General features: G+C 37.8%; 12 protein-coding genes and 2 non-coding genes across 15 annotated transcripts in view; 9 read left to right on the top strand and 5 right to left on the bottom strand.

Moving 5' to 3' along the window:
* LOC120016885 (zinc finger CCCH domain-containing protein 66-like) overlaps positions 1–2,174 on the top strand; it is a 3,108-nt gene extending 934 nt beyond the window's left edge. Inside the window, exon 2 of the mRNA XM_038869857.1 lies at positions 1–2,174. This exon is cut by the window's left edge and continues 240 nt beyond it. Coding sequence (XP_038725785.1) covers positions 1–1,917 — 1,917 coding nt within the window. The 3' untranslated portion in view covers positions 1,918–2,174.
* Positions 2,175–2,878: 704 nt separating this feature from the next.
* On the bottom strand, positions 2,879–4,624 carry LOC119980976. Its single transcript, XM_038823895.1, has 2 exons — positions 3,456–4,624; positions 2,879–3,350 (listed from the first exon to the last, which is right to left on the bottom strand). Exons 1-2 carry the CDS (start codon positions 4,171–4,173, stop codon positions 3,001–3,003), a joined length of 1,068 nt encoding a protein of 355 aa, XP_038679823.1. The 5' UTR covers positions 4,174–4,624; the 3' UTR covers positions 2,879–3,000.
* An 18,563-nt stretch (positions 4,625–23,187) lies between these two features.
* Positions 23,188–26,607, top strand: LOC120005069 (selT-like protein). The gene is made up of 4 exons (XM_038854512.1): positions 23,188–23,445; positions 23,547–23,617; positions 23,963–24,278; positions 26,251–26,607. Exons 1-4 carry the CDS (start codon positions 23,263–23,265, stop codon positions 26,365–26,367), a joined length of 687 nt encoding a protein of 228 aa, XP_038710440.1. The 5' UTR covers positions 23,188–23,262; the 3' UTR covers positions 26,368–26,607.
* A 3,586-nt stretch (positions 26,608–30,193) lies between these two features.
* Positions 30,194–31,553, bottom strand: LOC120010504 (alanine--tRNA ligase-like). Its single transcript, XM_038861297.1, has 4 exons — positions 31,432–31,553; positions 30,887–31,024; positions 30,671–30,800; positions 30,194–30,301 (listed from the first exon to the last, which is right to left on the bottom strand). The coding sequence occupies exons 1-4, from the start codon at positions 31,551–31,553 to the stop codon at positions 30,194–30,196; spliced, it is 498 nt and encodes a 165-aa protein (XP_038717225.1).
* A 2,291-nt stretch (positions 31,554–33,844) lies between these two features.
* Positions 33,845–36,635, bottom strand: LOC120006507 (transcription termination factor 1-like). Its single transcript, XM_038856566.1, has 2 exons — positions 36,462–36,635; positions 33,845–35,953 (listed from the first exon to the last, which is right to left on the bottom strand). The coding sequence occupies exon 2, from the start codon at positions 35,896–35,898 to the stop codon at positions 34,030–34,032; it is 1,869 nt and encodes a 622-aa protein (XP_038712494.1). The 5' UTR covers positions 35,899–35,953; positions 36,462–36,635; the 3' UTR covers positions 33,845–34,029.
* Positions 36,636–44,034: 7,399 nt separating this feature from the next.
* Positions 44,035–46,579, top strand: LOC120015641 (protein PMR5-like). The gene is made up of 5 exons (XM_038868152.1): positions 44,035–44,496; positions 44,604–44,775; positions 45,106–45,284; positions 45,359–45,517; positions 46,106–46,579. The coding sequence occupies exons 1-5, from the start codon at positions 44,174–44,176 to the stop codon at positions 46,440–46,442; spliced, it is 1,170 nt and encodes a 389-aa protein (XP_038724080.1). The 5' UTR covers positions 44,035–44,173; the 3' UTR covers positions 46,443–46,579.
* A 124-nt stretch (positions 46,580–46,703) lies between these two features.
* On the bottom strand, positions 46,704–50,379 carry LOC120015629 (asparagine synthetase [glutamine-hydrolyzing] 1). The gene is made up of 13 exons (XM_038868141.1): positions 50,099–50,379; positions 49,572–49,710; positions 49,279–49,374; positions 49,011–49,152; positions 48,722–48,912; positions 48,477–48,638; positions 48,302–48,382; positions 48,001–48,222; positions 47,768–47,902; positions 47,595–47,675; positions 47,426–47,512; positions 47,230–47,337; positions 46,704–47,132 (listed from the first exon to the last, which is right to left on the bottom strand). Exons 1-13 carry the CDS (start codon positions 50,176–50,178, stop codon positions 46,893–46,895), a joined length of 1,764 nt encoding a protein of 587 aa, XP_038724069.1. The 5' UTR covers positions 50,179–50,379; the 3' UTR covers positions 46,704–46,892.
* A 6,748-nt stretch (positions 50,380–57,127) lies between these two features.
* LOC119983868 lies at positions 57,128–57,213 on the top strand. The gene has a single exon (XR_005464767.1). It is a non-coding gene; the product is annotated as a small nucleolar RNA SNORD25 (small nucleolar RNA).
* A 67-nt stretch (positions 57,214–57,280) lies between these two features.
* On the top strand, positions 57,281–57,425 carry LOC119983604. The gene has a single exon (XR_005464665.1). It is a non-coding gene; the product is annotated as a small nucleolar RNA snoR136 (small nucleolar RNA).
* A 17,655-nt stretch (positions 57,426–75,080) lies between these two features.
* Positions 75,081–77,297, top strand: LOC119983414 (probable protein phosphatase 2C 25). The gene is made up of 4 exons (XM_038827104.1): positions 75,081–75,622; positions 76,081–76,419; positions 76,543–76,722; positions 76,840–77,297. The coding sequence occupies exons 1-4, from the start codon at positions 75,152–75,154 to the stop codon at positions 76,999–77,001; spliced, it is 1,152 nt and encodes a 383-aa protein (XP_038683032.1). The 5' UTR covers positions 75,081–75,151; the 3' UTR covers positions 77,002–77,297.
* Positions 77,298–80,924: 3,627 nt separating this feature from the next.
* Positions 80,925–82,804, top strand: LOC120007921 (mitogen-activated protein kinase kinase kinase 17-like). The gene has a single exon (XM_038858411.1). The coding sequence runs from the start codon at positions 81,338–81,340 to the stop codon at positions 82,787–82,789; it is 1,452 nt and encodes a 483-aa protein (XP_038714339.1). The 5' UTR covers positions 80,925–81,337; the 3' UTR covers positions 82,790–82,804.
* Positions 82,805–92,235: 9,431 nt separating this feature from the next.
* LOC120006400 (clathrin heavy chain 1-like) lies at positions 92,236–105,060 on the top strand. The gene is made up of 30 exons (XM_038856431.1): positions 92,236–92,396; positions 92,535–92,739; positions 93,735–93,823; positions 93,947–94,025; positions 94,207–94,334; positions 94,510–94,608; positions 94,726–94,834; positions 95,042–95,121; positions 95,210–95,437; positions 95,525–95,590; positions 96,340–96,456; positions 96,662–96,859; positions 97,240–97,356; positions 97,524–97,583; positions 98,308–98,394; positions 98,580–98,663; positions 98,947–99,081; positions 99,167–99,229; positions 99,309–99,413; positions 99,494–99,606; positions 99,705–99,957; positions 100,083–100,219; positions 100,622–100,900; positions 100,991–101,993; positions 102,266–102,751; positions 102,889–103,059; positions 103,144–103,329; positions 103,751–103,873; positions 103,968–104,078; positions 104,405–105,060. Exons 1-30 carry the CDS (start codon positions 92,352–92,354, stop codon positions 104,552–104,554), a joined length of 5,106 nt encoding a protein of 1,701 aa, XP_038712359.1. The 5' UTR covers positions 92,236–92,351; the 3' UTR covers positions 104,555–105,060.
* Positions 105,061–106,565: 1,505 nt separating this feature from the next.
* On the bottom strand, positions 106,566–108,874 carry LOC120007424. 2 transcript variants are annotated; one of them, XM_038857648.1, is made up of 3 exons: positions 108,531–108,839; positions 107,305–107,685; positions 106,566–107,101 (listed from the first exon to the last, which is right to left on the bottom strand). In XM_038857648.1, exons 2-3 carry the CDS (start codon positions 107,389–107,391, stop codon positions 106,919–106,921), a joined length of 270 nt encoding a protein of 89 aa, XP_038713576.1. In that variant the 5' UTR covers positions 107,392–107,685; positions 108,531–108,839; the 3' UTR covers positions 106,566–106,918. The 2 variants fall into 2 exon arrangements, with proteins under 2 accessions (XP_038713576.1, XP_038713567.1); XM_038857639.1 differs by lacking the exon at positions 107,305–107,685 and having other exon boundaries at positions 108,531–108,874.
* Positions 108,875–109,068: 194 nt separating this feature from the next.
* Positions 109,069–112,092, top strand: LOC120007419 (ran-binding protein 1 homolog b-like). Its single transcript, XM_038857624.1, has 4 exons — positions 109,069–109,319; positions 109,415–109,566; positions 109,655–109,780; positions 111,426–112,092. The coding sequence occupies exons 1-4, from the start codon at positions 109,171–109,173 to the stop codon at positions 111,662–111,664; spliced, it is 666 nt and encodes a 221-aa protein (XP_038713552.1). The 5' UTR covers positions 109,069–109,170; the 3' UTR covers positions 111,665–112,092.
* Positions 112,093–124,137: the final 12,045 nt, after the last annotated feature.

Genomic DNA, 124,137 nt, shown 5'->3' with positions numbered 1-124,137 from the left:
GGGTCAAAGTCAATGGGTTTTGAGGAGAGAACTCCACTTATGATTGCTGCCTTGTTTGGCAGCAAAGATGTGTTGAGTTATGTGATTGGAACTGGCTGTGTCGATGTCAATAAGGCTTGTGGGTCTGATGGGGTCACCGCTCTACACTGTGCTGCGGCTGGTGGCTCAGTTTTTGCTGTCGAGGTTGTCAAGGTGTTGCTTGATGCTTCGGCAGATGTTAACTCACTTGATGTCGGTGGCAATCGACCTGGTGACTTGATTGCTCCTGTTGTCAATTCAGATTTTAATTCAAGGAAGAGGAATTTGGAAATCATGCTGAAAGGCAGCAGCATCAGTGATGAAGAAGAAGCTTTTGATTTGTCTGATCAAATCTTTCATGGGATTGAAGGGTTGGAGCAGCAAGATATTACAGTTCCACGAGTTTCCAAAGACGGGAGTGAGAAGAAAGAGTATCCAATTGATCTTACTCTCCCAGACATCAGGAATGGGATATATGGAACAGATGACTTCAGGATGTATACTTTCAAGATCAAGCCCTGCTCAAGAGCTTACTCTCATGATTGGACTGAGTGCCCTTTTGTTCATCCAGGGGAAAACGCGAGGCGGCGTGATCCGAGAAAATATCATTATAGTTGTGTTCCATGCCCTGAGTTTCGGAAAGGGATGTGCAGGCAAGGGGATGCTTGTGAATATGCACATGGGATTTTCGAGTGCTGGCTGCATCCTGCTCAATATCGCACCCGTCTGTGTAAGGATGAGACTAATTGCAGCAGAAGGGTTTGTTTTTTTGCACACAAACCTGAAGAGCTTCGCTCCCTGTATGCCTCAATTGGCTCAGCAGTGCCTTCTCCAAGATCATACTCAGCTGGCAATTCTTCAATGGACATGGCTTCGATAAGCCCACTTGCCCTAGTTTCTCCATCTGTTATGATACCTCCTACTTCAACACCGCCCATTACTCCATCTGGAGCTTCTCCACCTATGGGTGGAAACATGTGGGATAACCAGTCAAATCTTACTCCCCCTATATTGCAGCTTCCTGGTAGCAGGTTGAAATCTGCACTTTGTGCTGGAGACTTGGATTTAGACCTAGAATTACTTGGATGGGAAAGAAGTCGTCGTTGGCAGCAACAGCTGATCGATGAGTCATCTGGCCACTCATCCCCATCCAGCTGGAAAAATAGCGTGTCGAAGGCATCATCTTTCGTCGCCTCCTTTGGTGATCATAGTGGGGAATTGAATAGACTGGGAATGAAACCATCTAACCTGGAAGATATTTATGGATCCCTTGATCCTGCAATTTTGCCTCAATTACAAGGACTCTCACTAGATGTTGCAGCATCCCATTTGCAGTCTCAAACTGGGGTCCAGATGCGCCAGAGCATGAACCATCAGCTCCGGTCAAGCTACCCTACCAGCCTTTCCTCATCTCCTGGTAGGGCATCGGCATCCTTTGGGATTGATCCATCTGGGGCAGCAGCTTTGAGTTCAAGGTCAGCTGCATTTGCAAAGAGGAGCCAAAGCTTCATTGAGCGTAGTGCTGTTAACCGTCATAATGGATTTTCTTCACCTGCTTCATCAGCCAATGGGATGCCTTCTAACCTTTCCGATTGGGGTTCACCTGATGGCAAATTGGACTGGGGTATCCAAGGAGAAGAGCTTAATAAGCTGCGGAAATCTGCTTCTTTTGGTTTCCGAAGTGCTGGGGCACAGGCTGCTACATCAATTCCTGCAACTTTTGATGAGCCAGATGTGTCTTGGGTTCAGTCCTCGGTGAAGGATGCCCCATCTTCAAGAGCTGGGCATTTAGGTTTTGAGGATCAGCAGCAGCAGTGTCATCTCGACAATGGTGGGTCTGAGATGGTCCCAGTTTGGGTGGAGCAGCTGTACATGGAGCAGGAGCAAATGGTGGCTTGACTAGTTAATCCCCTTTTAGCTCAAAACTTAACCTTTAACCAGTTTTTGCTATTCTTAATATTTGTTATTAGCATTCATCTTTATTTAGGGGAAAAGGGTATGCTCCGGGAGATCAACAGAAGATGGATGTGGAGAACAAGACCCAATTCCAATGGAAGTAGAGAGACTGATCAGCTTCCTTTGTTGTTGGAGTTGTACACATTCTATGCACTAAAAGCTATTACATAATGAAATAAAACATATTTTGCTCTTTTATATATCTTTCCTCCTGTCCAAAACTTTTGATCAATGAGTTTGGATGCTTTACCATTTGTGTTCTTGATGGGTTTGTAGCTGGAACCAGATGAAGGATGGTGCAAGTCTCCATCTACATCTATAGATATCAGACAAATGCAGGCTACTTGAGAGATTCCTCTTGTGTCTATGTTGTCCACCGATGACCTTTACGAATTCCGCATATTACTTTTTGCTTTATAAGATGAGATTCATTGGTTCTATAATTCCTTAGTTGGGGGAGATTGTTGAGCACTAAAGAAAAGGCTTGGCCTAATCTTGATACCTTTTTTTTTCTACTCTTTTCTTGTTGGGTAATTGGTAGTGGGAAGAGCACTGAAAAAAGAGAGTTTGAAGTGGTGCAATACAGACAATCAAGAAATGTTTTTATTCTCAAACCCAGTTTTATCTTTCTTGCTGATGCAGAAATCCAAGATATCCAAATATTTTTTGTTCTCAAAGCATCAGCTGATCTAGAATTCCTTGTCTGCCACTGCCGGCTTTGGCTGGATTGTCTGGTCTGGATCAGAATGTTTTTTTCTTCCTTCTTTGCCGGCCAGAAAATATCATATGAAAGCTTGGATACAAAGAAACAAATGTTGAACTGAGAGGGCATTGTCAAGTTGACTTGGTATTTTAATTAAAATAATTTGGGTTGGTTCTTATTTTATAAATTCAAATATAAAAAGATTATAAATTCAAATTGTATTTAGTAAGTGATTAGAAGTAGAAAAACATGAATTATTAATAAACTTTATACAAATACTAAATTTATTTACCTAGTACTGTAAACTTACATGTTTGTGATTTTCATATGTGAAGTCCACCAGCTTGATCTACCATTTCTTGTAATAATTCTTCCAAAATTGCTGATTCAATATCCTCACCAACATCTTCAAGACTTTCAATCTTCAGTGTATTTCTGTGTACCCAAATTGGTTCAACGACCTCAGCTTCACTCTGTTTGCAAATTTCACCCCACATATTCATATTGTCTCTACTACCACAATTCTTCTTCCTCGATCTTCGACATGATTCTTCAATCATTCTCGCTTTTTGATCATCACCAATCGGCCTATCATCATTTGTTGGAGATGATTCATTGATGTTCTCAAGTTCTGGCGATAGCTTTCTTCGCGAATTAAGCTCCGAATTTTCCTCTGCCACAAGCAGAACATTCAGTTTTGAGTTTTTGGAGGTAATGAAGAGAGACTACATAAATATGGATATAAAATGGAATTTTGAACTGAAATTCAGACTCAAACCTGTTGCAAAATCTTCACAATAAGAAATGAATTGGTCGTAATCAAGAACTGAAACCGGGCTTGAATCTTCTGAGCTGGGTATAGGCTGCTCTGCATTTTCAATAACAGAGTATTGATGTACTTTCTTCTTGTTTTTCTTCAATTTCGCTGCACCAGATGCTCCTTTAGGGCTAAATTCATCGGAAGAATTTTCTCTTTTTCTCTCTTTAGATCTTTTCTTCTTGATTTTGCTTCCGCTTTCAAAGCTTAAAACAAAGAACTCTTCATTTTCAAGCTCAATAAATGTTGGCATATCGTGTATGGACATTGTAGAGCTTCTAGTCCTTCTATGGTGGCCATGACTTCGGTCACATTTTTCTCTATAACCCACATCATTCATGGACTTGCTTCGCAAGATTGAGCTCGAACTCATCTGGGTTTCAATCGAATTGAGCTCTGGCAAGGCTTCTAAGCCCATTAGCTTTGCAACAAGCCCTGGAGTAGCTCTCCATGAATGGGCTTCAACTATGCTCTCAATAGCCTTAAATTCTTGTTGATGATCGCTGTCGTTTGAGCTGGCTTCGATGATTTGATCAGATGGGTGTGTGGGTAGGCTACCGGAGCAAAGAATCCGACGGAATATTCCAGTAAAACACCCTGATGGTGAACTTCTTGAATTGCACATATTTGCATCAAAAGAAGAAGTGGATGAAACTGAAGCAGAAGGCAGTAACTTCATCTTGGACAGAAAACCCAACTGAAGTAACTCAAAAAACAGTAATTAGTGGCAATAGATGAGATGGGTTTTTGTGGGTTTTGAACTTTCATAAAGTCATGATGAAGAACTTCCTGATGCTGATGAAACTCAAAGAGAAGGCAATGAAAACTTCATAACTTACAAACTGTGAAATAAAAGCAGGAGAAAAGTTGTGCTCTGGTGGGTTTTCAGCTTTCAAGTTGCGGAAAGTGAAATTGGAGAAGACAACAAGAATTCCAAATATAACAGAAACAAAGCTAGCTAAGAAACTCAAAAACAGTAAAACAAAAGCGATAAAGAGGTGGGGTTTTGTGGGTTTTCAAGTTTGAAGATGCTGAAAGTGATAGATAGATAGATAGATAGATAGGCTAGCAAGTAAAAGCAGTGTAGACAAGAATAAAAGAAATTTGAATGTGGGAGTAGCAGTGGGTTGCCTTTTACTTTGATGGAGAAGAGAATAAAGGAGGGCAGAACAAGGATCAAGGATGGAGTGGCGGGCTTTGCATTTGAATGGATGGTCAAGTCCATGATCGCGTACAGAAATCAGGCAAAATGTTCCCACGCGCGATGACAGGTCAATTCATGCCATTGTGTTGTGTTGGAACGCTGTGATTGGCCCAACAACATGCATAAAATTCACGCTCCCGGGATGGGTAGGATGTCATCATTACCCTGTCTTGGTAAAAGAGGGCAATACTTTCTGACACGTAGATTTCGGTCCAATTATGTATAACAAATAAGGTATCGTTAACGCGTGCTACACTGATTAAGGATTCACTACGGTGTCCTGTTATCCCACGTAGGAAGATGTAAGGATTGATTTCTTTATTTATAAAGATAAATACATCCCCTAACATTATAATAAGACATTTTCTTATGCTTAAGTGGGTTGGGCTTAACCTACTTGTTTGGGTCTAAAGAAAAACGAAGTCATGCAGATATGATGTATCTATGAAAATCGGATAACTTAAAACGGATAATATTGTCAGTGTGTATAGGAGTGTGGATTTATAATATGATATCGGAGTAATTCGGTTCAGTTGGACATGATATATACTCCACTTGTTGGGCTGACATAACTCAGCCCACAAATGCGGGGAGTGTTATCACACATCGAAAGATGTAGGGATTGATCCCTTATTTACAAGGACAAGCCCACCCCCTAACACTACAACAAGACATTTTCCTAGGCTTAAGTGGGTTGCGCTTAGCCCACTTACTTGAGCCTAAGGAGAAACAAAGTCATGCAAGTCTGATGTTTCCATGAGAACTAGATAACCTAAAGGGGACAATATTGTTAGTGTGTATGGAGGTGTGGATTTACAACATGTGTTAACAATAATATTGTTGGTGTGTATGAGGGTGTGGATTTAGGACATGTGTTAATGGACCCTCTAAGGGCACTTATTAAGAATTGACTACAACATATCACAATATATCATGTGTGATGAAGGATTTGGATACGCTACTATTTATATATAATAGCAGTGGCTGCCCTTGTTTTAATCCCAACCATTCATATAATCTAAAGGCAAAAAGTTTGCCATATCAACATTAATCCCAATTTTGTCGACTCTTCTCTCACCATTCTCCTGTGCATCCCTCTCTTCTACAATCCTACTTCTCAATGTTTCTCACCAGTCAACTGTGAGGAATATTTCGACGGGACACGTGACATAATTTTATTAATTTTTCTCGATGATAAATCAGGTTATTATTAATAAGTTTGTAATATCGGGAAATTATTTTTCAATTAAGTTAAACAACTTATTGATTGGAGGAAACTCCTAAAATTACTCAAATAGAGTTATACACGAAGTGAATTTCTTCCACTATAAAAGGAGGTAAAGTGTTAAGTATTTTTCCTTAACCTCTAATTGTGATTTTATTAGCTGGATTATCTTGGAAGCTAACTTGAGCGTCGGAGTGCCTACGGTCAAACAACGATTGTCAGCCCACTAACAATCTTTGTTTTCAGGATTCAGGTGGTCATATCACGGAGGAGCATTCGTTGAACGTGGTGATTAGATTTTATTCGCTACATTTTGGTGACCACAGTGGGAAACGATCTGTTTTCCACGAAGACTAGAAGCAATATGGCGACCGTACGATCTGAGTTAAGTGAAGGGGGAAGAGGGTCCCAGTCACGAAACAGCCATGAGGAGCCTAGAGATGACGCTCACCAGAATCTTGGCATTGATCGGATTCAAGTCGATCAGGTCGCAAAGGGAACGCTTCCAACTGAGGACCAAGTTGAGGCAAAAATCCATCACACCACTGAGTATTTAGAGTCCTTGAGACAAGGGCTCGCTGAGGTCAGGAGTAAAGGTAAGCGCCCCCATGAGAGTCCACCTCGAGAAGCAGACGAGCGAGAGCCCGAGAGAAAAGCTGACTCCCGTTCTAGAAGAGGGCACTCACCACCCCGACATTCATACACCAAGAGGGAATACGAAAGGCGGAGCCCCGAAAGAGTGTCGAAAAAGAGGGAAGAGTACGGGGATGATCGACACTCTCATCATGTTGACAGCAGACCCCGTGAGATTAAGCAACGGGATGAAAGGTCGGTCAAGTACAATGACGAGCTAGATGCGATGAAGGCCGATCTCCTTTATGGTGCCCAGCAAAGAGCAATGAAGGCTCTCAATGAAATGGCAACTTCCCCTTTTATAAAGGAGATCAAAAAAAGTGAGGTCCCTAGAAGGCTCGTAATACCGACATTTGAACAGTTCAATGGCCAAACTGATTCAGTTGCCCACTTGGACCAGTTGATCTTATGGGAAGGAGATGAGCCAATTTTGTGTAAGGTCTTCCCATCTTCTTTGGGAACGATGGCATCACAGTGGTTTCACCAATTACCTCCTAACTCGATTTCATCATGGCGTGAGATGGCCAAACTGTTCATCAATCGTTTTATTGCTAGAAGTCGAGAACCAAAGACCCTTAGTACCTTACTTACCATGAAGGCGAATAGCGGAGAGGAGATCTTCGACTATTTGTCTAGGTACTTAGAGGTGTGTACGGAGGTTGAAGGATGTGATGAGCGGATGACTGCCACGTTCTTTAAGATTGGGCTACCGGACTGCTGTAAGCTCAAGGAGTCGTTGACCTTATATGAGCCTAACACCATAGCTACTCTACAGGATAGGGTCAGGAGATACGCAAAAGTGGAAGTTCCAAAGGCTAAACATATGTCCTATCCAAGAATGGAGGAAAAGGGTTCTCGAAATAGTCGATTTGCACAAGATGACAAAAAATCCTCGAGCCGAGCTGAACACAGTAAATTGGGGAAGAGTTCAGCCAACGCTGTGAATTCAATATGCCAATCCATAAGCTATTTTACGAGATCAGGGATCAACCATTTATAGTCCGTCCTCCAAAAATGTCAGGGGATCCAGATCGAAGGGATAAAAAGAGGTACTGTGCATTCCATAAGGATGTCAGGCACATGACAGGAGAGTGTAACAATCTACGTGAACACCTAGAGGAGTTAGCCAAACAAGGGAAGCTAGCAAAGTATTTGAAGAACAAGGCAAAAGATAGCAATAAGACTCGGGATAATGTTGGGAGATCTACTGTAGACAGGGGGCAAGATGATAATGATGAACCAAAGGGCACAATCAATGTGATTACGTTGGAAAAGCAGGGACACGTGGTCTCTGTAAATAACATGATTGCTCAAACGAAGATGGCCGAGGGCCAAGAAGCAAAGAAAAGAAAAAGAACCGGAGTAGACATTACCTTCTCAGATAGGGACTTAGCCGGGTTGGACCTAGCGGCATAATGATGCTCTTAAGATCACTATAAGGGTTAGCGGCATAATGATGCTCTTATTGATCAAGGAAGTGCCGTCAATATCATGTACTACCCGATGTTTGAGAAGTGGGGACTGAGTCAAGGTGATCTCGTTCCAGAAACGATATGCTTGGTTGGATTTAATGGTAGCCAAGTTTATCCTTTGGGAATAATTCGAACAAGGGTTCGCTTGGGACCAAAGACTCCGGACACGGAGTTCTTGGTGGTACAGGGGAGAACGACTAATAATGCCATTCTAGGAAGACCTTGGCTTCACGCCATGGAAGCCGTGCCATGAACTTATCACCAAACTCTCCGGTTTCCTTATAATGGCGATATGTATAATGTGAAGGGAGATAGGCCAGAGCATAAAAGTGAGGTAGCTAGTCCCCGAGCAATAAAGGAGACTCATCAGATAGGCACTCTTATGGAAAAGACATTAGTCGAGCCTAAGCCGGGAATGGACCTAAAAAAGAAGTCGACTAAGCAACTTGAAAAAGTCCAGATTAACGAGTCCAATATTGACAAGTATTTTCTCATTGGCAAGAATTTACCAGCAGCAGACAGAGAGTCCCTCTTCGGATTGTTAATGAGAAATATCGTAGTCTTTGCTTGGACTCCTCAAGAAATGTTGGGAGTCGATTGGAAGGTTGGGAGCCACAGATTGAACATCCGACTCGACTCGAAGTTGGTCATCCAGAAGGCTAGGAGACCGTCCTTGGCCCATGCCAAAGTTGTGGTAAAGGAAGTGGAGAAATTGACTGAAGCAGGAGCTATACGGGAAGTGGATTACCCAGAGTGGTTGTCGAATACAGTGGTGGTTAAGAAAAAGAATGGAACATGGTGAGTTTGTGTAGACTTCATGGATCTTAACAAGTCCTGTCTAAAAGATATGTTTCCATTACCCAAAATTGATCAGTTTGAGGACTCGACGTCAGGAAGTCAAAGGATGATTTTTCTTGATGCCTATAGAGGTTACCACCAAATTCCCATGAATGAAAAAGATGACGAGAAGACTGCGTTTATTTCTACAAGAGGCACTTACTGCTATATGGTAATGCCTTTCGGATTAAAAAATGCGGTGGGCAACTTATCAACATTTAGTTACGAAGATGTTTGGAGGAATGATTGGGCGCACAGTCGAAGTTTACATTGATGACATGGTTGTCAAAAAAGCTAGAGAGGACGACCATCTCTCAGATCTCCAATCTATATTCGATGTCTTGGAAGTATACAAACATAAGCTTAATGCTTCAAAGTGTGCTTTTGGTGTTAGTTCCGGAAAGTTCCTTGGACACCTAGTGACGCGAAGGAGAATCGAAGCCGATCCAGACCAAATCACGTCCATCATAAACTTAAGGAGTCCAAGCTCAGTTAAAGAAGTGTAGAAGTTAACCGGAATGGCAACAACCCTTAATAGATTCATTAGCAAGTCTTCTGACAGATGCCATCATTTTTTCAGAAGTCTCTGGGGTGCAAAGAAGTTTGAATGGGATACGGAGTGTGAAATGGCACTGGCCGAACTGAAGGATTACTTACAGTCGGCCCCGCTTCTGGCCACTCCTATTTCGGGAGAGAAGCCAAGGTTGTATTTGGTGGTGTTGGAAATTGCTGTGAGCTCCATTCTTTTGAGAGTAGAAGGAAAGATTGAACAACCAATTTATTATGTTAGCAAAACACTCCTAGACGCTGACACGAGGTATACACCATTGGAGAAGTTGTTGTACTATTTGGTGATAGCTTCTAGGAAACTCAATCATTATTTCCATGATCACTCCATTGAAGTTGCTACTGCCTATCCTCTCATAAGCGTATTGAGTCGGGCCAACCTCTCTGGAAGAATTGCTAAATGGACAGTAGAGCTCGGCCAACATGATATACACTTTGTCCCTGGAACGGCTATCAAGGGCCAAATCGTAGCCAACTTCATAGCAGAATTTTCCAGTCCGCTAGAACAACCAATTAAGGAGGTTTGGACGTTGGAGATTAATCCTAGAAGTGCTCATCAACCAGAAAGGGGAGAGGAGCTGGGGTAGTTCTGACCTCCCTGGAAGGCCTCACTATTGAGCAGGCCATCAGTATGGGGTTCGATGCAGCCAATAATGAGTCTGAGTATGAAGCGCTATTATGTGACTTACGTAGTGCACTCAAGTCGGGAGCGAAGAGAATAAAGATTTCTTCATCCTCGCAGCAGTCAGTCAATTCACTGGGGAATATGCGACAAAGACTAAGGTGATGATTGTCTACCTAACCGAGGCAAAGAAACTGATTGAGAAGCTAGAAGCCTTTGAAATTCAGTAGGTCCCAAGAGGGCAAAATAGTCACGCAGACGCCTTACAACCTTAGCCTCAGCCGATCAGGAGAAAGTAAGAAGAACTATCATAATCGATATACATGAGAAACCAAGTATACCGGTCGAGCAGGTCAAGGTGTCTCAAGCTGAGTTCGGCCCAAGTTGGATGGATCCCCTTATTTGTTTTTTGAAAGATGCTTCCCTTTTGGAAGACAAAAAAAAAGTTAGGAAGGTCACCATGAAGTCATCACATTTTTGGTTGTCTTCTGAAGATAAATTATATAGGAGGTCGTTTACTGGCCCGTATTTGCTCTGTGTCCATCCAGAGAAGAAAGATCAGTTATTGTATGAAATCCGTGAGGGACTCATGGACAGCGGGCAATCTCACAGGGGTATTGGTAGCCGCAGATGCATGAAGACTCAAAAGCATATGCCCGAGGCTGTGGGAAGTGTCAGAAGTTCTCAAACATACCTCAACAACTGGCAATAGAGCTAAGCCCCCTGACAAGTCCATGGCCGTTCTCCCAATGGGGACTCGACTTAGTAGGCCCCCTACCTAGAGCGACTGGGGATAGATGATGGCTTATAACGGCTACAGATTATTTTACCAAGTGGATAGAGGCCAAGCCACTTGCCAAAATCACAGATTTTGAGACAAAGAAGTTTGTATGGGAGTCAATTATCACAAGGTTTGGTATTCCCTATGTTCAGGTGTCAGATAATGGTACTTAGTTTGATAGCAAAGCTTTTAGAGTCTTTTGTAATGGTTACGGTATTCGAAACAAGTATTCAACCCCAGCGTACCCGCAGGGAAATGGACAGGCTGAGGCATCCAATAAGATAGTTCTTGATGGATTGAAAAAACGTCTAGATTCTGCCAAAGGTAGGTGGGTGGAAGAACTCCCAAGTGTACAATGGACGCAATGAACTACCCCTCGAAGGTCGACTAGGCAAACTCCTTTCTCCTTAGCTTATGGGACGGAAGCTGTCATTCCCTTAGAGATGGCCTACTGACCATCAGGACATTGGCACTTGAGCGAGGTGAGAATGACAATGCCGTGACTGTCAACTTGGATCTCTTAGAAGAAAAAAGAGAGCAAGCGGCGTTGAAATTGGCTTCATACCAACATGAGTTGGCAAAGGTACATGATAGAAAGGTGAAGGCAAGAAATTTTCATCCGGGAGATCTTGTCCTCAGAAAAGTGTTGGGCAACACTAAGAATCCCCAGGATGAAAAATTGGGGGCAAATTGGGAAGGCTCGAACAAGATAGTTTCCATTAGTGGACCTGGAGCATACAAGATCGAAGATTTTACAGGCAAGACAGTCCAGAGGCCTTGGAATGCTGCAAACCTTAGGAAATTTAATGCGTAGAGTTTTCAATTCTTACTGTAATAAATAGAGGTGCCCATTCGACATATCTATCCTCTTTTAATTAGACTATCATGAATAAAAGCAAAAGTTTAGACCCATAATTGTGTAATTAGAAATTTATTTTTTGATAAAAAACCCAAGGGATTCCTCACCTAGGTTTGGACAGAACAGCCAAAGCCAACATTCAAAAAAAGGTTTATGGGACTTCCCAAATAACTTGGGTTTGATAAAAAAAAAAACCCCAAGGGGCTCCTCACCGAGGTTTGGACAAAATTGTAACATTCCAAAAATTTGACCCTAGCATTAACCAAGTGAGTTAAAATTTTACCTTAGTAAATATAGTATAGTCGTGAAGCCTAAACAAGTCTAATATTTTTTTTCATTTAAATAAAGATCATTTTTGGGTAGGACTTGTATAAAATCGTTAATAGCAAATAATATATATATATACACACACACGTATACATATGGGTAGACATGCACTTGTGCATGACCGTACGTACTATGCATAGTACTTAGGAGAGAATGTGTTAAGTTATCAACTATGTGTGATAGAGTTTAAATAATAATAATAATGATATGTACATGACAAATAAGAATTCCATAGGTTGAGTATGATAGATTATGTGCCATTATTAGAATAAAAAGGACAATACATGTCTTTATCGTGATGGATGAAGACAAAATAAAAGAATTTAAGAATAAATTCAAGGAATGATGAAGATTGTGACCAATAAGTGAGAGAGTGTGCGTTGAGAATGGAGTTATGTAGCTAGTAAGTAAGGAAAGATGATTGGTCAATAAAGAGGTAGAAAATGATTGAATAAAAAGGGACATTGTGAAAGGGGGTTGGTTGTCTCATGCAAATATATCTACAAAATGATGAGTTATGGGACAAGATATTAGAAAATCATAATAATGATTAGGGATGGACCAATGAAAGATTTAAGGAGAGATATAGCAAATCAGAGATTTATGGAGATTGGAGTAAACTTTGTAGATGGTGACAAGTATCAAAAGCTTACTATAGAAGGAGATTATGCTATCTTATAAAGATTTGGATATAGAGTATTTAGATGCATAAAATATATGAAAGCTTGTGAAGAAATGACACATGTCAAGCAAGGAGAGGGGATGTGTATGTTTAAATAGAGGAGGAAGGCATGCTCATTTTGCACTTCTCCATACTCTTGGTTACCAAGAGAGAGAGAGAGAGAGAGTAAGTGAAGTGTCTCACCATTGAAGAAAAGGGAGATATTGGGAGGAAAGGTTTGGCAAGAGATCAAAAGGAGTTCCAAGCTCTAGTTACAAAAAGAAGGTAAAGAAATAAATTGATTTGGTTAAGAGAAAAGATGATATAATGACATGCATGATGAGAAAATGGAAATTGTGCGCATATTATAATATTTCTTTTGATATTTGATTTGCCCATAAACACCACCGATTTTAATAGAAGAAAATTAATAGGGACCGAACCCGTCTTGATATACGACAAGCGCAAAGGAAAAGCTCCGGTTTGTGAATAGGAATATCGACTAAGGTAAGGGTTGCCACCGCTAGAACATTCTAAATGATTTCTATGAAAATGTTGCTTTTATATACTAAGAATTTTATACGATAAATACATATATACACGTGTCCGGCCAATGTGGCAATAATGTTATTGAAATCCTCATACATATGTAAGTGTATGTGTGTATATATATATATATATATATATATATATATAACAGATTATATATTATACATATTTACATGATTAATCTCTATGTGTACTTTTAAGTCATACATGTGCTGTCCCGAATATATATACACACATATTTATACATGTTGTTTGAGGGGCAAGTAAAGTCCTTGAGTACCTTGGATTGATAAATGAAAAGTTCGGTATTTACTTGAGACTTGAAATATTGATTATGGGTTTATTGGAATGTGGTTTACATATTTTGGAACTTCATATTTAATTTTGAAGTAATACTACTTTTAAGTATATTGAAATTCCCTATTCCACATTCTTGGTGATTGATACTTGATGGATTATTATTTAGTTATGGGTTATGTTGTGAAAGTCGGTGCACGTAACAACCCCAAAACTTGGCCCAGTTGTGGGGACTATTTGAAATTGCAATATGATGTGTTCGGGTGTGATAGGAGGTGTTGACCCTATTCACCGCCCATCATAAAAGTACCACGAACTTTCTTGACGAAGAGGCTCACACGTGGTGTTCCCTCCCTACAAACCGGAGTGACGACTTCGGGGTAAACCGTACGAGGGACATGGTCCAATTGTGGATCATATGTGGAGGAATGATTGAGAATTATTTTATGATAACATATATACATGCATTTTTTTTTATATACCTATATATATATATATATATATATATATTTGTGTATGAAGTGACATGGATAGAATTTCTTTTGTCCTACATATACCCGAAAATACTTGATTTAAGCCTCAATTGTTGAGTATGACTTATGCGAGGAAGATTTACTTTATATATTTATTTTTGAAAATTTAGGTGTTCCTTGGATTAGCTTGGTTAACCCTCCTACATGTTTTCCATACATGTAGATAATAATACAAGTTAAGAGGATGCGCTTGAGCTCGCACAAGGCTTGGATGCTATGTTTATATTTATGCTAGTTTTTACTTTCAAAAAATTGTAAGGTACAACCTAAGTAGTGATGATCAACTTATCTTGGTGATGTAGCTAAAAGACTTGGAAGTTTATTAAATATTGTAATAGCTATTATTGATATTTTAGTATGGTTCCAAAAGGCTTACGGGGCCTATACACGTGGACCCAAACTGATGGGAATGCGTGGATAGCTACCGTGGCGTGTAACCACCTCGGATGAAGGAGGGGTGTTACAAGAACAGCCAAGACCAATAGTGCAAAAAAGTCCATGGGACTTCCCAAGTAACTTGGGTTTGATAAAAAAAACGCAAGGGGTTCCTCACCGAGGTTTGGGCAGAACGGCTAAGGCCAACAATCCAAAAAGTCCATGAGACTTCCCAAATAACTTGGGTTTGATAAAAAACGCAAGGGGTTCCTCATCGAGGTTTGGACAGAATGACCAAGGCCAACAGTCCAAAAAAGTTCATGCGACTTCCCAAGAAACTTGGGTTTAAAAAATAAAAAAATAAAAAATACTCAACTAGGCCAAGTCTCAAGAAAGACCAAAGATTCAGTTAGGCCAAGACTCGAGAAATGCCAAAGATTCAGTTAGGCCAACTCTCGAGAAAGGCCAAAGATTCAGCTAAACCAAGTCTCGCGGAAGGACAAATATTCAACTAGGCCAAGTCATGAGATAGGCCAATCAGCTTGTTCGAGTCCGTAGCAGGGCTAAATCCTCGGATTGGCCAAAAACTAATGGACAAAACAAAAAGAAAATTTCCTAACAAACGAAAGGAATAAAAGGAAATTGGAAGTGCACAAGTCTTTATTAAGCAAGAAAAGTTAGTACATGAAGTTGGTGCATAAAATCCATACTAATATCCTAAATACATGAAAAGATAAACTGAAAGAGATAAGTTACGGGATCAGCACCGTTGTCAAAGGCCTGATCTGTCACAACTTGAGAATGAATGTCCTGTAAATCAGGAGCAGAGCTCGGCTCCACGCTACCTTCTGTTAAGCTAGCCTGGCCGAGCCTGTCTAAAGCCAAGGAATCATCGTCAACATCAATATGGATGGTTTTGGAAGGGACTCCAGTAGCAACCTGGGAAACCTCAACTGTAGGAATGGGATTAACATCAAGAGGGAAATAATCCATTATATTTTCCTTAGCTCCATCGACGACAGGGAACCTGATACTTTCTTGACGCCAAAAATGAGAGTCTCTCGGGATACCAATCTCCAATAAGGCCTGACATCGTCCCATGAGGTAGGCGGTGTTCCCTTGATCTTTCAAAAACTGTGTGTACTCAATAAAAGCATCATTGGAGGCTTTGTCAGTAGCCGCCTTCTCACGAGACAGAACGATAGATAAAGTCTCATCCAAGCTGGCCTGAAGTTTTCGCTTGTTTTCTTCCAAGCCGACGATAATGGATTGAGATGCCTCCAACTCAGAAGTCTTAGCAGAGGTTTCAGCTTTGGAAATGGTCAAATCAGCCATAAGAGCAGCCATGTCAGTTTTCACACTGTCATAGCTTTTGAGAGTCCGTGCATGCCGTTCACACTCAACCTCGTACCTCTTCTGGTACTCATGAAGAAACTGGGCACCCTGCAAGATAAAAGCTCTTGTCACTACAACTGTTATAAAAAAAGGAAACTAAAAGGAACAAGAAGAACTTCAAGTTACCTGCATATAATATCGGGATGAGTTCTCCTTGAGTTCAGTCCCGGAGAGAACGTCCAACCGACTCTGGTCTATCGGAAGGGTAGTAGCTGACAGAAGGACGTGACCAACCCCGGGGTCCCTCATCGAACAATTCTTGGAAACCGGGTGGCCACCAATCCTCAGAGTTAGTATCAAATCATGTATCTCGGGCTGGTTGGGAGAACTTGATTTTTTCCAAGTCTCCTTACCACGACGCGTGGAAAGGTCTTTCCCATGTCTGGATAAAGAAGCGGTATCTTCATCCTTAAGCCTCTTTCCCAAACGGGCCGGTGGAGGAGAAGGAAGTGCAACTGGTGGACGTGCCGCGGAGGACGATCCATCGTCTCGCCCAGCCTCGAGAGTCGGTCTAGTGAAAAGTGAAGTCAAAGGTCTGGGCATGTCTTCTAATGGCACCGGAGGAAAATCTGTCAAGAGGAAAAAAGTAAGAATTAGCTTAAGGGTGAATATTAAAGAGTACAACACTTTGTCAAACAGCTGAAGAACATACTATCGTAATCCAAAGTAAAATCATAATCAAGAAGATCGACATTGCCAGACTCAACATCCAGATTATCTAAGTCCAAGATAGAACTCCCCAATCCAGTTGAACCAAGTGACTGGTATGGGTCGTTTGAGGAGTCCGAGACAATATGGATTAGCCCATCCTCAGGATTAAACGTTCTATAAAAATTCTATTATTGCCGCCTTAGAAGTCTCTGGAGGACTAACGGAATCTGGCTACACAGTCGGTCTATACCCGAGTACGTATAGTGCAGAACGACCGAATGAGATAATCCCAGTAGGTCCGAGATGCCTACAAAACTCATCAAAGGCCAAACAGTCTCCCTGGGCCCTAATATCTCGAAAGGTAGGGGTGGGACCTGAAATAAAAACCCATGGTTAGTTTATAAAAAATAATAATAAATAAATAAATTCATTTACAAAAAATATATACATATAGCTTGAAGTGAGAATTAAGTAACCTGGCAAGCCACTGACTCGAGAAACAGCATTCGGACCGCTCTCAACATTAATACCAAATTCCTAGTTGGGTCCTCTGAACAAGAAGAACTCATCCTCACTATGCTTAGCAGTGGAAGGAAGACAGTGGATGAGGTGTTGGTCTTTGTCCCTCGAAAAAAGATGAAATTTGTCTTGCCATCCGCTACAGCGTTTTATAATGTACGCTCTTTCAAGATCAGCCAGTCTCACACCCAATCCATAAAGTCTATTAAGAATATCCACACCGATGGCAATTCTATAAAAATTGGAATTAAGTTGATGGGGAGCAAGGCCATAAAGGGATAAAGTTTCCCGAAAGAACTCTAAAAGCGAAAATCGAAGGCCGCCTTCAATTACGACAACTATGGGAAACTTAACCCATCTAGGAGGAGGATTGCCCTCTGGGGCAATTCCGAGTTCACAATCAACAGGAAAACCGTAACTACTTGCCCATCTACGGAGCTCCACTAAGTTTCCAACAAAACTAGCGTATTTACCCATAGGATGCGAAACCTAAAAATCAACCAAAAAGAGTAAGGGGCGAAAAACTTACTGTGAAAAGTTTGATGCAAGAAGAAATCCAACAACCAGAAGTTCAAAGCAAATACTAGACAAAATCCACAAAGATGGTAAAATCAGAATCGAACCTCGCAATTTAAAGAGATCTCGCACGAAAATTGGAGCGAGCGAAAGTTTGAATGAAGTCTAGATTTAGTAAGGGCCACGGTCGGATTGTTTGTGCACTATTGAACCCACGGGAAGTTGCGTTGGCTGAGCTGGCTGGTTTGGGTGCAGGCCTATCTAGGGTCTGGCTCGTCTGGGTGTTCGGTCTGGCCTATCTGGGTGCTGGTCGAGCTGACTGGTTGGGGTGCAGGCCGATCTAGGTTCTGGCCGAGCTGGGTGCTGGTCGAGCTGACTGGTTGGGGTGCAGGTCGTTCTGGGTTCTCGCCGAGCTGGGTGCTGGCCGAGCTGGCTGGTTTGGGTGCAGGCCAATCTGGGTTCTGGCCGAGCTGGTCGGTTTGAGTGCTCAGATGGTTTGGGTGCGTGCCCGAGTTGGGGTATTCGGCCGAGCTGTGTGGCTGGAGTGTTTGGCAAGTCTAGATGCTCGGCCAGCCTGACTTGGCTGGTCTGGGTGTCCGGCCGAGCTGAAGTTATTGGCCGATCTTGGTGCCGAGTCTCTCAATCTCTCTATTCTCTCTTTTAACACAAAAGGATTGATAAAGACAAGTTGTAAAAGAGTGAGACACACTAGTAAAGGAATTTATAGTCAGAAAGGAAAGGTATGGTTAATACCCGGGGGTAAATCAAACTCATGAGTATGGAAAGCATTTATCCCAAGTCAATTGAGAAATTCTCAACAAAACCCAGTTCAGATATCTTCGAACAGTCCTTTAGGGGGCAAATGTGAGGAATATTCCGACGGGACACATGGCATAATTCTATTAGTTTTTCTCGATGGTAAATTAGGTTATGATTAACAGGTTTGTAATATCAGGTAATTATTTTTCAATTAAGTTAAACAACTTATTGATTGTAGGAAACTCCTAAAATTACTCAGATAGAGTTATACACGAGTAAAGTGTTAAGTATTTTTCCTTAAGCTCTAATTGTGATTTTATTAGCTGGATTATCTTGGAAACTAATTTGAGCGTCGGAGTGCTTACAGTCAAACAACGACCGTCGGGCCCACTGACAATATTTGTTTTCAAGATTCAGGCGATCATATCACGGAGGAGCATTCGTTGAACGTGGTGATCAGATTTTAGTCACTACATTTTCTTTCTTTTCTTTTCTTTTTCGATTTCAATAAACCCAGAAAAAATTAAAAACATATTTGTGCAGATCAACCTAAAAGGCCTTGAATCCCTTTTGCCGCTTATACAGATTTGTACAAATTTCAGATCTTGAGTGAGCTATAGAAGAAGAAAGGCAAGAGATTTTGATCAAGAAAATGGATAAGAACATATCAGCCCACAATCCCTTTCATCACTATGTTTCTCTCTATTCTCCATTTTCTGATTTTTGTGATAATATCGATTTTGATCTTCTCTCTAAAGCCAACAAACAGATTGATGACCAAAGATAAAAGATAGAGCTTGTGAATGAATGTAGCTAGAAAGTGATTCGTTCTCAACCTCTTTCAAGTGTTGGGGGCCTGGGGCTTTTCATACATTTGTCAATTTGTTTTTGGATACTGTGAACAAGTATTTTTTTTATTTTGATTCGCGTATTATCGGGACCGTTAATTAAAATTTCGTGTTGCAATATTCACCGTCGATTACAAAAGCAGCCGCTGCTATTTATATATAGATGGCAGCGTATCCCAATGTGTTTAGGGAGAATTCCAAGTGATTTTTTTTTTGTTGGGTAAATTTTGTACAGTATTAGATTTTGTTTTGAAGTATTCAATGAATTACTTGTGGTTATATGTATTAATATCTCTGCACTCTCTTGAAAGTCTAATTTCACTCAATTCTATTGGGGTTGGAGCCGATGGTGACAGTGTAAGAGGTCTGTCGGTGACTCAGTAAGTACTGCATGCAGTGACAGAAGGGAGTTCTATTGGGATTGCAGCCGTCCATGCTGACTGGTTTTTAGCTTTTGACTTTTATGTATTTAATACCTGTGCCTGCGGTGCCACTCCACAAATGCTTTCAAACTTAGCCACCTAATTTTTTGTGTTCGAAGAAGGTCATGGCTTATGTTAGAGCAAATTCAACCCAAAACATCATTTTGAGGGACACCCTCTCCCCTATTTTAATCAAAAATTTATTTTAGAAGATCATTATTTTAACACTACTCCAATCACATCCTCTATTCTAACATCATATCAAATATATTATTATTATTAAAGTCTTTTGATTTTAATTATTTTATTAGAGAGGAAAGAGAAGATGAGCAGAGAGAGGAAAGAAAAAACAATAAAATAATGGTTTGGGGAGGTTGGAATCTCTCCAAGTTTGGAGAAAATTTTGGGATTTTTCTAATTTGAGCGATTGTTTGAGGGACCGATTGGATGACGTGTTACTATAAAGTGATCTCTTAAAATGACTTTTCCTTCATTTTGAGGGACTCGTTGGACATGCTCTTATGAGAGCATATCCAACCCAATTACCTATATTTTTGGTATACAATTTCTCTTATTTTAAGTAAAAAAGTTATTTTGAGTTATCAGTCTTCCAATCCCTTTTCAATCACATACCCTATTCTAAGATCACATCAAATATTTTTATATTTTTCAACATAATTAACTTTAATTACCTTTCAATTTTAACTTGTTATTACAAATACATTTAATTTTGAAGTAATATTTATATCATCATCTATAGATCAATATAAAAAAATAAAAAAATAAAAAAAAATATATATATATATATATTAATGGTTGATTTTATTACTCAAGCTTGCATTTTTTATCCAAAAACGGAAGTGGGAGTGGGTGATAGACTCTAAGTTAATTCTCTATTTGCGCTCGATAAGTTCTAACCGAGTGGTTTATATGAGTAAAACTCACACTTACATGATAGTTAGGCCTTTTCCTAAGCTCGGTTTAGTTGGGCTTAACGGCTTAGGCTCAGTTGTTGAATCTATGAGGAACAAATCCATGAGCGTAATACGATGGATTCATGGAAACCGAAACCCTAAAGCGGACAATATAATTGACATGTATGGGATGTGGGTTTCTGACAACTTATAACAACTCCATGGTTACATTTGGTTGTCGTAGGAATGATAATGGTAATGAGAATGTGAATGGAAATGTATATTATAGTGATCCGTTTGATTGTATCGGTAATAAAGATAGTAATGATGTATTATAACGTTTGACATACAAAATATTTGTTAGAATGAAGTATTTATTGACCGAAATATCTTTATGTGTTTTTTTATCTCTTCATAAACAAGTATTATTATGGAGTATTTTTTATGATTTAAAATTAAAGTTATTATATTGATTTTAAAATATAATATGATTAAATTTTTTTATCAAATTAAAAATATGATTATAACATTTATATTATATATATATATTTATAATATTTTCCAATAATTATAATCTAATATTAATTATGTTATGATTATAATATAATAATTATTTATACATTGTGATTATTTAAATTATTACAATATTCTGATTATTCCAACCAAAATGGTAATGGGAGTTACATGGGAATGGTGATTCCGGAGGAAAATATACAAACAACATGGGAATGGTGGGCCCAGGAATGGTGTTTCCCATTCCATTCCTGATTCATGCCCCCAACCAATTGTTATTACCGGTAGTGTATAAATATAGATTCACTGAAGACATAAGGTGATTTACTACCTTTCTTATATATGATTGTACTCGCAGTTGTTGCAATATCACCTCCGAGGTCTACACAGTCACACAAGAATCACAATTATGCCATTGCTTTCTAATATTTATGTGCCCAAATTTCTTATCGTTGTCAAGCAAGTACAAAGTAACAAACAGTGCTCTCTCTCTAAAATTTTTCTTTCAACTAAATCTCCCTCTCCTTCGTACAAATTTGAGGAGAGGAGAAGACCTCCATCTTCTCCTCCTCCATGCTCTCATTTCTTAACGTTTTCTTTTAGTTTGTTGCTGTTATGTTGAATAAGGACTACAGGCAGATCATGGTTTTCTCCCCAGAATGCCGTTTAGGATATGATTTTGCTTCAAGAACGTTGTATAATTGAAAATCCTTTAGCACGTTTTGAGTATGGATGGTCATGTTTTCGGTGGAGTTGGATTTGGATTTAGATATTGATCTACTTCTAGATCAGTTTAGAGGAATTCTCAAACGGCTAGATCTGTCATATTTTTTTTTCATGTTTGTTTGTTTAATCTGGCAAAATTCGGTCTAGGACAGTAAAGCACGTATCTTGAAACATGACTACCCCAAAAGATATCATACAGTAAACACATTAAATCATTGATCTTTGAGAAAATGTCAAGCCAATATCCATTAGTGTACTTTTGGACATTTCGATCCAATAAAAAAACACATGGACATAAAAGTACCAATGGAATGATCATTTGCCTCTCTACCCATGTCCTTTATTCCACGAATATTTTTCTTATCTTTCTTCTTCCTCCTCCAACCTCTTTCGTCTCTTTCTTTCTTTCTTCCTCTTCCTTTCTACTTCTTCGTCTCTTTCTTTCTACTTCTTCTTCCTCCTTTCTTATTTATCTCTATTCGATTTGAAACATACATCCACAAGTAATTTCTTCTCCTCTCTCTCTCTAGATTTGTTTTTTCAATATTTAAAGCTTAAAAAACTTTACATATGTTGTTTCTATTATTCATTGTTTTCATTTAGGTATAGATGTTGGGTACATGATTTTTGTTCGGGATTTTCTTGAGTATTATAAGTATTGAATCTTGAAATAGTTTGGTAAGTTCTGTCAAATCATTGAGACATTTTCATGTTATTGTTTCATGAAAGAAAAATTCTCAAATTCTCAAATCTAGACGATTCCGGTGAAGGTTTGCTACATCACCACCACTGTTAGACTCCCCTCACCGAGATGCACAATGCCCAGCTAGATTTCGTCCAAAACGGCCATCGAAAAGGGAGACTCAAAGTTGGCCCGTTTGCTCTTGTAATGTTACTATTTCAAACAATAACTTTGAAACAGTAACATACGATCTTAAATCTGAACTCAGATTACAATATCAGATCTAACAAGATGAAAACAAACACTAATAAAAATAAGAAGAAGAATAAGAAAATGAAGAGGATGATTGTGGTGGAGGAGCGACGCTGACGGTGGTGGAGATGGAGGCGGATAGTGACAGTGGTGGAGATAGAGACAAACGTGGTAATGGTGGAAATAGAGAGTATGTGTCTTAGATCTTAGTATTTTTTAGATCCATACCTATTAAAGAAGAAGGGCAAATATGGATTTATGTAATTATTAATTTTTAAAATGGGTACTTATATGATAAAGTGTTTTTTTTTATTGATCTAAGTGTCCAACTTTGTTAAAGTGCACACTAATATGTCATTTTTCGATGATATTTTTATTTTACTTCTGACGGGCCAAAAGGCCGGGACTGTAGGCCCCAGTCTGATGGGCCAAGAATGACCTGACTTTCGGTGGCCTAGTCTAGGCCCGGGTTAAGTGGCCCGAATAGAACGTATAACAGGCCCATCGGGCTCGTTCACAACTCTAATGAAGCCTAGCTTGGACCAGAAGCAGCCGAACTAAAGTATTCCCACTATCCCACCTTCGCCAGAAAAGATAGTCGTCTCTCTCGATCTTCGTGTTCTGCAGCCATGGATCGAGTACAGCTTCTTATGGTAGGCTTACCGCTCTTCCTCTTGTGCTCCGATCTCTTGCACCTTTTCACTCCACCACCACCGCCCAAGCCCAAACCCCACCACCACCACCACCATCATCATCAGCATCACGACCACCCAGCACCAGCCGCTCGTGAAACCCTTGAAATTCCTGTGCAGGTAATTCTCCTAATCCAACTAATCCTCTTAAATTCATAACTCAAACCACCCATTTTTGCCTTTAGTATTAATAAATGTTTTTCGTTTAATCTCTCCTTCAGAAACCGGTAGCTGGGGGCATCGGTCTCGGCAGCACAGTCAATATTAACTTTTGCACTTCTTGCTCTTACAGGTATCTTTATTTATTGAGTCGAAATTCTTCGATGGTATAAATTTTGCGTGATTTTGTGATCAGGATTTGTGGTTCTTTGTTTTCTGTTGATTAGGAATTCTAGGCGTTGAAGTTATGTTTTTCGGATGTTCGTGATTGATTTTTGGAGCTAAAAGTTATTGTCTTGTAATTACTTGATTGGGAATAGATACATTTGTTTGATTCCCAGGATTGCTACTTAATCGTTTAGGGTTACTGAATTAACTGCTCAGAGTGCACAAAGGAAATGTTGTTGACTGCTCAATTCATCACATACAGTATTTGGCTGTTCATTCAAATCAACATTTCAATGTTGTTTTAACACAGGGGGACTGCAGTGACAATTAAGAAGATGCTAGAGACTGCTTTTCCTGGCATTGATGTTGTTCTTGGGAATTATCCGCCATCGCTGCCTAAGCGATTGCTCTCCAAAGTGGTACCAGTTGTTCAGTTTGGGGTTATTGGAATGATAACAGCTGGTGAGCATATTTTTCCAATGCTGGGAATGGCGCCTCCTCCTTGGTACTACAATTTACGTGCTAATAAGTTCGGGACCATTGCCTCTACCTGGCTTCTGGGGAATGCATTGCAGTCCTTCCTGCAAAGCTCTGGGGCTTTTGAAGTTTATTTGGATAATGAATTGGTTAGCAATCTTCCCTTTTTTAATATTCTTGATTAATATCTTGTTTTGCATCAGTTTCCTTTCACTTCTTGCATCGTAGTGGTTTTACAAATTCAAGACACTCTTACAGTCTTACTCTCTTTACTAGTGAATGTATTTTCATAGATGGTGCTGATAAGGATATGAAGTTTCTTTAAGTTAGTATCACAGTAGTTCTAGCGCTGCTAGATTCTTTGCCACATTCACTGCAAATGATTCCAATCAATAATTTTAGGTTTTTTGTACACCTACAAGTGGGTGTTGAAATATTCTAGTGGAATGCAGGGGTGCTTTGATGTCTTTGCAAGTGGATAATTATTCCACTTTAGAGATCAGATCACATTATTGCAAATGAATCGTAGCAATCACCTTGCTCCACTGTAATTCGCTTCCCCTGATTTCTTCCAAAGGGAACCTTAAGGTGTTTCTTGCTCACTACTTTCTTAACACTCATGCTAGGTCTCTATATCATGCAGCATTTTTATTTAGGCCAAATGTCATGGACACTCCCTATGGTTGGGGTCATTTCTACTTGCACCTCTCGTTTTGAATTTGTAAGAATTGGACCCCTTGTGCTTTGTTTTTGTGTCATCGCAGGTCCTTCCGTCCTTTGACCGTTATTTGACTAACGGTGATACTAAAACGGTTTCGTTTTAACTTAATGAAATTGAAAAATAAAACCCCAAATAAAATACTATTTACTCAAATATCAAACCCTCCTTCACCCAAGACCAAAAGCCATCTTAAACCTCATCCCCGAACACCATCTGATCTGCAACGCCGCTTGCACCAACGGTACTTTCACACAAAACTCCAGTGTATTTGCTCTCGGGTAGTAACCAACCTGCAAATAGTATTTTATTTGCATAAGCAAGACTACAATTCAATCAGGCATCATCGCACACCAGCGTCCCTATCACACCTACCCATGACCCACCCTGAACCTTCATACAAGAAGTCATAACAATAGCATAAAAAGCACTAACAACCCATGACCCACATTGAAACAACATCATTCTCACCAAAAAAAGAAAAACCAATTTTCTGAAAATTTTTGCAAAAAACTCGTGCCTGCAAATCAGCGGAGACTTTGACCTCGCTGATGGTAGTGAGGGAAGACAAGTAACAGTCGGCTCCAAGGATGCTTCGGGCAGAACAACGTACTGAAGGACCTTGTCTTTAAGCAGCATGTCGGAGAGCTCTCTCCAGATCTGTTTGGCCCCATTTTCACTCTCCTCGGGATCGCCAAAGAGTCTATTGTTCTTGGCCATGGATGTAGATGAAAGGGGGCCATTGATTTTGTGAAGGGAAATGAGAGTGAGTTGGAGCAGCGGTTGTGATTGAAAGAGGGTGAAACACATAAATTACCAAAATTAATTTTGAGAGATTTGTGTAAATAGTGTTTTATTATTATTATTATTTTTTTAAATTTTATCAAGTTAAAACTATATCGTTTTATACTTAATTGTTAGTCAATGATGGTCAAAAGACAAAAAAAGGACTTGCGATAAGACAAAAACAGAACACAAGGGGTCCAATTCTTACAAATTCAAAATGAGGGGGTGCATGTAGAAATGACCCCAACCATAGGGAGTGTCCATGACATTTGGCCTTTTATTTATTGAGCAGTTGAAAATTTCAATAAATTCACATTTTCAGCTGATATGGTATCTCTCTTCTTTTATTTTTTTATTTTTTCTTTTTTTTCCCCTTCTGGTTTGCTTGATGATTTCAAGAATTGGTTACTATGTTCTTTGGCAATGTAATGAATAACATCTATTGCATCTCAATAACTTCACATTTTCAGCCAATGTGGTTTCTTTTGTTCTTTTTTCTGGTTTCCTTGATGATTTCAAGCATTGGTTGGTATTTCTTTGACGATGTATTGAATAACATCTACTGCATCTCGGTGTTCCTATTGTTCATCCTTATTTTCCTATTCCCTGTGTTATAGGTTTTCTCCAAGCTGAAGGAGGGCAGGTTTCCAGGTGAGATTGAATTAAAAGATCTCATTGAGAAGAGGTTGACAAGTCAAAGAATTGTGGATGGCATTGGACAAGTGTGGTCATAGCCAAGATGCTGGATGCTGAAGTGGCACAAGATGGGTCTCACTGCAACTCATCTGAAGCTGAATTATTGTATAACTGGCATTCATAGAATGTCATTTAAGTAGGGATTGACTCTTGTTTTTGAAATTTGAACTTTAATAGAACGATGTTTACTCATGAAACATTATTGTAATGCTGAATGTGAGGACAATTCCCATTAAGGTTTGACATGTATTAGAGCAACTCCAAGGGGAGTGCTAAATGGGGTGTTATATGATTTTAACTACCAAAATATTACCTCAACTTCAAAAATGCCACTGCGACAAGAGTAATCGATGAAGCTGTTCCCTGTCGGTGGGGTGCAAAATCGCGAACCTCTTCCTGTCGATTTCTATGTCGTGGTGGCTTCGTTTTCTTTGACGTCAGAGAATAGCTTCGCAAGGAAGAAGAACAGTCTGTTCTCTATTGCGGAGTTCTTAGAGCCAATTTTTGGGGTTTTCAAGGATATGAATATTCATATTAATCTAAGCTGTTAGATGATTTAATGTCTTAAATTAGAAGCCCACAAGTTTTGTTAAAAGCGGTATATAGAGAGAGAATCTAGTACAGGCGCTCGTAACTTATAAGTTACGTACATCACCTTTTTATTAGTAACAATGGGGCCCAAAAACGGTAACCTCATTGACAATCACTTTTTCAGAAGTGATTTTAAGCCGACGCTTGTAATTTGTTCGCACTTGAGAATATTACTATATATGTAAGTAACAACATATATGGGTACAAGGTGGGGTGGATTTTGACAAACCCGTCCCCATACTCACCCTATTGTTTTTCCCTTAAAATACCCGTACTCATTCCCCGATTTGTTAACTAGAAGCACGTACTCGTCTAATTCAGGGCGAGTTATATGGGTACTCATCGGATGCTAGTATTGTTGATATCCCTAATGACAGCTTGACATTGAGGATAAAACTTTTACCTCATCCGTTTGAACTGCACATGAAATAAAGATAAAAAGATCATGAAGTCAGATTAAAAGTATTTTGGAAATTTGATAATCATCCGACAAAGTTTAATACCAATGGAATTGACTTTTGAAATGAAGGAGGATAATCTAAAATTACAATTCATTAAATAAATTTTAAAATTACATATTTAATTATCAGAAAATAGACTCTTTAATATGTATTTCATTAGATCATGTAATGTCATTTCCTAATAATATGTATTGTATAAGAATTATATTATACAAGCCTATAAAGAAATTATTTAAACAATTGCATGTGAATTGTATGTTGTGGGTCTCTTGGTGGTTTCAGAAAATAGACTCTTTAATATATATTTCATAATGATATGTATTTCAGACTCTTTAATAGGCTAAAATATTATATATATCCTTATACCATCACATTTTTCTCTATTATGTCCTTAAACTATTTTTTTTTCTTTATACTATCCTCAAACTATTGTTTTGCACATTGTTTATATCTCGAGTCAATTTTCCAGTGTTGACTCTGACGTAAATGTTGATGTGGATCAATTTTTTTAATTGATTTAATTCCACATGTGATGTGAAATTAAAAAAAAAAAACCAACCAAAATTAAATTCAAAATGAAAACCCGATCTCGCAAATCCTATACATTCCGATCTCGTAAATCCTATAATATAGCCAAAAGAATCCCGATCTCGCAGTGAAAGAGCATGCTGCAATTGTTTTTGGCTAAAGAGGAGGACGTCTTTCATGAGGTTATGGGTCTAGAGGCCATTTCGTTTTCGTCTCAGATGGGATTTTGGCTTAGGCTCCACTGCTCCAGTTCATATCCTTACCCTTTTTGGCTCAGAGGTTAGGGATTTCTTTTGTTCCCTTTTTGGGTTTCAGGTTTTTGCTTTGATTTCTGAGTTCGTCTAAATGAAAAGCTTCAAACAGAAAAGAAGAACAGGGTAAGTTTCAACTACAAATCAATGGAGAAAAAAAACTGACCACTGCAATCAAGAGTCTTAAATAATGTTGTTAAGCAAGAGCCGAGAGAGGGCCGCTTAAAGCTTAGCAATTTCCATCCCTTTGCATGAATCTTCGCCGCTCTGATGCATCCACTCAAGTTCGATGGATAACAATTACTTTTCTTTCTTGAAGGGAGATCTGGGAAGAAGATGATAGGAAGTTTTTTTGTTTTTTTTTCCTTTGTTAATTTCATAATTGTAAATAATTTGATTTAATTTTTTTTTCCACGTCAGCGATCTATGTGTAATTTTCGTTGGAGTTTGAATGCCATGTCACCTTTTTCGCCGGAGTCAACACCTGAAAGTTGACTCAGGATAGAAATGATGTGCCAAATAATAATTCGAGGATAGAATAAAGAAAAAAAATAGTTTAAGGACATAATAGAGAAAAATGTGATAATCTAAGGATATATATAATATTTTAGCCCTCTTTAATATATATTTCATAATGATATGTATTTCATTTTCAGAAAAACTTTAAAAACACTCGTTGTCACTTGTCAGTTTAATGTCAAATTTTTGTGAGTGAACTGTACGTAGTGGGTGGTTTCCTTTCTCCATAAACGTGGATCCCACATCTTGAAATTTGTGTCATCTTCACAGTACTCTCCTAGTGTTAGCTTAGAGCGTCCACAGTGATAACATAAATATTTAGCACTTCAAAATCATTCTCTATCTTCTCCTCTCTTCTATGTGACACAGTTTAATTGGGTGAGTGAGTCCCATAATGAATACTATTCATCACCACTCTATACATTCCAACACTCTATACTCATTTTCTCTATTTTCTCTCTCTTCATTTTCATCTTCTCTCTCTTCCTTTTCATATTCTCTCTCTTTTTTTCCATCACCTCTCTCTTCCTTTTAATCTTCACTCTCTTCCTTTTTATCACATCTCTTTTCACTATTCATCAACTATATATATACTCCAACTCTCAAGTATCATTTTTCCATAACTAAATTTTCAAGTGTTATTTTTCACTCATTGTGTGCATGTAGAGCTATACTTATCAAAAAAATAACATTTCAAGTACTTAAAATACACTTCATTATACCGATTGTGATGATATAACACTATATTTATTCAAAAAGTATTGTTAACAATGTTAAATATAGCACCATTGTGAATGCTCTTAGCTGGTTCTCATTCTTGTATTTCTACCTTGTAGTCAAGGGTTCAATCCTTGTAGGTAACATTTGTATGAATTATGTGAGTGTGTGTGGGTTGCATGTGTGTATGAGTTGGAGGGATACATGTGTGATGCACAATGTTTTAAAAACCGGATTTGGCAAATCCCTCAATCCAAACACTCTCTTAATTGTCGAGTGGTTTCCCTCTTGTTGGCTCTTCGATCAGTCACTTGTTAAGGCTAATGTTTGACTGTTAGTTTGATCGGGAAATCGATGTTTCTTTTGTAGGTAAGGAGTTTAGAAGATGGATTTCATGGTTCATGGCCCCCTGCAGTTGTCACTCGATGTGGCAGTAAAGGCAGGTGTGTTAAATATGATAATACTATTTTAGCAAATGACGGGGTGTGGGAGTTCTGTTGAATTTGTGCATGTCTCTCCAATTGTTAATGGCATTCATAGTGAGGCCAATCTGAACCAGTACAGTTCTCGTGGGCACATTAGGCCATTGCTACCTCATCTTCTTCTTGATGAGGTGAATGGGGAATATCCTAAGGAACTTGTGTTGATGTTTATTATCGGGACACTAAGCGGGAAGGAGTAATTTTCGACCTTGAAGATGGATCGAAAGAGAGGCGGGTTTTTTTTTTTTCCGGACTTGGGTGACGAGTTGAAGGTTCAAATTGATAATCTGCGGATCACTCAGGACTGGGACGAGGTTACTGGGGCTTGGAAGCGGCGTGAGACATGGTTGTTTCTGGAGTTGATAGAAATACACGAAATACACGAACAATCCCCGCTACAGTTGGAATAAATCCATAAGAAATCTGTATTGAAAAAGGACACAAGAAATCTTACACTGCCAGAATAAACCTCCATCAGTTCCTAATTTGGCTTCATCTGCCTGCAAAGAACGTATATATGAGCAAGTCATAAAATGCAGTGCTTCTACTGGTAGATGAACAAGAAAACTGTCACGCGCTCAAAATGTTAGACCCCCAAAGTTCAGAAGGCGAAAAATCATCTCAAGCTTCAGCCAGAGTAAGATAGCATGGAAGGTAGTCATCCAACGTGTTCTAAGATCTAGCAAACGAGTTCAGCAAGCAGTTAATCTGACCTATTCATTTCATAATCCCAGGACATTGCTGTCCTGGTTGATAGACAACAATGTGGTGCTGTCAAGGGCAAAAGTGCACTATCGTAGCAGAATGCTCCAATGCCCAATGAAAATGGGACAAAGATCCCGAAATGGGATCAAGTGTTCCAGATGGTGGCTGGTTTTGCCCATCTTGCTGTTGCAGAACCTGAGTAAATTCAGAGAGGATGCTGAGCATTCAATGAACAATAAAGTACTCAGTTGCACTCAATGCGAGCATAAATGTAAGTTCATTCATATTTGCTCTAAGCAGTACTTGTAAGTGTGGATCTCAAATGTTTCTTGCTTACTTTGCGTCCAACTTATGTAGATCATGTTGGGTGCTTGAAGTTGAGGGAAGTATGTATGCTTTGCAGCCAAAGGCTTCAAGGTTCCACCGATTTTCCCTGTTAAACTGCCATAACGAGAACAAAAAAAATGATACATGCAACTTATTCGCAACCACCATACTACACAGAAAAAAGGAAGTACCTCTTAGAGAAATACATATTTTAAATAGCAATAATAAACAAAAGGACAATGCTAGAAACCCCCAAAATTTGACCCCCAAATCTATTTGGCATTAAAATAGTCATTGATTCAAAACACACATAGGACCCACTTCACATCCAACACTCCACATTAAATGAGGATCTTTTGGGGTCTCAAGCATTATTCTAAACAAAAAATAAATCCAGCAATGGCCAAAATCATCACATCCACGGGTTATGAGGCACAATCAGCACAAGCCACTGACATATCCTTATCACCAACTCCTCTAACAAAATCACAAGCCATAAAGACATAGCAGCAAAGTCATACCTGAATAAAGACAAGATTCCATATTTCAATGCATTATTATTAACCAATGATGCAGTATCACGATTGCCAATTCTGTCATAATGTATTTCAATGCAAGGCCCACAAGGACCAGTATCGCCCATCTCCCAGAAATTATCCTACTCCAATATACAACATAAATAAATAATCACCAGATAAAAGGCTTAAAGATCACTAAAGGAAATTAATTAAAAATGATTAATTTCTTGGCAGGATCAGCATAGGGTCCAAAAATCAAGAATACCAGTGTCAATGTATCATAAGGCAATAATGAACACAACTCAGTGGCATATAAAAGTAATGGAAAAACACTCCTCCACCAATCTGCTACTTGGTATACAACTTGTCAATTAAAACTATTTCTCAAACATTAGAAAATCTTTCATTTTTCTCAGATCTTTTGTAGCATTTCAATATCTGCAACAAAGCCCCCACATTTCATTGACTGCTTCACAATTTCTCAATCAACTTCTTTATATGTCACTTAGATGGTGGTTGGTCTTTCTGTGGTTCAATTTATAAGCATTGACCTTCCTCAGAACTAAACCAAAAACTGCATACAGAAACTTTTTATGTTTTTGTTTCTCAATAAGGCGTTAGAAAACAGCCAAAGGGTCATAGAACCAAAGAACTCCGAACTATACTCGACAAGGAAAAATAAATGCTGGGAGTGGAAGATAAAAAACCAACTGAAAATTAAAAGGAAAGCATTTATGGTGAACCTTTTAGAGAGTTTAGTCAGTTCAACCTACCCAATGATAGAAAACAATAGGGCCACAAAATCAAATTCCCACAAAAGATTTTCTTATCATGAAAGAAAATATTGTTACTAAATTATTTGCTCTGCAAGATAAAAAAAAATTGCTTCACTGTTAAATAAAAATCAAGAAACAAATTAACTTTTTCCAATGATTATATCTGGTGCATGAAAAAACAAGTTCATAACTCATAAATAGCCTCATACTCAAGTGCAAATACATAAGTGAGAAAGCCTACTATCCCGTTCAAGTAGATATAGATGTATATAAATATTCTTTGCAAAAACATGTTCAAAACTCATAAGTTGCCCCATATTTAAGGTGCCGATACATGAGCATTTCACCTATCCATTTCAGACAGTGTGTTGGTAAAGGACATCTTTCATACGACTTAAATGCCGTCTTGGAAAATAAATTTTTAACATGGATGGATGCATATATCTTTCAAAATAAAAATTAAACAATTGCAAAGAATGAAAAACACATACTTTACATCCAAAAGGCAACACACGTCGAGGTGGTAAAAACTTCAACCATAAATCCCTTGCCTCAGTATCAGAGGCAAGACCAGCTTTCTCACTCTACCAAAATAGGTGGCCTAAAATCGATCTGCTGGCAATTTATACACCTGCAAGCAATTAAGATCCATAAATCTTGATTATAAACTCGTTGAAATAGTCCAAGAAAACAGTGAAAGTACCAAAAAAAAAAAAAAAAAAAGAGGAGTGCGAAGCTGACAGATCTCAAGTGCCACAAAACTTTCACATGAAACAAATTGCATACAGAATCTAACAGTCATACTGCGACCCCACATAAGTATTATTTTTAACTGCCAGTAGGGGAAAAGACAGTGAGAGTTAGACAATTGGTGCCAGTTCGAATGCATATTTCTCTTGAAAATTTCAATGAACCTATAATCAGTCATGGAGTAAAAGTAAACCTAGGAAATGTGCACGTGTATGAAAAAAACTATGAATTCCTTAATAGTTTTGAAAAGTGATCCAAAGGACAATAGTACCCAGCTTACTTAAGCTGGAGAGTGCCGGTAGCAACGAGATAGGGCTCCAGACACTAAAGGTTGAGAGAAATTGCGAACATGAATGGCAATTCTTGCAAATAAATAAGTGGAAGCTAATAACTAAGCAATATAAATTCCATTAAAAAAAAAAGCAACATAAATTCATAAATGACCTTTGGAAGAAGCTCCCAAGCATATCCAATGGTTTCTTCCTTGAAATAATCGCCAAATGACCAATTTCCAAGGCTCCGAGCATCTCAAAAAATGTATGGTGATAAGTATCTTTTCCAACATCGTCAAGATCATTGTTCTTTCCTCCAGCACAAATGCACTTTTGGGTGTTACAAGCATGGGTGAGTTTGCTTAATTGGGTGTTGGGATCAACTGTCCCTAGAAAGATTGACTTGAACTGATTCATAACTGTCAAATCACAACATAAAGATTGATTTGTCTAAAGCAAACCCTCCACCACATTTATCCTATCACAAAACCCAAAATACTTCATAATTGTAATACACGCAAGTATTTATCAACTTTTATCATAAGAGAAAACAGAAGTTAAATGCAATTTTCCTACTGAGGGAAAAATAAACCAGATTCAAAATACAGAAAAAGTAAGTACCAGTAAATAATTTCCTATTAGAGAACATTAATAAAAGAACTGTATACATATATGAATGAAAACAGTTTCATTGTTCAGAACATTGCTTATCAAAACTGAAATTGAAAGACACAGGTATCTGCAACAATGGTTCTTCGGGAGATAACCAATTGAGGACAGAAACACATTGTAGGATGCCGGTTTCATGGAACATTAGGTTTGCTCTCATATATCTCTCTTGGTTCAAGTACATCTGGGCAATACTGGTTAGAAAGAACTTCAACTTGCTCAGCAAATGACTTGTTACCATATGCACCTAAGTGTTTGACCATTTGCCCCCATCTCTTTCGACATACATCTCCAGACCTATGCTCCAAGAGATTGTCCCAGTCTACCTCTTCCATGCAGCAAGCATCCAAGTTATTAAGCTCAGTCATCAAGCGATAATCGTCCGTATCAGACCATTTACCTTCAGCTACCATGGGTGATGTTAATTGGTCATACCATTTCATGCAGCAAAGTGCACTGGCTCTGGTTAACAACTTATCACTAATAGCCTCCCAGCAGATATTATCTCGTAGCATCCCATGCTTGGATTTCTTTTCCTGTAAAGCCTTCATATGGAGATCCACAATTACTAAATCAAACAAATTCTGGTACTCATCTTGGGACCAATGTCCTTTCCTTGTATTGCGCAATTTTATACTACGCCATGTATCCTTTACATGAATCCTATGCTTTTCCATATCAACAGCTAGCCTTTTCCAATCTGATCCATGTTCTTCATGGAACTTCCTGACCGTTTCATACTCTTCAGGAGTCCACTGACGCTTCTCGCCTCTTTGGAACAAAGTATGGGCTCGATAATATATACTTTCATGGGGCCTCCAAGGTAAGGCAGCAGCTATTTCCTTCCAACACTGCCTGGTTTCAGGGTGAGATTTGCAGTATAAAACCATCTCAACACTTTCTTTACCTAACCTATGAGCCTTTATATATTTGAAAACAGCCTCTTTAACCATCTCATCTTCCTGAGGTGAGAATCGCTTACCACGCACTAAGCCATCTTCCTGATCATTCTTCTCATTACTAGGACCATCAGATAATGGAAAAACCTCCACATGATCATTAAAACTTACTCTCCTAGTACTGTCTTTGCTTCTAGATTTTTTTGATGGAGCAATAATATCACCATCCTTTCTGGTTCTTTGCACCCCTTCATGACCTTGTTCATCTGAACCAATTTCCATTGACTGTGTCTTATTCTTCTCTTCCTCCTCTTGCTTCTTCTTTTTCTGCTTCTTCTTCATCTTTTTCTTGTAGCAGTTATCGTTTGAAGCATCAGCAAATATTTTTCTATCCACATTCTTAATTAAACATGTATCTCCTACATGCTTTAAAAACTCTTTCTGTTCTACTACTTTACTTTCCTCATTAGGTTCCTCAGCAGAAATCTCCTGTGACAAGGCTTCCAATGCGCCATCATGATTTTTCCTCTTCTTCTGCTTTTTCTTCCTTTCCTTCCCTGAAGACTCTGTCTTTTCCATTATATTCCCATCCAGCAGCTTTTTTCTCTCCCCATCAGTAAAGTTGTTTTTATCCATGATATGACCATCAGCCTTATCCCTCTTTAGTTTTTTCTCCTGTTTTTGATATCGCTCTTCCCCATCATTCATCACAATCTCTTTTCCATCAGTCATCCTTTCCATGCTATAGTCATCATCCTTATCCCTCTTTCTTTTCTCCGTGTTCTTTTTCATTTTCGCTTCTTCACCAGTATTAACTTTAAGAACTTCTTCCTTCGCATGGATTTTCTGCCCTTTAATCTTGTCCATTCTTCCTCTTTCAAGGTCATCAATCATGGAGGAAGTCGCGCTGATACTACCTTTGTTCTTATTCTCCCTGTGCTTCTTCTTCCTTTCTTTTCTTGCTTCCAACTCAACAGGGTCATTTTTTTGGACATTAATGTTTTTTGCTTGACGATTGTCAGTTGCTTTTAAAGGTTCTTCCAACATATTAAATACTCCCTCATTGCCACTTCTTCTATCTTTCTGTCCAGCCTCCATTCCCATGCAGACAAAGATACCGGTATCCTTTAAATTTCTAAAGCCAACTCGAAATGTGAATCTGAAAACAAGACAAACAGAGAGAAATAGAGAGTCAGAAACTAATCATTCAGCAGGGATACCCTCATACTAAGAAGCACCCATAAGGATGCGAGGATACAGGATACGGGGATTCACCATTTCTTCCCAAAACTAGGATTAGGGTGCGGTGGGATATGGCCTATATATATGTAAACTTTTATATATTTGTATAAATATATTTATATACATATATTCAACAAAACAACTATGTAAATCAAATTCCATCACATATCAATATCATCACCCTAATTTCATCACACAAGTTCGATAAAAATAAAACAAAAGAGCATCATATGGGCTGTAGAGTTTATACTATGATCTGAATTCATTCTTTATAATCTGCAAGATTAAAAATCGCAAATATTGTTCCTTATAATCTTCTCCTTTACATTTGTATCATACACATAATCAGCACTGCCGCAGAAAGACACAAAATTGGAGACAATTTATCATTTTATCTAATGGATTGAAGTTAGAGAACAAAATACCTTTGAGAAGCGTCGCCTCCAGAAGACAAAAGCCGTCGCGCAGCAGCAGCAAACACCTTCTAAAAGCCGTCGCGCAACACTCTTCAGCAGCAAACGTGACAGAGATCGCACAGGTTCGCCATTATTCTCTTGCTAGCTCGTATTGTTCTTCACAATTCACATTGAAGAAGAGAGTTGGGCTAAGCTTATTCAAGACTGGGGATAAGGAGATCATCTATTCAGTTGGGCTCATTGTCGTCATTGGGCTTTCTTTCATTGAAATATTGGGGAAAATTAAACTCATCCCATGTCCAAAACAATTTAGAAATACACCCATGTCCAAAACAACGAACAAAAACAGGGAAACAACAATTGAAATGTTCACAAATATGCTAAATCTACATCTACAGGAAACAAATACAACAACATTTCTTTACACAAAATTCAAACAATCTACGGACTACCGTGTGCGCACGAGCTTTAGAAATACACCCATATCCAAAACAATGAACAAAAACAGGGAAAGAACAACTGAAATGTTCACAAATATGCTAAATCTACATCTACAGGAGAAAAATACAACAATATTTCTTTACACAAAATTCATACAATCTACGGACTACTGTGTGCGCACGAGCTTTCAATATACATAAACGATAGTCAGCCTATACCACTTGCTTCAATCGATGCATTATGGAAGAAATTTGACCTATTGTCTTGTGTTTCTATTAGAGATGATGACATCGATTGTACTGTTGAGCTACAAATGTTTGCAGAACAATTTAAGCGTCACTCACGACCAGGAAAGTTGAGTCTACTGCGAAAGATCATGGAGATAATTAAACCCTCAACTACTATAGTACAAGATCCGGTTGTTTTGAAAAGTACACGTGGACGCCTCTCTTCGAAGAAAAAAGCAGAATTACATACTCATTGTAATCCTATCACACCCGACTCCGTAGCACATGATTTTCTTCAATCATACCAACAAAGTAGACATAGTATTTCAATGGGATGCCAATCCTCGAAGAAAAAGGCAGGTGGAGTAACTCATACAGATTCCCAGCAGCCAGGGAGACACAGTTGCTCATCCCTCTACAGTACTCCACCACTCCCTACACAAAGGAGTTCCAGATCGAGTAACGTTACGCATGAACATATTTATGTTCGTCAGTTTCCCCCAATATTACATCCTTACAATGGGTCTGTACAAGATGTAATACCTGATGAAAATTGCGGCTTTCGAGCGATAGCTGTTTGTCTTGGTTTTGGCAAACATGCATGGGATACTGTCCGTCGTGACTTGATATGTGAGTTGAGCTCTTTTGGCATGAATATGTTGCAATGTTTGGTAGTGAAGAGCATGCATTGGGTGTTCACAACTCACTGAACTTCTTTGAATTAGATAGAGCAGCACCAGTTAAGCACTGGATGACAATGTCAAACATGGGTCTCTTGATTACTTCGAGGTACAATTTCATACTACACGTTCTTAGTTCTGCACAGAACTTCACGTATTTACCCCTGCGATCAACTCCTCCACCGCAGTATCAGCATGTTGCTATCGCTATCAGACATGTTAATAATAATCACCACGTCCAAGTTTCCTTAGCTGGGGGTTGCCCGATGCCTACCATTATGCCTCAGTGGAATTACTTCAGGTATGAGTGCGCAGTTGCATGAGTTTTACCGTATATGGAACAACTTGATGTATACATACAGCATACTCGTTCTAGGTTTCCTCCTAAAACTATTGTGGTAGAAGATTAGTAATGTAACAAATGCAATTATGCTTAAATAGAGTATTTGTTAATAGACTCTGATGTGAGTGCTTTAACAAGATGTGTGTACCGAGTAAAAAGGATGTGCATTTAGATACACCTTAAATATAATAAAAGCTCATATAATAAATAAAAATGTAATGATAAAAAAATTAATATATTTTTAAATTTGATATTTATAATTTATGCTTAAAATTAATCTAATAATAATTAATTTTATTAGATTAATTTTATTAAGTAAAACACAATATTTATTTAATAAAAAGGGTTGTATTTAAAATAATTTATTATAAAAGTACTTTATTGAGAGATATGGAGACAAAGAGAGACAGAGGGGAGAGAATCGTTGAACCCATTGAACCCACGTGCACCATTTGGTGCGTGCGTTGCATTCGAGAAATGGAAGTGCCTCCCAAGCGAAGTGAAGTGGACGCTCTAATGGATGAGGAGGACTATGAGGTTTTATGTGGAGGGTTATTGGGAAACGAAAATCCATGCCAGGACACAAAAATCAAAAATTGTGTGCACTTAGTAAAATTTGTGTGCATTTAGATGCACCCTTCCTGCAAATACCGACACGAAAACCACTAAAATATACTTCCTCCGTCCCATTTTAATTGTTCCCTTCAATTTTACACACAGTTTAAGAAATTACATTACTCCCCTTCAATTTGACATTTATACCCTCATTTATAGAGGACAATTAAGATGTCAATGACTCCATGAGAATTCACTTCATTAGCTTTTCAATTTAAAGGTAAATAAGGGTAAGATGGGAAAAATGAATGAAATTAGTTTTAATTAATTAAAATGGACATGTATTTTGGGACATCTTAAAAAGGAATAGAGGACAATTAAAATGGGACAGATGGAGTAATACACATAACTCATAAAATAGGAGAAATCAAAACTCATAAGAAAAATTAAACATACACATGCAATAGAGGAAAAATAGATCGAGACTTTGACACAGAGAAGTGAAGTGATTACCTTGTAAAGAATAAAAAGATGGAGATCACCGGAAATGGTTAAATAAAATCCTTTGACACAGTAGTGAAGTGATGAAAAGTCCCAGAAAAAAGTGAAAATGGAAAGACTTTGAATGAAATTAACTACTCTGATCATGCAATCTGTTTGAAATCAAATCGAGGAAACAACAAGATCAAGAGATAATCTCAATATACCTGGTTTAGATTTGCTGTCCGAAGTAGATACCCACATCATGAACACCAAAAATCCATTCCTAGCCCATTCTTTGACCATTTCTTTACTTTCGAAAACCAAATATGTGGTGAAGAACATGGATGTGTCGTTCTCTACATCTCCCTCAAATGATTCGTTCGCAACCTCTTTTTCAATGAAATCATCATCCTGCAACACCCAAGTGAAGAAACCTTAAACCCTAAACAACTCACCACAACCCATTGTTTGAACAATATCAAAGAAACTAATAGAAAACTCACCATCGTAGCGGGGGCGTCTCCCTCCGTGGTTGATCGATGACGTTGTAGCTCTCATTCTCGTCGTCAGGTGAACTTCAACTTCAACAGAGACCCTCCCCTATTCAGACTTCTAAAGCTTCAAAGGAACTGGGGTGTTTTAAGCCTCAAACTCAAAATATATTTAGCCAACGTAAATCAAGGTATCTTTAATAAAAATCGGGATGTGACTAAAGTTTTCCAACATTGGATTGTTCTCATGTTAGTTGAGCTTAGCCCATTATTCTCTTTCATAGATTTAAACCTTTATATATCAAACGCTGTCAGGCTGGAACTGTACATCTTACTCAGTAGTCTGTACTATATTAAGGCCAAATAGCCGTCACATGTAGTTTAACTTTTGAATGAACGAATTCATAAGTCTACTTCTTCTTTCAACCTTCTTCTTAATCTATACCACTTCTTTCTTGATTGATATGTAATCTTCAAAATATAAGAAAACACCTTTTGCCCTAAACCCAGTCGCACAGCAAACAGCTTCTCGCCTTCGCGCAACAAACACCTATCCTTCTCGCCGTCGCGTAGCAGCAAAAGCCAAGGTCTCAAATTGTGTATCGTGCGATTGGAGATGATGTCCTGCTTTCCAATGGGCTTGGGAACTTGGGCTAATGGGCCTTAAATGTGTATAATAGTGTATCATATGGGTTAAGAGTTTCAGCCCAAATTGTTAAACAGGTTAAAAAATTGGCCCAGGAGCACTTGACACATACTAAGCCGTGTCGAAGTCGTCCTATATTATAAAAAAATAAAAAATAATAAAGAGGGTGCGGCAGCACGAACTAAGCTGCACCCAAAACGCACGGGTGCCCAGGGCTGGTAAACGTACTAATGCTTCATGGCCCTCAAATATCTCGGATCTCAGAAGGGGAATTGGTTCATTCTAGTCCTAACTCCAAACTAAATTTCATCTCCATCCGATAAACCCATGTAAAGCATATTAAAAATAAAATCGATTCTACATTAAGAGCTCCCTATAAAAACATCTAATGACCGAATACCGTAATGACATTTGAACCAAGGCTTTGTATTAGAAACATTAACTTGAATGAAAAAATATTTACTTTTCTCTCAATCTATTCTCTCTGCCTCTCTAGCACTTCATGTCTTCATCTATCAATCTTTCTCTACTTGAATACTTCCGCAATATACAAAATTCTACAGGACTTGAGAGACAGTTGACATGTTTGCATTAGACCCTGGCTTAGTCAATGGGCCATATTTTGCTATGTGGGTAATGTGCCTTTGGGGCCAATGTTATGACTAACCAAGTTGGGCCAAGGTGTGCTTGACCAGAGAGGCTAGAAGATTTTTTGCCACTACACTTCGTCTCCCTTTTCCCATCAAACCTTTTAGTCAGAGTGACGCCCGTGTAAAACTAAGTGGGGCGTGTACTTTTCCTCCACAGGAGGTAGGCCATTGGTTTGCAGCCGTGTAGCTACCCTTTGCTGTGACTCGAGTTTCATGTTGGAGCACGGAACAATGACTGATTTAGCTAGTTTTGTGTATTGTACATTATATGCATGTAAAAGTCTCGCTCCCAAACTCTTACCCCACCGCTTGTTTAACTGTTTGCAGCCTATTTAAACACAGTAAATGTCTGGGAAAATATCTCATTTGAAAATGATAGTTTGTGTTATGGGTTTTTGTCAGAGAGTAGGAACATATCACGAGACAGTGGTCAATGCCTTGTCATTCAACTTGGTTCTGAAATTACAATGCCGACACTAAATAAACTCCTCTCAAGTTTGGTAGTTGTAGCCATGTGGGTAATTGTTGATTTACAATTAAGGAAGAATTTGAGGAAGGCAGAGAATGTTCTATCCATGGAGATGAAGGAAAGCAAAGAACATATATATGCTTTAGCAAAAATGCCTTCTCAGCTACAAAGTGATCTGAAGATACAAAGTTTTTTTTTTTTTTTTAAAGGTGTTTGCTTTTGCTTGTATGCTTCAAGTATTCTTTTATTTTTCAATAAGGTAAGGTTCTTTACTATATATGTCCAACAACCATTCCAAAGACACTTATGTATATGTTACATTTAAAAGCATGAAAAACATTTGTCCTAAACTTTTTATGACTCATCCAATTTTTCGGCCCTTTATTGTCGTTAAGTCATATTGGCATTTCTATATTTATTTTAAAATTTTGTTTACATATCAGACACTTGGGCTTTGTTTGGATTGAAAAAAAAATGAAGAGTGGAGTGGAGTTGATGAAGGGGGAGTTAAGTAAAGAGGAGTTATGGAAGAGAAACTACCTTGACTCACCCTTACTTAGATATATGGTAGAGTAGAGTTAATGAGAGTTAAGATATGTGAGTTATAAAAAGGTACAAGGGTATTTTTCATCCCTCAACTATTGATCGAGTTTCATTTTCGTCCCTTAACTTTTTTTTCTCCCTTTTTCGTCCCCGGACTATGGGAAAGTACTTCGTTTGTCCTTCGAATAAATCCAGCGATGAAAAAATCCAACGTGACGTCCTATTGTTCATCAGATTAGATTTCTTCGATGTGCCACATAAGCATTTTCCGGCCCCAATCTCACTTGAAAGATAAAAATGATACTCTTCAATAGTTGAGCGACGAAAATGGGAGAAAAAAGCTTGGTGATGAAAATGAAACTCGCCCCATAGTTGAGGGACAAAAAGTACATTTTGTCGTTATAAAAATATCCTTATTAAAGTTGAAATAAACGAAAAAATTTTATGGATGATTATGAAAATAATAACCAAACTTTTCTCTTCCATAACTCTCCAAAATTGAAGATTACATAATGTTAAGTTAGAGAGTTAAGTGAGAGAGTTGAGTGAGGGAAACTTCTCATCTTCTTCACCCCACTTAGCTCCCTCATACGGCTACAATCCAAATAAAGTGAAGTTTCTCCTCCCTCCTTAACCCGCCTCACTTTAACTCCCTAAAATTTCAATCCAAAGAAGCCCTTATGATGCAAATATACAATGCCCTCTAAAGATAGTTTCACACTTTGGACTTAATAGAAATTAGTAAATTAGAATCAAAATTCATTACTAACACTATGCATGCCCATTTTCATAGTACATCCATATATTTCAAGTGCAATTATAAAACGGGGAAATTGTGGGAAATGACAATATGGTAGTTATATATTCAAGGAAGGACAACGGGAAAAAACAATAGAAAAAAGTACATTTGTATTGTGTTGACAAATATATCCCTAAAGATATCTCTAAAATCCATCTAGAGTCACACGTGTGATGTCATTCTTCTTCCTCCTCCTTTTTTTTTCTCTCTCTCTTCTTCTCTCTTATTCTTTCTTCATGTCGACCACCAGAAATTGATCGTCTAGTCATCGTTTTCGATGAACAAACTATCGAAATAAAACTCTAGTTCAGCTCGATCAAAGTCCAATCATCACTTGCCATCGATTATCACTTTATTAGCCAAAAAAGCTTCTTGAAATCACGGTCACCATTTGAAAAAGAGATAGATCCGGTCAATACGACCAACTCCAATGGCCATCAACACCACCAGTCAACTCCATGAACCAAGGCATCACCTTTGAGGTTTTATTGCTTTTTTGAACTCTTTTTTTTCTTCTGAAATTGGATGTGAATCTGCAGATAATATATCTGTTTCAGATTTGTTCTTATATGTTATTTGTTTTGGAACTTCAAACATATAACATTTCAATAAGACAGATAACATTATAACATATATCAAATTAATCGAAACAGATAACATATCACCTGCAGTTTGCAACAGGAATCATAACAAAAAAAAATACGAAAAATCACCACAGAAACTTTCGAAAATAATGATTGATGACAGATCGAAGGAAAACTATAAGTCTCGTGATGAGTATGATCAGATCTAGAAAATCAAACACCGAGAATATCCAAAATCAACATGATCGCAAGGTGAATAATTATATAAATTCAAAATTGATGCAAGATTCATATTAGAAAATCAATTTCACGAAGAAAATTAGAAAGAAAAATATTCCCTGCAGTTATAGTCGTGAAAGAGGAGCTCTCGTAAGTGAGAGAGGAATTTCTGTAAACTTTATGATTAATTTTTAAAATTTAAATAATTAAACTGAAGTTATTTTAGTTATTTAAAAAAATTAGGATAAGAGTTTGTCTTTTTTAAAATATTAGTTTAAAATACATGGATTTTATAGAATAAAATTTTTAAAAATGTCCCTATTAGAACAAAGCTCTTCCATTAAAGATTTATATTTAATTTTCCCTTATAAAATTAGGGTACCCTATCCCTAATGGCCGAACCTTCAAAATTAAGATTTATATGAAGGAAGCTCACAGATCCTGAAATCCACCGCCAAACAAAACCCATCGTTTTATAACTCTCAAGCGTCCTTCTTCACATGCCCACAAACAAACAAAACCCTCCCCCTCTCTCCCCCTCTCTCTCGCTTTTCAGTATCAATCTTCACGAGGAGTTGCAGCATTTCACCAATGGCGGCTTCATCTGGGTTTTGTAGCTTCTTGTTAAGCATTATTTGCTCTATTTTGCTACAAACCCAGATGGCATCTTCAGCTATTCTACTGAGCATTAAACATCACCATAGCCACCACCACAAAACCCGGCCGATGTTCCAGACAAACAGGAGCTCCTGCGCTTTGTTTACCGGAACTTGGGTTCGTGACGATTCATATCCTCTATACCAGTACTCAGACTGCCAGATCATCACCCCGGAATTCAATTGCCAGATGTACGGACGGCCCGATTCGGGTTATCTCCGGTACCGGTGGGCTCCTCTGAACTGCGAGATTCCGAGGTACTATTGCTAAGCGTGTTTAACTCCGAATCCGGATATTCAATTTCAAGCTTAATAATGGTATTGACTTGCTCTGACTACTTTGATTAGCATTTTCGTGGTGCTAGGTTCAATGGGCTTGAGTTTTTGGAGAGAATGAGAGGCAAAACTGTGATGTTCGTCGGCGACTCTCTCGGTCGGAACCAATGGGAGTCGTTCATTTGTATGATTTCAACGACGGCACCGTCGACGTCGACGCAGTTGAGTAGAGGAGAACCTCTCTCAACCTTCAAGTTCCTGGTCAGTTCATTGATCTTTCTGGTTTTGTATTGCAGATTACACTCATAAGTAGTATTACGGCTTGCTGACTTTGCATCTGAAAATTTTTAGGCGCCGTTTGGTTTGGTTTCAAGCGTTTTTCTTTTCTGTTCTTCATTTTCCGAAAGCAAAACTAGCCTTTACTTTCTCAAGATATCTGTGAAAGACTGAAAGGCCAGAAAAAGTGTGTTGGCTGGACCCAACCCAAGTGGGTGTTTTTCCTTTTTCCAGTAATCCAGTTGATTACAACTGGGAGACTCTAAGTTTCTGTGACTGTGAAGCTCAATGGGTTGTTTTGTTTTGTGGGTTCAGGATTATGGAGTGACTGTATCATATTACAAAGCACCATATCTGGTGGACATAGATGTGGAGGGAGGAAAGAGGGTGCTAAAGCTAGACGACATATCACAGAATGGCAACGCCTGGAGAGGAGTCGATGTGCTCTCCTTTAACACCGGCCATTGGTGGAGCCACAAAGGATCTCTCCAAGGGTAAATAAGTCACAATACTTGAGACTATGTTTGGCTTGAAAAATATTAATAACCAAAAGGTGAAAAATGGGCAGGTGGGAGTACATGGAATCAGGAGGGACATATTACCAAGACATGGATCGACTGGTTGCAATGGAGAAAGGGCTCAAGACATGGGCTAATTGGATTGACTCCAACATTGACAGCACCAGAACCAAAGTTTTCTTCCTCTCCATCTCTCCTACACACTACAAGTATGTCTCTCTCTCTCTCTCTCTCTCTCACACACACACACACTAGTCAGTATACTGAGGGCTCCAAGCACTAAAAATTGGGTCCAATATGGCCTTGTTTAGGGTGGTGTGGGTCCTTCTGATTTCAATCTTCAAGTTGGGTCCAGGTGGATCATCCCCATATATGAATGCACCGACTTTCAGGATCACTCTGTACTTGGGGCAATTAATACGTGCCCATTCTAAGCAACAGAACTGAACACAGAAAACTGTGAACTCTAAATTAATGGGATAGTTAAGGTTTATTCATTCTTGTATGTACCCATTCAGACATTTAATGTCATTATGTGATCAGGTTTCAGTTTTCAATCAAGTAAAAGTTAAAAAAGACAAATGGATCATATTGGGATTCAGATCTTAGTTTATATCTGTTGATCTATTGAAAGCCTGTGATCTTATAGTACTAGTCTAATGGATACTTGAGAAAGTAAAGGCTAGTTTTGGTTTTGGTTCAAACTTTATAAGAACTAGTATGTTGAGCATTATTTGCAGAACTTTTGAGTCAATGTTGAGTGGCAAAAGTAAATTCTGAAAATCCTTTCTTTCCAGCCCAAGCGAGTGGAGTGCAGGGCCAACCGCTATCACTTCAACGAAGAATTGCTATGGAGAGACTGCACCAATGAGCGGAACGACATACCTGGGAGAGTACATGGAGCTGATGAGGGTGGTGGATGCAGTGCTTAGGGACATGAGTGTTCCTACTTATTTGTTAGACATTACAATGCTTTCTGCGCTAAGGAAAGATGGGCATCCCTCAATCTATAGTGGTGATTTGAACGCCCAACAGAGAGCTAACCCAGACAGATCAGCTGATTGCAGCCACTGGTGCCTCCCTGGATTGCCTGATACTTGGAATCAACTCTTCTACACTGCTTTGTTTTTCTAAGCTCGTTATTCGTACATTTTTTTAGGTACTGACTATCAAGGTTACTAACTTTGCCCTTAGTAGTCAATTTGATCTCCTGTAAATCAACTCATATTGTTTACCAAGAGAAATAAGATGTAACTTATTTCTTTGTTGCATTGTTTTGCTTTGAAAATTGGTGAAATTTTGAGTTCTTGACTGAGAAGCATAGCCAAAGAGATCCTGCTGGACCTGGGCTTTCACATTTATGAAATTCCTACTACACATACATCATGATATATATGCTCACAATTTAGCTGCTGAATTCCTGCATGAACAGAGAAGAAAAAAACCCACAGTATTTGATAAACAGACTTGAAAACATCTTAACTAGGTACATAGTTTTACACAGCTGGGCATCTAAACCTTATAATGATGCCACAAATAGATCCCACCCTGAATATCACTGAACACCCTCTCCCCTAGCAAACGTCAGCTTTGTATAGCTAGACCTGGGGCACTCAACTCCACCATACGATGGATGCTGTCGGTCATATTGGGTGGCACAATCCCTGCTGCACTGGAAGTCGGAGCATATGCAGAAAGATGGACACCAAGAGCAGCCCTGCCAGAAGGATCAAGATTATTCGACCACGCAGCATCCCACTCGACAGCTTTAGCAGTACTGCAAGCAACACTAGCTCCTCCAGGAACTGTTAGCCTAGCCGAGTTCTACAGAACCATATAATACAGGAATCTTAGATGTTTTGTCTATAACATCAACTTAGTTAATATCAGTGTAATTGCTTTAATGGATTGGATGGATTACCTGTGGGAAGAACCTCTCAAAAATCATTCTATAGTAGTAGGCTTCTTTCGTAGTCGGGGTGTTATGTGGGAAGATGTGCACAGCATTTTGCATCATCTTGTCTGTCACCTGAAGTTACAGATTATGAACGAACAATCAGTTTCTTACTCTTGACTTTGGTTTAAATTACTGATAAAAAAATTGTGATGATATGTACATTTTCAGCAGCATGAGCTTTCAGCCCATCAATCCAACTATACCCAACACCATCACTAAACTGTTCTTTTTGCCTGTACAAAATATGCTGCAGCAGTAAAAAAAGCGTTTTAGTTTAATAAGTTCGTTCCAAATGTTGAAATCAAAGGAAATGGTTAATCAAACTAGACCTTAGGTAGATAAGGACGCTCCTCATCATCAAATGCTCTCCGGAGAACCCATTTCTCAATACGGCCTTGTTCAGGCTTAATCTGAAATTCATTCAAAGACACAGAACCTTGTTTGGCATTAAAATTGCAAGTAAAGTATCAAAAGGTTTAAAATGAAGAGTTTATTTGCATACCATCTTCCACTCGGGGTCAATTGCCATTGAAACATCAATGAATTCCTTATCTAAGAAAGGAACTCGGGCTTCCAACCCCCATGCAGAAGTTGATTTGTTAGCTCTCAAGCAATCATACTGGTGAAGGGCCTTGATCTTCATAATCAAAACAGAACCAAAGTGAATCACTTTATACCTATACCTTCTAAAATAGTTCAAGATAGAAACAGTATGTGATGGCAATATCTAAGTACCTTGTGACAGGTTTCGCGGTGAAATTCCTCCTTGTTAGGTGCCTTGTGGAAGTATAAATACCCACCAAAAATCTCATCAGACCCTTCACCAGAGATAACCATCTTCACCCCAAGTGACTTGATCTTCCGAGAAATGAGAAACATAGGGGTGCTTGCTCTTATGGTCGTAACATCATAGGTTTCAATATGGTATATAACTTCTTCAATGGCATCAATACCATCCTGTGACATTACATAAACATAATTAAACCCAGAAAATTGCACCATTAACTGAGATTAAGAAAACATCAAGCTCTGTTACCTGAACAGTAAAATGAAACTCATGATGGACGGTTCCCAAATAATCAGCAACTTCCTTTGCAGCTTTCAGATCTGGAGAACCCTGGATGGCAAAGGAGGAAATCATGATTTAAGTAATTTAATGCTAATACAACTGAAGGTGAATCAAACATGACCAATATCAATTTGAAACTCACCTCCAGTCCAATACAGAAGGAATGGAGCTGTGCACCCCATTGCTTGGCAGCCTTGGTGCCCGCCAAGTGACGAGCCGTGATGCTAGCAACCAAGGATGAATCGAGACCTCCAGATAACAGAACCCCAAAAGGCACATCAGTCATCAGCCTTTTGATCACAGCCTGCATATGTTTGTAATCAACACATGAGCACTTGTAACAAAAGTTGAAATTTGATTAAAAAAGAAAAATTGATGAATATTTACATCTTCAAATGCATGTCTTAGAACAAGAGGATCATAAGGGGTCGAAGGTACGGCCTCAGAGAACCATGGAGGATTATACCATTGCCTCGATCCACCTGCTTTGCTCGAATACAAGTGACCGGGTGGAAAGCACTCAAAATGTTCACAATCATCGTGCAAACCTTTCAGTTCGGATGAAATCCAAATGGATCCTATAATTGAACAATAAATTAAACCAAAAATGATCAATCAAAATTCCCCAATAAAAACAATATAGGAGCGAAAAACTGGGCATCTAGGGATATTATACCATCGAGTCCCCATCCGATATAAAGAGAGGTGATGCCAATGGCATCACGGGCAACAATGAAGCTGTTGTCTCTGGTATCCAATAGCACAAAGGAGAAAATCCCATCCAACATACCCACAAAGTTCTCCCCATATTCCTCGTACTATTAAAGTAAAATTGGACAATATTTTTGCAAATGTTAGCATATATCCAATCACATATCAGAATCCTTATCTAATAAACATCTTCAAAAGAATTAGTACCCAGAAATGATTCCAAGAAGACTTACCAGATGGGCAATAACATCACAATCACTGCCAGTTCGGAACTTGTGATTCTTCAAGCCTGCTCTCAGAGCTTCATGGTTGTAAATCTCTCCATTCACCTAATTTTCAAGACATTAGATTTTCTTTATCAATACATAATAAACAGTAATTCTAGAAAACTTTGAAATTTTGCTTTCACTACATAGTTTATTGCCAAAATAAGCTCAAAAACTGATGCACCAAAATTGATACAGTTCCAGGTGCTTATTACTATAAACATAAAAAGCAATACACATGAAACTTTTATTTTTCTTACCGTGACAACGATGGATTTGTCTTCATTGAAGAGAGGTTGATCACCAGAAGCGGGATCAACAATTGCCAGCCGTTGATGAGCCAAATAACAGTCCCCATGTTGGTAGATCCCACTCCAGTCAGGCCCACGATGCTTCAATCTATTACAACAAAAAAGTTTTCATTTCAATCACCTTAATTTGTTTTTCCTAGTCAACCTTAATTCTTATATATATTATGATTAATCTGTTAATAGGGTAACTCAAATTGGGTCCCGCATCCACATCTCTTTTGGTTAAAACACTTCCGAGCTAGGCGATATGCCCAACCAGTCAAACAGAGATCGGCCGTCAAAACATATTACCTTCATTTGTTTACAATGTCTTCGGGTGCAATTTCTTCATATACGCACATATAAACAATTACCAAACCACAAGTACATACGCACATAGAATTAACAGTGTATATATACATACATATATATATATATATATATCAATATGATGTGGAGGTGATGAGATTTAAAAATAAAAAAGGACAGAGAATTGCCTGCGACAGAGCTCAAGCACGCGAACCCTTTTGGCCTGAGAGTCATCAGAGCAACCCAGAACGGCAAGAATCCCACACATTTTCGTGGATTTTCACGATCGAAAAAAAATCTAAGAAATTTTTTTAAAAAAAATCCCAACAACCAGCTTAACAAGGAGGAGAAATTGGTGCAAATTAGGATTAAGATGAAAGGAACAAAATAAACGGAACTGTAAACTCTGAGAAGGCAATGCAGTGTAAGCAGGAGATAACAACACGTATAACTTCGTTATATGCTGAATGCGTTCAGTCTATAATCAAGAGCCACGTATTTATAGGCGCTGGAGCCCAACGACACCGTTTCTCTCCCCTGCTCTTGTTTCCTCTTTTTGGGTGTAGTGATTACCCGTCCACCGGCTAATCCTGGAAACCGGCGGGCCCATACAAAGTGTCTTTCTGCCTGTGCGCCACGTGACAGCACATAATTTGTTCCAGCTGATTATTTTATTTTGGGCTTTGGAATTTACGGAGTTAGGCCTTATCCTTCGGAAATTTAGAGATATTTTTAGGAGAGTGCTGAGTCAGCAATAATATTTTTATATTTTTAAAAGGAAAAATTAAATATAAGTCTCTGAATTTTGTTCCAACAATAACACTCAAATAAGTTTTGTTCCATAAAGATAAATTAAAATAATATTTCATAAAAAATATATAAACATTTATTTTATTTACAGAAATATCCTCGTCTTCTTCATTTGATACCAAAATCGGATCTTTCTTTTCCGGTGGCTATTATAGCCAGTCAATGGGTGAAGATAGTGTGCCTAAGTCTAAATTACACTCCCATGGTGGTGAATTAAGACATAGTTGTCTCCAACAGGCAAAGCGGGCAATTTTCTTCATGGGTGGTTGTGGCTTCAAGGTCAAATTCTGGTGGAATCAGCAGCTGACAACGATGAATGATGGCTGAGGGTTCGTCGTGGTACTCCGACGCTTCTCATTGGTGGGTCGACAGTCTTGATCGGTGGTCGAACTACGATGGCCTACTCTGTCCGTGAGATCTGCTAATATGTTATCTGTTTTGACCTGCTAATATATTATATATTTTACAATATACATTTGTTATTTGTTTCTAATATACATATATATGTATGTAAGTTTCTTACAGATATCTTATTTTTTCAGCGGAGAAGAAAAATTAGGTATGGTAGATGTAGGAAGTTAGGAGAACACAATAGGAACACATGTAATGTTGCCATCTTATTTTTTATGATGTTTTTTTATTGGATTTTATGATTGTATTCACGAGCAGATCATTTTTCAATATCACAGATAACACGATACTCATTTTTCAGGATGACAAATAACATTATTTTAATTATAAATTATTGATGATATATATTATTTGTAAATTTTTAGGCAGGTGATATTGATACAAATAAAATTTCAACATATCCAAAACATGTAACATGTAAACATACCCAAAACGTACTTATCATAGCAAAATCAGAAGAAAAGGAAGATAAAAAAAAGAATAAAGGTGATGCGTGTTTTTAGATATAATTTATATATATTCAAAATAGATATAATATCATATATGCTGATGACAATCGAAGGACCACCTTTTTTGTTTTTGTTCTCTATTTCTCTCTAGATCAAGAGATGCTTTGAAAAACAACTCTCATATTTTGTCTTTATTTCTAAATTTTTTTTTACTTGTGAAACACAACTATCACATTTTGTCCATTTGTGTAAATCTCCATTTTAAAATTGCAAAAATCTAATTTATTGCATTTTTCACGTTACTATGTAGGTGTCAGTTATTAGGATGCTTCGACTCAAAGCTGATTAAAACGGTGACTTGGATTGATCTGTGCATCTGTGCAGTATTTCAAATGTAATTATTGCAATTTTTTTTTATTATTTTGAATGAAACTTGACTAATTTAATGATTGAAGAAAAAAAAAATGCATATCCAAATTCAATTCAAACAACTTTTTCGTCGTTAAAGAGTGCTTTAATTTCAAAGACCAGATAGAATTGGGAGATCTCGAAGATTCAAATTTTTTTTTAGAAGGCTTAACAAGCTAATGTTGAATATACGATTGGCTCTTGCGCTCCGGGGATATCCGAAAAACCGAAAAAGTGATCCGGTGGGATCCATAAGTTAATTTTAGTTAACTAAGTAGTCCTGTAGTAGGTGGCTGTACTTGCATAAAAAAATCAAATAAAAATAATAATTGCGGGTGTATTTATATTAAATAATTAAATAAATAATGGTGGGTGCACTGTGCACATGGAACTAATGAAATTTAATAACTGTTTGTTGATACTTGATAAGCCAAAACCTAATTATTTATACAAAAATATTTAGCGGTCGTTCATTTTTAGGCAATTTATAAGCCAAAACCTAATTACTTATTAAGTTGCACTTTATGGTACATATTTTTATCACATTTTTGAGAATGATGGAGGATAAAATATTTAGGTTTGGTAATTGTCGATTGATTAATCTATTGGTTTTTGTCAAATATTGGAGGCTTTGATAGTTGATTATATGTGTGGATATAAAAATATGGACGATCTTTGTTGACCTGGGGGCACTCGTGACATTACACATATTCTCTGATTTAGACTACATATAATGCAACACATTGATGTTTTATAATTAATAAAATTTTAACAAATGGAATCTTATTATGGTGGATCTCGAAAATAAATACTAGAAGATTGCAAAAAGTATTTTTTTTATTTTTTTTTTAAGGGTGCCCATAACATCACTGTTTTTTAAGAATATCCATAACATGAATTGAAGAATTATTGGACAGATGGGACGTAGATAAAGGTTATATATATGCCCTGGTGGCAGTCCTATCTACTGTCAGTGGAATTTGGCTAAGCATGACAGCAATGAAACCCAAATTCAATCCAGGATTCATTCAAATCTTACGAGGAAACTCGAAAGTGTAAACCAATTATTGCCCGAAAAGAGGCATGGATCATCATCATGCATACCATACCAACCTTCATGCTTATCCTTGCCAATCTGTTCGTGTTCATTATTCATGGATAAAATGTGCTCTCCATGTTCACGTGTCCCATGCACGTTTGGAAAAATCGTTTTCATATGTATGAAGTTTCGCTCAGATTAGATTGTCCTTCCTCGAGAATGTCACGGGTCTGACGCATTTTTGTTGTAAAATCAGAATTTTGTTAGGTTTTGAGTTAGAATTAGGTTTACTTCTCTTGTATTTTGGGTAACCTATAAAAGTTGAAGTTTCTGTAACTTTTTAAGGGGTCCCAGAAAGTCTTGGTGTCCAAAGAATCTGATGAATCCTTAGAAATCCAAGGAATTCCCTTGCCAATACTCACGTATAAGCAAAGAAGTTTGAGAAGAAAATCTCAGTTTTTTTTGTTATTATTTGAATGAATGTCATATTGTCTTAATTGGCAATAATTAAAACTAAATATTCTCCTAGTAATTGTAACTCTAATAGTACTAGGTCTTCATCAGAATCATAGAGAGGGGTTTGAGGTGCGAGAATCCGAGAGAAATGATTTTTTGGATTAATTCTTGAGTTCAAGAACTCATATCTTTTATAATTTTCTTCATATTAGTGAAATTCTTTATTTTTTTTTGTTCAATAACGTAAGCAAATTCTGTCGAATCTCGTTAAATCTTGTGTCTTCTTTTTCTCTTTTGCTTTTGCATAATTTATATATCCGAGTTTTGTTCATTAATCTACAACAATATGTCTAATAGTACCAATCGAAATGGAAAGTTGACTGTTAATTATGTCTCCTTTTGATACGATATATATATTCTCTGATATTACAGAGTAATTATAGTTTTAGTTATATACCAAATAATCTTCACTCGAATTCATTGTAATGACTATTCTTGTAGTTGCCACTCCTACACTCTCTACATATTAAATTTATTTATCCATAAAGGTTTAAACAAGCACATCATGGTCAATGACTCTCACCTCTCCTTAATCATGGACTTGGTCATCATCGCACAACGTGAATGATCACTATCCAAATTAATAAATAATTCCACACGCAAATCTATATCTATAATTTCAATAATTACGGAATTAGTTTTATTTTGGTCAATCTTTTGTCCTTAAGTAATTATAGGCTGAGTACGTAGAGCATGGGTTAGGCTCCAATAGAATCAATCTCTCACAATCTGTGACCAGTCAAGCCTCTCACCCACTACTGGCGTGCGGCGACACGGCGAAGTTGCGTGTGTAACCACTCTGAAGCGACATTGGAGTGATGGATCACTCCAACCGCCCATCACTTTTTTTATTAGTATGGTGACTAGTTTTCATTTAGTGAGTATTTTAACAATAACATATATTATATTGTGGTAGTAAATATGTTGAATAATAATAATAATACATATGTTATCTGAAATGTTGTTAGTGTTTAGTTGCATTTTTGTTGGTAGCATAAAGTTACTGAAAATGTAGTGGTAAATTATTTATAGGGGTGTTATAAATTTAAGTTGTAACATATGTAAATAACTATTGAAATAAATAATAAATAATTTTTAAAATAGAGATGAATAATTAAAATAAAAAAATTTTAAAATAAAAAATGAAAATTAACAGTTTGATATCCCTTCAATTTTAATAATATATATTTATATATATATATTTTCTAGACAAATAAAGTCAATGAATTAATATAATTATCAATGAATTTTCTATTTTACAAAATGTGTATAGAAAATGTGAGGGATTCAAGCTGGGGTAATATGGGCAACTCATTATTAATGTGAGGACAGATTAGTCAAGAAAACTCAAATTGTGGTAAAATAGTCCTCTCAACCACAATTCCAAAATGCTAAACTCATTATTGTACTTGAAATGGTTGTTGCAAAATGGTTGTTTAGCACATGAGTAGTAGTACATATTGTGTACCAAGCGAACCCTTAATATTAATCAATACAAAACATTTCAACAATTATGCACTAATTTACTTTTCTAGGGTGACATTTGAATAATTGTTGGGGCCTATTTAGTTGAAAACCGAGGCCAAATTGACAAGTTATATTTTCCTATCCACTTGGTAGAGAACTGGCAATGTCATTGCCTATGACATATTCTGATTGTATATAACATAATACTTAGCCCAATATCGAGTATTGACTAAACCCATTTTGTCAAAAACTTGTTGGTTTATTGCTTCACGGAACTTGGCTTACATTCACTTTGATGTGAGCACATATTATCTTCTACTCTAATACTTGGCTTCGAGTCACCACATACGTTGCGGATGGTGACATATTGACAATTACCTCTATTGGGGATGAAAAAATAGAGAAGAATAATAATCGCATTTGAAAACTTGTAGTCCAATTTTCTTTATCTTTTACTTTTGGATTTCATTATCAAATCTACATTTGTGATCTATGTTTCATGCTATTTTCATAATAGACAATATGATGAGAATCTTTTAATGAGCATAGGGAGTAATGACCAAAATACTCATACCAAGGTGGATCCCAAAAGTAAAGTGCTGTCTTTGGGCATGAGTGGCGACTATCGAGCAGTCAAGCCTTTGGGCGTGACAAGCGAAAGCTTATCAGAAGAATTTACGAGCATGGCTAACAAGGCGGGTAGAGGAAAAGTCTTAGTGTCACCGAGACCAAAGTTTTGGTGTCGTCAGACGACAAGAGTCTCTTAGACGGAGTTGACCCGGCCAATGCAGGAACATCTTTGGCGTCACCAAGAAGGAAGGAAGAGGCGGGTCCAAACGCTAAAGTGTTGAGGCGGGTAGAAGACCAAGTGAGTTGAACATGCGGCAATCCGTGATTGGTTCAGCCAATGTCTAAGGCAACTTAAGTTGGTATAAATAAGGCATGACTTGTAGTGTTTAGGATTTATGCGGAAAATAAATTTGAAAAAAGTCACAGTCGCAGGAGAAACCCATTGTCTTAATTGAAACTTCAGAGGATTCTTTCTTTAATTTTCTTGGGCTAGACTCGAACCCAACCCTAGATTCTTATTTAGATTTCGGTGGTTCATTGTGCTCTGGCTTTGATCTACTTGGGACCCAACCATAGGTTTCAATCTAGAGGTTCTATGAGGGCTTCTTCTTGTAAGTTATAGTCAACCAAATCTATCATATTTCAATTACTGATCTTGTTCGTGTTCTCATTTGGAGTTGTTCTTATTTGGGGTGTTTACGGTTGTTGGGAGTGATTTGGTGCTGGAGTAGCAAAAGATTACCTAAAACAGTTAGTGGGCCTAGGTGTGCTCCATGACGTCTCCTTATGGGCCTAACATTTCCGCATAATGCCTCATATGGGCCTAACTTGGGTCTGCCAAAGCTGAGACCCGTGAAAAAAAGGCTCACTCACGGAGTACTAGACTAGTAGCGTAGTAACTTATTGAGTTGGACAGAAAAAACAGGCCGAGAAAGGCCTAATAAACTGGCCATATTGCGAGGTCTTGGGCTGGAATTATCGGTCCAAGTTTTAGGATACTTCAGTAATTTCATAGAGAGTAGAATTAGGTTGCACTAAGCTGTCCAGTCTCAGCCGTTCATCCACACCACCACTCATATCAACCGTCAATTGTTTTTCTTTTTTATTATAAATTAAGCTACTCCGTTCACTGCAAATCCTAAACCCTAGTCTCGTTACTTCCCAAACCTTCCGTTCCAGTTATCGCCGCTTCGGACGCAGATCTGGGGCGGCAGCCGATTCTGGTCTTTTATTTAGCTTCCGCGTTCAGATCTCATCTGACGGGATTTGAAGTAGACTGGGGTATGCAGTCTCGTTGTGAGTATTTCGATTTGTTACTCGAGTTACGTACGCTTCGCAATCTGGTCAGTGAGGATTTCCGTTCCCAATTGACTCGTTCCCTTGAAGCAATACTAATTGTGTTGTTCCATTTCATCACTCCCTGAGCTTCCAAATCCTCATAGCTCCGGGAGAATACTGGGACAACTATATCTATATTTATGACTGTATTTCTAGTATGATCTTATTGCGTTAAATGAAAATTTTGTTTTGTTTGCATCTGTCTATTGATGAACAGTGATGAGCCTAACAGACCTGTAATGATTTTGCGGAAATGATCGCAATTCATTAAGAACATCTAAGGGACTGAGTTTTGTTCATCATAGAAGTCATAAATCAATTTTGTTGAGTTTTATGTTTGTTTAATTTAGTCTTTGATTGTTTTGGCCATCCTCTTACGGTTCATTAGCTCTGCACTTTGATGATATGTGCTAGTTAATACAAAAGGTGAAGCCTATAAATTTTGTTCCCCTCGCTATCCAATGCGGTTATTTTAGTGTTGTACTTGGACGTTGGGGAGCTATATTACATTCAAGTGTTGTCACATTTATTCTATTGAAATTTTCACTGCACATCGATCAGTATCTCAGTAGCTCTGTCTTTGATCTTCAAATTAAATTTTTATTATTTTAGATATTTTTATTATCTCAGTTGTTGCTCTGTTTTTTATCTTTTTTTTTTATCATTTTAGGTATTTTTATATCTATTAATAGGGAAAGAGAAACAAATATTATTTTAATGATGTAGAGAAATAGATAATCTGTAAAATAGAGAAAATTAATATTTTATTTGTATTTTAGAGAATATTTTAAGATAATCTGATACAGATGTGCTTAGCTTAAAGGGTTTAAGATTGTATAAAAAACTATAGTGTTGTTTTTTTATTTATTTAAAGGTGACATGCTTGATGATCTGCGCTTAGCTTAAAGGGTGTAGGATTGTATAAAAAACTATAGTGTGTTGTTTTTTATTTATTTAAAGGTGACATGATTTATGATTCTATTCATTTATCCAATAATTGAAATTGGTAGGAGCAATCATAAAAACGGAGTACAATCAACATGACTGAAAAAAAAATAAAAAACATAAACATTAAAACAAGAAAAATAGAAAAACAACACTAAAATTGGTGGTCATCGGACACCTTCAATTGAAAAAAAAAAGATTTGGTTGGTTAACAGAAGTACCAAATGTTCTACTGTAGCCTGCAATTACACTTTCCGTCATCATTGGAAAATCACCATTTGCCTTGCAATGACACCTTCGGTCATCACTGAAAAATCACCATTTGAACATCATTACTTTTGGCAAAGCCAAAGTTTAAATGTAATAATTGATTGGTGCTGATTTATTTTCTCGAAAAAGCATTGTGAATATAGCATTTCTGCTCAATTGTTGGATGAATATGCGTTTGCATTTTTTGAGATAAATAAATCAACACCAATCAATTATTGGATGAGTATGTCTGATATGAAACACCTTACTGTATCAAGGTACAATATCGTCTTGCGTCTCATAAGCGATGTACAATATTTGACTTTTTTACCATTGCGATCCATCCTACCTCCACATGCAAAATGTAGTGTCATCACTATTGGATATGTAAATGGTAATCACTTGTTCAGGTATTCATGAATGAGAATTATTCGATGCCCCCTATTATGATCCAGTGATTTTCATACAAGTATGATTGTGCAATAGAATGGGTGACACCATATAAGAAACAACTCCATCATTATGAGAAGTTTTTTCATTCGATAAATGTATCTCAACCCATTGTAGACATAACCTCTGATTAATGTGTTTTGTATTGATAACAATATTATTTTTTAATAGTATTGTTTTGTTAAATAATATTGTTTTTTAATAATATTGTTTTTGAAACAAATAAATTAAAAATATAAAAGAGATGGGGTCAATGGTAGGACTGAAGGGGTGTATAGAAAGAAAAGAAAGAGGGGGTGTGTAGAGTAAAAAAGTGGATGCATTTAGATGAACCGTTTTGGCAATCAAACCACTAGGAAGAAGTGTATGATATGTAGAAGAAAAAAATAAACCCAAGTTACACCGACATGACATTATGGATATCGACTAGAAAAGTATCGAGAAGTTGTGACCATGATCGAGAAAAACAAGCCTGATCTGGCCGTTGCTGATGTCGGTTTGTAGGGATGGCAACGGGTCGGGTACCCTTCCATTTAGGAAATATCAAAACCGTTTTCATTTAATATACTTTATACCAAAACCGTTCCAAAACCATTTAAAAAACCATTTAAATTTCCAAACCCGAAACCGTTTATCATCGGGTACCCGTTTATCATTTAACTTTTAATATTTTTATTTTTTTCTTTGATGATTATATTAATATAAATTAATATTGAGTATGATTTATATTAATTATGATTTTATAATTCAAATTAGTCTAATTTATAGTTTTATTAGTATGCTTCTATAAATATATACATTTTAATATGCTTTATCATGTTATAATTTAATATCCTAGTAGTATACATTTATAGATGATTTATAATATTATTACTATAATGGATTTTTTTATTAAACGGTTCGGGTACCCTAAACTTGGCACCAAAAACCAAACCCGACCCTAAACCATGACTGGTTTGAAAACCAAAACCAAAACCGTTTCCAAAATCTATCGGATCGATTTTCGAATTTTAAACGGATCGGGTACTCTACAGATAGTGTTCGGATCGGTTTTTTTGCCATCCCTATCGGTTTGACAAGTCATTACCATTGTAGTGTGTTGTTAATGGAATTAATTGACTTCACTTTCACTATTTAGCAGATACCAATTAATATAATCATTATTTTTTAATAAATATAATTTATTAAGTTTAAGTATAGTAATAATATAATTTAGTATGGTATGTTATTTAATTGATAATTTTTTATATTAATAAAAAATGTTAAGTAATAATAAACGAAGAAAAAAAAAAGTTGTGCTCAAATGGTTTTATAAAATTTATTTTTATAAAATATTCCTGTAGTTATAAATGGGGTTCGTGATAATTTTTTTTTTAAAAAATTATAAATATTACAATAACTAATGTGGGTCCCACATCATTTGTAAAAAGAAAATTTAAAGGGAAGCACTATCCCAACCCCCCATACTTTCAACCGCCCTACCTTCTCTAGACTACTTTAATGGCTTTTTCCAATCTCATCCGTTGAATGACTTTTCAATGGTTTGAAATTGTAAAAAAACATCACCTTTTGCTTAGTGGTCCTTGCATCGTAAAACTCGCCAGCCCTTTTTTTTGACCGTTCATGTATTCAATCCACCACTCTCTCATGGACTCCAACTCAATATATATTCTCTGTATAGGACAGAGAATATATTCTCTGACTATACATGTGTACATATATGGCTATAAATTGAGAAGAGTTTGCAGAGCATTTAAAGAAGCTGCAAGAGATAGCAGTAGTGTGTGAGAAAAAAACGAGAGAGAGTCTTAAAGTAGTCTGTTGTTGAGATAAAAAGAGAGTGAACCTATTGTGGATATGGATTACTTTAGTGATATTTTCGACTACCACTTGTCAAGTTGTTCAAGTGAACAGGTAAATACATATACTGATGTAAATTATATTGTTGTTTTTTTGTAAATACTCAGTGTAAATTATATTGTTTGTAGTGTGATTTTATCTCAGTCGAAATAAAGCAAGAAGACGAACATGCGGACGAGATGGTTGATAATATCGAAGTTAACGATAGATGTGAATTTGAAACTGATCAAGTGTTCAAATCGCGACAATCGATGATCGAGTGGGTTCAACAAACTGGACACAAATTGGGATATATCATCATCATTTATAGATCAGATATTGGTGGGTTCGGCAAAAAACACAGATTACAATTCAAATGTGATCGCGGTGGCAATTACCAGTGCAAGAAACCATCAACGAAACAGACTGGCACCAAAAAAATAGAATGTCCGTTCAAATTGAGAGGGAGGAAAATGAAGCTAGACGATGATTGGATGTTGGAGGTGGTATGTGTGGAGCATAATCATGATCCTGCATTATATATGGAGGGACATCCATACCCCGGTCGACTTTCTGAATCTGAAATTCAAATTATGGTTGACATGTCTGCACAAAATGCCAAGTCACGGGACATATTGGCGGAGTTGAAAAAGCGAGATCCGAACAACGTGAGCACCATCAGAACCATATATAATGCACGCAAGAAGCACAAGACCTCTGAGAGATCGGGTCAATCACAAATGCAATTTGTGTTCTCATTCCTCAGCGATCAACAATACTTTTTTGATTATCGAGCAAACCATGCAACCAATGAGCTCGAAGATTTGTTCTTCGCACATCCTGGCTCGCTAGATCGATTGCGTGCATTCCCACACGTATTGTTGATGGATGCGACATATCAAACCAATAGGTATGGGTTGCCTCTCCTTGAAATTGTTGGTGTTACCTCAACTAGTCAGACTTTTTGCATAGCGTTCGCATATTTGCACTCAGAAAAAGAGCCCAGTTATACTTGGGCTTTGGAATGTTTGCGATCCGCAATGCATGGATGCATTAGCCCACGAGTTATCATTACGGATAGAGAGTTGGGGCTGATGAAAGCCTGTGCTCGGGTATTTCCAGAGGCTTCGAAACTACTCTGTAGATGGCATATCTATCAAATTATTTTAACCAAATGCAGGCCATCAATGCAAGACAATAGAGTTTGGAATGCATTTTACCGCATGTGGACTACGGTGATCGAGTCTGAAAATGAAAACGCGTACATGAGTAATATGGCACGCCTTCAAGTAGTCTTACAGAAGTTCCCGGTAGTGATGAAATATCTGAAAGATGTGTGGCTGACACCATATAAAGAGATGTTTGTATCTGCCTGGACAGACAGATATCTGCATTTTGGGAACCACACAACAAATAGGGTCGAGAGTCAGCATGCCAAGCTAAAAAAATATTTGTGCTCGTCACAGTCAGACTTGGAGAGATCCATGTCATGGATTCATCAGGTTATCTTGTCTCAGGACATAGCTATCAAAGCTAGCATTGAGAGAAGTCGAACCATCATCCAACACCGATTCAATATACCGCACCTTCGGGATTTATGTGGTTTTGTTTCAATCGAGGCGTTGAATTTGATGTTGATTGAGTTTGAGCGATCAAAAGATGTTGGACAGATTGCTTACAAATGCGGATGTCACCTTCGTAGGAGCTATGGACTACCGTGTGCTCACGAACAAGCCATGTACGTGAGCGAAGGTCATACTGTACCGCTTGATGCCATTGATAAATTTTGGAGAAAGCTTGATCTAATGCAATGTCAGTCGATTGAAGATGATGACATTGATTGTAACGCTGATGTACAAATGTTCACAGAACATTTCAAGCAGCAGCCAAGACATGTAAAAGTCAATTGGCTAAGGAAATTGAGGGAAATATTCAGACCTTCATCAACTTCTCTTCATCAAGCATATGTCATTGATGGGAGGGATTTTGTTCAGCCTCGGGAGCCTCACAGACACAGTTCTTCATCCGGACGCCCCGAATCGAAGATTTTTGAATACGATTTTTTGCAATCTTATCAATCAGAGAGACATAATTGCTCCTCAATTTACAATACTCAGTCTATCTCTACACAAGAAAGTTCGATGTTAAGAAAGGAAAACTACTATTTACGATCCTATATTGATCAGTTTCCAGCTATACTGCACCCTTACATCAGGGACGTGCAAGATGTAAAAGCTGATGGAAATTGCGGCTTTCGATCGATAGCTGTGTGTCTTGGTCATGGGGAAGATGAATGGCCCAATGTTCGGTATAACCTGATGGCAGAGTTGGACGCATTTTGGAAACAATATGTTGAAATACTTGGCGGTGAAGAGAGGGCATACAGTGTTAAACACTCACTGAACTTTTTTCAAGATGATGTTGCAGCACCATTTGAGCATTGGATGACAATGCCAGATATGGGTCTATTGATTGCTTCTGCATACAATGTGATATTGCATGTTCTTCATCATGCAGAGAGTTGGACATATCTACCACTACGTACAGCTCCTCCATCACCCTATCTACGCGTTGCCATTGCTATAGGGCACGTAAATGGTAATCACTACGTCAAAGTTGGTTTGACAAGGAATTATCCAATGCCTCCCATCACACCCGAATGGGTTCACTGTAGACATACTTGTGCAGCTGCATGGGCGACTCCGTATGCGGAACGATTAGATGCGTACATGCACTCATATGGATTCATCAAATCTTCATCTGAAGCTTTTATTCATGTACTTGAATAAATTATTATCTATGTCTTACAAAATTATGATAATTAAAAAAAGCAAACAAATAATCTTAATCAAAACATTTAAATTAATAAATGTATATATATATTCTCTGCCCTATATGTGTGTATGTATATATCTATATATATATATGTGTATGTATATGAGATGAGACATGATGAAAAGACATGACATGACAAGACAAATAGTGACAACTTAGGGGGAGGGGGTTTAAAATAGGGGGGGTTTGTTTATCAATTTTCAAATTTAAAAAGTTCAGCCACTTTTCATAAGCTTTATTTTGGAGAAAAGCGAGTAGTATCACTAACTTGTGTTTGGCGATATTGATGAATACCGCCATAAGGGATGTGGTCGAAGTCTAGCATCATAAGTTTGGAACTAACTCTCTATTGAAAACTCAAGTTGACAATAGAATATTTATCCTCCCTTATAAGCTACATTCCAAATCTACCATCTTCCGACGTAGGATTCTCATCAAATATCACCAACTTTTTGATTTCTGGTGAAACGGTTTTGCACCAAATAGGTTTTCAGCATCAAAAAATTGGCGGTACCGTTAAGCACAAGACCGCCCACTTTTCTTAATCTTGAAAATGGAACTTATGAAAATAGGTCTTAGTTTTTTAAAAAAAAAAAATTGACATGGGGTGCACGTTAATTATTGGAACATATATAAGTTCTTTCATTTTTTTAACAAAAATAACTTGGGCGTACTTCCAATGATTGTAATATTTTATACTTTATAAAATAATAATTTTATCAAACAACTCCAACACAATTTTTAAAAATTATAAACTAAATAACATAATATGCCAACAAAAAGTATATTAATATGAGGATGAAGTCTTCCAATATAATTTTCAACTACAAGAGACCATGCAAGTCCTCTAGCTTTGAAGAAAATCATATAGAGATGGGACAAATTCTCTTGATTCAAGTCTGATCCCATATGAGGTTTAGGGGAAAGAGGATGTGATTCATGTGAACTTCTGGAAAGTTTGGTCTATTAAGGTTTAGTTTGTATAAAAAATATGTTGGTTTATTTGAGATTTAGGTATGTTTAATAATTTTTTTTTTAAAAATTTGAGAGTGGACACTATGCTTACTCTAGATCCACCCCAGACCTTATCATACTAATTGAAGTAGTTTGTGGTATGGAGAAACTGTCAAATATCAACCAATTATATTATGTCTTTGCTCAAAAAATTTAGATTAAATTAGTTGTATGTCTGCCCTTTGCGGGTATGTAATCGTTTGTTTATTATTACCTATATTGTATGACTATCACGATGAAACCACGACAATTGTATCCTAAAACCATGGTTGCGGTACATTTTTTAAATTAACAAATGATTTGGATAGCAAATGATTAATTTGTTAGGAACTCACAAATATTTAGTCATAAATACTTTTAAATGACAAGACCAAAAGCTCGATGTCTATGTTATTACTTACCAAAGCAGGATGAAAGTAAGAACAATATAGACACAAAGGTTTAGATAAATTGAATAATGACTAAACAAATATAAGTGTGAATTGAATCATTGGTAGCATATTTAAATATAATATTGAACTCAAAACGTGAAAATATGATAATCCAATTCTAATTGTATTATAGAAAAACTGTAATCAATAAAAAGTTTTAGAGGAACTCATTATGAAAAGGAAAATAAAAAATAGCTAAAAAAATTATATTACTCGAGGAGATTGGAGTATGGAAGAGGTTATTTTTTTTTTGGTTTCCTAAGGTATCCCAGACAAGCTCAAGACTAATCTTTTGAGGTACGGTCGGGCACCAAAGGCGGGGACCTCTCCCAAGAAGGTTTTCTGCATCCACAAGGATTCGAACCCAAAACCTTGCTTAAACGACCAGAGCCTCTTACCACTCAGGGCAACCTTTGTTGGTTATGGAATAGGTTATTTGGGAGCATGACGAGAAATAGCATCCTAAAAACTACAGCTCCTGTTGGTGTAGGAGTACAAAATAATAGAAAAAATACAGAAATACAACTTCAATCAGAGTGGACTAAGGCATGGGTATCTCGCTCTCTTCAAAGAGATTCGAGCCCTCTGAAGTTTTTTGATTTAAAACAGGTGCACCATAATTCTCTTGGCTCGACTCCCCTGGGATACAACAACCTGACTCGATCGTATAGCTAACTTGGACCTGCACTCAGTTGGCTAGCCTCACAAGAACACCTTTTCATCTATGTCCAAAGAATATTAGAGAAAGTATTTTCTTGGAGAGAAGAGAGCTAGTGAGAAGTGTGTGTTTTCACTGTTTTGAAAGAATTGAGGTAGAGTGCTTTATATAGACTGGGCTGCATTTAATGACATTTAATGGAATTAGAAGTTACGAACTTCAACAGTCGTAACGTCCCAATAAATGCACATTATTTATGCCTAATAAATATACATAAGTTACACGTAATAGACAATCCCACTTAATTACTAGTAACAAAACAGTCATAACGGATCATGTCATTAACTATCCACAAGCGTGCGTAACACACACTCACGATTCGGATCAACAGAAACACACAACGGGTCGATCCAAATTAAAAATATGATTTATTATTATTTATCTTTTAAAATACACCAACAGCTCCAACATTCTGTAAGATTTAAAATAGAAAAATTTACGAAAAAAAATGAATATATATTGACTTGATATATCCATTTTTTTTTTTACCTTAGAGCAAATTACGGGACTGTAAATTTGCAGTGTTTCTTTAGTCTTTTTGTGAAAAAATACCCACAATAGTAACTGTAAAACACACTCCAAATGTTGGTTGCTACAGTGCACTGGAATTTGGTTGCTTCACTAAAGCACATTAGGGTTTGCCCGTTTGAAGTGTTCAAGGGTGTTGGGACAAAACCTCTCTATATGATTATATATAAAAATCCCAACACCTCCCAACCAACACCCCCAACCCTCCAAACGGGCAAACCCTAAATGTATATTTTATTCATTTTATTTCTCTCTCTATCTCGAAGCTTCAAAGCTTGCCTGCCGCTACAAAGCTTGGTCAATTGCCGGAGACGGAGGCGGCAAAGGCCACCTGAACTTCCACCCAGTTGTCCTCGCCGGTGACGAAGACTGTGGAATTCCATCTGGAAGTGGCTTGAAAGTTGTCTTTCACCAACACATTACACTTTCTGTTTCTTCTTGTTCATCAAATCCTCTCGAAAATACTGCCACTTCAGTTTATCAATCCCTGCCACAACACATATGAGCCTTCCACTCAATAATTGATCGAACAACTGGAATGAAGTCAAAGAAGAGAAGAAAGAAGTGGTTGTGTAGTTGATTTCAGGTCCAATTTTGGATCTGATTTAGGGGGACTGTTGTCGACAATGAAGTTGACTTGCGAATAAAGATGGAAAGTGTCTCTCTGCATTTTTTGTGTTCGATACACACAACACAAATTGAGGGATAAATTGGGGAGTGGGCCAGTGGGGATCGGACGGTAGGCAGGGAAGGATTCGGACTTGGATTCTCTACCTCAAAACACAAACCCAAAACCCGAAACACATAAACCCCATAAACCCCAAAACACATAAACCCAAAAACTCATAAACCCAAAAAATATTAATCTCAAATGATTTATTATTTTAATGTGATTTTTATATTATGATAGTAATAAAATGAATTGATTTTTATATTATGATTTTTATAAATGAATTGATTTTTTACGTGGTGGTATTGTTAGAGAAATTATAAATCTGTGAAAAGTGTACTTTTATTGTAAATTAAGAGTTTTTATGGATGACCTTATTGTTTGAACCTACTTGGTGCCTCTATAGTAGGTTTTTTTTCATTCAAAAAGATGTGGGTTTTGTCATTGTATCTCTCATTTTTATTTTTTTTTGAAAAAGAGGTAATAGACCTGATTGCATTAGGTTATCCAATAAATTGAGTAATGCCTGTAGGCACTCGGGGCCACCATAAAGGTAGAATACAACTTGAGGACTAAAAAACAAAAATATAGTAATAAAACACAAACACTAAACCGAAAATCGTCAAACATTGTTGGACGACACCGCTGAACCATTGTCCAATGAGTCCGACTCCACATGTCTAAGTCAGGTAACAAAAACTATATAGAAAAAACAAACTGTAACTTGGATCTACAACACGAATCTTGGATTCTTCTGTAACAAGAGAGGTCAAACTCCCTTAGATCTGAAATGTCGTCACTAAAATTCTGAATAGATGTCGCCGGAGCACCGGAAACACCAACGATCAAAGATCCATGACAGATAGAGGAGATCGAAATCCGGAGAAGAGAATCCCTACAAAATCCTTATTCAAAACATAAAACATCACAAAATGAAACAGATCTGAACGGAGAAATGACAGATCTAACCCATGGGAAGAAAAGGTGAAAGAAGAGGGGAGAAGAGCCTCCTCCTCTCCCAAAACTTTTCCAAATCAGTTTTTTTTTTCCTAGAGAGAGGGGGCATCTCTCATACTCCGTTTACCACAAAGCACACCCCGGTATATTCCTTAACAATTTCTCAAACATACTACTGATTCTCAGCAAAAAAATGATTCAGCGTGTGCCACTAACCACACAATGAATACATGCTTATTAGCACATTACGCTAGCCTATCATTGTCCTATCATAAATTCCATTAAAAATTATCAGATAACATCACTATGTAAGTATGTAACTATTACCATGTTTCATAAAACATGCAAAATATGTGCTCATTAGCAACTATTACCTGCCTATTATATACATTCAGTAAGAAATTCCACCAAAATGTTACTGGATAACAACATGAAAATTACTATCTAAAGTCCAAAGATGGCAATGGAATTGTCAATGAATTCTCAAAACGAAGCCGACAGTTACTCGCTCACCCATTTCTGATGATTCTTCTTTGCATGAAACAAATTTCATCAGATCAGCGCTATTCAAGTGACAAATCGTAGATTGCATAGGAAAATACTTTTAATCACTAGGCAACAGCGATGGGTGGAATCCTGAGAGATGAAAACGGAACAATTATATGTCTATTTTCTTGTACAGCTGGAGTATGTGAATCCAATGAAGCTGAATTGAAAGCTACGGAATTAACCATTTCTTCAGATGCTTTGGCAGAAAAGGAAATCATACTGGAAACGGATTCCCTTAATGTCTTCAAGTGGGTTGAACAACAAACTGAAACTCCTTGGAGGCTCAGTCAATTGTCGAATTCCTTTGGGGTATGTAAATCAAGGCTACGGTTCTTCTCAGTGCAACACAATCTAAGGGGAAGCAATGGGGTTGCAAACTTGCTTGCAAAGGAAGGCACCTGGCGAATGATAGGTATGATAATACCTATTGTTTTTGGTAGAAATATCCCCCTCTTAAGCTTTCTTTTGATAAATAATGAGTGTATTTATGTTTTGATTTGTATTTCTGATAGGTTGATTGCGGTTTGGATGAAAAGTGATGAAAAAAGGGCTGAACTGAAGAAAATGTCCACCGACCTTCGTGTGTTCAAATACTTATAACTTTTTGTCACGTTATCGGAATCAAGCGAAATAAAAGGCATTGGAAACTAGACATCTCAAGCTTTCCGTAGACGCTAAAATCGTGCAAATCGGACGTCGTATGGAGATTTTGGAATCATTCCACGCCTAGGCGTAATATTTGTGCACGCCCAGTATCACTTGTGCACGCCCAGTCCAGCGAGTTGGGCGTGAATTTGAAGTTGTGCACGCCTAGGATTGCGCCTAGGCGTGCGCCTAGGCGTGGTGCGCCTAGGCGTGAATACAACGCGCCTAGGCGCACAAGACAGTTTTTTGGTATGTTTTAATTCGCGAACTTGCCGAGCCAGAGGACACTTTTTAACCTAGAACTGATTTTCTGGGGAGCGAAACCAGAGGGGGAAGGCGATTCTTGGAGCTAGGAGGAGAGATTCTTCAGCTCAACTTGGATCTACTCAACTAATTGGGTTTATTCATGATTTTCTCATCTCTCCTTTTGTGTTTTTCTCTCGTTATGTGTAACTAAATCTCTTGTGCCAAGGCTAGGATGAAGCCTTGGGTTTGATGACTTTGTTTATGACTTGATTTACATATATATGAGTTGATTTGGGTATAAATCTTGTGTTTCTATGTTTGATTACAATTTCTTCATGCTTGTGGTGTTTGGCCAACACTTTAGGTTTTTGGATGAAATTGTTTGGAGAATTTGCTTAGACAATAATATGTCAAGTAGATTATGCTTCTTGAAACACTTGATTATGAATGTGTCTCCCTTTAATTAGGTGACAATTTTGTATGAATCCTAATCTCCATAGAACTCCATAAATTCCTATGCATGTTTAGACCAATAAGATGGCTAGAATGTATTTAGGAATATCCGACCTAGACCAATAAGATGGCTAGTAATCGATTTTAGGGAGATTTGGCTTAAGTGCGCTAAAATCGACTTAGGTACGGATTCGTTATGCCCGAATTAGCAAATATGTGTGTGAATTTATGTCATTCCAAGTCATTTCCCAAGGGGGATTCCGAAGCCTTGGTGTTCATCTCATATTTGTTAAATCATCTCATTTGCATTAGTTGCATCCTAATTCTAAGAAAATACCAAAAACACTTTGCTCTTTGCTTGTTTTAGTTGAATTACCAAACCAAACAATCTTGAGTTGAATTTTACTTTTGATTGCATTGTCCATATATACATACAAATATACATTTGGATTAAACATAACACCGTCCCTGTGGATTCGACCCTTGCTTATCATTGTGCTGTAGTCGCCGACTAGTACACTTGTTAGTAAGGTTAATTTAGACCCAACAGCGAACATATGATTTTCTGCTATGGTTTTGATTTTTAGTTACCTATTAAGTTACTGTAACTAAATAGCTCTTTTGTTGTATTTTGCTTTCCACTTATGTATTCAGGCCATTTGTCTTCGATGCCTTGCTATATTGTTTCTCCCTTTTGTTATATAATCTGCTGCTTATAAAAAAAACACTAGGCAACACGAAGAGCAACACAAATTAGCTTCTCCGATAGCACCAATACATTAGGTGAATGCTACCCCACAACTAGGGACGCCCCATTAGTTAACGGGTCGAGGACGGATGCAAGTATTTTTATGGGAAAAAAATAGATACAGGGTCAGGTTTATCAAAATCCAACCCATCCCATACATGTATACGTTAGTACTTATATATATTATTTATAATATTCATAGTTTACTTATTAGTTTGGTGTATATATATATATATATTTCATCACATATTCATATTCTTAATTTATTTATTTTTACACTTATCGGAATATAGTTCGTGAGGTTTTTACAATTATTGGAGTTCTCAAAATTACAGTTGACATGTACGGATAAAGAGGCGAGGATTATCCGCATCCACGGGTACGAGATGGGGTGAAGATTTAAATATCCAACGAGTATTTTAGCAGAGACGGATAAGGATTTTTCTAACGAGTATGGGAGACAGGCAAAAAGGTCCCTGCTCTGTTGGCATCCCGATCGACAACTACTACAAATGTGCAGTACCCTAGTTTTGTCTGGCCCGGGTGGATACCCTATGAATACGAATCCTGCCAATGTCCTACGAGTGTGAATTTTTACGAGTAAAATTGTGCCCTCTCCAATGACCCAAAAATCAACAGTTTATCCTCAAATCAGTAATGCAAAACAAAAGAGAAACAGAATCAAGAAATTGTAATTTTATTAAATAAGGTTACAATTACAAAAGTCTTTTGCAAAAGTGATTACAATCAAGAAATTGTAATTTTATTAAATAAGGTTACAATTACAAAAGTCTTTTGCAAAAGTGACTACAAGGAAACACTCAGCTGAGTGGTTTTCTTCGCATGACTGGCAAATTCCTTCGGCCCTCCTCTGCAGAGTCAATTTCCTGATTGAGCTATGACGAGAAGAAACCATAGTTGTTAGCCTCGCTAGGGTGTCCTGACTTCACCACTGCATTAGCAGTGGCTAGATCATCGACAAGGAAAGTTAGCAGGATTGGGTCGTCGTCAGAAAAGAGTCACAAGAACTCTGATAAAAGCCACGCCACTGAGACTTACTTCTTTCGCTGCTGGAGCCTCCGACCTTTCGAAAAATCTTAGTACTCTCTCCAATCTTGACTGTGTCCCCAGAGGAAAGAAAATGTCCCCAAATGCTTCCTAGATCTCTTCATCTTCCTGGGTATAGAGAACTCGTCAAATGACCGGAGCCCTAGCCTTCCTCATTTATCGGCGGAGTGGTAGTCAATGTGCTCGGAAGAACGAAGTGTCATCATCAATGTGCAGTCTGAAACATCTTTCCCCCTCCTTCACGTCTTAAAAGAAGTAAAGCTCTTAAATAAGTTAGTCTTTTTACTGGTCTTGACTTACCAGGATAGGTATAAAGCCCAACAGTCATAGCCAGCCCACTGTCCTGTAAACCCAATTGAGACTCAACAGAGACTGGGTCAATGGAGATGCTTTTCCTTCAAAACAAAGTAAAATATCCCACCAAGACAGAGAAGATACACATTCACGTGACCACCAGGCCAGATGAGCGCACAATGGGCATGGAGAGAGAAAATAAGGGGGAAATTCTTGGAAAAAAAGGTGAGAAAAATAAAAAAGATAAAAGGATGGAGCAGAGCACTAGACAAAAGGGGGCTTCTCAAGCAAGAAATTCAGGGAGAAAAGGGAGGGAAAGGAAGAAGAAGAAAAAGAGAGAAAGAGGATCTCAAGGAAGAAGGGTGGACGATAAAGGAATAAGAAGGGGAAAAGAGGAGGGAAGACCAAGAAAAGAATAAAAGGTACGGTTCCACATCCGACAGTATCTTGAAATCATGTATCTCAGGATTTAGCATCATGAAATTTCATCTTAAAACATTTTGAAGATCCTCGTGTGAACTATTTCCTGAAACCACATGCTTTTCAAATGTCCATCATCCATCCATATCTTGCACACACTAGTATTATGATAGGTGACACCTACCAAGCATTACATATGTCCATGTCCCCTATTTATCCACTTGGGAATAGGAAGTGTTTCACATCATGAGTCTAGCATCCTTTCATGACTCCTCTATCATTCATACTTCACATTTTCACCTTATGCATCCATACCATCCTCATCTCATCAGATATCACGATATTCCCTTGACAGTAAGGCTCCGAGTCGTCACTTAGAAGTCGCGTGCACTCTTTCCTTAGAGTTGGAAATGGTTTTGATACAAGGTACATTAAATAAAAATGGCTTTGGTATTCTTTAATTGGAAGAGTACCAGACCCTTTGCCATCCATATCTGTCATAACATCATCTACTATGGAGGCAGAGTTTGTGGCATGTTTTGAGTACAACTCATGGATTATGATTGCATAACTTTATTTCAAGACTAGGGGATTGTTGGCAATATTGCCAAGCCGTTGAAAATTTAGTATGATAATTTTGCAGCAGTTTTCTTCTCAAAGAACGACAAATATTCTAAGGATGCTAAACACATGGAGTTGAATTGTCTTATTGTTAAAGAAGAAGTTCAAAAACATAAAGTGTCTATTGAGCATATCAACATCGGTATAATGATTGTTGATCCTTTGACTAAAGGATTACCACCAAAGATATTTAGAGAACATGTAGGAAGAATGGGTCTTGGTTGTAATCATTAACTTCTGGATCATATTATGTTTGTTGAATTGCTTATTTGACACTTTGAGCTCACTTTATGTTTCTGATTCATTATATACAATTCTTGTTTTCTATTATTGTGTATACATTATCATGATTGCATGATAGAGAATAAGAATAGTCTTTTACAAGACATTATCGTGGACCTTATTTATGCTTTTCACTTATAGACTTTGTTTCATAGATTATTGGTGTAGTGGTACATGGAAGGAAGTATGTCGGTATTAATAGTGTACAACCGCCATGACCTACACTAATAGTTTATTTTGCAATAGTGCTGATGATGAAGATATTTCATTATAACGTGTGCCTAATGTTTATGTTTATTTGAACCATTATGATATTGTCACATGGGCTAAGTGGGAGGATGTGAGAAGGATGATCCAGGATTTGAAATTACTTGGGGCATAAATAAGAAGCGGGGATTCTAGGGTAGCGGCTATGAAATTTTTTTTGAGGTTAATAAAGGTTGCCAACAAAGATGGGTTGCCAAGTGCCAATAAAGATTGGGCTATCAGCCAAGTAGTCACTGATTTGCGCTATTGGGCTTGCATTTTTGAATAAGCATTGGGGGCCCTAAAAAATTTTACTGGGGACCTTGTAAAAAAATACACTAGAGCCCACAATTGTATCAATATTTCACTGGGGGCCTCATGACAATGTCCATCCGCCTCTGTGTGAGATATGTCCTACGTGATGAGTGAGTAGTTTTAAGTTGGTTTTAATAACCAACTCGTATCTCTTAAAGAGTTCAATTGCTAATAGGCCAAGTGAAAGTTTTTAAATAAAGAATGAAATATCTAGATAATTATTAATTGGAGAAGTGTTTCCAACTACTACAATGATTAGGAGTATGTGATGTGGAGTACGCTCTTTTTATAAATACGTATGGAAATCGGTTATCTCTCACCTAACTACAAACAAAACACATAGAGAACTATCCATCAATTTTCTGTATTATTGGCTTCCGTTATTGAAAGATTTGTGGTGCAAGAAGGAGAGAAACCAATATTCCACTCATTCTGTTGCGACTAATCTAAAGCCAATATAGATCAAGGTACGCTTTCGATGTCTGTTGTCTTTATGGTATGTGAGAATCATGATATTTAAGATCCTTATGAATGCTTACATATTTAGGACATGTTATTCCACACTTGTGGTTTAATCAATACCCTAACGAGGCATTTGGTTGGTGTTTTGAGGGGAGAATGAGGGTGAGATGTTGATGAGATTAGTATATTATCTTATTTGGTTGAGTTTTGGAGGGTGAAATCTTAAACTCACTCAACCATCTATCTTGTGGAGAATAGTCAAGCTCGCTAAAATGGTGAGAATGACTATTCTCTAGAAGGGAGAATGAATTTTGAGATGTAAAAGACTTTTTACACTTATTATAAAATATTATTTTCTTTTCTTTTTATATTGTTTTATTTTATTTTCTTTTTCTATTCTACTATTAATATTTTCACACTAATGCTCACTCTTTTTTTTATACTAAACATGATCATGCTCACCTTATACCTATCTCACACTCACCTCGCACTCATGTCATGTTCACTTCACACAATTATGAACCAAATGCTCCCGTAAGTGCTCTGGTTAACGGGACATTGTTTACATATTTTTGAAGGATTCAGTTATTTTTTGTTTATCCTTATATAATTTGTAGCGTAGATGGTAGTTTGTTTTCTTTTTCCCTTGTAGTATTCTTCATGAAAATGACTCATTTGAAGATTTCATCAGAAGAAAGTTGTTGTTCCAGTGAGAGGCTATAAGAAGTTTCTTGCTAATTGATTATGTCGCATAACAAATTTCTTTTCAAAGTCATGTATTGATGAGAATCAGTTGACTCTAATCTGAATTCATATTGTTTGAACCTATCCACAACGGTCACCCCCAACGGTAACTTCGCAGAAGAACGCTCGAGCAATCAGGTGTGTTGGGCCCCACTCATTGCGATTTTCCAGTGTACAGCCCACGCTTCATTAACGCTCTTTTTTGCTATATTCGTAACGTGTTTTGACCCCTTCGGCTCTTCGCTAATTCGGCGTGCGTGAAAAGACGTTGTTGCCCTTAACTCTTAGTCTACATAATTAGTGAGTACGATTTTTTTCTCTAAATCATCCCGGGGCCAAATCTGTCTTTTCACGTTGAGGAACTAACCTGGTTTTCTCTACAATCACGGAAGACTGAAAACCCTTTAAAACCCTCTCTCTCCTCTCTTTTAACGGCAAGCTTCAAACAAGAAAACAAAGAATAATCGGAAACACAGAGAAAGAAAAGCTTGAATTGGTAAAACGATGCCTATTGTGGTACCAAATTCTCCGGTGTTTTCTCCTCCGTCGCCGTCTCTCTTCTGCAACAAAATCGAAACCCTAGCATTAACCCTGACGCATCTCAAATCCGCGCAATCTCCGTCTTCTTCTTCTTCACCTTCGTCTCCATGCTCGCCGCTTCGGGTGCGGCTCCAGAAGCCGCTGGTTGGGATATCGTCTTCTTCTTTGGCTTCGAATTCGCTATCCGGTTCCCGATTGGGTTCGGGGTCGCCTCAGGCGTTGTTGAAGAGGAAGAGACCGGCGAGGTTGGATATACCGGTGGTGGCTAATGGATTTGGAGCTCCGGAGACTCTGGCGGCGGATGGAAGGGGATTCGAGGAGGTGGAGATGGAGAGAGAAGGATACGGGTATTCCGTGTATTGCAAGAGAGGGAGGAGAGCGGTCATGGAGGATCGGTTCTCTGCCACTGTTAGTCTTCAAGGAGATTCCAAACAGGTAACTTTTCCTCTATTTTCTTCTTGCAATATATTAATTTTGGTTTTTTTCCTTACATCATGCTTGATTTGATGAATGGATTTTTCCCATGAATTCGGAGTCGATTTGAGCTGCATGTGTAACATTAGATAGCAGCTTAAACCTTAGTTAATCTCCATGAATTACAGTTTTGATGTTCAATTGTGAATGAATTGTTGTAAGGATTCAAACATGTTCAATTAATGTATAATGAAACAAGCCCTTCGCACAAGGTTTATGAAAAGATGAAGCTTATAAGCTGGTATCAAAGTCATAATCAATTACTTCAGCAAGATGAAGAGTGAAGACAGAGAAAATATAATTACAGAATGGTTTGAACTGAGATCATTTAATTTCTTGTGAAATTCAGCTCGAGGATGTCTTTTAATTTAGGATTGCTGTAGTTGTAGTCTTATGTGCTTTGTTGTCATGTTTCGCAGGCTTTATTTGGTATCTTTGATGGGCATGGAGGTGCAAAAGCTGCACAATTTGCAGCACAAAACTTAGATAAGAACATATTGAGGGAAGTTTCAAAGATGGAAGAAAGAGGGATAGAGGATGCAGTCAAATGTGGATACTTAAACACAGATTCTGAGTTTCTAAAGGAAGATGTTCATGGTGGCTCGTGCTGTGTGACAGCTTTGATTAGGAAAGGAAATCTAGTTGTATCCAATGCCGGTGATTGTCGTGCTGTGATCAGCAACCAAGGCATAGCAGAGGCCCTCACATCTGATCACCGGCCATCCAGGGAAGATGAAAAGGATAGAGTTGTGAGCAAGGTGAGCAGCTTGTCGTTGCATCAAATATTATATTGTCAGCATTTTGGTACCGAGTACCAATCTCTTATCAGGTCATTTGTATATTATTCAATTAAGTGTGCCATTGTGAAATTTGTGTTGCAGGGGGCTTATGTTGATATGATCCATGGTGTTTGGAGAATTCAGGGGTCCTTGGCTGTATCAAGGGGCATTGGGGATCGGAACCTTAAACAGTGGGTCATAGCTGAGCCAGAGACGAAAATCTGTAGCATCAAACCTGAACATGAGCTCTTAATCTTAGCTTCAGATGGTTTATGGGATAAGGTATGATGTCCAGAATTGGAGTTATTTTCTTTCTATTTATAGCTCCATATATGTTGTCAGTGTGTGCAAAAGATTATGGACATAATAATCTAAAATGTTTCTTTCTTTTTCTTCCAGGTTAGCAATCAGGAAGCAGTAGATGTAGCACGCCCCTTTTGCTTGGGAATTCACAACCCTGAACCATTGTCAGCTTGTAAAAGGCTTGCCGATCTTGCTGTGTCACGAGGTTCTTATGATGATATTAGCATAATGCTGATTCAGTTGCAGCATTTCATTTGACGACTAGATTAGTTCTTTAGAAGTAGGAAACTAGACTAACAAATAAGATTCGATTGGATTTGTCTCTTCCTGTGAAAGGAAGGGTCCCGTGAGTGGGTTACTGGGGTTGCGGTGGGAGGTGGTATATAGCGTGCATCAAGTCCGATTATCTATTATTTAGTGGGGAATTTAATTTTCACAGACATACCTGACGATAGATTTTACAGATTCATGTAAATTTTTTTTATTCTTTTACTAAATAACATTTACATGTTAAAATATAATTAGAAATAAAAGAATTCCTGTCCTTGTCCATATTTACAGTTGTCATTAACCTTGCAATTACTTACATGGAACTTCAGATGAATCATATTGTTAGTTGAAATTTTATCCTTTATCATTTGAAGAGGTCTATTTGTTGCCAAGCTACCAAATGAGGTTTTATGGTGAAAGGTTTGCAATGTCTATTTTAACTTTGTTCAGTTATTAATTGTTTGGATGTGAATGTTTGCCATTACTAGTTTTGAGTGCAAATTCAGGTTGAAATTTGAAACAAATCAGAACTGCTTCAAGGGGTTTTAAACTTGTCGATAGATAGCTGATATACTTTCTTGTTGCTCTCGGTATGAATTTGACCGGCCATCCAGTTTTGGAAGACGGAAATGTTATCATTGTTAAGAACTAGCGGAATTTCTCTGTACTTCATTATGGTCATTCATCTTCACGAAGGAGAGGCCTCTCCAATCTTCCTGAGATAGCCGACTACTGGAAGGAAGATTGTTGGGGAAAGAGTGCATATCTACAAGTGAACGCCAGATTAATTAGTCCATTTAATTATCGAACAAGCGTTGGGCTGGCTTATGTTCTTTTTTTTCAAGAACTATGTTTCCCATTTGGAATTGAATGTTGGGTAAATATATGTCTAATTTAGTCGATTGTCAATCGAATCATCTCTCGTTGGTGCTGGTTTATGTCCTTTGTATGTTGTTTTATGCTCTTCGTTTATTGTTTTTTGTTATTCAACAATTTTTTTTAATGAAATGAACCAATCACATTGACCAAATCCTTTTCTTAACAACGAAGACCTTGATTTCTAGAAAGAAGAATGCCTGTCTGCCGACCAAGATAAACGTATAGAAAGACTCTTGACGTTGTAGGATATTATGACACGGTCAGCTGTCTTGACTCTGATTTGTGTGGACCCATATAAACGCTGAATTAATTTGACCCACAAATATCACATGTAAAAAAAGACCAAATGCCTATGGTTCTGTCCACATCCCACGTTACTTCCCTAACATTGCGAAGGCCCTTTCCTAGACGAAACACCTTTTTTTGGGTCGGTTGGCCTTCCCATGTTACGACTTTTTGTGTCCCACATCGAATGACAAATGCCAAGAGATGTGGGTTTAGAAGTGTGAGTCTCCTCTCACATAAATGAGGTCTTTTTTCTAAGGCTTTGTGAGTTGGATTTAACTCATTTACTAGGCCTAGGAGAAACAAAATCGTACTGGCTTGATATATCCGTAGTAAATTGGTAAACCCAAAACGAATAATATCATGGATACGAGTAGGGATGGGATTTTCGACACCATGATTTGTTCATGTTTAGTTGTGTCAGAACATTGTCTCGATCCTGTTGGACGGGCTTCCATCTGTTCACTTGTTGGGTTTGACATAACTCAGCCCACAAATACGAGAAGTGTTACGACTTCTTCTGTGCCACTTGGAATTGACATTATGGCAATGCCAAGAGATGTCATTTTTCTAAGGCTTAGCCCACTTGTTGGGCTTAGGAGGAACAAACCGTGCAGACCCGATGTATCTGTAGTGAATAGGTGAATCTAAAGCAGACAATATCATGGATGTGAATAGGGTTGGGATTTTTGACACCATGATTTGTTCATATTTAGTTGTGTTGGGTGTCAGAATTTGACAGCTTGTAAAAACTATCCTATGTTCTGATGCACCGCATACGACATCACTTATTTCCTGCTCTGCTGGATTGATTCTTAGTTTTCTTAAAGTATTTTTCTCTTCTTAATTGAGAATTAGAGACAAATGATTCCCAACACATCGAAGCTACACAATATTGAATGGCTTAACAACCTGTGATTTGGTTATAGTTTTATATATGTGCATGAACCTAGTTAATTAAGAGAGGACTTGCAATTTTTTGTCAGAAAAGCTGGAACCTTGTTGTTCACACACATGTTGTATTGTCGGGCGTTTGATTAAGTTGGTTTTCTTGTCTACGTCTCCAACCACAAACTTCCGCACCACCGCACACGAACCGCCCTGCTTTTCTTGCTTTCCAAACAGAATATGTGGTGTTGTCATCATGTCTTTAATCCGACCCAATTGGGTTAAAATTCTCAGTTAAAACACACCAACAATATTATTCTCTTTAAGCTCTGGTTTACTGTGAACACATCGGTTTACCCTTAACACTTTGTTATTCATGGATCGTCACCTATGTTGTTAATGTGAGAATGTCTGAGTTTTGCTTATAAACCATTTGATTAATGTGGAATTATAGTCTTGACACTCTTCCGTATTTGTTGGTTGTGTTGTGTCAGATTCAACAAGTAGAGTAGTCGTTATGTCTAACTGGATTGATAAATTGTTCCAATACCATATTAAAATTATCAATCAAACACACTTAGAATATTATTCTCTTTGAACTCCGGTTCACCGTAAATTCATCGATTTACCCTCAAGACTTCATTCTTCATGGGCCGTCGTCTACTATCCTTAAGCCTAGAAAACACGTTGTTAATGTGAGACGATTTGATTTTTACTTATAATCCACTCAGCTAAATTATGTCATATCCACGTGGAATTATAATCTTCACATATTGTGATCCGATTTGGTAAGCCCTATTTGCCAATTATACATGTTTTCAGTTCCGTAACACCTCTTTTGTGTGCATGCACACACAACTGCCCTAATATTTGGAAAGCTAAACCATTAAACTTTAGGGACAAGCCAGACAAGCATATTTATTTGATCTTTTGCCAACAAAAGCTTATTATAAGGATAAGCTTGAAGCTTTATTCATCCAATATGGTACACACTATGCCAAACTAGTCGACAAGTGAATCCCAAAAATAGCCCCTCAAAAATCATCTTAATCGGATGCAGTGAACCTTATTTTAAGACCAATATTGATCTCATCCTCTGTTGACGGTACTCACCCAATAAGTTTTATCCACGTCAAGAAATTTTTAGAGGATAAACATGATTTAGAAATAGAAAATTGTCCTAACTCGTCTTTGGCCCCTTCAATGGCGCCTACCATTCATTCCCCTTCCCCTAATCTTTTAATAGAAGGTTTGTCATGCACATGAAAGCATTACTTAATGATAAATGTTGGTGATATTTTATGAAATGGAGGGTGGTGGAGCACGTCGACAGACTTCTACTCAAAAAACTCTCCGTGACCGCAAAAGCCAAGTAAGACAGGGACAGACACAGGCATCGTGGGTTATCCGGACATCTACTCCTCTGTTGCTCTGTCGTGAACCAACAGTTTCTGGCCACATCAGCAACGTTTCTGGGCCCCCACAATAGTAGTTCCAAACACCGGTCTCAACTGAATCGTTTCCGTGTCCCCCCCCCCTGCCACCCCCTGTGATCTCGTTTGGTGGGACCTGTTTTTCTGATTCTGCATTCCACCGCGCTTTTCACTTGCTTGTTCAGTGCAGCACGTCCGCATCAAACTCCATGCGTGATCATCGCAATTAAACAAGTAATCCCGCTTTTACGTACGTGATTTTTATATCAAATACACATTTCGGATAACCTTAATAAACCTGAAAAAAATAACAAAAAATGAACCGACAACCAGTATTAAGTTTGATTGTCCATTTTTTTTTTTAAAAAAAGGATAGGAGATCCGAACCATGATCACCAAATAATATATATCATTCTTACCACTTCAATTAATAGCTCGGTGTAATTGTGATCTGCATCTCCATTAAATCGTACAATAGAAGTCAGCAAGACTAGTAATATAAAAGTCAATAAATCGAATGGACAGCAGTTTCATGCTTCCACGATCCCTGCAACAGAAACAAACAATATTCCTTTTACCAACACCGTCCCAATTCGCAAGTTAAATGCCAGTATGCCACCCCAACCAATCACAAACCAAGACAAGATCTTTCCACTCTCTTTCACCGTATCGACGATCCTGATCATCCTCCACATACGGTCACGGATAAGGATAAAACCTCAGTATCAATGAATACCCCCCACCTTCGCAATTCCACCACAAGAACTTACTGTGATCGACGTCACCAACTTTTCGCCAATTATCCACTTGTAATTCCATGTCAGCAATAAATTCAATCCATGGAAAAAGAAATCATCAGTCTATATATACCTCTGAAATCCTCAGTCACGAATTCACGCAGTGAGATGGAAAAACAGAGCACAAACATGGTTTCTTGGTTTAGAGGAAAGTGCATAGGCAGAGGCTCTTTTGGCACCGTCAGCGTCGCAGTTAACAAATCAGAAGACACTGTTTTTGCTGTCAAGTCCGTTGAGATAACCGCGTGTGCCACTACGAGTCCTCATCTTGAGTGTTTGGAGAATGAAATCAGGATTCTCCGGTCCCTGTCTTCACCGTATGTCGTTGAGTATCTCGGCGATGACGTTTCTTTCGAGCCCAAGATGACGTCGTATCGGAACCTTCACATGGAATACATGCCAGGTGGCACCGTTGCTGATGTGGCGGGGCGCGTGGACGAGAGGACTGTAAGGTCCTTCACCTTCTGCTTAGTCTCTGCTTTGAGGGAAGTGCATTCGAGAGGCATAGTGCACTGCGATGTGAAAGGGAATAATGTGTTGGTGGGTTCAGGTTGGGGCTCCGCGAAGCTTGCGGATTTCGGGTCGGCTATGCGGATCGGAGAGCAGTTTGAAGACAACAGGAATGCTCCAATGCTGCCACGTGGTAGCCCTTTGTGGATGGCGCCGGAGGTAATTCGTTGCGAATATCAGGGGCCAGAGAGCGACGTGTGGTCTCTGGGCTGTACAGTCATAGAGATGGTCACCGGAAAACCGGCGTGGGAGGATCACGGAATTGACACACTGAGTCTTATCGGTTTCTCCGGTGAGTTGCCCGAGTTCCCAATTCAATTATCTGAACTCGGTCGTGACTTTCTCGAAAAGTGCCTAAGACGGGAACCAAGCCAGAGGTGGAGCTGTGATCGGCTGCTGGAGCATCCGTTCATAATCTCTGCATCATCGTCCAATAATTCAGCTCTTGAATCCTCTCCCCGGGGTGCACTGGACTGGGTTGACTCTGAATTCGAAGAGGACGACGACATTGAAACATCATCCACACTTTCAAATTCCATCGACGATGATCAATTAAGGGGCAGGATTGGAAAATTGACTACGAGTAGAGGGTCAATCTGGGAATCCAACGGGGGCTGGATTGTCGTGAGAGGCAACGATGCCGGTGGAGTTACGGAAGAAGATGGGACAAGTACGGAATATGCGGATTCGGTAAAGATAAGTGAAGAAAACAGAGAAAGGACACGCTGGGAATTTACGAATTATGGCGGCAGTGAGCAGCAATGCCGACACGTGGCGTGTCCCACTCTGGGTGGGCTTCATCGGCATGGGTCGAAAAAGTGGGGGTTAATAGCGGTGGAGGGGCGAGTAATATTGTTGTATAATTATTTAAAATTATTTAAATACCGATTATTATTATTATCCATTTATTTCCATCCATCTAAATTCCTTGGCTTTAATAATTATATTATATTCCTGGTCCGAAATTTCAATTTGTGCAAATGATAATATGGAACTATGGCATGACAAAGGAAAGGTTTAATGAAGAGGAGGAGGATAAGCACACAAGTTGGCATAAAAATGAGGTTTCTTGATTTCCTTGTCATGTAAAAACATGTGGCCAGCAATTTGGTTTGTATAATGTCGTTGTGGCACTCTATGATAACTAGAAGGACAAGTGTTCCATGACCCTTTCGACTTGCTGAAATAGGAATTAAGTGAAATCATGACAGAGCTGCAAATATCTTGTTCAGCTGTGGACAAATTGCTTCAAAGTTGGCTTTGCCAAATATCAAAGATGTGTCATTTGTCAAGATCTTTCTTTTATTTAACCAAAATTTCGAAAAGTCATGGAGCCTCGTCAATGCCTGACACGTTGTCAACAAGTTAGGAGGAATCTTTTGGAGTATATGCTTTCTCACAAACGACACGGAAATTCTCCAACATAGGTTTGACAACTAAAACTAATTACTTAAAGTCGATCTCGTTCGATCTTTGGATTATTACGTACATGTTTGGTTACGCGCAAGTTGAAGCTTCCGCGAATGTGATCTACATGTTCTTGGCGATGTCACGTCTTCCTTTTTTCTTTTGTCCATATCATTTATATTCCCATTGAGTTGCCCGGAGATCTTAGTACAAATTTGGATTTTGCATATATTCTAGATTCTCCATGGTAAATGCAGGTCACTAATAGTTGATTGTTTATAATTCATATAACCAGGGCTGGACGGGATATGAGGAGGGTCGCTCGGTGGACAAAGTTCAGTGGGGTTCGATACCCTCAAAAATTTATTTTGAGTTATTTATTAATTATACATTCGAAAATATGAAAAATAACACTAAATAATTGCGACATGTCTTTTTGTTTCAATAATTTGAGCATGATTTTTTGCAAGAGGGGGTCTAAATTGAAAATTCAGAGGATCTTTCTATAAATTACAAATTTTTTCCGACTAGTGAGACATAATATTTATATAAAAAATGATCATTAAGTTTACAATAAAATGTAAGAATAAAACATAAATATATAATATGGTATTGGTGCTTTACAAATAGTGTTGGAAAATAATGATATTAAATATCATTAAGTGTAGTTGAATGAAATATACTTCATTCCAAGACACATTTTCCACTCATGTGTAATTCTCATATACATTGGTGCATAATATGACCAATTCAAAGTTAGTTAAGGTCCTCCCACAAATTTCTTGGTTTGTTTATGGTCAATGATTAGTGGATATAATTTCACCATGAAAGTGGGTCAATAATGAGTCCTAAAAATCAGTCCATATTGCTGATTTTGTGGACCATTTTGTTGAAATGCTCTACTTTAAATAGAGAGCTTAGTTGTAGAGTTGAGAGACTACAAAAACCATTATTCTCCTCTTATTCTTTTGTTCACAAATCTGAGAGTACATTCATTTTTTTGGTTCGAAAGTGTTGTGTGGTATTGAAGTGTCACTTACCTACACAAAAAGAGCGATGTATCTTGGGAGGTGCTTGTCCGGAAGTGTTGACACCAAGTGGCTGGGGCAAATTCACCTTAAGGAGATTCGGTGCACACCGTACCTCGCTCTTCCTTGCTGTTCTCCTATCAATTGTCTTGACGTTTTGGTTTGATATTCTTTAATATAAGCAATTGCATTTATGTTACTGTTTTGTTAATGTATGTTACTGTTTATGTAACTTGGTCATTGTTTATGCAATTATTACTATATTGACTTATGCATGCTATATATATCCAACAATCTTAAGGTGAATTTTGGCTTTTGTATCTTTGTTAAATCTGGCATGCTTGCATATATTGAAAGTGTATTGAACAAATTTTGCATCTGCTAAAACGTATATCTTCGCCTATAAATTGCTATATCATTTATTTGTATAAAATTACTGGTGCATGCATATTGAACGAACTTTGCATCTGTCCATCTTTATATGTACGTGCATATCAACTTGATTAAAAAAACCCATTAGTGCATAATCAATGAATTGTCATATAAGTTTGTGCATGTGAATTGTCATATAAAATTACTATTGTTGTTGGTTCGGTGCAATTGTTATAGTTGGATTGATTTCATTGGAACAAAGCATGCTATATGCTTAACTGCTTCTCTGCCAAATGAAAAATTAAATTAAATTATTTTTTTTTAACCGTGTATGTCTCAATATATGTGATACACAAATTCAATCAAGTACTATTAATCGGTTTTTATCATTACTTTAATTATTACAACTGAAATTTTTGTTAAGTGTTTATTATCGATTCTGGTTCTATTAAAACTGTCATTGTATGAATTTGATAAAGTTTTTCAACTTGATCTATTTGTGTTTAATCAGCGAATTGCTACAAATTTTGTTTACCTGTATGTGCATATTGAGTAAGCCAATCAAATTTTGTTACTTGTACTTGTATTAAGTGCTTTGCATGTGTATTACGTGTATGTCTATGTGCAACCTGTATCAAACTTGTTAAATAATAACAAATAATATTTCTTTGTATAAATCAAGGTTGTTTAAAGTACACGGTGTTATTATTGCATGCTTATTTGATAATATTTGTGACATCCCTAACTGCATGATTCAGTGTGATATTGATTTTATTAAAACGAAGTTTAATTATTTTAATTATCTAAAATTTTTTGGTAATCTTTTTGGTGATTAACAATGACTAAGCAATGTCTAGAAAGTTCTGTCTAGGAAAGAGGTTATTTAATTGTGCGCCGTAATATACGGAATGCCCCCTCTTACCTGGGAACGATCTGGTTGCTAAAGTTGTTAGTCTCTAATTTAGAAAGCCGACAAAGCTTTTTTGTGACTTTAAATTCTGTGTTAATTTTGTGGTGTTATATCTTAGAATTATTTGATCTATTTGTGTTACTTACACTACACATTGATTTGTGTAGAAAGACAATGGCTGAAAATCAAAATAATGAGAAATCCACCGTCCTTCCTAGAGGTGATGAGAATACCACTGGTGGTCTGACCCCAGTTGGTTCTGTTGCCCAAGCTGGCGTGACTACTCAAGGTAGCCCTGCTCTTCCTACCAACGTGACTGGTATGGTTGGCCCTAGTGGCGTTGGTGTGACCACTCCGATGGCACCCACTGTGGGGACAGCTGATCCCGTGACTGGTCGAGTGACTTCTGTAGTTTTAGGAGAAAAACCGGAGAAATTCAGTGGTACTGAGTTCAAGAGGTGGGAACAAAAGATGCAGTTCTACTTGTCCACTTGTGGACTTTCAAAATACCTCACAGAAGTGTGTCCTGCCATAAGTGCGGATGGGTCGGATCCTTCAACTGTTGCTACTGTGCAAGCATGGATGTATGGAGACTATCTATGCAAAAACCATGTCCTTAATGGATTGGTGAACTCACTCTACGGTGTGTATTGCAAGATACCCACCGCTAAGAAATTATGGGAAGCTCTTCACAAGAAGTACAAGACCGAGGATGCCGACACAAAGAAATTTGTGGTGAGTCGGTTTCATGATTTCAAAATGGTAGACTCAAAGTCTGTCGTTGCACAAGTGGAAGAGTTTCAGCTTCTCCTGCATGAAATTGAAGCAGAAGGAATGAATTTGAGTGAGGCTTTCCTAGTAGGAACAGTCATAGAGAAATTACCTCCTGGGTGGAGCGACTACAAGAATCGCTTGATGCACAAAACCAAGGAGATGAATATGGAGGATCTAAGCCTTCATCTAAGGCTTGAAGAGGAAAATATGAAGAAGAGTGGTAAACTTCCAAGGGTGCCCAAGGCAAATTTGGTGGAAACTTCCAAGCCCAATGGGAAAAGGAAATGAGATCACAAAGCCAAAGGCCAGCAGTCACAAAAGTTTCAGGGCAACTGCTATGTCTGCGACAAACCAGGACATAGAGCCAAAGACTATAGAAAAAGCCCAAACAACAAAGGAAAGGGCAAGAGAAAACTTGCTAATCAAGCTCATCTGACCGAGCAAGAAGGTGAAGAAGATGATGAGATGCTGTGTGCTGTGGTCTCCCAGGTGAATCTGGTGACAAATACCAAAGATTGGTATGTGGACACAGGTGCAACTGCTCACATTTGCACTGACAAGAATCTCTTCGCCTCCTATGAAAAGAAAGATGATGGAGAGAAGATCTACATGGCTAATGGTGTTCCTGCCACTGTAGAGGGAAAGGGTAAGGTGATCCTGAAGTTCACATCCGGGAAATCCTTGGCCTTAATGAACGTGCTTCATGTTCCAGAGGTTCGCAAGAATCTGCTCTCAGTCCCTGTACTGATCAAGAAGGGATTCAAGATGGTGTTTGAATCCGACAAGTTCACTATTAGGAAGGGTGAAATGTATGTAGGAAGGGGTTATGCTAGTGATGGTCTTTTTAAGGCTTGTGTTGCTGTAATGGATGAAAAATCCAAATTTGTGTGCCCGAAGGCTGTTATTGCCAATAATAATAAAGCAGAGTCTTCAGTTTACTTTATTGTTTCTCCTTGTCTATGGCATGGTAGATTAGGACATGTAAACTATGGTACAATGAAAAAACTAGCAAACTTGGGGCTAATTCCCAAATTTAATTTGGATGATAACCATAAATGTGAAACATGTGTTGAAGCAAAGTTTGCTAAAAAACCCTTTCAATCAATTGAGAGAAGCACCGAGCCTCTAGCATTAATCCACAGTGATTTATGCGATTTGAAATTTATTCAAAGTAGAGGTGGAAAGAAATACTTCATCACTTTCATAGATGATTGTACTCGGTTTTGCTATGTCTATTTATTAGCGAGCAAAAATGAAGCTTTGGACGCTTTTATCAAGTATAAAAATGAGGTCGAAACTCAACTTGATAAAAAGATCAAATCTCTTAGGTCCGATAGAGGTGGAGAATATGATTCTGCCTCATTTGATGAGTTATGTGCAAATTTTGGAATAATCCACCAAACTACTGCCCCATACACTCCTCAGCAAAATGGGATTGCTGAAAGAAAAAACAGGACATTAAAGGAGATGGTTAATGCCATGTTAATAAGTTCTGGTTTACCTCAAAACTTGTGGGGGGAAGCAGTTTTAACTGCTAATTATATTCTTAACAAAATGCCCCACAAAAAGACAGGTAGTATTCCATATGAAATGTGGAAAGGAAGAACACCTTCTTTCAAATACTTGAAAGTGTGGGGGTGTCTTGCTAAGGTGGCAGTACCTCCACCAAAGCAAGTTAAACTTGGACCTAAGATAGTTGATTGCATATTTATAGAATATGCACAAAATAGTAGTGCATTCAGATTTATGGTACACAAATCTGAAATTGATGACATCCATGTTAATACAATCATGGAAACAAGAGATGCTGAATTTTTTGAGGAAACATTTCCTTATAAAAATACAGAAAACTCTCAGAAAAGGGTTAGAGAATCGAATTATGAGAATGAGAATCAAGAGGCTGATGAAATAGAACCAAGAAGGAGCAAGAGATCAAAAATCTCTAAATCCTTTGGTTCAGACTATCTAACATACATGATAGATAGTGAGCCTCAGACATTCAATGAGGCAATGTCAACTCCAGAAGCTCCATTTTGGAAAGAAGCTGTAAACAGCGAAATAGAATCCATTCTAAGTAATCATACTTGGGAATTTGTTGATCTCCCTCCGGGGAATAAACCAATTGGATGTAAATAGATTTTCAAAAAGAAGCTTAAAGCTGATGGTTCTATAGATAAGTACAAAGCAAGGCTTGTAGCCAAGGGGTTTAGACAAAAAGAGGGTCTAGACTACTTTGATACTTATTCACCGGTCACGAGAATTACATCCATCCGGATGTTAATTGCCATAGCCTCACTATATGAATTGCAGATACATCAAATGGATGTAAAAACTGCATTCTTGAACGGTGAACTCGATGAGGAGATCTATATGGAACAACCTGAAGGGTTTAAGGTCAAAGGACAAGAACACAAAGTATGTAGGCTTGTCAAGTCATTATATGGACTTAAACAAGCTCCTAAACAATGGCATGAGAAATTTGACTAAGTGATGATTCAGAACGGATTCCAAATCAATGAGTGTGACAAATGTGTTTACACCAAAGTCGTTAACGACAAATGTGTAATTGTTTGTCTATACGTCGATGATATGCTAATTCTTGGACGTAATATTGAGATAATCAATAGTACCAAGAAAATGCTATCAAAAAATTTTGATATGAAAGACTTGGGTGAAGCTGATGTGATACTGGGCATTAAAATTCCCAGAAATTCAGAAAGTCTAGCTTTATCTCAATCACATTATATTGAGAAAGTGATTGAAAGGTTTAAAGGACATGGCATCAAGGATGCTAATAATCCTTTTCTTCCTCATCTAGTCTTACATAAAAATACTGGTAACAGTATTGAACAGTTGGAATACTCTCGGGTTATAGGCAGTCTCATGTATATTATGAACTGCAAGAGGCCAGACATTGCGTACTCTGTCAGTAAACTAAGCAGGTACACAAGCAATCTTGGACATGAGCATTGGAAAGCTCTATTAAGAGTATTAGGGTATTTGAATAAAACCAAGGAGAATGCTTTGCATTATGGTAAATACCCGGCTGTTCTAGAAGGGTATAGTGATGCTAATTTGATTTCAGACTCCGAGGAGTCGAAATCAACTAGCGGTTATGTATTCACCCTAGGGTGTGCGGCAATATCTTGGAAATCCTCAAAACAGACGTGCATAGCACGTTCAACGATGGAATCGGAGTTCATCGCTTTGGATAAAATTGGTGAAGAAGCAGAGTGGCTTCGTCACTTTTTAGAGGATATTCTCATATGGCCGAAACTCGTGCCTGCAATTTGCATTCACTGTGATAATCAAGCTACAATTGCAAGGGCACAAAATATGATATATAACGGTAAGTCCAGACATATTCGTCGTAGACATAATACCGTTAGGCAGTTGCTCTCAAATGGAATAATTTCCATAGACTTTGTGAAGTCTAAAGACAATTTAGCGGATCCGTTTACAAAGGGGTTGAGTAGAGAGCAAATTGACTGCGCATCGAGGGGGATGGGCTTGAAAGCCTTATAATAATGAGTTATCCAGATGGAAACCTAACCTAGCAATTGAGTACTTTGGAATTTTAATTCCAACCCATTCCTTGGATGCACTAAGTGCTAAGCGAGTATCAAGGTTAAGCAATGCTTTTAATGATACCTATATCTTGTAAATACAAGTGGAGTATTAGAGGATACTCTTGATAGGATATCATCTATGTGAGTGAAGAGTAAGGCCGACTCTATGAAAATATTTAAAGGCGGGATTTTCTAAAGCACTTACTGAACCCAAGATGTTCAGGGCCGAAATAATGAACACAACCGAGAACCAATTATGAATTGGATTAGTGCTGTGTGAGATTTATTGACTAGGCTTACATAAACAACTGGCAGTTCAAGGCATTAGTCCATTGACTAGTTAAGTGAGTCCGATAAGTTTTCACTAAGGAAGGTTCAAAGCCAAAAGCTACCTATCTCGATGCAGTACTTCTCCTAATGTACTCTCAGACTAACTTCCGTGTCTGAATTATCGTCTATTATCATTCAATGTGGGGGATTGTTGGAAAATAATGATATTAAATATCATTAAGTGTAGTTGAATGAAATATACTTCATTCCAAGACACATTTTCCACTCATGTGTAATTCTCATATACATTGGTGCATAATATGACCAATTCAAAGTTAGTTAAGGTCCTCCCACAAATTTCTTGGTTTGTTTATGGTCAATGATTAGTGGAGATAATTTCACCATGAAAGTGGGTCAATAATGAGTCCTAAAAATCAGTCCATATTGCTGATTTTGTGGACCATTTTGTTGAAATGCTCTACTATAAATAGAGAGCTTAGTTGTAGAGTTGAGAGACTACAAAAACCATTATTCTCCTCTTATTCTTTTGTTCACAAATCTGAGAGTACATTCATTTTCTTGGTTCGAAAGTGTTGTGTGGTATTGAAGTGTCACTTACCTACACAAAAAGAGCGTTGTATCTTGGGAGGTGCTTGTCCGGAAGTGTTGACACCAAGTGGCTGGGGCAAATTCACCTTAAGGAGATTCGGTGCACACCGTACCTCGCTCTTCCTTGCTGTTCTCCTATCAATTGTCTTGACGTTTTGGTTTGGTATTCTTTAATATAAACAATTGCATTTATGTTACTGTTTTGTTAATGTATGTTACTGTTTGTGTAACTTGGTCATTGTTTATGCAATTATTACTATATTGACTTATGCATGCTATATATATCCAACAAATAGCACAATCCAAAAATTATAAGTTATAGACTTATAGTATCGGGCTTTCTCTTCTAAAGAATATTGTGCACTGAGCTGGCTTGGTGTCCAAAACCCTAACTTGAGTTGCTTTAGAGTGTGTTTGGATTGAGGGATTTGGAGGAAAGGGAAAGGAAGAGAAATAGAATTTCATTCAAATTCCCTTGTTTGGATAGTTTATTAAAAATTAAGGGGAGTGATTTGAGGGGATTTGGGAAGAAGATTTATTTAAATTTTTATTAAAATTCTTTCTCTCCAAAATGGAGTGATTTGGAAGGAAGAAATTACTAATTAAGTCATTTGTAAGTTAAATATCTATTTTATCATTGTACATAATATTTTAACATAAAAATAAGGATAAATTAGTAAATTAAACAAATTTTCTTTCCTTCTTTTTTTTATCTATCCAAACATGGGAGAGGGAAAAATTGTCCCCCTTCCCCTCCCTTCCCTTCTCTCCCCCTCCCCTCTATTCTCTTCCCTTCCCCCCAAATCCCTCAATCCAAACACACTCTTAGGGTAGGCCTGGCTCTCCATATAATAAACTATTGATTCATGTTAACAAATTTGCAATATTTGTGTAACTACCTTTGGCACGGAATCAACTAGAAGAATCATGTAACCAACGAGAGTTGGCTTAGTTATCAATTGGCTGGGTTAGACATACGTGTGCTCAAAGTTCGATTCCAATCGTAAGCGTAATTCTCTGTGATATTTCAAAAAAAAAATGTGAAGAATTATGTTTGCAAACCGCAAAGTGTTTAATTAATTTATTTTGGCTTGAAAAGGCAGCATTTTTTTTTTCTTAAGCCCTGAATGAATCTTCTTCTAGGTATGGCTATTGGCCAGTTGGCCTCACGGATTTGGGATTCCCTTTTGAAGTTATTTAGGCTGGCCCAAATTTTGCAGTGAGATCTGATCCATTAGTATCTTGGGCTTGGTACTTGGATCTTGGAGCTTAACAAACGGCGACGGCGTGACAGGAAATTTGATGAGAGTTTCTGTGTTTGAGCGAGACAACTGCCAGTGGATTGGGCTCATAATGGGCCTAAATAAATCGTTTCATAGGTGATTGGGCTGGTAATGAGCCTAAAATTCTTAGCCCAAAACCCAGTTCCTGCAGGTTCACTCACTCAATAACAAAATACTAAATAGACCTTGGAAGCGGAGACACCTTTTTTCCTCTTAGGAGTCAGGACTTGGACTATTCTCCCTCTCTCAGATCCACCATCTCTCTCTCTTTCTAACGGGCAAACTTGGTGTCGTACCGATCTCGAACGGCCGATCTAGGGCACCATGGCTGCAGCCAATGCCCCCATCGCCATGAAAGAGGCCTTGACGGTAAACTCTCTTTTACTATCATTTCCTCGTTTAGGATCTCTCTAAGGATCTCGCGCGTTCGATCTTTTTTCTTCTTATAATTTCTATGTACCGAGTTTGTGGATTTGGTTTTGAATTGTCTCTGTGCGATTTCTGCAGTTGCCGAGCCTCGGCATCAATCCGCAATTCATCAATTTTACGCATGTGACTATGGAATCGGACAAGTACATATGTGTTAGGGAAACTGCACCGCAGAACAGCGTCGTGATCGTCGATATGAGCATGCCTAATCAACCTCTTAGAAGACCGATCACCGCCGATTCTGCCTTGATGAACCCCAACTCCCGTATTCTCGCACTTAAAGGTTCATTTGGAACTTCCTTTCTGGTTGATTCACGTTTTTAGTTTCTTTTGAACGTTAAGTTTGATGCAATCCACACTCACCGTTAATCTGAGCGTCAAAAAAAGTGCAATTCTGGTTACAGTAGCTTGATTGTCTTGTTGCTGACTATTATGTTGTACTACTGTTTCTTGATGACAGTGTTTTGCATTATATCTAGCGTGATCTGTACTCTGTCGTAAATGAAATTCATTTCTATCCCAGATATTTTTGAAATTATTTGCCTTTTGTTATAGTCTGCATTTCTGCTATTCTGAATCATTAGGATATAGTTAGGTGTAGATGAAATGTCTGATCTCATTGTTTATTGATTGTACTACTAAAAGAAAAATTAGGGATTCCATTACCAGTTAGGCAGTTGGACACCACAATTGGGATATCATTACTTTGTAATCCGTTAGAAAATTTAGTACACTAAAACACCACACCCTGTCAAAACTCTTTACATTCAGTATGTTGCAAGAAATTATTTAATATTTCCTGGTAGAATAAATTACGAACTGGTTAATGGAAACTATAAATATGTCAACTCACTCTTATTTCATATATTTGAGTATGTGTTAACTGTATTTCTATTCCTACGAAATGCTTGCATATCAAGTGTGATATACGCAAGTTGTACTGGATTTTCTCCATTTTTGTTGTTACATAAAATATCAATCCAGAGCTTTCTGTTCTTTTTAATTTTTGTTTGGGAAGAGTAGTCGCATGCGTTCTTATTCCTGTGTCGTAGATTTGTTGTTTTTGTGATTTGAGCTCATGATGCCTGGTTGCTTTGAGTATTGCAATTCATTGTCTTATGATTTATGCAAGTTTACTTTTATCCTTGGACAATGATGAGCTTCACATTAGACTGCTATGATTTCCTGTGGTAGTTACATGAGCTTTTATTGCAGTGGTGAAACTCCCACTGTTCTGTTTCGTTCATTTTTAACTTTTGTTGTTTTTCAAATTTGTAGCACAACTACCTGGAACAACTCAGGATCACTTACAAATATTTAACATTGAACTGAAAGCTAAAGTGAAGTCGCATCAAATGCCTGAGCAGGTAATTTATTTCGTGCATTTTGAATTGTGGAACTTGTGGTGATCCTGATTTATCACATTTTCTTGTATATGGGCATACTCATTCAAGATTGCCTAACTCCTTAACTGTTGCTCTTTTTGATAGGTTGTGTTTTGGAAATGGATTTCCCCTAAAATGCTAGCCCTGGTCACACAGACATCTGTATATCATTGGTCAATTGAAGGTAGGCACCACACTCTTAATTGATTTTTGCTTTAATACTCTTCTGAGATTTGCTACATCATTTAGAATGATCCGGTTTTTATATTGCATTTAGCATTTTTGCAACATGGGATTGTTTATGCATTCGTTCATATCATTTTCTGTTGTTTCTGATAGATTCTTCTTATTGCATTTGAATGCAGGTGATTCAGAGCCTGTGAAGATGTTTGAAAGAACAGCCAATCTAGTGAACAATCAAATAATTAACTATCGTTGTGACCCTTCTGAAAAATGGTTGGTCCTGATTGGAATAGCCCAGGGTCCACCTGAGGTATGTGATTCCATTGCTTAAATTTTCCTCTTTCTCTTTGACCAGTGCCTCCTGATCTACCTAGGTTGCAGTCAACTATTTTATGCTCTGAAGATTCTATAATGTTTCGTATAATGTTTTATATTAAGTCTTTTAAAATTCTTATCATTTTTCTGTTTTCAAATTGTCTCTGCAGAGACCACAATTAGTCAAAGGGAATATGCAGCTTTTCTCTGTGGATCAGCAACGAAGTCAGGCTTTGGAAGCACATGCTGCAACGTTTGCTACATTCAAAGTATTGTGTTATCTTTTTAAGTTCCTTTTCTTAATCCTGTAATATAATAGACCTGAAGTGTCACTTTGCTCTTACATTTTTGTTTCTTGTATATGATGATGATGATGTTCTTTGCAGGTGCCAGGGAATGAGAATCCTTCACTTCTAATTTCCTTTGCTGCTAAGGCATTCAATGCTGGACAAATAACATCAAAGCTACATGTTATTGAACTTGGTGCCCAGCCAGGTTACTTCTGTTTTGGTTTATATCTGTCTCTTTTTGCGTGTACCCATTCGTACACAATGACCTATGACTGTCAATAACATTCTCTCAATTGCTGTTGGGTTTTCAGAAGCATGCATTGCGTTCCTTAATAATGTGAAGCATGCTAGCATGTTGATTTTCTTGTGTTTGATTAAATTGTTGATGTACTGATTAAGATTCTGGTGCTAGGTAAACCATCATTTAGCAAGAAACAAGCAGATTTATTTTTTCCTCCAGACTTCGCCGATGACTTTCCTGTGTCAATGCAGGTATGCTACACATGCTTTTGCTTATTTACTGATTTGCTGAAGTCCCTGATTCTTTCTGTTTAAGAAATTGCTTATATGAACTTGACAGGTATCCCAAAAGTATGGTTTGATTTACGTGATCACAAAACAAGGATTACTGTTTGTGTATGACCTAGAGACAGCTTCTGCTGTTTATAGAAACCGAATCAGTCCAGATCCTATTTTTTTGACAACTGAGGCTTCTTCAGCTGGTGGCTTCTATGCCATCAACAGGCGAGGGCAGGTTCTGCTTGCCACTGTTAATGAATCCACAATTGTATCTTTTGTTAGTGGTCAGGTATGATCACTGGAAATTTTCCATCTTTATGATTAAAACTAGAGCAAGAGAATATCATAATTTACACTGTTACGTGCTGTTTTGCAGTTGAACAATTTAGAACTTGCTGTTAACCTGGCCAAAAGAGGAAATCTTCCTGGTGCTGAGAATTTGGTAATTTGGAAATCGGATTTGATATTTTCTTATATCGTGTGATAAAAATTTATAGGTTGAATGGGTGATTCTCAACTTATGCTCGTCTTTTTTTTTTTTTTTGGTTTTACATACCCCATTTGATGTTCAGGGATAAAAATGTACTATTTGAGATATTCTCCATGATACTCTCGTGGGGAAAATAACTTGTTTCCAAAATCCATATCATATATGGAATTTACTAGTGGTTGGAACAAAAAGATTTCTTTAGTCATTAGGTTCGGTAATGGTGTTGGGCGCTGAAAATTGTATATGGTGGTAGTCCATGGGTGGAGGTGACAATGGATGTTGCTTTTTGAGACGTGGGACTGGCATATGCTTGCAGAATATTTAACTTCATTTGCTAAACAATCCCCAATTTTAAGCCTGGATTTCTGTTGGAAAAAAGTATGTTCCGTTGAGTTCTTTTCCTGTATGAAGAACTTGTTTTGCCATTCTATGCCAAAAAAGTATGTTCCTGTGGGTGGGATATGAAGAATTTGGCAATTAGTGCTCTTAAATGATACCCATGGTTTAGTGTAGGAACTTGTTCATGAGAGTCTACTTTTTTTAACCATACATTAGAATTACATTTAAATTTTTCTGTGGCCAATAATGTAAGTTATATTCTTGAAGCTCTTGCCAAGCATGCTTTGCTCTTGGCAATGAGGTTAGTGCTGGCATATAATTGTATACCTTCCATGAACCTTTTCTCCGGTTCTCTTGCTCAGGTTGTCCAGCGGTTCCAGGAATTGTTTTCCCAGGCAAAGTATAAGGAGGCTGCGGAACTTGCTGCTGAATCACCACAGGGTATCCTTCGCACTCCTGACACAGTTGCTAAATTCCAGGTATATGCTTTTATTCATCTGGCTGGTTCTTGTTCTTTTTCAGTTGATAGTTTTCATGCTCCTGAGAGTAGATGGCCTTGTGATTTTCTTCCATCTGTTGGTATAACTCCGTGGCAAGATATTTATCTTCAAAAGATAAAGCAACTCTTACTCTTCAGCTCTTCTTAGTGTGACGTATTTTACTTATTTCATTCATATATTGCAGAGTGTTCCTGTGCAAGCTGGGATGACACCACCTTTGTTACAATACTTCGGAACCTTGTTGACTAGAGGAAAACTTAATGGTTTTGAGTCACTGGAGTTGTCACGCCTTGTTGTAAATCAAAACAAAAAGAATCTCTTGGAGAACTGGCTGGCAGAAGACAAGCTCGATTGTAGTGAGGAGCTTGGAGATCTAGTCAAGGTTTGATTTTAAATTTGACTCTGACCTTGTTATTTTGATGCTTTATTGTTACATGATTCATGCCATTAATATTTTTTTTGAGTCGCCAATTATGAAATCCTTGGTGGCTGCATTAAGAGAATTAGGTGGTGTTTTTAAAACTTCTTGTGGATAGATCTATAGCAAGACTCTGTTGTGGGGTGTGGGGTTAAGTTCTTGGTTATAATTCTTCAATTACTTTTTGGCTTTATAAACCCTATTTTGATATTGCTTAACTGGAGAACTGGAGATTTTGCATCATTTGCAGATGTTTTTGAAGTCTTATTTCCTCTTGTTCTTCTATTTTGTCATCATACGGTCTTCTCCCTGAATTTCCCAATTATTCGATATGTTTTCTGTAGACTGTGGATAATGACCTCGCATTGAAAATATATATCAAAGCTCGGGCAACTCCAAAAGTTGTTGCCGCATTTGCTGAGAGGAGAGAGTTTGATAAGATTCTCATATACTCGAAACAGGTAATATACATAAATTGTGTTTCAATCAATAGAATCTTTCATTTGCATTTGAGCCTGGTTGACTTATAATATGATCATTTGCATTGCATTCCATAAAACTGTTATGGTTCTTAATATTAATGTTTGTTGTATGTGGGTAGTGCTCAACAGTTGATATATAAGTGCAGGTTGGGTACACACCAGATTATTTGTTCCTTTTGCAAACGATTTTGCGAGCCGACCCCCAGGTGTGTACTTCTCTTAGCATATCTGGTGTTACTTTGTTTTGTTGTGTCAGTTTATTGCTTCTCTTACCATTATTTGACTTGCTTTTAATTAATCAATGTAATAGGGTTGGCCATGGGTTTAGTTTGGTTCTGGGCATCTGGGAATGTATTTATAGATGCCTACCTGGATTTGATCTAGTTGGGTCAACTTTCAGCTTAGGAATTCTTTTCAAAGGAGTCAATTTGTACCTTTCATAATATTGTTGTAACACTAGTGGTCTGGCTGAGAAAGGTGAAGAATTATAGGCATAGTCTTTGAATCAAATGAATCATTTTTTTTATTGCATACAATAAAGTGCATGTTTAAGGTCTGATTGGGATTGACTGAATCAGGTTAGAGGGAGTCCGAGCGATCAACCATGGCTGATCGTATTTTCGTTGGATCTATATTTTTTTAACTATATCCTTGTCGAAATTTCGGGATTCAAATCCAACTTGAGTTTAACTTGATAATGTTTAATGCAACATGAGTGGAGAATTACCTTCTATTTGATCGTTTAATGCATTGTGGGTTGTCCTGTTTTGTCGTACGTCTTTATTTGCATCTATTAAATTTCATGAGTAGTTATCTGTACATTGGGGTTCTTAACCTCAGGAAAGTAGGAAGATCTTTTTAAATCCTCGTGTAAATAGGCTCAACCTTATGTTCCTAATGTAGGATACTTTACAATTGTTTGAATGACAGGGTGCTGTTAATTTTGCTCTTATGATGTCCCAAATGGAGGGAGGTTGTCCGGTTGACTACAACACTATAACAGATCTATTCCTTCAGGTTCATTTCAAGCGTTCCTCTTGTATGCTGTTTAGAAGTTTGAGTTAGTATCATTTTTTCTTATTTCCTGCAGCAGTCTTGCCAGGATTATATTCTCTTTCAGTGTTTTCATCGACCAAAACCTGATCATCAATACCATTGTTGTAATTATGAGTGTTCTTATTATTTATTTATTTTTGCTTTAGCGGAACTTGATTCGCGAGGCAACAGCTTTTTTGTTGGATGTGCTGAAGCCAAATTTACCAGAGCATGGACACCTTCAAACAAAGGTTAATAAATTTTTTTATCATTAATGAATTGTTCAAATGACAAGCGAACATTTGGCCCGGTGATAGAGTTACAGGGGTGCAACCTAGAGGTTATATGTTCAATTCTTGGAAATAGCCTCTTCACTCCACATATCATGTGGGAATAAGGTTTGCCTACATCTTGTCTGTCTCGTTTCCCGCCCATTGCGGGAGCCTTGTGCCCGGTTATTGTTTAGCTAATGAATTGTTCATATATATATATATAATGGGTTTACTCATGAGTTTCATAATTTATTATGTTTAGGTTTTGGAAGTCAATCTTGTGACATTTCCGAATGTTGCTGATGCCATATTAGCCAATGGTATGTTTAGTCACTATGATCGTCCACGAGTTGCTCAACTTTGTGAAAAAGCTGGCCTCTATATTAGAGCCCTGCAGGTGAACTGTCAATAACTAATTTTATGATAAATATCCTGCAAAGTTATCTGTTGAAAGCTGTATTTACATTTTATCTGTTATGCAGCATTACACTGAGTTATCCGACATTAAACGCGTCATTGTGAATACGCAGGCCATTGAGCCTCAGGTTGGTTTGTTAAATGTCTAGTCAAGTTTTCTGGATTTTTCTGCATTATTTTTTAATTTATCAATGGGTTTGTTGTCAGGGTCTTGTGGAGTTTTTTGGGACGCTTTCTCGGGAATGGGCTCTCGAGTGTATGAAGGATCTTCTGCTAGTCAATCTTAGGGGGAATCTGCAGATTATTGTGCAGGTAAAGCAAGCTCTTTCTACAGTCAGTCAGTTGTTAATACCAGTTATTCAATTGAAACTAATATATTCTTGAATTTGCAGACTGCAAAAGAATATGCTGAGCAGTTGGGTGTTGATGCATGTATCAAACTCTTTGAGCAGTTCAAGTCATATGAAGGACTTTATTTTTTCTTGGGTTCATATTTGAGCTCCAGGTATCTTATTGTCTTTATCGATGTGAAACAATTATATAATCTAAGAAAGGCATGCTTTGGAAAATCTCTTAATTTTATGTTTTCCCTCCTTGGGACAGTGAGGATTCTGAAATCCACTACAAGTACATCGAAGCAGCTGCTAAAACTGGGCAAATCAAGGAGGTAGAACGGGTGACTCGTGAATCAAACTTTTATGATCCGGAAAAGACGAAAAACTTTTTGATGGAAGCCAAGCTTCCAGATGCACGTCCTTTGATTAATGTATGTGATCGATTTGGTTTTGTTCCGGATCTCACCCACTACCTGTACTCAAACAACATGCTGCGATATATTGAAGGTTATGTTCAGAAGGTATGGCTTCCTTTCGTAGTTTTATTATCAATTATCCTACATTTTATTTTTGCACAACATATCAAACCAAGTTAATATCAATTGAAGTTCTGGCTTGGTACTGTGATCTTGTTTTGACTTGCTAGGTCAATCCGGCAAATGCTCCTTTAGTTGTTGGACAGCTGCTAGATGATGAATGTCCTGAAGATTTCATCAAAGGTCTTATTCTTTCAGTGCGCTCCCTTCTTCCTGTTGAGCCTCTAGTGGAGGAATGTGAAAAGAGGTAGGTTGGTTTCTTTCTACGCCATTTTCTTTCATTGTCAAGGGCTTATTTGGTAACTGTTTTTGGAAACTTTTTTTTGTTTCCGAGAACAAAAATATAATGAAAATTGTTTGTTTAGCTACTTTAAGTTAATTGTTCTTGAAAACAAAAAATAGTTTTTTTTGTTCCCTGATCTCTAAAAAAAAGGAAACATATTGGTTTTATAACAATAAAAGTTGAGTTACTTTCTCCCAAACATATTTTATATTTTCCAAATATCAAAATAATTTTTTCATCCAAACAAAAATTTCATTTCATGGAGCATTAAATTGCACCAAAAAACTCGACTAAACATATTTTGGAGACAACCATATAGGCCCTATACATTTTCTTTCTGACTCTGACATTAGTTTTTCTCTGCAGGAATCGGTTACGCCTACTCACTCAGTTCTTGGAGCATCTCGTGAGTGAGGGCAGCCAAGATGCACATGTTCACAACGCGCTCGGTAAAATCATCATAGATAGTAACAACAATCCAGAACATTTTCTTACTACCAACCCATATTATGATTCACGTGTTGTGGGTAAATATTGCGAGAAGCGTGACCCAACACTGGCGGTCGTTGCCTACCGTCGAGGGCAATGTGATGTTGAACTTATCAATGTTACAAATAAGAACTCCCTGTTTAAATTGCAGGCCAGGTATGTAAATTTTGCTGAGTTGTCATTGTGAATCATGAGGTATTTATTTGATCCCTAAGAGGATATTTATTCAATGTTTTCTTGTATCAGATATGTTGTGGAAAGGATGGATAATGACCTTTGGGACATTGTTCTTAAGCCTGATAATGAGTATAGGAGGCAGCTAATTGATCAGGTCGTATCTACTGCTTTGCCTGAAAGCAAGAGTCCTGAGCAAGTTTCTGCGGCTGTTAAAGCTTTTATGACTGCTGATCTTCCTCACGAGTTGATTGAGCTTCTTGAAAAGATAGTGCTTCAAAATTCTGCTTTTAGTGGGAACTTTAATCTTCAGAATCTTCTTATCCTGACAGCCATTAAAGCTGATCCATCTAGAGTTATGGACTATGTCAACAGATTAGACAACTTTGATGGACCCGCAATTGGGGAGGTGGCTGTTGAAGCTCAACTGTATGAAGAAGCATTTGCCATTTTCAAGAAGTTCAACTTGAACGTTCAGGCTGTTAATGTGCTGTTGGATAACATCCGTAGCGTTGATCGAGCTGTGGAATTTGCATTCCGTGTTGAAGAAGATGCAGTCTGGAGCCAGGTGGCAAAGGCCCAGCTCCGAGCGGGGTTGGTGAGTGATGCAATCGAGTCATTTATCCGTGCAGATGATGCCACCCAATTTTTGGAGGTCATAAAGGCTGCTGAGGATGCAAATGAATATCATGACTTGGTGAGGTATCTATTAATGGTTAGGCAGAAGTCTAAGGAGCCCAAGGTCGATAGTGAACTCATTTATGCATATGCTAAGATTGATCGACTGGGTGATATTGAGGAATTCGTTCTCATGCCAAATGTTGCTAATCTTCAAAATGTTGGAGATCGGTTATATGATGAAGCACTTTATGAAGCTGCAAAAATCATCTTTGCATTCATTTCAAACTGGGCGAAGCTGGCTATTACACTTGTAAAGCTTAAGCAGTTCCAAGGTGCTGTAGATGCAGCTCGGAAAGCAAACAGCTCAAAAACATGGAAGGAAGTCTGCTTTGCATGTGTGGATGCCGAAGAATTCCGATTGGCTCAGATATGTGGACTAAACATCATTGTGCAGGTGAGATTTTCTTATCATCTAGCAGAAAGAAGTTCTGTGTGACTGCTTTGTTCATTGTCTTTAACCATTCTTGGCGAACATCTCTTCAATTTCCTTTTTCGTAGTGTCTTTACATCTTGAATGAATGAGTTTCCTGGTGTTGAATTTTGATCCATTTGGCTGTTGAATGCTTGTTTCTGCATACTGGGAATTTATGTCCCATTAGCTGGATGTTATTTAATTTATTTGAATATAACTCATGTTAACCAATACAGTGTGTGTTATTGTTTTAGGTTGATGATTTGGAAGAAGTGAGTGAGTATTACCAGAACAGGGGATGCTTTAATGAGCTCATATCCCTCATGGAGAGTGGACTAGGATTGGAACGAGCACATATGGGCATCTTCACCGAGTTGGGAGTTTTATATGCAAGATACCGTCCTGAGAAGCTTATGGAGCATATCAAGCTGTTCTCAACTCGACTTAACATTCCCAAGCTTATACGAGCTTGTGATGAACAACAGCACTGGACAGAATTGACATATTTGTATATCCAATATGATGAGTTTGACAATGCTGCAACCACTGTAATGAACCACTCTCCAGAAGCATGGGATCACATGCAGTTCAAAGATATTGTGGCTAAAGTTGCAAATGTAGAGCTTTACTATAAGGCAGTGCACTTTTACTTGCAAGAGCATCCTGATCTTATTAATGATGTACTTAATGTTTTGGCCCTTCGTGTAGACCATACTCGTGTGGTGGACATAATGCGAAAGGTAAGCTTTTTCCTTCAATGTCTGAAATTTTTCTTGGTGCTGCTTGTGCTGCCTCTTCAACCTTTTATTGTTGTTGGTGACTATGGTTAAGGACATTTGCAAAATGTATAGTTAACAAGCTTTTCTCTGACTCTCAGGCAGGTCACCTGCGTCTTATCAAACCATACATGGTTGCTGTTCAGAGCAATAATGTGTCTGCTGTAAATGAAGCTTTGAATGAAATTTATGTAGAGGAGGAGGACTACGACAGACTTCGTGAATCTATAGATTTGCATGATAACTTTGATCAGATAGGTCTTGCACAAAAGGTGAGAGATTAAGACCTTAGATTTTGTCACTGTTTTTGGGATGGTAAAATAAATTTTCTGGTGCCAATGATTTTACTTGGGCAGATTGAGAAGCATGAGCTCCTTGAGATGAGGCGTGTTGCTGCATATATCTATAAGAAAGCAGGAAGATGGAAGCAGTCCATTGCTTTATCAAAGAAAGACAGTCTTTATAAAGATTGCATGGAAGCATGCTCACAATCTGGTGATCGTGACCTTGCTGAGGAGTTGCTTGTCTACTTCATTGAGCAGGTATGGGTTTAATGTTGTATTGATTAGAATGGGGAACATCTAGTAATTTCCAGCAATGGTTTCTCCTGTGAAGCCACCACCAGAAAGGGACTCAATACTCTTTTATCTTTCCAATTTCACTGCCTATTGTGATTTAGCATAGGAACCAACTTCTCTATAGTGCCTTGGATGATTAGTTGTGGTTGTTCCATGACAAAATTCACAGGGTAGGTCCTGTTTATCTTGCAGCTAAGTATCCATTGAGGGTGACTCGGGAAAGAGAGTCTACTAAGGATGATCCCATTCCTCAATTATAATGATATTTTTGCACAAAGCAAGATGAACCATGCAGTTGTCATTTTTTTTTGCTACTTCTCTTCCCCGTCTTAAATTGTAAAGTCCTCAAGCTGGGTTCCCTTGTGAAATCTTCGTAAATTTGCAGGGTAAGAAAGAATGTTTTGCAGCATGCCTCTTTGTGTGTTACGACTTGATCCGCGCAGATGTTGCTCTTGAGCTGGCATGGATGAACAACATGATTGATTTTGCCTTCCCCTATCTCTTGCAGGTTTGTTTGTTTTGTCCTCCCACCTCTCTTTTTCTTTGTTTTTTTTTTGTCTTTCCTGCTTTTCTTTATGAAATCATTTTCCCCTTGTGTTTAGTTTATTCGGGAGTACACTGGCAAAGTAGATGAGCTTGTCAAGGACAAGCTCGAAGCTGTTAATAATGTGAAAGCTAAAGAGGAGGAGGAGAAGGAGATGGTTGCTCAGCAGGTATAAACAAATAAAATGAACTGCCGTTTATGAATGCATTATATGCACTAGGTAGATTGAATGATTTTGGCACATGAGGGTTAGTTTAGTTTACTTACGCCCTTGGCCATAATGATAAATAGCCTTCACTGCTATGAGGTTTCTGTTTCCAGTTCATAATTTCTCTCATCGTTTTATAAACACAGACATCATTTTCTCAGATCTATATAATGCAATTAGAAGAAGTTTATCTGTTATTTCATAATGTTCTGTCTTGATTACAGCTTTTATTTTTGTGAAATTTAATAAGAAACTAACTGATGATGCATTGTTTTTGGCTTCTGCAGAATATGTACGCACAACTGCTGCCTCTTGCTTTGCCTGCACCCCCAATGCCTGGAATGGGTGGTGGTTTTGCCCCACCTCCACCGCAAATGGGTGGGATGGGAATGCCACCAATGCCACCTTTTGGCATGCCACCCATGGGCCCATACTGACCTTCAGTTGTCAATATTTAAGGAAGACAAGATGGTTTGCTTACACGTGGTAAATCAATTTGTTGTAATGCTATATTCTCGAGAAAAATTCAATTTGGGTCTTGGCGAATTGAAAGGGATAGCTCACTTATCATTTCAAATAGTAGGGTTACTTTTGGTCATTTGTATCAACATTCTTTTTAGTTGGTTTTTTCAGTGGCATAGGGAAGGCTAAGTGAAACATAGTTGAACTAATGTTTTAGGTGGATTAAATTTGGGCAGGAATGTGGCCTACCCATGTATAGGTTAAACTAGACAAGTCGTTGAATGTTTCGGTCTCTCTATTTTTACTTTTTTCTGCCGAGCTGATGGTGTTAGCTTCTCAAGGCGACGTTTGAAATTTGAGAATTTTGTAATCAGTGCGTAATGATTCTCTGTAATCATCGTTCTTGATTTAGGTTGTTTTTCTTGTAGTCTTGATCATCCATGGTTGTTTTGACATCGCATTGAACTATGATTTTTTTTTTTTTTTTTAAATTTGATTTCTGGTAATAGATTGTTTTGTGTAATGACGACAATACGAACTTGAAATGCCTTCTACCGTGAACAATAATGGTCAAGGAGGATCTTAAGCCTTGAGGCTTTTTGAACTGAATTTCGTTTGTGGATCAGAAAATTAAGCACCTGGCATGACAGTACAGTGGTACTATTTGGCTAAATTTCTGGCAAGTTAGCTATACCCAAATGACAAGTGACATACAAATGACAAGTGCAATGCATAATATCCAAACATATTAGGACATAAATACATGTCCAGAATGACTACACCCAAACATACCAGGACATAACTACAAATCCAAACATAGGCTTTTTTAACTCAATTTGGCTAAACCCAAATGACAAGTGCAATACATAATATAAACATACTAGGACATGACTACATATGCAGAATGTAGACAACAAGAGAATCAAACTCACACCCTAGTAGACAATATAGTTCTATACTAGCTCATCCGTGGGGAACAAAAGGACTTGCTTGGGACTCCTCCTGAACATCATGTCTCCTTTCCAGCAAGCACCAAGAGGAAGTAAATGCTCATCCTCATGTGTTGCTGGCATATCAATCCTACGCATCTGTGGGTGACAAACGTTTAGCATCTCCCACAACTATAACTGTGTGTTATTTCGAAATTGTTACGTAGTGGCTCAAATTGCATTAAACAAAACATACTATCGAACGAAATTGTGTACTTACTTGCAGTAATATAGCACAACCACCAATATGTCTGCTACCATTGAGACAACCGCGACATAGATTATGATACGAGGTAGCTAATACGACGGCCCTCCCCCCAGCAATATCTACTAATCTCCTAAAAGTCTTCTAGTAGTGGATGTTATTACCAGTAGTGCTAGTGAAAAGGGTGTCTCAACACATTGTTAGTATGTACGCCCTGGCATACTAGTGTAGAACCTGCCCAGTGCCATCAGTAGCAGGTGGATTAAGGTCGCCAAAATACTAGGACAACCATGTGAGCGATAGTGATGCTCTCATCCTCTCATCCTCTCATCACTAGATGCTACCCAACCAAGTAGCTGCTACATCACATCATCCCATTGATGCATCCCATGATCAGTCACAACAGGACCATGAATCTGAGTCCCAAAAGAACTCTCGCATCCTGCAAGGTGACTGTCATCTCCCCACTACGGAGATGGACAGTGTGGGTTTCACGCTTCCACCGTTCAACCAATGCAATTAATAGGCCATGGTCAAGCTTAATGGTGCCAATCTGTGTCACGCCATAAAATCTTGCCTGAATAACATATCGGTTGACACTGGATCTAATGGCCACAATGCATGCTTCCTAAATGTCATATGCGTATGCATTTCCTAAAATGATATAAAATTACATATATGACACTATAAAAATGGCATACATACCTGGCCACGCCAAATATCATCTGACCTATCGCCATCTTGCATGCACAATAAAGATGGATACCAAATCATACCCAAATTAATACCCAATTCATACATAACAACCAACACCCATAAATCATACCCAAATTAATACCAAAATTACCCAAAATTCATACTGAAATATACATACCAAATCCTTTGAAAAATCAACAAACCAAATCATACCCTAAGCATACCAAATCGCCATAAAATTCATACCCAAAATCAATCAAAACCCAAAACCCCAAAAAACCATACCAAATCAGGGATGGTTAGCGCGGCAGTGAACATGAGGATTGGTATTGATTTTGGTTTAAGATATAAGGTTAATGACACTAGGCTTTGTTTATATATCTAATTTAATGACGTTGTTCGTAACAACGTCATTGTCAAAAATAGTAATTGCGCTGCTCCGGTCAGCGTCATTGTGTAAAACCCTCTTGGTTCTGATTTTCAAACCCCCCGGATGTATGAGATGAAGGTATCACACCACTTGAAGGTGTCATTCGATACGCACCAATAGCATAAGTGCCTGCAAAACAAAACTCAAGTTCTTGTTTGAACTTGAATCCATGTTTGCGAAACTTGACATACTCCTTGTTCTCCTGTAAATTTCACCAATTATTGTAAACATCATTATTGAGCATATAATGGAAACTGAAAGAATTCTTATGGTATAATCATAACAACTGAATGTTAGGTTTTGAGCAACCACATACCATAGTACCCGCATGCATCTAAACAAACTAAGAAGAACAAAGCAGTCAAGACATAATAGTTTAGATATATTAGTGAACATAATGTTTACCTTAATTCTTTCATCCCACCACTCATTTGATGCATCAACTGTACCCAACTCAGCAATCCATCCAGTACCGGTATCCTTAGCCATCATTTTTGTCCACAATGTCCAATCCTTTCTAAGGGTATCCTATATGTTTTTCAAAGCTGCCTTTGGCCTGCTGTACGTATTTGGTCTTTGCATTAAATTTTACAATGAGATCCTCCCATTCTATCTTAGGGATCCGACTATCGGGCACCCTCTTAGCAGATTGCATTAAATCATAACACGACTCAACTAGGACTGCAGTGGATTCGTCATCCCATCTAACCTTATCATACTCACCACCTTCAATTGAGCCAACCTTTTGTTTTCCTTTTCGTGACATCTATAAACGCATAACGTTAACTGTATGCACGTGCCAAATAACAAGAAAAAAAAAAGACATTAACATATCAATAAACTAAAAATTTGATGGTTTGAACAAAGAATGCAATAAATTTATCTACAGAGAAGGAAGAGCTATTTCAATAAGCAGTAAAATATTTAAACTTAAGCAAAGACATATTTAACAAAAGTTATGCTTAAACAACACCAAACAATACAAATGGTTTGATCATATCCATCACTAATCCTTATAGTAGCTCTTCCATAACTGTATGCACCAAATAATACTCATAAAGAATGCAACTACTTCTTCGAAAACAGAAAATAGGTGTTAGAAGTGCCCTTAACCATCATGAAGCAAACACACTGTCAATATGCATTATAATTAATTTTTTGTAATACCAAAAGATGGGCATTGTTAGTGAGCTGAACAACAATAACAGAGGCTTATTACCAAAGCAATTACCAAGCATCAAATACATATATTACCTAGCAATTACGAAGTAAAAAGTACTTCCATAACAAACATTCCATAACAGAGGCACATCTGGTTGCTTATTACAAATCTAAAACCAAGGAACATAATGTTTTATTTACCAAGCAAAACTGGGTTTCTCAATTACATTTACATGGGACAACAAATTACTAACACAGGCTTTACGAGCAGTACTCTTGCCTAGGTTCTTTCTGTACGTGCATAACCCTAATAAACACAAAATGACCACAGATCAAGTAATTTTAGAAATCAATTGCAGTTTTCCTAATGAGATAACCATTATGGGATAACAGATACAATCAAATCCAGTATGAGATTACAAAAAACAAAAATAGAATTCGAACGAAGAAAAGATAATCGGGACGCTGACCTTACTCGTGAAGAGGAAAGAAACCACATGTTTCTTCAGAAGATGAAACTGAACTCGAATCAAGTAAGAAGCTCGATTGAGGCTTGGGAAGATGGAGCTCATTGTTGACTGGATCGAAGGAGATGAAAAGATGGAGATCGGGTGGGTGTAGAGAGAGAAGAGTGTGTAAAAAGTGAGTGAATTTTTTTTAATTACCGCCTTTAATGAAGGCGTTAGCATCAAATAAACTCAATTTGAAACTTATTTGATGATAGTGGATCCGCTGCCACCGCTCTGTCGTTTGGCAAAACATCAGACGCCAACGTTCTGTTAAGCGAAAATATTGCGTCCAATGCTCTACCAAACAAGCAGCTAATGACGCTACTTGACGTAGCGTCATCGTTTAAAATTAGAAATTGACGCTACCTGGAAGTAGCGTAAAAGTCATTCTCCTAATTAAAAAAGACTGATGTATTCCTAATTATTTAACTATAGAAGGTTATTTATAATTAAAAAAATCGGGTTTACAGCCCAATATTACCAATATATAACGCCGCCTTTGGTCCTGAAACCTAGCTTCAAACCCCGATAACCCTCTTGTTCAATAGCACGAAGACACACGAATCTCTCTCTAGTAGAACCAGCGGCAGCGACAGTAGCTATGGCAAGCACCGAGCCCGATCACAGAGAAGAGGAGGAGTCCCCCGCCGCCGAGGATGAAGACACCGGAGCACAGATTGCCCCTATCGTCAAGCTCGAGGAGGTTGCCGTTAGCACTGGCGAGGAGGATGAAGATCCTATTCTCGATATGTATTGCCTCGTTACTTCTGTGTTTTTTTTTTCCATTGTTTTTTTGATCTGTTTGTAACTTAGGGTTTTATTTGCAATCTGGTTTGATTTTTCAGGAAAGCTAAGTTATATAGATTTGATAAGGATGGGAACCAGTGGAAGGAGAGAGGCGCTGGCACTGTTAAGTTCTTGAAACACAAGGAGAATGGAAAGGTCCGCCTCGTTATGCGCCAATCCAAGACTCTCAAGATCTGTGCCAATCATCTTGGTCCGCTACTTCTCTTTTCTCACTTATAGTTGGTATACTTTCTGCTTTCTTGGACTTTCAATCTGGTTAATGTGTTTTGGTTTTGCAGTTTTGCCAAACATGACGGTGCAAGAACACGCTGGTAGCGAGAAGTCCTGTGTGTGGCATGCAACTGATTTCGCTGATGGTGAATTGAAGAAAGAGCTATTCTGCATCCGATTTGGATCCATTGAGAGTGAGCACGCGTTTACCTTTTGGTCACTTTTTTAATGTGGTGTTATGTTGCAGTAATGATGTCCAAGTGGTTGAATGATGCTTGTCCTGATAAGGTTGTAGATAAGTTGATCTAGGTTATGGTGAATATGCACATTCCTGGTATTGGTGTTTCCTTTTGTGCACTCCATTTGAGTTTGTGACTGTTTACCTTGTAATGTGTGTGTTGGTTTATATTCTGATCATGTTGCACGAGTATTTACTGAATAGCTAACAAGGTCTTGAGTGCAATGAAGTTGGGCATTTGATTTGCATGAGATAGCGGCATAAGATTGTGTTGGTTATTTAACAAATTGGTAGGTTAGCATCTATATTACTATAGTTGTTGTTATAGTTTGAATCAGTGATATGTGTCCTGACACTCGGTGAACTACTGAACTCACAATTTCTGGATTTGTTATGTTTGTGGAAAATCTTAAGAGTTATTGAGCACCCCAATCCCAATTGCCCATGTAATTGTGGTGGTAACCTAGTGGTAACAAATCTTTGGAATATAATGACAATATCTTTTTGTATGCAGGACTCAGTTTGGATTGTAACCTTCTCATATATCTTGTTCTAGTTTAGCTTAGTTTTTACACTGATCTCAAAATAAGATAAATGTTTTGCACTAATGTAGCGGCGGCTGTTGTTATAGACAGGGTGAGATGTAACCTTTGAGAGTTACATTGTAAGTTTTAGTGAGAAGACAAACGGTGAATGAGTGGCTATAGAGATATTTTAGAAAACAAAGTTATCTCAAAAACTCTGAATTTTTTAGAAAACAAAGAAAACTAATGATTGTGATTCAGATAAACCTGAAAGCCTACTGATGTGAGCACAACACTAGTGAGCTAGTTTGGTTATGGAAAGTGAAACTTATTGGTTCTGATTTTTGTTGAATATGGAAGACTCGGCTTTGTTTCTGTTGATGAAAATAGTTTCCAATTGGTATTTAATCTCTTGTAAGTGGAAGAACAAGGTTAGATTTTTGGATGATGGCAGATATCTTTTATATTAGGGTTTAGCCAAATAGCCATGATCTGAATCAAGTGCCTCTGAAATTGGTTAAGGTAATAAATCTAGGTGATGTACTTACTGATTAATTTGAGGCTTTGGAGCTTGAGAATTCTCACAAATGAGAGAAAAACACTTTATGTAGTACTATTTTGTGGAAGGACTTGTCGATGACGATATGTAAGCTTGCCACAATTGTCCCCCCCCCCAACTACTGTTTTGTTGTTTTTATTATATTAATCAGCGTTTGAACTCATTACAATCTTAGTGTTCCATTTAATCATTGCTTGCTGCAATAAGTGTGCATCATTTCAGATTTTCAGTTGAGTTGAATGTACTTTGAACTCACCGGCGAACACATGCAAGTATATAAGCAAATGATGTCTTGTTTCGTGACAACTTTTAAACCTAAAGATTTCAGATTTGTTGTTATATCGGCATGTTTCTATTTTCTTGTGTGAGAATACACCAAGCTTTGGATTTGACTTTTATGTCAGTTTGCTTCTCTGATTGAATGTATTTTGAACTTGTCAATACTTTCTACTTTTTTTGAGTGGTATTTTCTGATGTGTTTGTCCCTTATATGGAATGTTGATATTTGGTTTCATTAGATTGCAAAACTTTTATGGAAACATTTCAAGAGGTTGCTGAGTCGCAGAAAAAGAATGAAGAAAATGAGGATGCTACTGCTACTGCTGGGCTTTTGGAAAAGTTGAGTGTTGAAGGAAAAAAAAATGAGGACAAAAAGGGCAAGGAGGCACCTGCTGCTGCCAGTGAAGAGAAGGAAACTGAGAGTATTGCACCTAAGGACGAGAAAGATACCGAGACTGAGCCAGCAAAGAAAGACTAGCCTGCTACTTGAGATGATTGGCAATGTGGCAAGCTCAGACAAATACCTCATCCATTTCTTCATCCCTTAACGCTAGTGAATCTTTGGGCTGGGATAGTATGGTCTATGCATCCTTAAGTTCGTGTCTAAACATTTTATTAATCTTTGGTTTATGTTTTCATGTGGAGGGTTATGATTTTTTGTGGTTTGGGTACTCTTGAGAGTTTATTTCTGAAGGCTTTCACAAACTATTTATTTGCGTAGTAAGGTCTTGTTTTATTGGTCAGCATGTTGAAGTGGGAGAGAAGACAGGAAAGTTGGGGAACATTACTTTTTATGGACAGTTCTATTGGGATTTATTTTTGTTATTATTCAGAGTCATGAACTTGTGTTGTATGTCATGTTGAGCAGAAGTTGCTTGCGGTTGTCAATTCGTCTGTTGAAAAACTCGTCTATGCTCTCAGCTTTCTTGCACTTGCAAGACCAACAAAATGTATTGGAATATGTGTATTGATGATGTGGTTGGGTTAACAAAGTATATTGGTACAATGTTATAGGGTATAATAGAGGTAGGACCAAGTAATAATTTTAACGTAAAATGTGTGCATGCATGCGTTATGGGGCTCACATGGGAGTAAACTTATGGAACAAAATTAAGGCAACATATTGGCATAGTTGGAGCATATAAATTTTTAATGCCTCATTAGAATTTGAAACTCATGTCCCAACAAATAGTAATCATTGTGGTTGCTCTTAGATCGAGTGTTCCAACGTATGTTTTCTCGTTTTCAACCTATTTTATTCGGGTTTGAAATCCGGTATGAAAAATCAAACTAGTCTAAAAATTAACCCGAAATCTAAGTCCGAAAATTAACCCGGTTTTCAGCCTATTTTATTTAGGTATGAAATCCGATATGAAAAATCGAACTAGTCCGAAAATTAACTCAAAATCTTGACGGATTTTAACTAGGAGGTACCTTGTTTCTTCCCTAGATTAAACTTGGAAGTACTAGAATTAGGAACAAAATTGCATATGTGGAACGTGGTTAATTCAACTTAAATTATGAATGATTTTGCGTAAGAAGTCAAATATTTTATTTTATTTTTATCAAATTCGTTGTAATCGCAAGGCCAAGTGGTGAGAGAAAGAGAGGGGTCTCTTGCTTCAGATTCAGAGCTAATTGGAAGCGGCCATAGCTTTCATCATACTCATATCGATTGTAAACTATTTGGACTGTTTTGTGTGAATCTTAGGCTTGGCTTTCAAGGTCCATGACTGGGGAGGTTTGGGTTCAAATTCCCCCTCCCAATTTTAAAAGCTTTGCCTATTGAAAAAATGGTAAAGAATGACCACTATAGTCAATTGTGGGGGATTTTTCTGGGCCTGGGGGCCATCCAACCCACACCCAGGTATTGTGTTTTCCAAACTAGGTAAGGTCGCAACTCTGATCCATGCCTCTACGGCCCATCAATTCCCTACGCCTTTATTTTAGGATAATTTAATATTCTCACCGCCCTCACTGTTATTAGAACCCAGAGTCCTTAGAGTTGGGAGAGAGTCTAGTTGATAACTTGAATACTCATTCTCCCAAATCTAAGGAGTCATGGGTTCTAGCAGTAAGGGAGACGAGGACATTAAATTATTCTAAAATAAATGCGTACGAAACTAATGGGCCGTAGAGGCGTGGGCGCCGTAGAGGCATGGACCATAGTCGCGACCTTGCCTAGCCCAGAACGCACAATACCTGGGTGTGGGTTGGATGAGTCCCCATGCATAAAAAAATCCCCCACACCAATACTATTTAGGTCACATTTGCCAGTATTAATACAGCTGGTACAACCCAACTTCCATTTTGCACATGCCCTTAAGCGAGATGCTCATAAATACTTTTACCAAAAAAACAGAGATATGCTCATAAATGAAATCCCCACCAGTTCACCGCGTTTTTGTGGCCAATAACATTACTCTTTAATTAGGTCTCTCAAAATTGTCAACCACCATCCTCTCATCTTTTAAGGGTAACCTTGCCGGTGGGGAATTTTGCTCATGAAAGCTAAAGACGGCCATGGCCCCCTTGAAAGTAAAGCTAACCTCAAAGTTATCAAAATATAGGAAGCTGGACTCTCTTAAAATAAATTTATAGCGAACCCCACTGTAAATTCATTGCAACATTTTATAACTTTTTTTAAAAAAATCATGGTTATATTTTGATCAGGATTACTCTATATTTTGTCTCGAAGAAAATTAAATTCTTATCAAAAAGAGACATTGAATATTTCTAGTTTATATTCAGACAGTCCAGAATTTTCATGTTCAAATTGATTTTTGTTTGGGACAAAAAAATATATCGCTAGACTCGTAATCTCGATCAAAACACAATCATAATTTTAAAAGGTGTTGTACCTCAATCGCTCCAAAGTATACTCCTGCCCCAACGCGTACCAATTACAGCACCAATATAGGTTTCCTATGTTCTCGTTTTACTCGGAGAATGGCAACAAGAATGTACCCTTCACAGTATAGAATGAGACCTTGGTCCTTGCTTGGTTGTACCCTGAATTGGAGACTCCTTCCGAAAGAGTTGAGAGGCACTTTGGAACCCTCAAATCCTATGTTTGGGCTTCCATTCTCCACCATAATCATTATAATATGAGGCTACTACTCTCACTGAACCACCACAGAAAACTAAAATATACCATCTCACATACTTTTTCAATCAGCGAATTAGAATATCAATCATATTCATTATGGTTTGAAAAAATATATATCTCAAATGACACAACATTATATATATATATAGACACACACACACACTGATGTGATATTCCATCTATTTTCACCTTTACAAACAAAAGTCATAAAACAAAAACAAAAAAACAGTAAAGAAAAAGAAAATCTCTTCTGGTAGCCAGTTATCATCAAGATCCTTTTTTTTTGCCCTATTGCTTCGCAAGTGAAGAAAAACCTAGTAAAGAATTCAGAAGTTTTAATAAAAAAAGGTAAACACCACCTGTGCACAAGGCTAAACACCTGGCAATGAATATTGGAAAGACGTGGGCGGTTGAACGTTTGCAATCAGTCTCATTTCATGCCTGCACAACACTACAGGTAAATCCTAAAACATGATTTGCTAAGTATGGTGAGACTCTGCTTGTTATTTTAGTAGCAAATGAAGATATTAAAAGGAAAAAAAAACTAAAGTAGTATATAAAGGCATTATCATAAATACACACCAAGTCACTAGTATAAAATGAAAACCAGAACTTTCTTTTTCTTGCTCCAAAACACAACCCACAACATGTCACAAATCTTCCTGCCCCAAACTGCCACTAGCAAAAACAAAATAAGGGGGAAAATCAATCCTTCGACTTGGGCTAAACATACCTTATTCCAGAAGTATGAGAAGAGGAAGGATCCAACAATCATACTTGAGCCCAATCGACTACTAAGATTCTTCCTGAAATCAGAACAAGGGACGGAAATGCAGCAAAAAGACAGTGGATCAGAGATCAATTTTCTCAAGCGAGAACTCGGCAATTGTCTCGCAAAGAATGATGCACTGGAAAAAGAAAATCAGGAACTAAGACAGGAGGTAGCTCATCTAAAAGAGCAAATCAGTTCCCTTAGGGCACATGATAATGAGAGGAAATCCATGTTTGGAAGAAGTTACACAACTCCATAGACACCACCAACAGAGAAGCATCTCTAGAGAAACAGGAATTTGTCAAAATCAAAGTACAGAGTCCACAAGTAGAAAATATGAGTACAAGGCCAGATTACCAAGAGTTAATAGCCAGGAAAGAAAAGGCAGCAGCAGTACTGAAACCACCACCCAGGCCGGCTGCCTTTTCCCCTTCCCACAAGGAGGTGAGTGAAACTAGAGCTCCTCCAAAACCAGCACCACCTCCGCCACCAATGCCTTCAAAGATGTTAGTTGGATCAAGGTCACTGCGTCATGTGCCAGAAGTTGTGGAGATGCACCGTTCTCTTACAGGAAGAGATGCATACATGGAGAACATGATTGGAGAGATTGAGAATCGCTCCACTTATCTTTCAGCTGTAAGTGCAGGTACAGCCTAGGCTTTATATCATCTTGTTTAAAAACAAGACTTAAAAATGACACTAAATATATTCTGAAAAGATAAAGTCTGATGTGGAGAAACAAAAGGAATTTATCTTTTTCTTAATCAAAGAAGTGGAGTCTGCAGCCTTTTGAGACATAGCTGATGTGGCGGCATTTGTGAAATGGCTAGATGAGGAACTATCTTCCCTTGTTGATGAGAGGGCAGTTCTTAAGCATTTTCCACAATGGCCAGAGCGAAAAGCAGATGCCATTCATGAAGCTGCTTGCAACTTCCGGGACCTGCGGAACCTTGAAGTTGAAGTATCATCATATGAGGACAACCTTAAGGAATCTTCAGTCCAGGCTCTAAGAAGGATGCAAGCATTGCAAGACAGGCAAGTATGTACACACAAATGTACTATTAACCTACCATTTTCAATTGAAACTATAGATTAATCATCATTCAATGTTCAAATTACAGGTTGGAGAGAAGTGTTAGCAGTACGGAGAGGACAAGGGAAACTTTGAGGAAGAGAACAACGATTTCTATATCCCATGGGAATAGATGTTTGACACAGGGCTGATCGGTCAGGTAGAGAGCATGCATCCAATATTCAGCATACCTTTCAAGATTCATCTAATAAACAACGGCCTGCAACTATCAAGAAAAACACAAATAGCACTGCACAGCTGGAATTTTGACCTTTGTAGTCAGTACACAGCAGCCACACCAGTTGCCTGATAAATAGGCAACATCTATCAAATGATAACATATGGTTAGATATTAGATCCAGGATTCTTACTTCCAAAACAGATGTGACTTCAAGTCCACAATATCGCATTTGTTGCAGATGAAATTAAATTCGTCAAGGCTAGCTAAGAAATATATGAAAAGGGTAACCAGAGGATTGCAACTAAATGAAGGCTCTGCAAAAGATCATCTCCTCCTTCAAGGAATACGATTTGCTTATCGAGTACACCAGGTAAACTGACCCCCAATGCTTAATTTTAGAGCCAACTATGGTCAGCCTACCTAATCCATAGAACATTCAGTTCGTAGGTGGTTTTTGATGGAGAGGTAATACAAGCATTTGAAGAGTTAAAGAAGGTCAGTTTAGGTAGTTATAAATGATGCCATGCTGGTCCAATGAGATAGGCATGTTCGAACAAGAAATAGATCAGTTGCAGCTAAAAAATCACCAGCATATTATGTTCTTGAAAATTATGTAGATATTTTCAGCTATTTGAAGGATATTCTAGGCAGGTGAAAGCTTTTTGCATTATGAAATTTGGGTCTCAAAATTCAAAAACCATATAAAAAACCTTGTTTCATGAAAACTCTTTGCTACAATATCACAAACACATTCAAAAGCAACTACGGAAGACATGATCCAATATGCTAAATTCAAGCGATCAAGAGAAATAATTAGAATCACCAGCTGAAAACGCAGAACATAATCTCGAGACAAGAAAAAGGGTGTGGGTCCTGAACGTTTCAGCTTGATGTGGAGCCTCAAGACAAACACATTCAGAATCCTAACATAACTAATCAGCTCAGTTCGACCAGACACATAAACAAATTTCTAGTACCCATCAATGTACTAGGGAAAAAAACACACACCTCTACATCCTAAGTTCCCTGATAAATAGCAATTCAAATTGTAATTATGATGAAAGACAATAATATATGAGAGCTTTATTTGAACATATAAGAAAACATGTGCTTTTTGTAATTTTTGAAAAATTTACATCACTCTGCTTGCGTCTTAACCATACGCCTATATCAACAATCAAAAAGAGTAATAGAACATATAACATTCACTCAATTTGCACAATCAAAAAAGTCATCAACAGAAACGAACAACTGAAGACCTACCGTGAGGGTAAGATTCCAACACGGGGGAGATTTTGACAAAGTAAAATTTTCATTTGAGTATCAAATGTACCAAACACTAAGACAACAAGAGTTCCGAGAAGAACATTTTAACAAACCCTATCAAAACATGCGGCTTGAAAAATCGAGAGGCGTTTATTCCCAACGATCTGAGGTTACTTGCATCTCTGACTCTTAGTATTTCTACGCTTTCTCCTCAACCTCTTCTTCCGCTTCTTCTTCCAGTGCAAAATAGAATCTGTTCAAAATCGCATAAACTTCATTGTTTTTGAAAACAAAAAAGAAAAATCAAATAGTGCTTCCTGTGTGCTTGTGCTTGTCTCGACTATCGAGAGAGAGAAAGAGAGAGAGTTTATGTTGTGATATAGAAAACATTGAGGGGATAAATAGAAAAGAATAGTGCTTGAGACCCCAAAATTTAACCCCTAAAAGATCCTCATTTAATGTGGAGGGTTAGATGTGAAGTGGGTCTTACATGTGTATTTCTAATCAATGACTATTTTAATGCCCATTTAATGTGGAGGATTAGATGTGAAGTGGGTCTTACATGTGTGTTTCTAATCAATGACTATTTTAATGTCACATAGATTTGGGGGACTTTTGGGAGTTAAATTTTGAGGGTCTCTAACATTGTCTAATAAAAAAATAAGATGAGAGAACTTTGTTTGACCCCCAATTTAATTCAGTTGGGATACTGTCCGTTCCAGTTGAGGTATTGTCCCTTATGAGTTTTAAGGTTCGTAGAAGTTTGACTAAATTCAATCCATTTAAGGTGTTCGATTAAGGTCCAACACTCTCATGGTTTTGTTTTTCATTAAAATGCGCATCAAGTGTTATTATTGGGCTCACAATTACAAACAACATAGTTGGTTTATACCTAACCGATATGTAACTTTATAAGTTTTAGTACTCTTCTGCACTTGTGGGCTCGAATATGCGAAATCCATATTGAGAATGAGTAGAAGGATGTGAGAAGTAGAAGAATGAGGTGGGATAAGTTTGACCTAATCCAATCTACTTGAGGTGTTGTCCATTTTGGGCCCGAGGCTCGCATGGTTCTATCCTTTAATATCCTTTATTAAAAGGCGCCTCAAGTGTTTAAGATTGAGTTCACATTTATATATCACATCGTTGGTTTACACTAAATCGATGTAAAACTTTATAAGTCAACACTTCTCACACTTGTATGCTCAGTTATGTGAAACCCATCAAGTTGCTCAAATGAGATAAGGAATGTCCTAGGATTGAGGCTCACACTTATTAAACACATCATTGGCTTACACCAGACCGATATCGGACCTTATAAGTCTGAACACTCCCCGCACTTATTGACTCGGTTATGCAAAACCCATCAAATAGCTCAAATGAGATTGAGAATGTCTTAAGATCGAGTTTATGCTCTGATACCATGATATAATTTGAAAAAAATGTGAGGAATGAGTAAAAGAAGGTGAGGGGAGTAGAATAAAGATGTGAGAGAAGTTTGAACCAATCCAGTCCACTTGAGATATTGTTCGCTCAGAGTACAAGACCTGCACAATTTTTTCCTTTATTAAAAGGCACCTAGGGGTCACCAAACAGCCAACAGGCCACGGGCCGTCTCAAGCTCGCAAACTAAAGTTCGAAAGAATGTCGGGCATGGGCATCCAAAAAGACTTATGGGCAAGCCTGGGCATTAGTTTTTGGGTCAGACTCTACTTGAAGCTTGACTTCCATAGGCTAAAATGAGGATAGGCCCAAAGCCCGATAACTAGTCTGGCTTGGACAATTTCCCAATTCATTATTTAATAATATAAATGACTATTGTACTTTGCATAGTTGCATAACTTGCATTGATATAATATATATATATATGGGTCCGTTTGATAGACAATTTTGACAATAGCATATATTGTAACGTATAATGTGATAACATATATGGTGGTAATAAATGGTTGCAGATATGATTCATGAAATGTTAATAAGTGTTTGGTTGTACTTTTACTGATAGCATATGGGTGTTAAAATTATTGTGTAAATTACGTGCATGGGTATTATGCATTTAAGTTATTATTAATTTAAATAAATAACAAATAAAGATAAATTATTAAAATTAATACAAATAAAATAGAAAGCCCTCTAATTCCTGTAAAACCCACACTCCAAATTTATATAAACCCCAAAACCCAATACCAGGTCATTGTTCTCTGGGACTTCTCATCGAATTTGTTCTTTGTTACTCAACGACTCGATTTGGTGAATCTACGGAGTTCGGGCTTGGCAAATCGTTCTCAGAAGACAGGTTCTTTGTCTTCTCATTTGTTATATGGAACAGATCTGTTCTTCCAGTCTCTCATTTTGTCAAAAATCAAAAATTGACACCCATGCAATTAAACTTCTCTATTGCTGTGTTTTTGCTAATTTTGTCCATACCTTATTAACTGGTTTTTTCATATTGAGAAAGAGCCTGCAAGATTTTGTTTTCATTCTTCACAAATTGGAGTTGGAATATTTTAAATTATGTGAAGTTTCACTTGCCAAACAAAACTGTAAAAAATTGATATCTTTCTTCTGTTTAGGTACAGATGAGGAGAGGAGAGGATAGGAGAGGAGAAGAGAGGAGAGTAGAGAGGGGAGCGGGAGGTCATTACCGATGAAGACATAGCTGCAACAAGAGAGAGAGAAAGAGGTGAAGGATAGGGATACAGAGAGATGGAGTAATGAAAGGGGTGGGGATAGATTGGGGTATTTTTGGTACTTCAATTAATATCTATGGGCATAAATGGAAACTGATTCCAAAATATTTGAGAATTGTCCATTTATGGACAATTTTGAAAGTATCATAATATTGCCTTCATATTGTCTCGGAATACACGTCGGGAAATTGCCGTTTGGTAGGTGAACACAACATATTGTATCAGTGTAATATATTGTTGTGCAAAAGTGTTTGCCAAACGGGGGCATAATATAATATTAGTACTGTACCTTCCACTTTGAGTGTAACATAACACTAACTCCACACTAGACACTAGCCCATTTACTTTCCTTGGTTCTCTAGAATCTCTACAACCACCTATTATTTTCCAGCAAGTAAAGCACACTAAAGCCAAAACTTATTGACTATTGCTTTACCAATAAACCTGCAAGTCTGCAACCTGCAAGGGCAGCTATAAAATTTGACCATTGTGACTTGTGAGTCATTAAGTTGAGATGGGCAGTAAGGGCAACTATAGCGTGAAGACACAACACATTCACATCCTCATGGTTTGAAAGTTGAAATTCTATTTCATGTATTAGGTATCTCAGTATCTATGTGACTGTATGATTGTATCCTTGCTTCATAAATAAAGTATAAATGTATAAAACATAAAAACCCATAATGTCTAGGCTGTAGATAAACTAACATGGTCATCAAATGCAGGCCTAGTTTAGCTGTTAGGCGTGTAAAATGGTCAGCTCGGCCTAAGGCCTGACTCATCTGGGCTCAGGCCGGGCCTGGGCTACATTTTCATCTAAAGCCCGACCCAAGCTTGGTTCGGAGTCCAAATGGTCATTTTGGGCTTGGGTCTTATATTTTCGAGCTGGGGTGGTCCAACTCGATGTCGACCCCTAAAGGCACCTCAGCCTCAGTGTTTATGGTTGGCTCACACTTAAAGCAACCACAATGGTGGTTTTTTACTGGAGACAATAAAATGTATCAGAATAAGTGTTTTGCTAATATGGTTGAGTATTTTGTTGATGTGACTGGGCCAACAAAATATATTGGTACAATTGTGTAAATTTACTGACTTTACTTTTTGTGTAATAGAAGTGGGACCCGATATTTATTTGTGTGTAATAATGTGAGTGTGTTAGTGGCGGGACACACATGGAGAGCAAACATGGGGTATGGGCTTTGCCATTCCCCATGTTGGTTCAAGCAAAATGGAACCACCCAATTGACTTCATTGTGGATCATTTTTTCTCGATGCCCAACAAATGAGACAAACAAAACAATCCATGCCCCTTAAAAAGCCTCCATTGCAATTGCTCTTATAAACCATATCGTTAGCTTATACCAAACCGATGTGGGACTTTATAAGTCTTACCATGTTGTAGTTACGTTCGACTCTAACCTTCGCTCTCATAGTGACGCAATAAGAAAGAGAACATGCGCCTTTTAGGGTGTTTTGTAGAATTTATAGGTAAGCCATAAAAGTTGTGGATTTTGTAGGTAAAACCAGATGAGGAATTCATATCCGATAAAAAGGGGCGGGTTTTGATGTGGATGTGTGAAATCGGCTCTAAGTTGAATTTAATTGTACTTTTTTAGATTTTGATAAACAAAATCAATATCAATCAACCAATCAATACTATAACCTAAAATGGAAAGCTTGGAGAGTGTAATGTGAATTTAATGAGGTCACATAAGCTTTATGTGTCGATAAGTGTGTACGGCTCCTGAGAGGGGTACAACATGTGGCATAGGAGGCATGTTCACTATCCCACATCGGACAATGCTTGAGAGGAAGTGCAGAATATAATAGGTCAAACTATCAAACTAGTAACAACCGATTTTTCTTGAAGTGGTGGCACCAAATCCCATAAAAACTCCGCAGTTAAACGTGCTTCTGCGAGAGCAATATTGGGATGGGTGACATCTTGGGAAGACAAAGCAGTGAGGGTCAGTTGAGCCCAAAGCAGACAAAGTGTTACTAGACTTGAGGAGGCGGGCTGTTACAGTTGGCATCGAATCCAATGGACAGGGTCGTGGTACTCATGGTCCTGTGTGGGTGCGCTCACGGGGACGTGAGCCTCTTAAGAGGGGGCGGAATGTGGGCTTTGTGTGTCGGCAAGTGTGTACAACTCCTGAGGGGGATATAACGTGTGGCATAGGAGGCATGTCCACTATCCCACAGCGGACAATGCTTGAGGGGAAGTACAGAATATAATAGGCCAAACTCTCATACTAGTAACAACCGATTTTTCTTGGAGTGGTGGCACCAAATCCCATAAAAACTCCACAGTTAAACGTGCTTCTACGAGAGCAACATTGGGATGGGTGACCTCCTGGGAAGACAAAGCCTTGAGGGCTAGTTGGGCCCAAAGCGAACAAAGTGTTACTAGACTTGATGGGGCGGACTATTACAGTTGATATCGGAGCCGATGGGTTGGGTCGGTGTGGTACTTATGGTCCTGCGTGGGTGCTCTCACTGGAATGTGAGCCTCTTAAGAGGGGTGGAATGTGGGCTTTGTGTGTCGGCATGTGTGTACAGCTCCTGAGCGGGTACAACGTATGGCACAGAAGGCATGTCCACTATCCCACATCGGACAATACTTGAGGGGAAGTGCAGAATATAATAGGTTAAACTCTCAAACTAGTAACAATCGATTTTCCTGGGAGTGGTGACACCAAATCCCATAAAATTCTATAGTTAAATGTGCTTCTGCGAGAGCAATATTGGGATGGGTGACCTCCTAAGAAGACAAAATCATGAGGATCAGTTGGGCCCAAAGAAGACAAAGTGTTACCAGATTTGAGGGGGCGGGCTGTTACAATAATCATCAACTAATATTACCATAACCATCCTAACAAACACAGAGAAATAAACAAACATAAAAACAAATATCATATTAGCAACCACTCTTAGGGATCCCTAACCTCAAATCCAAAGTCATACAAATGGGTAATACAAAAAATTTCGTGCATTATATTACCTAATCATCTTAACAAACTTACCAAAGTTTCCCAACCAACGGTTATATGGAAGTAGGAGAATGTCGATGGCAGGTGTAGGGAAGTAGGAGAACGAGAACAACAGTCCGACAACCAATTAAACTTCAATTACCATAAAAACAAATACTTAGGTCAGGACTGATAGTTATTGTAACTGCAAATAGATCCATCTCAATTAAATTGGCTTTATCAGGTGTTTCTTGCACAACCTGCAATGAATAAGCTTTAGTAGGCAAATGCCAACTAACAATCACACACTTTTAGTACTAGCTGTTGAATTCATGGTAAGATTGTGTGAATATGTATTAAAGAGAATAATTATAATACATATTACAAGTGACCAAAGCAGTAGGTCTTAAAAACTATAATTTAATAACTAATAACCATAACTGAAGAGCTATGTATCTGATAACGAATTGCAACCACATAAGCTAAGTAACTTACCAAAAGCCAAAAAAGGTTTGACTCATGAGTTAAAACATAAACTTTTCAGGCAAAGAAATTATGGTTAGCCTCACCGAATGGGTTATTAATTAGCATTCAAACCAAACAAATTTCATATTATAAGCGAACTTAGACGATAATGTAGTACCAATCCAAGAACTGAAACCCCTCACTTTCACCATCAAATAATCCACTTTCATAGATGTAAATCATGAATGCACTCAATAATAAGATCAGCTACTTAAGCACTTATAGAAAATCTCTTAGTTTAATGTTAGTTGGATGCTCCAACCAGTTTTTCCACTTTAACATTCACAATTATAAATTTTCTTTTTTTGTTGTTCAACAGAAATGGGGATACAAACCCCTTAGGGTGCTCCTCAACATTTAGTGTTAT

The sequence above is a fragment of the Tripterygium wilfordii genome, chromosome 2, assembly GCF_013401445.1.
Source record: "Tripterygium wilfordii isolate XIE 37 chromosome 2, ASM1340144v1, whole genome shotgun sequence".
Classification (NCBI taxonomy): domain Eukaryota; kingdom Viridiplantae; phylum Streptophyta; class Magnoliopsida; order Celastrales; family Celastraceae; genus Tripterygium; species Tripterygium wilfordii.
The sequence above is the reverse complement of the archived record's forward strand: the minus strand, read 5'-3'. Positions and strand labels throughout refer to the sequence as shown.

What these genes read in the sequence shown, in the direction of transcription:
- LOC120007419 (XM_038857624.1), top strand. Translation starts at nt 109,171, where the DNA reads ATGGCAAGCACCGAGCCCGATCACAGAGAAGAGGAGGAGTCCCCCGCC. An exon ending in GATCTGTGCCAATCATCTTG is followed by an intron (nt 109,567 to 109,654) that starts GTCCGCTACTTC and finishes TTGGTTTTGCAG; the next exon opens with TTTTGCCAAACATGACGGTG. An exon ending in CCGATTTGGATCCATTGAGA is followed by an intron (nt 109,781 to 111,425) that starts GTGAGCACGCGT and finishes TGGTTTCATTAG; the next exon opens with ATTGCAAAACTTTTATGGAA.
- LOC120006507 (XM_038856566.1), bottom strand. Translation starts at nt 35,898, where the DNA reads ATGGGAATGGAGGCTGGACAGAAAGATAGAAGAAGTGGCAATGAGGGA.
- LOC120007424 (XM_038857639.1), bottom strand. Translation starts at nt 108,749, where the DNA reads ATGCTAACGCCTTCATTAAAGGCGGTAATTAAAAAAAATTCACTCACT. An exon ending in CTTTCCTCTTCACGAGTAAG is followed by an intron (nt 107,102 to 108,530) that starts GTCAGCGTCCCG and finishes TGAAATTTACAG; the next exon opens with GAGAACAAGGAGTATGTCAA.
- LOC120006400 (XM_038856431.1), top strand. Translation starts at nt 92,352, where the DNA reads ATGGCTGCAGCCAATGCCCCCATCGCCATGAAAGAGGCCTTGACG. An exon ending in CGCAGGCCATTGAGCCTCAG is followed by an intron (nt 99,230 to 99,308) that starts GTTGGTTTGTTA and finishes GTTTGTTGTCAG; the next exon opens with GGTCTTGTGGAGTTTTTTGG. An exon ending in CCTTCCCCTATCTCTTGCAG is followed by an intron (nt 103,874 to 103,967) that starts GTTTGTTTGTTT and finishes CCTTGTGTTTAG; the next exon opens with TTTATTCGGGAGTACACTGG.
- LOC120010504 (XM_038861297.1), bottom strand. Translation starts at nt 31,553, where the DNA reads ATGGGCGATACTGGTCCTTGTGGGCCTTGCATTGAAATACATTATGAC. An exon ending in GGAATCTTGTCTTTATTCAG is followed by an intron (nt 31,025 to 31,431) that starts GTATGACTTTGC and finishes TCGTTATGGCAG; the next exon opens with TTTAACAGGGAAAATCGGTG. An exon ending in TGGAGCATTCTGCTACGATA is followed by an intron (nt 30,302 to 30,670) that starts GTGCACTTTTGC and finishes TTTTCAATACAG; the next exon opens with ATTTCTTATGGATTTATTCC.
- LOC120005069 (XM_038854512.1), top strand. Translation starts at nt 23,263, where the DNA reads ATGGATCGAGTACAGCTTCTTATGGTAGGCTTACCGCTCTTCCTCTTG. An exon ending in CCCTTGAAATTCCTGTGCAG is followed by an intron (nt 23,446 to 23,546) that starts GTAATTCTCCTA and finishes TCTCTCCTTCAG; the next exon opens with AAACCGGTAGCTGGGGGCAT. An exon ending in TTTATTTGGATAATGAATTG is followed by an intron (nt 24,279 to 26,250) that starts GTTAGCAATCTT and finishes CCTGTGTTATAG; the next exon opens with GTTTTCTCCAAGCTGAAGGA.
- LOC119983414 (XM_038827104.1), top strand. Translation starts at nt 75,152, where the DNA reads ATGCCTATTGTGGTACCAAATTCTCCGGTGTTTTCTCCTCCGTCGCCG. An exon ending in AGGATAGAGTTGTGAGCAAG is followed by an intron (nt 76,420 to 76,542) that starts GTGAGCAGCTTG and finishes TTTGTGTTGCAG; the next exon opens with GGGGCTTATGTTGATATGAT. An exon ending in CAGATGGTTTATGGGATAAG is followed by an intron (nt 76,723 to 76,839) that starts GTATGATGTCCA and finishes TTTTTCTTCCAG; the next exon opens with GTTAGCAATCAGGAAGCAGT.
- LOC120007921 (XM_038858411.1), top strand. Translation starts at nt 81,338, where the DNA reads ATGGAAAAAGAAATCATCAGTCTATATATACCTCTGAAATCCTCAGTC.
- LOC120015641 (XM_038868152.1), top strand. Translation starts at nt 44,174, where the DNA reads ATGGCGGCTTCATCTGGGTTTTGTAGCTTCTTGTTAAGCATTATTTGC. An exon ending in TCTCAACCTTCAAGTTCCTG is followed by an intron (nt 44,776 to 45,105) that starts GTCAGTTCATTG and finishes TTGTGGGTTCAG; the next exon opens with GATTATGGAGTGACTGTATC. An exon ending in ATCTCTCCTACACACTACAA is followed by an intron (nt 45,518 to 46,105) that starts GTATGTCTCTCT and finishes CTTTCTTTCCAG; the next exon opens with CCCAAGCGAGTGGAGTGCAG.
- LOC120015629 (XM_038868141.1), bottom strand. Translation starts at nt 50,178, where the DNA reads ATGTGTGGGATTCTTGCCGTTCTGGGTTGCTCTGATGACTCTCAGGCC. An exon ending in GTGCTTGAGCTCTGTCGCAG is followed by an intron (nt 49,711 to 50,098) that starts GCAATTCTCTGT and finishes TTGTTGTAATAG; the next exon opens with ATTGAAGCATCGTGGGCCTG. An exon ending in TTGACCCCGAGTGGAAGATG is followed by an intron (nt 47,676 to 47,767) that starts GTATGCAAATAA and finishes AATGAATTTCAG; the next exon opens with ATTAAGCCTGAACAAGGCCG.
- LOC119980976 (XM_038823895.1), bottom strand. Translation starts at nt 4,173, where the DNA reads ATGAAGTTACTGCCTTCTGCTTCAGTTTCATCCACTTCTTCTTTTGAT. An exon ending in TTGTGAAGATTTTGCAACAG is followed by an intron (nt 3,351 to 3,455) that starts GTTTGAGTCTGA and finishes TGCTTGTGGCAG; the next exon opens with AGGAAAATTCGGAGCTTAAT.